Source organism: Pogoniulus pusillus, chromosome 8 (genome assembly GCF_015220805.1).
Source record: "Pogoniulus pusillus isolate bPogPus1 chromosome 8, bPogPus1.pri, whole genome shotgun sequence".
NCBI lineage: Eukaryota > Metazoa > Chordata > Aves > Piciformes > Lybiidae > Pogoniulus > Pogoniulus pusillus.
The window spans coordinates 37,355,108-37,498,009 of NC_087271.1; the positions used below are offsets into that span (position 1 = coordinate 37,355,108).

A 142,902-nucleotide genomic window follows, 5' to 3' on the forward strand; every position below is an offset into this window, starting at 1 on the left:
TTCCCGGGAAGTTCTTTGGAGAAAAAAAAGACTAAATCCAAAACAGGGTTAGGTGTTCTGGTGCGGAACAAGTGCAAAAAGCAGTTTGGCAGCTGTGTGAAGGCAGCGCAGAGGCTCGCAGGTCCTGCCGCGGTCGGCGATAAGCATTCAGAGGACGTATCCGACCTGCGCCTTTCGCCTCCTGGAGGCGAGAGCCGCTGGTGGCCCTCGGCTCAGCCTCACCTGCAAACCCCCCGCTCCTTGGTTCAGGTGGAATGGGGTCGAGACCTTCCTTCTCCAGTTAGTCATATAAAAATAAATTTAGACATTCTTCTGTGTAATACTGGCACAAAGGCAAACGTTCTCCTCACAAGAAGAGTTGGCTTGGGTGGCGTTCGTAAGACAAAAGTCGCAGTCCTCATGTGCAAAAGAGTTAAAACCCCCAAACAAACAAACGACTAAACCAAAAGGTTAATCCCAGTCCGTGTAGTCTCCTGTAAAATCCGTGTCTGGTCCATTCAGATCTGGCTGCAAGGCAGGAGAGACTCTTGCTGTAGTCCTACCAAACGTTCAGCCTGAACTATTTACAGAGCGGAATGCGTTCGTCTGCTGTAATACTGCATGGTAGTGACAGTGGAGGGCTTGCAGCCAAGAACTAATTTAGTTTCCATTTGGAATAGTCATTCATTGGGTTTCTTTCTTCTTATTATTTCCCCCCCCCTCCATGGTGATTGCTACAGATTCCACGATGACCTCGGGGCTCTCACGTGGAGCCGCAGGTTGGAGAGCCCTTTCCTTTTCCCCTGGCCAGGCACTGGGGGCTTTTTGCGAAGCACAAAGTCATAATTTACATGGCTGTTCATGGCATAGAAGACGTTCCCCTTGTCTGGCATCACGAGCTCTGAAAAGACAGGCCAGAGCAGGCTTTAGAAGGAGAGCCAGGAGAGAATTCCCATTTCCCCCACGGGCCTGGTTAAGCACTGAAAGGCAGCCACCAGCTCTCCTCGGCTGCTTGCCTACCTTTGTCCTCAGAGATGATCTGGACGAGCTCATAACTCTCAGGCTCCTCGGCCTCCAGGTTATGTTTAGACATGGCTTTCTGCATGACTGACTGCGTTTTCTCTTGGTTTGTTATCTGCAAAGAGAGGGGGGGCAGTCAAAAGGAGCCTTTGTCTTGCCAGGAGCCACACTTGTCAGGCCCTGAGGGACAGCTCTTTGCAGTTTCAACCTCATCCGTCCAAGAAGGGCAAATGTTGAGTCCTGCATCTGGGGAGGAACAACCCTCTGCAGCTGTACAGGTGAGGGGTGGGCCTGTCGTCAAGAAAAGCCTGACTGAGGCACTTAGTGCCATGGTCTGGTTGACTGGACAGGGCTGGGTGCTAGGTTGGACTGGATGATCTTGGAGGTCTCTTCCAACCTGGTTGATTCTATGATTCTATGGTCTGGTTGATTGGATAGGGCTGGGTGCTAGGTTGGCCTGGCTGAGCTTGGAGGTCTCTTCCAACCTGCTTGATTCTGTGATTTTATGGTGGAAAGCAGCTCTGTGGAGAAGGACCTGGGAGTGCTGGTGGACAGCTTCACCGTGAGCCAGCAATGTGCTCTTGCGGCTAAGGTGGCAAATGGTCTCCTGGGGTGCATTAAAAGGAGTGTGGCCAGCAGCAAATTGAGGGAGGTTCTTCTCCTCAGCCCTAGAGTGAGGCCACATCTGGAGTGCTGCGTCTGGGCTCCCTGGTTCAAAGGAAACAGGGAACTACAGGGAGTGAGCCACAGAGATACTGAGGGGCCTGGAACAGCTCTGAGGATGAAAGGCTGAGAGACCTGGGGCTCTTTAGCTTGGTGAAGAGCAGCCTGGGAGGGGATCTGATCAATGCTCAAGGGGAGAGAGGATGAGGCCAGACCCTTTTCAGTGGTGCCCAGTGACAGAACAAGGAGCAATGGGTACAAACTGGAACCCAGGAGGTTTCATCTGAACTGGAGGAAAAACTTTGGTGTGAGTGTGCTGAAGCCCTTGAGCAGGCTGCCCAGAGAGGTTGTGGAGCCTCTCCTGCAGAGAATCCAACCCATTTGGACACTGCAATTGCAGTGCACTGTGGGTGCCCCTGCTTCAGCAGGAGGTTTGGACTGGATGATCCCCAGAGGTCCTTTCCAACCTCCCTCCCCCACCATTAAAACCGTAAGGTAGCTAAATGTGCTAATACCTGCCCCTCTGTATGTGTCCCCCAGGCCCTAGGGGCCCAGAGCATTTGCTCTGTCTCCATCAGTTACCTGCAGAGATTGTCTGCAGGTGACTCATGGCACCCATGGACCCTGCACTGCCTCTGCCACAGGCCCAGCCCTGCCAGCAGCCCTCCGTGGAACCAGCACCAAGGCAAACCCCTGAATGCTGGTTGCTGCTGGTCTGGCAACCTTCTCCTCAGCAAAGCTGTGTAATGAAGTGGCTTATCAGCCTCCTGTCTTACAGCTGCCCACTTCCAGACACCAGCTGCTAGGCAAAGTGTCTCCAGGAAAGCTCTGGATCAGAGCTTGCACAGGAGCAGCTTGCCCCGGCAGAAGGGCAGGTGCAGCAAAGCCTGCACTTGGCCACGCTGCTTCGCATTGACTGTTTTGGGCCAATACAAGCTTTGGCTGCAAGAGCAGAACCTTCCCGAAGGATGCTGTTTTCAGCCCTCTCACTCATCCCACGCTGCAGCTGGTTTTAACTGTGGCTTTGGTCACTGCCTTTCAGCCAGGTTTGATGGCTTGGCTCAGCGTTCCACAACTAAAAGCACCATGGCGCTTAAGTCAGCCTGGCTCACAGCATCACCAGCACCAGGAGAATCCTGCTGCTCCACTCACCAGGATGCTCTTGTACATGTTTCCATTGCCCTCTTCGACGCTGACCCTGATAATGCAGCTGTCTTCTCCTTGATGGTTGTAAAGAGGAGCTTTCGGGGTACTTCTTTTCACAGGGACAGGGCTCTTTTCTTCGGGAGAGGCAGAGGAACTAAAAGGGTCGCTGGAGGGGGGAGGGTCGCAGGAGTAGGAAGGGTCGCAGGGGGAGGCAGGGTCGCAAGAATGGGAGGGGTCGCAGGAGCGGGTGGATGAAGAGGAGGAGTGGCAGGAGAGGGAGAGGTCGCAGGGGCGGGAGGGGTCGCAGGAGCGGGAGGGAGTGGATGAAGAGGAGTGGGAGGGGTCGCAGGGGCGAGAGGGGTCGTAGGAGCGGGAGGGGGTGGATGAAGAGGAGGAGTGGGAGGGGTCGCAGGAGGAGGAAGGGTCGCAGGAGCGGGAGGGGGTGGAGGAGGAGTGACAGGATTGGGAGGGGTCGCAGGAGCGGGAGGGTGTGGATGAGGAGTGACAGGATTGGGAAGGGTCGCAGGAGTGGGAAGGGTCGCAGGAGCGGGGGGGTGTGGATGAGGAGGAGGAGTGGCAGGAGTGGGAGGGGTCGCAGGAGTGGGAGGGTGTGGATGAGGAGGAGGAGTGGCAGGATTGGGAAGGGTCGCAGGAGCGGAGGGGTGTGGATGAGGAGGAGGAGTGGCAGGAGTGGGAAGGGTCGCAGGAGCGGGAGGGTGTGGATGAGGAGGAGGAGGAGTGGGAGGGGTCGCAGGGGTCGGTGGGGCCGGAGGATTCAGCGAGCTGTACAAGAGAAAGCAAGCCGCCGTGAGATGCTGGCCGTCGTGCACGCCTGTGCTTCCGAAGGGAGAGGCTGGGAAAGCAGAAGGCTTTCCTCACACACAGCCTCCGCCACCTGCACGCTCTCCGGCAGCCTGGCCCTGCTGTTCCGTGACCTTCCCTTGGTGAATGCCACCATCGTAGTGGCAGTTGGGTGTGCTGGGCTGACTTGCTCTCGTTCTCCTCCTTAGTCAGAGCAGACCAGGAGGCGGCAGCAGCTACAAGGAGCAGCATCGGCCCGCGGGCAGCCAGCCGAGCGATCAGTGCTGCTCCTGCTGCAGGGCAGCGCCGCTGCACGAGTGACACATGGCCCTTGTCTGCCCTCTCTGCGAACGTTCTTTCGGACGGCAGGACGCTTTTGGTTGGAGGACACCTTTAAGACCATCGAGTCCAACCGTTAACCCAGCACCGCTGGCTCACCGCTCAACCAGGGCCCTCAGAACCACAGCTACACAGCTCTCCATCTGCACACCCTGCCGAGGATGGGGGCTCCAGCACTGCCCTGGGCAGCCTGTTCCTCATGTCCGACCTAAAACTCCCCTGGTGCAACTTCCAAGTTCAAAAGGGGAGAGTCTGCAGGAAAGACATCACTGTGGAACCCTTGCCAAAAATCCCTTCTGCTGGTTTGCTGCCCAGGTAGTTCATCTCTCTGGCAGGTAACAGCGGATGCCCGGCCCAGCTGCTCTCAGGATGGCCACTCCTGCTGTGGGATGTCCCAGCTGGCAGTGTGCAGGGTGTAGGGCAAGACCAGGGCTTTCCTGGCACGCTGGCTCAGTGGCCTTGTGTAGGACACTGGCTGCGTGTGCTGTGTGCAGGAGCAGGTACAGCAGCACCACACCTCTGCTTCCCTGCAGGAATTAAGCCAAGCCAAGGGAGCTCATAGGAGGTCAAACCTGCAGGGCTGGCGAGCTCTGACCATCAAGTGCAGCTGGGCTGCCTTCTCCAGGATGAAGCTGTTTCTAATGCACGGGTGCTTTCCCACCCAGGAAACACCTTTGCCAGAAGGCAGGCACAGCTTTGCTGCAGCTGGGCTCCTCTTGGTGAGCACACATCTGCTCAAGTCAGCCAACTGAGCCTGAGTGACACAACAGCAGGCTGCCAGCAGCAGAGTAACTCAAACCTGAGGTATTCAAGGAGGAAATGACCAGCTGTTGATCTTCTCTTCAGCTGATTCAGTCTCCTGTTTCATTTGCTTCTGTTTGCAGGGACTCAGAAATCCTCTTGTCACTGTCACTGCTAACGTCACGCTGCCACGTGCCGTATGAGTGAGCACAATGCTTGGGCTCCTCACCCCACTTCCCAGAGGCTCAGAGGCAGGAATGCTACTGGCCTGCCCCTTCCCTCTCAAAAAGCACCGAGGGGCTGAAACAAAAACTAAACTCATGCTTCTCACCTAAACCAAAACCTCTGCCAGGCACCACAAGGAGACCTGGTTTCAGGGAAGGAGCACTCCGGTCTGCCTTGTGAGGACAGGTTGAGGGAGCTGGGCCTGTTTAGCCTGGAGAAGAGGAGGCTCAGGGGTGATCTTATTACTGTCTACAGCTACCTGAAGGGACATTGTAGCCAGGTGGGGGGTGGCCTCTTCTCCCAGGTAACCAGCAATAGAACAAGGGGACACAGTCTCAAGTTGTGCCAGGGTAGGTACAGGCTGGATATTAGGAAGAAGTTCTTCACAGAGAGAGTGATTGGCATTGGAATGGGCTGCCCAGGGAGGTGGTGGAGTCACTGTGGCTGGAGGTGTTGAAGCAAAGCCTGGCTGAGGCACTTAGTGCCATGGTCTGGTTGATTGGATAGGGCTGGGTGATAGGTTGGACTGGATGATCTTGGAGGTCTCTTCCAACCTGGTTGACTCTATGATTCTATGTTAAGAACATAGAAAGGATTAGTGCCATGGTTTAGTTAATTAGAAGGGTTAGGTGATAGGTTGGACTTGATGATCTTGGAGGTCTTCTCCAGCCTGGTTAATTCTGTCATTCTGTGAAGAATCCTGACTGGCTTGCTTCCATTCTTACATACTAAATTCTACAGTCTCTCCCTTTCGCTACAAGCAATGACTTAGTCAGGACCAGCAGGCTCGAGCAAGTGTCTAGGGCCCACCTGTGGCAGCAGCAGTCTCCTACAGGCTTTCTCTGCTGGCAGCAAAGCCCAGACGTTAGCTCTTTGGGACGCTTCCCAGGAGCGCCCCTGGGAGTGCTGCAGACCTACCTCTTCAGCTTCCGAATTATTGAGCTCAGAGGATGATATGCTGGCCGAGTCCGTGCTTTCCCCACAGCTCCCACCACGCGTGAAGCTGGGTTTGCCTTTGAGGGGCGTGCTGTGGGCGAGTGCCTCGGAGCCCATCAACAGTCTGGTGTAGAACAGAAAGCATAAAAGCCACTCAGTGAAAGCAGAACAGAGCTGGGCTCAGTAAAGCTGTCGCTTGCTCAGAACCCCCACCTCTTGTTTTGCTTTCCTATCTGGAGTGCCCGTTGTTTTCATGTCCTCTGTGTTGCTCATAGGGGTGTTACACACTAACCTGGACAATGCCTTCCTGATCCAGCTGCACAGCCACCATCACAGCTGCTGCCTCGCTAGCACTCCTCTTTGCTCTGCAGAAGTTTCAGCCTTAGGTGGTAGGAAATGATGGATCTGATGTGCTTACAAGCACACGAGGGGCAGCTGTGAGGGATGATGGCAGCTGGATCCTCCTTAGGGACTCCCACACACTGCAGTCATATCCTGGTCCCTGTGACCAAGAGGCAGCTCAAGACCAACTCGATCCCCGTGAGCAAGGGAGGCTGCATGAAAGGGCACGGATGGAGAAACACCACCACAGGCGGTGCAAGGTTTCATCCCTTGGCTCAGTGAAGGTGCCAATGGTACCAGTTTCTGTCTAAGAGGCTGGATAGAGATGTGCACCGTGAGGAGATCACAGGGAGTGTAAATTACAGCCTTGTCCTCCCCGAGACTCACTGCTAAATGCAGGTCAAGTCAAGGTAAAGGAGTGTCAAAGGAAAGAGACTGCTCTAATGTATGAAGCAGACACGCAGGTCTAGAACAATTGAGAGAGGGGTCAGTGCCTGTTGCCAGGGTAACTTATACCAGGCTTTTCTACACTGGTAATGTGCAAAATACAGTCAGGCTGCAGAGGGAAAGGTTGTTTAGACAAAGACTGCACAGTACAAACAAACTGACTATGGAACCGTTCTCAGCTCTGCCAAATCTGGTGCTAAACCTCAGCACCAGATCTCTACCTCTTTTGAACTCCCTGTGGAGTGGTTGAGAACCATTTCAGTTAAGAAGTGGCTTCTAATAGCCAACCTCAGCCTCCCCTGGCAGAACTTAAGGTCGTTTCCTCTTGCCCTACCACTTGTTGATTGGAATAGGAGACCAACCCCACCCCATTCCAGTCTCCTTTCAGGGAGCTGTAGAGAGCCAGAAGGTCTCCCCTCAGCCTCCTTTTCTCCAGGCTGAAGAAGCCCAGTTCCCCAGGCTGCTCTTCACCACACATGCTCTCCAGACCTTTCACCAGCTTTGTTGCCCTTCTCTGGACCCACTCCAGCACCTCAGTGTTCTTTTTGTAAGTAAGGGCCCCAAGACTGAACACAGTTCTCCAAGTGTGGCCTCACTGGTGCAGAGTACAGGGGGACAATAACTGCCTTGGTCTCATTCTCCTAACTCAGGTAAGAGTCACCAAAACACTTCCCAGACAGCTGCCTGGATTTTTTTAGGGTATCAGAACTCAAACCTCTAGCTTGAAAACGTCTGCTCTGCGTTCTGACCCTGCCCTGCAGTAGCACTGCCATGCCACGAATGACAACTGGGTGTTGTGAGGAAATCCTGTCCAAGAAGTAAGCAGGAAAGGACCTGCAAGAGCTGACAGTGCTATTCAATTCAGCATTTCCTCCCTCATCTTCTTCATGCCACTGCTACGTGAGAGTCCCCTTCCTGTCTCCTCTGCCATCAGGTTCCAGTGGCTCTCAGCTTTAAGGTGTTTTTACTGAAGTCCTTGATCCCTGCGTTCATTCCCTGCAGCTCTCCCCGAGTTCCTGCTGCTCTGTTGTTTCCCCTGGCTGCTCAGCTGCCTGCCCTGATCTCCACCCACCTCCTGTTTGAATCTTTGTGGCATGACACTAACCTGGACTGTCCCCCCATCGGTCTTCTTTTTCTTTCTCTGACTTGAAGGCAGTTAGGCAGATTGTTTCTGTTCTCAAGAGCCTTTTTGTTAACCTTAATATTCGCCTTCAAATCCTGCCAGGAATTTTTGCATGTGTAGAACAAATTAGACTAAGAACAGGCTAGGCTTGATCCTTGCTTGCTGCGTTCTACTGCTGCATTCAGGGAAGGTAAGACACAACAGATGCTAAGTGTGTAATCCAGCACTACATTTGTTCCTTTTCCTCACACCTCAGGAAGGTTCATTTGTTTCTAAACTCGGTAACGACCCTCACAGCTCCTTCTAACAACAGGAAGGGACAGCTTCAGACAGAAGCCTGCGTTCCCAGCTGATGGTGCCTCCTGAGAGCCATGCGGCAGTCTGGATCCCCGGCCAGGTTTTACAGCTGTTTGTTTGATTTAGCCAGGTTCACATTAACACACCAGGAGCCCTTTGCCCCAAGCACACTCACAGGCTGAGCCTCTTCACCACACTCTTCCGAGGCTTGGGCGGTGTGGTGCTGATGTCAGCAGCCGCTTCAATCTCCCGTGAAAGGCTGAAACTGCAAAACAGAGGCCACTTGGGTTAGGTTTTTTTCCAGGCAGTGCTTTGAGTTCTGTCTCTGAAAGTAGCAATAGGCATGAAATTCAAGAAACCTTCACTGAATCCCACTTCACAGCCCCACCAAGAGGAACACAGAATCATCTTTGTTTCACTTGGAAAAGACAGCACTGAGTCCAACTCTAACTCCACCAAGCCTGGTGGTAACCAACGTCTCTCAGCACCACATCTCTGCACCCTTTAAACACCTCCAGGAACGGGGATTCAACTACCCCCCTGGGGAGCCTGCTGCAGTGTCTGAAAACCTTTTCAGTGCAGCAGTTTCTTCTAATACCCAACCTAAACCTCCCCTGCTGCAACCTGAGGCCATTTCCTCTCACATCCTATCACCTTAGCTCTGTCTCCATGTTACCATGTTGAAGGGGATAGTTCACTTCTTCATAATGGTTTTAAAAAGCAGTGCTTTTTTGGATGGCATCCCTGATCTGATTTAAGGATCAGGAAGACACTTCATGTGGCTCTTGGATAAGCTAACCTGTTTTTTTTTACTACTACTTGATGCAATGCAATACATATCTGCTTACATTAGTGCAGCAGACTGGTAGTCAAAGTGCTGGCAGTAAGTGGCCTAGGGATGCTCTAGTAGCAGCGAGCTCAGCCAGGGTGCAAAGCCCATGCCACACACCCTGAAGACATTGATCTGGCGAGCACTCAGCAAGCACTGCACTGCCTTGGCTACCTGCTGCCCACATCCACCAGCCAAACGCTCAGTGACTGCATCTTCATCTGCCTTAGGAGCGGCTTGAGCCTGTGTCTGCGCAGCCAGACGGCCCAGATACACCAGACTATCTTGTTTCAAAGTCAAAAGCCTCATTTCCAATCTCAAAACTAAGCTCTCCACAGGTTTTCTCCAGCTGGTTAGCAGGAGGCAGATGTATTTCCACTCCCCCTGAGCAGCAGCACACACAAGTTGCTGTAAGAGGATAGCCAAGGGCTGACCTGACCTGCCCAGGGGTGGGAGCGGGGTAGGGAAAGCCTGCTTTGCCAGCTGGACTAAGAACCCACCTCTCCTCCTCAGTTAACTGCTCCTGTCTCCTGAACCACTGGATGAACTTTTGGTTTGGTGCCAAGCAATAGCTGTTGCACGCAGACTGCAGCAGCTTAATTTGGGCAATGACTTCAAATTCCTACAAGAAAACAAACAAGCAAAGAGGAGTTCTAATTAGACAAGAAGAGAAAGCCAAACTCGTTCATTCCTGCGCTAAACACACGCCACGGCAGAGCCAGGGCACTGAAGCTCAGTGTCAGGGGAATGACTGTTTCTGTCAAACTCTGACAGGGAGGTTTTTCTGCCCAGCACCTGCTGGGTGCACTGAGATGTGAATGTCCTACTGAGCACACACAAACTGGAAGACAAACACAAGGGATGCTGCTTCACCGCAGAGCTTGGCCCAAAGGCTGCCTTGAAATGTAACGTCGGTGCCGAGCCACTGAAAGCAGCACTGCTGGTTGCTCCTCCAGGAGCAAGGGTAGCAAAGGGGTTTAAGTTCTTCAGCTCCTCAGCTGAGCCTACCCACTCTGCCCCGTGCTGGCCAGACCAGTTCTGAGAGAAGAATCCTGATCTATACTTAGGTGGTTTTCAGGCAGCAAGCTGAAGTGAAAATTCTGCCATGAAAGCCTTCTGGTCCTCCCTGGCCTTGCACATTGTGCACTCATGCTTGCACCAAAGGAACAGGAACAGTGTGACTAGAACACTAAAACGACTCTATACAGGCCCCTTAAAAGCAGGTTACTGACTCAGGAATGGAGCCAAGTCCCTGGCATGCTGCAGAGGGCAGCTTTGGTGCTGGTTTGTACAAAGCTGGGCTGATGACCATGGAGAAGTTCATGTATGGCATTCATGGTATCCTGAGCCCTGCACTCAGATGCACAAGGCCAAGTGCAAGCAGTGGTTTGTAGAGCTGAGGGCAGCTGAGGGAAGGAAATGGCTCCTTCACAGCCAAATCCAAGTCTCTTTTCAGACCCCAGAAGGGAGACTTGGCATGACTTCACTTGGACAGATGTCACCCTAGCACCTTCACTCCTACACAGCATTACCTACCCCTCTCTGACCAACAATGCTCAGGCTGAAAGCACTGATTTCTCAGTTCCATGTACCCAGCTTGTTCTCTGCAGCCTTTTACCTACTCACTGTTTACTGCAGCAGAGGAACAAACTGTATCTCATGCCATCGGGTCTGAGTCAACAGACAGGACACACATGTCATATATTCCCTTGGGCATCCAAAAGGAAGGAATGAGCATGCCCCAGAGGCAAGTCCCAGGGGTCAGAGGTAAATTACAGAATCACAGAATGTTAGGGGCTGGAAGGGACCTCAAAAGAGCATAGAATCAGCCAGGTTGGAAGAGACCTCCAAGCTCAGCCAGGCCAACCTAGCACCCAGCCCTGGCCAAGCAACCAGATCATGGCACTAAGTGCCTCATCCAGGCTTGTCTTGAACAGCTCCAGGCACAGTGACTCCACCACCTCCCTGGGCAGCCCATTCTAATGCCAATCACTCTCTCTGCCAACAACTTCCTCCTAACATCCAGCCTAGACCTAGTGCAACCTCTCTGCCAGAGCAGGACCACCTATACCAGATCAGACTGGAATGCACCCAGGCAGGTCTTCAATATCTTCAGAGAAAGGGACCCTACAACCCCCCCTGGGCAGTGTGTTCCAGGGAATTCAGTGACCTACAGCTCCTCTCCCCTTACTGCACACGTCTGAATGAGGCTCTCCTCCTCTGCCTCCCCTCGGTGTTGGCAGAGCCTCACAGCATTTCAGAGCTGTGGTTTCCCCTCACTGACTTGCATTGAGATGTGTTTGGAGATGCCAGAGAATGCTCTAGCAGCAACCACAGAACGCTCGGCTTACCCTTCGCCTCTTCTCAAAGTTTATCAGGCCACCCTGTTGGAAGGAAAGGGAAGGCATCAGAGCAGAAGACCATGTGCTCAGCGGAGTGTAATCACAAACAGGATGAAGCAGCAAGGCCAAGGTAAAGCACAGACCTGCCCTGAGCAAGGGCCTTGTAAAAATACCTGTTTCCAGAGCTGGTGTAAACCCCAGCACTCGTACAGCAGAGTCCCCAAAGGACAGCTGTGCCCATGGCCTACCTGGCAATCTGCCCAAGAAGAGAAGCCCAGGACACAGATGCTCATACAAGCTGTGCTGAGATCAGGCCTGGGGAATGCTAGTGGGATTTTGCATGCAAGGAACAAGCTTGGCTTTTGTCTGTGCTGCGAGGCTTGAGTCCAGCAGTGTTGCCACTGACTCTCAGGGCCACCAGCTGAACACAGCCCAGGGACAAAGGGAAGTGGCCAAAAAGAAAATGGATGTCCAGCAACCTCTGTGCCTTAGTGCAGCTTGGCAAAACAAACCACAACCAACCAGACCATCAGTTACTGCCACCCCTGCCCACAGAGAAGGGTGCAAGCCCATTATTAGCTTGGATCATAGAATCAACCAGGTCAGAAGAGACCTCCAAGATCATCCAGTCCAACCTAGCACCCAGCCCTAGCCAAGCAACCAGACCATGGCACTAAGTGCCTCAGCCAGGCTTGGCTTCAACACCTCCAGGCACAGTGACTCCACCACCTCCCTGGGCAGCCCATTCCAATGCCAATCACTCTCTCTGCCAACAACTTCCTCCTCACATCCAGCCTAGACCTCCCCTGGCACAACTTGAGACCGTGTCCCCTTCTTCTGTTGCTGAGAGAAGATCCCAACCCCACCTGGCTACAGCCTTCCATCAGGTAGTTGCAGACAGGAATGAGGTCACTCCTGAGACACAGAATCATTTAGGTTGGAAGAGTTTTTAAGTCCAACTGTTAACCAGCACTGCCAAGTCACCACTAAACCATGTCCCTCAGCACCACATTTGCATGGCTTTGAAATTCCTCCAGGGATGGAGATTCCAACACTGCCCTAGGCAGCCTCTTTGATTCTAAGCTTGTCCCTTCAGATAACTGCACTCAAATTCGCACATGATTCTTGTTGCAAATAAAACTCATTTGGCTGCCCAGGGACATGGTGGAGTTGCCATCCCTGAGGTGTTGAAGCAAAGCCTGGCTGAGGCACTTAGTGCCATGGTCTAGTTGATTGGACAGGGCTGGGTGCTAGGTTGGACTGGATGATCTTGGAGGTCTCTTCCAACCTACTTGATTCTACAGTTCCTTGTGGTGTTTCTTTTTTCTGACACCAGATTTTGAAGAGCTGCCTGAGAATCCAGTAGAAGATACATGAAGAGACACACTCAGAGCTAGAAAGATAGGGAGGATATTTAGGATTCCAAAATAATCACACCAAACTACCTCAACATAGTCCTGAAGGGCTGTGTCAAGCATGATGAGATCAGTGAGGAAGGTACCGAGGTAAGGAACTGTGCCTTGCATTGCCCCCTGCAAAAGATCAGAGCCACAGTAAGAACATGAACTAACCAAAGAGTGGTCTTCTCAGTCATGTTCTCTTTTCATTCCACCATCCTCAGCAGCCAGTCTAGAGGTTAAATCAAACTTGGGTGGGAACAGGATGCTCTCACCAATCCTGCCTGGTGGTTTTATACTGCAACACTGCCACCCCCCTCTGACTTCTAACGGTGGCTCAGCAGGAAACCCTGCTTGTAGAAGAAGCACTGAGGAAGGAAAGGCTCCCTGGTTACCTGCAGCCAGAGGAAGAGCTGAGGAATGGCCCTGGCTAGCCTATGGAAGCAGCTTCTGCTTCATTCCAGCTGATAATTTTACCTGATGATGAGACAGGCAACTCAAATCAAATGCTTTCCTCCACGAAGTGCCCACCTTGCCCAGCCATTCAGCTCATTTTAACAGTGACAATTCACTTTCAACCTTCTTGGCTGCTAGAAGTGGTAGAACTCAACAGTTCATGTTTCCACACACTTGTAAGGGAAATGCTTGTTCCTACCATCCTAAAGGAGCTGTATTTTTCCCAGTTGATTTAAAAATGATATCCAACATTTTGGCCTCTCTACCCCAGATTCCTCTTCCCCTCTACTTTTAAATCTCTGCCAAGTTGGAGACAAAAGCCATTTTCATCAGCAGGCTGGAAAGTGGACACATCTTACAGAGCCATCTCTGTCTAATTTTCAAGCTGGTGCCTTGGAAGCTTCATGACCTTGTTTTAAAAAGGTTCTTGTTCTGGCTAGAGTTAATTTTCTTCATCACAAGCATTCTGCTATTTACATTACCTATTTTACTCCATGAAATTGTCTGGGTTCCCATCTAGTTCTCACCAAAGGGCAAGGAGAGTAGTTAATGGGAGGGCAGAAACTAGACAGGTGAAAAAGGCAGGTTTGTATTCATCAATCATTTCACCACAGACTGGCTTGGGCTGAGAGGGACCTTTAGATCTCATCTAGTTCAACCCTCAGCAGTGAGCACAGACATCTGCCACTAGAGCAGGATGCACACAGCCCCATCCAATCTCAGCTGAAATGGTTCCAGGGATTGGGCATCCCCCACCTCTCTGGGCAACCTGGGTAGCATCTGACCATCTTCAGTGGGAAAAGTATCCTTGTAGCTAGTCTAAACCTCTCTTTCTTAGTTTCAAACCATCACCCCTTGTCCTGTCACAACAGGCCCTGCTAAATAGCCTGTCCCCAGCTTTCTGGCCACAAGGAGGTCTCCCTGGAACCTTCTCTACTCCATGCTGAATGACTCCAGCTCTCTCAGCCTGGCCTCACAGCAGAGGGCTTCCAGCCCTCCCAGCACTGCTGTGGCCTCCTCTGGCCCCACTCCAACAGGTCCATGTCTCTGCTGAGGACTCCAGAGCTGGCCCAGCACTGCAGGTGAGGTCTCAGCAGAGCAGAGAGGCAGAGTGCCCTCATTCCACACTGCTGGGGAGACAGTGAGTTGCAGGGCTGTGAGCACACGGTGCAGGCACACAGGAAGCTGCTACATGCACATTTTGGCTGCAGACAGAGCATTACCTGCTCACTCTGAGCCACAGAGAAGGGGATCTGTTTGCAGAGCCATTCTAAACTTGTCAGCTGAGTGGCTTTGTATCAGCTCACGGACAGCAGCACTGTGGTTGTTTCTCTGGACAGAGAGCACATCTGTGAGCCCGCTGCTTGCTTGCTTTGTTCAACACCTTTCCAGATCTGGCTTCTGTCATTCCCCAGTTAGGGTTAACCACTCTACCTGCTCAAAAAGGGAAGGCAAAAGACCCCAACTATACCATATCTTTTTGGCTTTGCAGACGTCTCTGTGTCCTCCTCTGGGTTTCTTTCACGCTGCTGTCCAAATTTGCAAACTTGGATGTTCCTTCCTGGGAGGTGAGAGAGAATGAAACATAATTAATGCAGGAGCTAACTGGTGAGCTGGCAGCTGCACTGCTGTCAAATAATTGCAAATGCATTTAGCCAGGCAAGCTAGGCCAGAACAAATAGCTGGTGTGCAGGCTCACGTGTGGAGATACACGTGCTAATATTCTGGGAGTGACAGGCTGGGAATTCTGGACAAAATCCCACAGGATGACTGACAGCAGGGGAATTTTCCTGCAAAAGGTCTCTGCTCTGGCCAAACCTAAGTGCTGCTCAAAGTCTCTTGGGAGTTTAAATCAGAGAAGCTTCAGGTGGCCAGATGCTTCTCTGAAAACCATCCTGACAATTCTCAACCTCAGGACTTCTGTTTAATTTCCTTGTCAGGACTGCTACAAGTAAACACAGAATCACAGAATCAACCAGGCTGGAAGAGACCTCCAAGATCATCCAGGCCAACCTAGCACCCAGCCCTGGCCAGTCAACCAGACCATGGCACTAAGTGCCTCATCCAGGCTTTGCTTCAACACCTCCAGGGATGGTGACTCCACCACCTCCCTGGGCAGCCCATTCCAATGCAAATCACTCTCTCTGCCAACAACTTCCTCCTAACAGCCAGCCTAGACCTCCCCTGGCACAACTTGAGACTGTGTCCCCTTCTTCTGTTGCTGGGTGCCTGGCAGAAGAGACCAACCCCACCTGGCTACAGCCTCCCTGCAGGTAGCTGTAGACAGCAATGAGGTCACCCCCATATCTCTACCTTATGTAATGCTCTGTTGTTTTTGCTATGCCACAGCACACAGGTCCAGCAACTCCCCTCTGAGGCTTATTGACTGATCCAAAACCACACAGGAAACTGAAGTAAGAGTTTTTCCTTCTCCACAACTGAAGCTTTCCTGTGAATGGATGATCTATTTCACAACAGATCCTTCAGCTTTTATTCCTCTAACTGCATACAGGACACTGCTAGTTAGTGTTTTGGTAGGGGGTGAATCATTATCCATGTCTTTTTATGACAAAACAACAGCCTGTGCTTGGCAAAAATCCTCTCATTACAACATCTACTTCTCTTGGTCACAGCTCATGATCAGGTCACTCAATCTGCATTCCCTTCCTCAGCTGCAGAGCAGGAGTGAATGAAGAAGAGGAGGCTCCCAGGTGACCTTCTTGTGGCCTCCCAGTATCTGAAGGGGGGCTACAAAAAAGCTGGGCAGGGACTTTTTAGGCTCTGAGGGAGTGACAGGACTGGGGGAGATGGAGGTTTCCCAAAGACCAGTTTTGGTTGTAGAATGGGACAACTGCCAAGTGGAGCTGCCCTCCATGGAGGTGTGAAGAAAAGCCTGGATGGGGCAATTAGTGGTTGACTGGACTGGGCTGGGTGCTAGGTTGGACTGGCTGAGCTTGGAGGTCTCTTCCAACCTGCTTGATTCTATGATTTGATTTGAATGAGTGCAAGAGTTAGTGGGGAGCTAAATAACCTGATTTTCACCCTCACCTCTGTCATCTCCTCCTGTCTGGGTTAAAACATCAGTTGGTTGGAGAAAACCTTTAAGATGACTGAGTCCAAGAGTTAACTCACTGCAAGGTCACCACAGAACCACGTCCCTCAGCACCAGAGCTACATGGAGCAAAGCTGGAGGTGGGGAGAGTCAGACTGGAGGTGAGAAGGAAGTTGTTGAGCATGAGAGTGGTGAGAGGCTGGAATGGGTTGCTGAGGGAGGTAGTTGAGGCCCCATGGCTGGAGGTGTTTAAGGCCAGGCTGGGTGAGGCTGTGGCCAGGCTGCTCTAGGGTAGGATGTCCCTGCCCATGGCAGGGGGGTTGGAACTGGCTGCTCCTTGTGGTCCCTTCCCACCTTGACTGATTCTATGATTCTAAGGAGGAGTACTGTCTCCATGTCTTCCAGATGCTGAAAGTTACAGTGGAGACTCTGAAAAGAGCAGCTGGGGTGGGCTGGTGCAGAAGCTACACCTGCTGCTGGTGGCAGAGCTGCTGTGTGGGGAGGAGAGCACAGGGTGCTCCCTCTTGTGCTGGCCAACCTGTATCATAGGGCAGGTTGCCTGCTTTGCACTGAAATATGCAGGATGGGTAGCAAGAGCAAACAAGGCTTCCCTGGAAGGACTATTTATAGGAAGAGAAAATAGAGCTGTTAAGGATTCATTGGGCATTAATCCTCCCATCGTTACAGAAGGGTCAAAGAGGAGAAGCAGGAGAGGAAGTTCCAGCTTTTCTGCACAGCTTTTCTCCTCTCACTGCTTTCAAAACAGTTTGCAAAGCCACATAGGCAGAGCAGTTTGTTGGGAGCCAGAAGGTCTGGGCTCAGACTGAGCTGTTGTTCTGTCTTTTTAATATTTAAATGAGCTGCTCTGAGCACACATTTTCCTCTGTGCTTGCCTCACCTGCTGTGAAACACCTTCCTCTGTACAGGGGATGTTCCTTCCCCCTGTACTCAGCACTGCTCAGGCCACACCTTGAGTGCTGTGTCCAGTTCTGGGCTCATCAATTCAAGAGAGACGTTGAGGTGCTGGAAGGTGTCCAGAGAAGGGTGACAAAGCTGGTGAGGGGCCTGGAGCACAGCCCTGTGAGGAGAGGCTGAGGGAGCTGGGGGTGTGCAGCCTGCAGAAGAGGAGGCTCAGGGCAGAGCTCATTGCTGTCTGCAGCTCCCTGAAGGGAGGCTGTAGCCAGGTGGGGTTGGGCTCTTCTGCCAGGCAAGCAGCAACAGAAGAAGGGGACACAGTCTGAAGTTGTGCCAGGGTAGGTCTAGGCTGGATGTTAGGAGGAAGTTGTTGGCAGAGAGAGTGATTGGCATTGGAATGGGCTGCCCAGGGAGGTGGTGGAGTCACTGTCCCTGGAGGTATTGAAGCCAAGCCTGGCTGAGGTACTTAGTGCCATGGTCTGGTTGATTGGGCAGGGCTGGGTGCTAGGTTGGCCTGGCTGAGCTTGGAGGACTCTTCCAACCTGGTTGATTCTATGACTCTGTGATTCACCTATTAATACTGAGCAAAACACAAATGTGTCAGATACCCAGGCAAGGGGTAAGGTACCAGTGCCAGGCTGACTGGAGAGAACTGCCAAAAACTAAACTGGTTTATTGCACATTTTTTTACTGTAAACAGTAAAATCTGCCCCCAATCTTCCTTAGTTCCTACAGAACATAACCTTTCTCTGCTATTCTTCCCCATGCCTTTCAAGCTCCTGAGCTTTTTGAGGCTTGCCTTGGAGAGTGCAGAAGTCAAATTGTTTCAGACAGAGCCTGCTTTGTTGTCCATCTGGCCACACACAGAGCAGGAAGCCTGTTCCTTAAAATTCCCAGCCCTGTTCTCTAGTTCCAAGAAAGGTAGGGGATAGTTGGATAAACATCTTGGTTTAAGTCCTCAGCTGAAGCTGAGTGGCATTGTTCCAGTGAAATCAAAAGCACTACTGTGGTGACACCCAGTTGAGAATCGTGTTTGGAGCAGTTCTGCACTCACCAGTGCAAGCCTGAGCCTTCTGCTCAGGCAGTGCAGGTTTTCCTCTATGCACAGAGCAGCATAAAGCCACAGCTACCCATGGAGTCACAGCATCAGTCAGGGTTGAAAGGGACCACAAGGAGCAGCCACTTCCAACCCCTCTGCCATGCCCAGGGACACCCTACCCTAGAGCAGCCTGGCCACAGCCTCAGCCAGCCTGGCCTGAAACACCTCCAGCCATGGGGCCTCAACCACCTCCCTGGGCAACCCATTCCAGCCTCTCACCACTCTCAGGCTCAACAACTTCCTCCTCACAGCCACTCCGAATCTCCCCACCTCCAGCTTTGCTCCATTCCCCCCAGTCCTGGCACTCCCTGACAGCCTAAAATAAAAAGTCCCTGCCCAGCTTTTTTGTAGCTCCCTTCAGATCCTGGAAGGCCACAAGAAGGTCACCTGGGAGCCTTCTCTTCTGCAGACTGCACAGCCCCAACTCTTTCAGTCTGTGCTCACAGGAGGGCTCCTGTAGCCCTCTAAGCATCCCATGGCCCTGCTCTGCACACACTCCAGCACATCCACCTCCAGCAGCACAGGGAGAAATGAGCTTTGGCAGCTGGCTAGAGAAAGGGCTAACCTCAGCTTTGATTGTGACCACAAGCATTGCAATTCAAGCCAAGTCTCACCTTCATCAGCAGCTCCCTAGTTGTCATGTAGTTGTCATGGTCTGAGAAGGTATCAGATAGCTCCTCCAACAGCAGCACTGCATCCCTGTAACAGGAAAAGATTCAATCATTTCTGTTAACAGCAAGCACTCTAAGTCACACCACATCAGTGCTTTTTCTTATGGATCATTGACAGTTGGGCCTATAAAGACAACACCACCCAAATATATCCAGTGAGATGCAGCATGTCTACTAGGAACCTTCCTGGGATCTTCTGGGGCCCCCAAGAAATTCAGGCTTTATTTGACAGCATCACAAAAATATGCCATAGGTATGCAGACCCAGAGCAACATTTTCAATCACACTGCAGGCTGTGAGACTGTGGCTCTCAGAAGGTGGCTAAATGGATTCAAAGGAATAGAGAAATAGCAGAGAGAGGTATCTCAAGCACTTCATATTTGCCCTTGTACCATGCAGTCTGAAAAGCCAGATGCAGGTAAGTGTATGAGTCCCTTCTATTGCCCAGTGCTACACACATGAGGTCATAGAATGGTTTGGGTTGGCAGGGACCTCTGAGGGTCATCCAGCCCAACTCCCCTGCAGTCAGCAGGGACATCCTCACCTCAATCAGGTTGCTCAGAACCCCTTCTATTGCCCAGTGCTACACACGAGGTCATAGAATGGTTTGGGTTAGCAGGGACTTCTGAGGGTCATCCAGCCCAACTCCCCTGCAGTCAGCAGGGACATCCTCACCTCAATCAGGTTGCTCAGAGCCCCTTCTATTGCCCAGTGCTACACACATGAGGTCATAGAATGGTTTGGGTTAGCAGGGACCTCTGAGGGTCATCCAGTCCAGCTCCCCTGCAGTCAGCAGGGACATCCTCACCTCAATCAGGTTGCTCAGAGCCTCACCCAACCCAGCCTTGAAAAATGGCAATGTTCTGACCAGGAACACAGGGCAGTGGAAGGGAAGGCCTATCTCTGTGCAGGGGAAAGGCAGCAGAGTACTGTGTGACAGAAGGACATTTTCCTTTATCAAAGGCAAAGGAATGAAATCTCTACTCCCAAATGGAACAAGCAGGTCACCATCTTTCCTACACAGATGTCTGGTGTCTGTCTGGCACACAGCAAATAGAGCAGCTGCACATAAAGGTATTCCACTGGAAGAAATCCTGCCTTCAGCAGCCTGAGGTTTTGTAGCCTGAGGATATGTGTAAGAATATGTCAGGACTAGGAGAGCATTAGCAAGGGTTTGTCATAACTTGAACCTCCTCCAACTTCAAACACAGATCTACCATGGCTGTTGTACTCTTCATGTTACTTCATCTAAGCTTTTCACTCTGCAGGAGTAGAGCCTGGCACACAATGCAGAACAAACTTGGGATGAGAAGGAGGGATTGAAAATAAGTTGACCCACTCTAGGTCAACAATGGCAGTAATTATGTTTTAGAGCTGTCTGGATGAGGCTTGGAATAACATGGTCTAGTGGGAGGTGTGCTTGCCCATGGCAGGGGGGTTGGAACCAGATTATCTTTAATGTCACACAATCATAGAATCAACCAGGTTGGAAGAGACCTCCAAAACCATCCAGTCCAACCTAGCACCCAGCCCTGGCCAGTCAACCAGACCATGGCACTAAGTGCCTCAGACAGGCTTTGCTTCAGCACCTCCAGGGACAGCAACTCCACCACCTCCCTGGGCAGCCCATTCCAATGCCAATCACTCTCTCTGACAACAACTTCCTCCTAACATCCAGCCTAGACATCTCCTGGCACAGCTTGAGATTGTGTCCCCTTGTTCTGTTGCTGCTTGCCTGGCAGAAGAGACCAACCCCACCTGGCTACAGCCTCCCTGCAGGCAGCTGCAGGCAGCAATGAGGTCACCCCTGTGAGCCTCCTCTTCTGCAGGCTGCACACCCCCAGCTCCCTCAGCCTCTCCTCACAGGGCTCTGCTCCAGGTCCCTCCCCAGCCTTGCTGCCCTTCTCTGGACACCTTCCAGCACCTCAACATCTCTCTTGAATTGAGGAGCCCAGAACTGGACGCAGCACTCAAGGTGTCCCTGGAGCTGTTCAAGGCAGGCTTGGACGTGGCACTTGGTGCCATGGTCTAGCCTTGAGCTCTGTGGTAAAGGGTTGGACTTGATGATCTGTGAGGTCTCTTCCAACCCTGATAATACTGTGATACTGTGATACTGTGTGGCCTGAGCAGTGCTGAGCACAGAGGATGAATAACACAGGGGAAGATCCAACATGCTGCAAAGGACAGAAGAGACCCAGTGTCCCTGAGGACAGGCTGCCCCCTCAGTATGCAAGAGGAGCTCACGTTTTAGCCTGACAGGAATGAGGAACTCTTCTGAGAGAGTAGATATCCCTGAAGGAGCAGAGCAGGCAGACTGGGAAGAAGCAGAGGAAAAGGCAGAGCAGTGAGGGTTTTGCCTTTGCTTGGGCCCAGCCCCAGAAGCAGGAGGAGCTGACTTACTTTGCAACACATGCCCAGGACTTCTTCAGCCGAAAGATGGAGTTGGACTGCAGTGCTGAAATGATGGCCCTCAAGGAGGAAAAATTCTTCAGCATCCTACATTCCTGTGAAAGGAGTGGTTAGAAACACAGGAGCATTAAATGTCAGCATTACCACCGTGCAAGTGCTCTTCTGTTTGACCACTGTCAAGCTTGCTACACATTCCCACTGCTAAGCAGGCAGCTGTACAAATATTTAGCATCAAAAACATCACTCCCCAGCTCCAGTCACCAAAGACTTTCTGGGCTTTGGCATTTCCATCTTGTTTTCCTCACTTTCCTGTATTTGTGGTGCTGCAGCTTCCAGTTGAGTGAAAGTTAAAGCAGAGCAGAGTCTACAAATCTGGGCTAGAGAGCACAAATGTTACACTCGTTAAAAAGCTCTTTAGAGTCACTGATCTCTTTTAGCCTCTAGGTGAAAAACTCAGGGACTGATCCCTTTTAGCCTTTAGGTGAAAAAGCAAAGGGGTTGGCTCTTTGCATGTGGTGTTTAAAAGGCAGCAACCCCTCTAAGTGTCAATTAAAAAGCCAGGCAGGCAAAGGAATAACCTGCTATTCAAGTAGGTGCAGGCTGCCAGAGAGAAAAGCCTTCACAACTTTTCCAGAGCTGGGGTCAAATTCTATCAGGTTCACAAACACTTCTGTGACCAGCAGCTCTGGGGCAGGAGCTCTGCAGGAAAAGCACACTGAAGAACTGAATGCTCCAAAAACCAGCACAGATTCCTGGCAAGGAAAGGTGGAAGGAGGAGGGGGGCAAAGTCTGGCCTGTGACTCTTCAAGGAACTGCTGTTTATCACTTGGGGGCTCATGAAGTAGGGCGTGGGCACCACAGACTTCAGGAGCTCCCACTAACAGAAGCTCTCATAGAGGCTAGAAATTCAGCAGGCAACACACAGGAGTGTTTGACTGCACAGAGATGAGAGTCAGAATCATAGAATCAGCCAGGTTGGAAGAGACCTTGTCCCTTGAGGTCTTCAAGCAAAGCCTGGCTGAGGCACTTAGTGCCATGGTCTGGTTGACTGGACAGGGCTGGGTGCTAGGTTGGCCTGGATGACCTTGGAGGTCTCTTCCACCCTGGTCGATTCTATGATTCTATGATCATCCAGTCCAACCTAGCACCCAGCCCTGGCCAAGCAACCAGACCATGGCACTGAGTGCCTCAGCCAGGCTTTGCTTCAACACCTCCAGGGACAGCAACTCCACCACCTCCCTGGGCAGCCCATTCCAATGCCAATCACTCTCTCTGACAACAACTTCCTCCTAACATCCAGCCTAGACCTCCCCTGCCACAACTTGAGACTGTGTCCCCTTGTTCTGTTGCTGCTTGCCTGGCAGAAGAGCCCAACCCCACCTGGCTACAGCCTCCCTTCAGGGAGCTGCAGACAGCAATGAGCTCTGCCCTGAGCCTCCTCTTCTGCAGGCTGCACACCCCCAGCTCCCTCAGCCTCTCCTCATAGTGTTTGTGCTCCAGGCCCCTCACCAGCCTTGCTGCCCTTCTCTGGACACCTTCCAGCACCTCAACATCTCTCTTGAATTGAGGAGCCCAGAACTGGACACAGCACTCAAGGTGTGACCTGACCAGCGTTGACTATAGGGGCAGAAGAACCTCCCTTGTCCTGCTGGCCACACTGTTCCTGCTACAAGCCAGGATGCCATTGGCTCTCCTGGCCAATTTAAGTGCACATTGCCTAAAGCAGAGCACATCAGGAATTCAATATTGGACTGTGCTTTCTTAACAGTTTAGCTGACTGCAGACTAAACTTCAGCAAGCTTTCATTTGTATGTAAGATGGATTTTTAAGAGTGGTTTGAATAACTTTGTTTCATGCTGTGTCCTTCATGAGGGGAAAACCAGAAAGAATCCTGTGCAGAAGCAACTCTGATTTAAAAATAAAGAACTAAGCACAGCAGGACATTAATGACTTCATTTTACTTCTTATTTTTAAAGAAAATATTGTGTGTGCAATTGGCTGCTCCTGATCAGGAATCTTAGATCCAGGCAGAGCAGAGAGGGCTGGCAGCTAGACAAAGAGTTCAGTTTATCTTCTAAACCAAGAAACTGGACCCAAAACTGCATCCAGTTCTGGCTCCTCAATTCAAGAGAGATGCTGAGGTGCTGGAAGGTGTCCAGAGAAGGACAAGGAAGCTGGTGAGGGGCCTGGAGCACAGCCCTGTGAGGAGAGGCTGAGGGAGCTGGGGGTGTGCAGCCTGCAGCAGAGGAGGCTCAGGGCTGACCTCATTGCTGTCTACAACTACCTGAAGGGAGGCTGTAGCCAGGTGGGGTTGGTCTCTTCTGCCAGGCAAGCAGCAACAGAAGAAGGGGACACAGTCTCAAGTTGTGTCTAGGCTGTCTGTTAGGAGGAAGTTGTTGTCAGAGAGAGTGATTGGCATTGGAATGGGCTGCCCAGGGAGGTGGTGGAGTTGCTGTCCCTGCAGGTGCTGAAGCAAAACCTGGCTGAGGCACTTAGTGCCATGGTCTGGTTGATTGGCCAGGGCTGGGTGCTAGGTTGGCCTGGATGATCTTGGAAGTCTCTTCCAGCCTGGCTGATTCTATGATTAAGTGAACAGAATAAAACCCCTTAGCAGAGGGGATCCTCAGAAGGCCTGTTTCTTAACACAGCAGAAGTGATGTTGGGTCAGTAACAACTACATGTCACTGCAACAAGTGTGAGAAGGAACTGCTGGCTCAGAGCCAGAATCTGGAAACTCAAAGTTGATTCTAACAGTCACAACCAGGTTACAACCTCAGAGCTCCACACTGCTAAGTCACAGAGTTAGCTGTCAGTGAACAACTGCACTCTAATGAGTGGATTAGTTTCTAATTCAGGCACCTAACTATTACTAAGACTCATTTGCATGCACAGAGGAAGCAGCTTGCTTCAGAAGTGGGCAGCTGAGCAGACATGCAGCTGGCTGTTCCACCTGTGCAATTACCCTCTGGAGCATGCACATGCATTTTTCACGTGCTTAGCTAAGACTCAGCTATTTAATTATGTGTATCAATTAAGCAAAGGGAGAGCCACTGAGTCACTGAAGGGGAAGAACAAAAGTTCTCCATCCCCAGAACATGTATGCTGAGTGTGGTGCCTGTGCTGGCTGCCACAGCTTCAGCAGGAACCAGCTTTGGATTTAGAATCATAGAACAGTGGGGACTGGAAGGGAGTTCAAGGAACATATAGCTCCAACCCTCATGCCATGGGCAGGGACACCTCACACACTAGATCAGGTTGCTCAGAGTCCCATCCAGCCTGGCCTTAAAGATCTCCAGGGATGAGGCTTCCACCATCTCCCTGGGCAACCTGTTCCAGTGTCTCACCACCCTCATGATGAAGAACTTTCTAACACCCAATCTGAATCCACCCACTTCTAGATGTGCTGTACTGCCCCATGTCCTATCACTACCTGATGTCCTAAAAAGTCCCTCACCAACTTTCCTGTAGGTCCCCTTCAGATACTGGAAGGCCACAATAAGGTGTCCTTGTAGCCTCCTCTTCTCCAGACTGAACAGTCCAAACTCTCTCAGTCTGTCTTCATAGGAGAGGTGCTATAGTCCCCTCATCATCCTCGTGGCCCTTCCCTGGACACATCCCAGCATAGAATCATAGAATCAACCAGGTTGGAAGAGACCTCCAAGATCATCCAGTCCAACCTAGCACCCAGCCCTAACCAATCAACCAGACCACATCTTTCCTGTAATAGGGGCTCCAGAACTGAACTTGCCTAACCAGGCTGTCCCAGAAAGGCTTCTTTTGCTGGTGCCTTCTGCAGCTTAAATATCTACACTCAGAAAGTGGGAATCAAGCTTCCTAATCCAGCTACACAGGCTACAAAGCAGCTGTCAGATGACAATAGCAAGGAGTGGATGTAAGTGTCAGAAGAGAGGTGACAGAGTTCCTTCCCCACACCAGCTTCCTGAAGCATGCAGTGCTCTGAGCTGAACTGCCCAGGACTTAATAATAGTGTCTCTGGAGGCATAGGAAGTGCATTGTCAAGGCTGGAGAGGCTTGGCTTGAGCTTTCTATAGAATCACAGAATCAAGCAGGTTGGAAGAGACCTCCAAGCTCAGCCAGCCCAACCTAGCACCCAGCCCTATCCAGTCAACTAGACCATGGCACTAAGTGCCTCAGCCAGGCTTTGCTTGAACACCTCCAGGGACAGTGACTCCACCACCTCCCTGGGCAGCCCATTCCAATGCCAATCACTCTCTCTGACAACAACTTCCTCCTAACATCCAGCCTAGACCTCCCCTGGCACAACTTCAGACTCTGTCCCCTTCTTCTGTTGCTGCTTGCCTGGCAGAAGAGACCAACCCCACCTGGCTACAGCCTCCCTTCAGGGAGTTGTAGACAGCAATGAGCTCTGCCCTGAGCCTCCTCTGCTGCAGGCTGCACACCCCCAGCTCCCTCAGCCTCTCCTCACAGGGCTGTGCTCCAGGCCCTTCACCAGCTTCATCACCCTTCTCTGGACACCTTCCAGCACCTCAGCATCTCTCTTGAATTGCCTGCTTCTTTTGTAGAGCTGAGAAAGAATCCATGGGATTCTTAAAAGAGAAGCCAACAGGTGTCCATGTGAAAGTGCTGCAAGGTTCTCTCCAGAAGAGAGAGATCTAATTGAGTGCCAGCTGCCCAGGGCTCTGACAGGCAGTTACAGAGATTACAGTGACATATTAAAGAGCAAATCTAAGAAATCAGCAAATAGAGTTGTGTGAAGAAGGCAGGCAAACTCTTTCATGCAAAGATGAAGAAACACCTAACCTGCTACAAGAGAATGGAGTTGAAGGCCAAAAATGTGTTCAAGAGACATGTGAGCCTGATAAGGCAGAAGAGGAGGAGACTGGCATCAGGTTGTAAGCCTGGACTGACTGCTTTCTGCTCACTGCTTGCACCTCTCACCCCATCACGTCCAGCTGGTTTGTGCACCTGATGTAAGTTGTGAGTAACTCAGTGGCAAACAACCTTTCAGCCTCAAGAACTTTTCAAAACAAAAGAGTATGAAGAGTCATTTCATTTGTCCACTTGTAAGAAGCTCCTGCTTCCTAGAATTGAGATAGCTTTGTCTGCCCCTACTTAAACCCTGTATTTACTTAACTTTCATACATACACACAAGTGAAGTGATTGTCCCTCTGTACTTGGCACTGGTGAGGCCACACCTTGAATATTAGATTCAGTTTTGAGGCCCTCTCTAACAGAAGGACATTAAGGTGCTGTAATGTGCTCAAAGAAGGGCAACAAAGCTGGTGAAGGGTCTGGGGAACAGGTCTAGTGAGGAGCAGCTGAGGGGAGTCACTGTCCCAGGAGGTGCTCAAGAAAAGACTGGATGAGGCACTTAGTGCCATGGTCTGGTTGATTGGCCAGGGCTGGGTGCTAGGTTGGCCTGGCTGATCTTGGAGGTCTCTTCCAACCTGGCTGATTCTATGATTCTATGAACTGGGGTTCAGTCTGGAGCAAAGAAGGCTGAGGGCAGATCTTCTGGCTCTCTACAGCTCACTGAGCTGTAGAGTCAGCTGGGGGTTGGTCTCGTCTCTCCTAACAAGCAGTAGGACAAGAGGAAATGGCTTCAAGTTCTGCCAGGGGAGGTTTAGGTTGGACATTAGAAGAAACTACCTCACTGAAAGAGTTCTCAAAGACTGGAACAGGCTCCCCAGGGAGGTGGTTGAATCCCCATCCCTGGAGGTGCTTAAAAGAGGCAGAGATGTGGTGCTGAGGCCATGGTTCAGTACCTGCCTTGGTACAGTCAGAGAATGACTGGACTCTGTGACTGATATTGAAGGTCTTTTCCAAGCAGAATTATTCTATAATTCTGTGATATAATGAAGGTATGAAAACACAAACAGTTGTGCTGTCCTCTACCACATCTCACTTCAGCTCCCATGCTGGAGGGCAGAGATCCATTCAAAGGGACCTGGACAGGCTGCAGAGGTGGGCACAAGCCAACCCTGGGAGGTTCAACAAGACCAAGTGCAAGGTCCTGCAGCTGGGTCGAGGCAATCCCAAGCACAAATCCAGGCTGGGCAGTGAGTGGCTGGAGAGCAGCCCTGAGGAGAGGCACTTGAGGGTGCTGGTGGATGAGAAGCTCAACAGGAGCCAGCAGTGTGCACCTGCAGCCCAGAAAGCCAAGCAGAGCCTGGGCTGCAGCAGCAGAAGTGTGGCCAGCAGGGCCAGGGAGGTGATTCTCCCCTTCTACTGCACTCTGTTGAGACCCCACCTGGAGTACTGCATCCAGTTCTGGAGCCCCCATTACAAGAGAGCTGTGGAGATGCTGGAGTGTGTCTAGAGAAGGGCCACAAGGATGCTCAGAGGCTGCAGCAGCTCTGCTGTGAGCACAGACTGAAAGAGCTGGGGCTGTGCAGGCTGGAGCAGAGGAGGCTCCCAGGTGACCTTCTTGTGGCCTTCCAGGATCTGAAGGGGGCCTACAAAAAAGCTGGGGAGGGACTTTTTAGGCTGTCAGGGGGTGACAGGACAGGGGGAATGGAGCAAAGCTGGAGGTGGGGAGATTCAGAGTGGAGGTGAGGAGGAAGTTGCTGAGCATGAGAGTGGTGAGAGGCTGGAATGGGTTGCCCAGGGAGGTGGTTGAGGCCCCATGGCTGGAGATGTTTAAGGCCAGGCTGGCTGAGGCTGTGGCCAGCCTGCTCTAGGGTAGGGTGTCCCTGCCCGTGGCAGGGGGGTTGTGATCCTTGTGGTCCCTTCCAACCCTGACTGATTCTGTGACGGGAGGGAGAGCATGATGCTCGTGGACTGAATGTTAATGGCCCAAGATAGGGGACCACAAAACTTACTCTGCCTGCACCACTGCCACCCTAACTCCACTCTAGTTAAATGCTCCTCTGAAAACAAGTGTAAGCTTCAGATGCAACCAACCATCACTTCACTTCTTTCACTGATCTGAGCAGGATTTCCTTCCTAGGGACTGCTTCAACTTATTCCAGTCTTATCATACATCTTATATTATCAGGTATATGGCACTCTCCATCTGCCTCACCCATTCATGAGAGCTCCCAGCCCTGTGAAGAGACCAGCACCAACCCCATTTCCATGGTGGGGAAGGAAGTAAGGAGAGGAAGTTGGGATACTTCATCTGCTATTACAAAGAAAAGCAGTCAAAAATAGAAAGACTTAGAGCTGAGAGTTCCCTGGTCTGGGACCAACGCACACAACCCCTTCCCTCCCACCTCCCACACCAGAAACATGAAAGAATAGAGAATAAATGCCTTACATGTGCAACATGAATCCACTTCTCAATAATCTTGGCTCTCTGCTGCGTTTTGAGTTCCCTGTTCTTCATGACAGTGCTGAGAACACAATTGGTTACTGCATTGAACTGAACGATGGTGGCTCTGATGGTAGGGACCAGGTGCTTGTTCTCTTCCTTGTCCCTTCGAGACCAGATGCTTCCCAAACAGTGGTGGGAAACAACTTTCTGGAAGAGTTTCTGGAGTGAAATAAAGATGTTTTAAGTCAGCAGGATTCTCCTGGACCTCTCATTGACCACAAGACAGTGGAGAACGTTTACAGTACAAATTGGATCTAAATCTAATGTGAAGGTAAAGATCTGTTTTCTTTTAGTTTCAAAATGGAGCTGTCAGATAAATAGTCCAGGGAAAAATAACAGACAACTTTAGATCAGTTACATGACCAAAGGGAAAGAAAAAGCCTTAATATAGTGAGATTCCAAATGAGATTAATACAGACAAACCAAATCAGAACACTGAAGGTCACCTGCACATCTTTAGGGCAGGCAGCAATATAGTCAGATGTCAGACACTGGACTTTGCCAAAGAGGCTGCACAGTTTACAGTCTCACCTTAAAGAAACCCAACCAAAGCTTCAGAATGACTGAAGGAAAAAAGCTCAGTGAAGGAAGCAAGTTTGGATAACCAAGCAGAGCTGTGATCTGTGTCCCAACAACCTGCACAATCCCAGCACAGTGGAGGATTGGGAGGGACCTCTGGAGATGATCTAGTCCAAACCCCCTGCTAAAGCAGGAGCACCTACAGCAGGTTGCTCAGGATCACAATGTCCAGGTGAGTTTGGAATGTCTCCAAAGATGGAGACTCCATAACCTCTCTGGGCAGCCTGCTCCAAGACTGCAGCACTCTCACAGCAGTTTTTTCTTGATGTTGAGGTGCAGCCTCCTGCATTCCCATTTGTGCCCCTCTGCTCCTTGTCTTATAACTGGACACCACTGGAAAGAGTGTTTCACCCATTGTGGAACACTGTACTTAGCCTATTTGCTCTCCCATCTCAAGCTCTGCATTTACTCTACGTACTGCATCCATGTATGTCAACTGTTCTGCCACCAGGTCCTCCTGGAAAGAAGAGAATTCTACATCTTCTTCACACTGCATCTCCAATTCCTCTTTATGATCCAGGTCACAGAAGGTAGAATTAATGAAGTTGTCACCTGTCCAAGAGAGAAGACACAACTTAGTAAATGTGTACAGCAAAGCAGTGAATCAAAGCAGAAGTTTGTTTAAACAAAATCACAGTATTTAGTGCAGGAGAATGCCCAAAGGGTCCTGCCTGATGCCATGGTCCCAGTGTGCTATAGGTCTTAGCAAGAAAGATGTTGACTTGTTGATTAAATTGGCAAAAAAAAGGTGGAAGACAAAGAAACAGAGTTAGAATTGAAGCTGTTCAGGGATTCTTAGCAGAGAAATCATAGAATTATAGAATCACAGACTCAACCAGGCTGGAAGAGACCTCCAAGCTCAGCCAGTCCAACCTAGCACCCAGCCCTATACACTCAACCAGACCATGGCACTAAGTGCCTCAGCCAGGCTTTGCTTCAACACCTCCAGTCCTTCCCAGCAAAAGTAATACCATGAGCACCTACAGCACTCAGGTGAATGCCTCATCTAAACTTGCACTGGGCAGCAGTGGAAAGGTGGGAGAGGAGAGCTGGCCTCAATCAAGGGACCCAATCCTGTGCAGAAGGGAAGGGACTGCACAGATTTCTCATGCCTACAACTACCTGAGGGGAGGCTGAAGCCAGGTGGGGTTGGTCTCTTCTGCCAGGCAACCAGCAACAGAACAAGGGGACACAGTCTCAAGTTGTGCCAGGGGAGGTCTAGGCTGGATATGAGAAGGAAGTTCCTGGCAGAGAGAGTGATTGGCATTGGAATTGGCTGCCCAGGGAGGTGGTGGAGTCTCTGTGCCTGGAGGTGTTGAAGCCAAGCCTGGCTGAGGCACTTAGTGCCATGGTCTGGTTGACTGGATAGGGCTGGGTGCTAGGTTGGACTGTCTGAACTTGGAGGTCTCTTCCAACCTGGTTGATTCTATGACTCTGTGCCACCTTTTGACTCGCACAAGTTAGGAACAAAGCCCCACTAAAACACAAAGAAACATGCCCTTGTTTCCCATGGTGGAAGAGGAAGTCATACAGAGAATTCCTGAAAACAAATCCTCTTCCTTATCCCTTTCACTGTAAGGCAACACTAACTCCCTGAGAAGAGAGGGGGGAGAAAAAGTGGACTGGAAGATTAACACCACAAGCACTGAGCTTACTACCAGGGAGATATCATTAAGAAGAAGCAGCAGTGCGTGTCCAAGTATGTTGTGCAACACTTCATTACCCAATTCAAGCAAACATGAAAGTAACAAAAGCAGATAAAGTGAGACTTCACCACTGCTTGCCAAAATACTCTGGTTTTCCTTTCTTCAGTCCTTAGTGAAACAACCCAACCAGTCAGCAGTGGCAATCACTGCAGCTTTGATGTAAGAACTCAGGGGTGCAGGCTGCACTCAGATTCCACCTGGACATTCCAACTGTCCTATGTACTGACAGAGCTGAATGGAGACCTCTGGCCCAGCAGGGTTTTGCTGTGGCTGTTTTGTAACCACACACATAATTAAATGGGCTTCTGCTGAACTGTTACAAGAGTCACAGTTTCTCTCTCTCTCTCTTTTTAGCTGTGCAACTCCTCATTTTCCTTTCAGCTCTTGAAATTCAACTGAAAATTCTCATCACTGCCTTGCAACCCTATTCAAATCCTCACAGTATCCTTAAAATCAGGCCAAAGGAAGTTTTGCCTTTTTGTCTCTCATGCCCCTTCTTCTCCCTTCTTTCTCACCTGGAAGGTGTCCAGAGAAGGACGACAAAGCTGGGGAGGGGCCTGGAACACAAACCTTATGAGGAGAGGCTGAGGGAGCTGGGGGTGTGCAGCCTGCAGAAGAGGAGGCTCAGGGCAGACCTCATTGCTGTCTACAACTCCCTGAAGGGAGGCTGTAGCCAGGTGGGGTTGGTCTCTTCTGCCAGGCAAGCAGCAACAGAAGGAGGGGACACAGTCTCAAGCTGTGCCAGGGGAGGTCTAGGCTGGATGTGAGGAGGAGGTTGTTGGCAGAGAGAGTGATTGGCATTGGAAAGGGCTGCCCAGGGAGGTGGTGGAGCTGCCGTCCCTGGAGGTCTTCAAGTAAAGACTGGCTGAGGCACTTAGTGCCATGGTCTGGTTGACTGGATAGGGCTGGGGGATAGGTTGGCCTGGCTGAGCTTGGAGGTCTCTTCCAACCTGGTTGATTCTATGGTTCTATGACCATGTAACCACTCTTTTCCCTACCCTCCAAGGCAAACTAAGATTCCCCTTTTTGCCTCTCATGCCTCTTCTCCCATGTAACCAGTCTTTTCCCTGCCCTCCAAGAAGCTGGAATCCTCTTGTACTCAAGTATCTTATCGTCTTCAAATCACCCTGATCCACTTAGCTCTTTCCAAGCCCAGTTGCCCTCTTGACTTTGCTGAGAGCAACCATGTGCCCCTTCCAAATTTGCACTCCCTGACTCACCTCGGGTTGTATTGCTCAAGCAGCAAGAAGTGAGGCCAGGAACAGCTTTTATCTGTGCATTTACCTCTGCAATCTAATCTACTGGCATGGCTGATGGCAGCATTGAAAGGAGCTGATTACCTAAATCAAATTACAGGATTAAGACCCAGATCTGTGAATTCAGAGCACAGTTTGAATGCTTTAGGACAACAATTACCAGCTGGCCTTGATGGCAGATAAACACATTAAGAGTTTTGAAAGAACTCTCTGAAAGAAGATGGAGCTCTGATAAAGTTTCAATACTAAAACACTTCTCTGCAGACCCCACAGGTCAGCTGTGTTCTCCTTTTATCCTAATTCACAGCCTCTCTTCTGCCACACTGTTAGAATCATAGAATCAACCAGGTTGGAAGAGACCTCCATGATCATCCAGTACAACCTAGCACCCAGCCCTATCCATCAACTAGACCATGGCACTGTTGTGCAGACTGACCCATCTGTAACCTGCAGAAGACACTTTTCAACTGTAACTTGAAGAAATCAGTGCAGAAGCAGAGCTACTGGGGACTTGTGTTTGTTTTGAGGAAGAGATGAACACAAATACAGCTCCTGGGAGCGTTCTTTGATTGCCTTGTGGGAATCTGCTGCCAGAAAAGCACATCAATAGGCCCACGTGGGCAATCCTATCCACCTGCCTGTGCTCCATAGAACCATATAGAATCAGAGAATCAATCAGGTTGGAAGAGACTTCCAAGATCATCCAGTCCAGCCTAGCATCCAGCCCTGTTCAAACAACTACACCATGGCATTAAGTGCCCCATCCAGGCTCTTCTTGAACACCTCCGGGGACAAGGACTCCACCACCTCCCTGGGCAGCCCATTCCAATGCCAATCACTCTCTCTGCCAACAACTTCCTAACAACATCCAGCCTAGACCTCCCCTGCCACAACTTGAGACTCTGTCCTCTTGTTCTACTGCTGGTTGCCTGGCAGAAGAGCCCAACCCCACCTGGCTACAGTCTCCTTTGTGCACCACTCCCTTCTCTGCACGTGTTATTGACTGAGTTAATTTGGCACTGGAGAGCCTTCTGCACTAAGGTGGTATTTGTGGAGCAGAGGTCAGCCACAGGGCTCATGGGATGAAATGTGGGATTTTCCTGTCATTACCTTTACTGTATTCATTACTCCCTCCTGCACCCTTTGCCAAAGCTGGAAGCTGATCCCAGCTCTCCCTGGCACACTACGTGAGCTCCAATGGCTTTGCAGCATGTGGCACAGGAAGCTTTCTGGGCAGGATAAGGGTAGGTGTGGGGCTGGAGGCTGCACACAGCATATCTGTGTTACTGCAGCTCACTATTGTCTCGTTCCACTGTGACCCCCACTAACGTCAGATTTTCCTCTGGCCTTGGATACCAGCAGCCAGCCACTCAAATAGGAAAAAACAGCCACAGCCACTTCCTCTGACACGGTGCTAACTGGGAAGAAAAGCCTCATGACCACAGGGGTTCTGACTCAGGCAGTAGTTAGTTGTAGCTCTGTAGTTTGCTTTTTGTTGGTTTGGGCTTTTTCTGGGGAATCGCAGGATCAGCCAGGTTGGAAGTGAGCTCCAAGCTCAGCCAGGCCAACCTAGCACCCAGCCCTGGCCAATCAACCAGACCATGGCACTAAGTGCCTCAGCCAGGCTTGGCTTCAACACCTTCAGGCACAGCAACTCCACCACCTCCCTGGGCAGCCCATTCCAATGCCAATCACTCTCTCTGCCAATAACTTCCTAACAACATCCAGCCTAAACTTCCCCTGGCACAACTTCAGACTCTGTCCCCTTGTTCTGTTGCTGCTTGCCTGGCAGCAGAGCCCAACCCCACCTGGCTACAGCCTCCCTTCAGGGAGTTGAAGACAGCAATGAGCTCTGTCCTGAGCCTCCTCTTCTCCAGCCTAAACACCCCCAGCCTCTCATCACAGGGCTCTGCTCCAGACCCCTCACCAGCTTCATTGCCCTTCTCTGGACACCCTCCAGGATCTCAACATCTCTCTTGAATTGAGGAGTCCAGAACTGGACACAGCACTCAAGCTGTGGCCTAACCAGTGCTGAGTACTGGGTGACAGGTTGGACTGGATGATCTTGGAGGTCTCCTCCAACCTGGTTGATTCTATGATTCTACAGGGGCAGAAGAACCTCCCTTGTCCTGCTGGCCACACTGCTCCTGAGCTAGCCCAGGATGCCATTGGCTCTGCTGCCCACCTGGGCACTGCTGCCTCATCTTTAGCTACTCTCTCACAGCACCCCTAGGGCCCTCTCTGCCTGGCTGCTCTCAGCCACTCTGGCCCCAGCCTGTAGTGCTGCTTGGGGTTGTCGTGGCCAAAGTGTAGAACCCTGCACTTGGCCTTGTTCAGTCTCATTCCATTGGCCTCTGCCCACCCATCCAGCCTGGCCAGGTCCCTCTGCTGGGCTCTCCTACCCTCCAACAGCTCCACAGCTGCTCCTAGCTTGCTGTCATTTGCAAACTTATTGATGCTGGACTCAATCCTCTGGTCCAGATCATCAATAAAGATACTGCACAGGACTGGGCCCAGCACTGATCCTGAATGAGGTGTTTGAAATAAGAAGCCCAGCCAAAGAGCAGCTCTGGGCTTTAGCTCAACAACATGGGAATTGCACTAAACTGGGAACTGGCCACTTAGCTCTGAGACTGCTGCAGCAGCTAAGTATTGGACAAGTGCTGCATCCCAAAGCGAACAGGCATGGGCACCCACACTGTACAATTTCATCCCACACAGAACCTGCATCATCACTGAATCTCATACAGATATTTTGTTGCTGAAAGGAAAGAAACAAGGAAGAAGGCAGTGGCAAACCTCTCAGTAGTGTCAGCTGAGTGGCTGGAGAGCAGCCAGGAGGAGAGGGACCTGGGGGTACTGATAGATAGTAAACTGAAGATGAGCCAGCAGTGTGCCCAGGTGGCCAAGAGAGCCAATGGCATCCTGGGCTAGCTCAGGAGCAGTGTGGCCAGCAGGACAAGGGAGGTTATTCTTCCCCTTTACTCAGCACTGGTCAGACCACACCTTGAGTGCTGTGTCCAGTTCTGGGCCCCTCAATTCAAGAGAGATGCTGAGGTGCTGGAAGGTGTCCAGAGAAGGGCAACAAAGCTGGTGAGGGGCCTGGAGCACAAATCCTATGAGGAGAGGTTGAGGGAGCTGGGCCTGTTTAGCCTGGAGAAGAGGAGGCTCAGGGGTGATCTTATTACTGTCTACAGCTACCTGAAGGGGCATTGTAGCCAGGTGGGGGGTGGTCTCTTCTCCCAGGTAACCAGCAATAGAACAAGGGGACACAATCTCAAGTTGTGCCAGGGTAGGTATAGGCTGGATGTTAGGAAGAAGTTCTTCACAGAGAGAGTGATTGGCATTGGAATGGGCTGCCCAGGGAGGTGGTGGAGGCACCGTCCCTGGGGGTCTTCAAGAAAAGCCTGGCTGAGGCACTTAGTGCCATGGTCTAGTTGATTGGTTAGGGCTGGGTGCTAGGTTGGACTGGCTGAGCTTGGAGGTCTCTTCCAAGCTGGTTGATTCTATGATTCTAAGTGTGCTCCATGTATGTCCCTGTGGTACCACACAGACTGAGAGAACAGACAGGCAGAAGGCAAAGGTAACTCACAGTCATTCTCCACTTCTTGGCTCTGGAACTGCTCCAAGAGGTTCTGTGCCCTCCTCTCTGGGTCAGACTCAGGCATGTTCCTCTTCAGGTAATGCAGCAACTTCAGCAGACATGGGTAGTTAGGTGGCTCTCTGAAATCCTCCGAGCACTGATCGAGCCAGGCACTTAAGATAGACGCTATGGCACTAAGAGGAAACACAGAGAGAAGACAAGGCTTGCACACAGCATGCAGAGATGCAATCACATCTTCTTGCATCTCACAGTAATAAAGTCACTGAGACAGTCACAACCCACCTGGAGACTTTTCTGAGCAAGGAAGTTCATCTGTCCTTTTGATGTATGGAATCTTATTAAGATGACACTCAGGTTTTGCCAGAGACTTCAGTGGAGTTGACCTTGGTCTGCACTCCTACAAGTTGCAGGCCCTTCTCTGGACACACTCCAGCATCTCCAAAGCCCTCTTACAACAGAGGCTCCAGAACTGGATGCAGTACTCCAGGTGGGGTCTCAGCAGAGCAGAGCAGAGCAGAGGGGGAGAATCACCTCCCTGGCCCTGCTGGCCACACTTCTGCTGCTGCAGCCCAAGCTCTGCTTGGCTTTCTGGGCTGCAAGTGCACACTGCTGGCTCCTGTTGAGCTTCTCGTCCACCAGCACCCGAAGTCCCTCTCCTCAGGGCTGCTCTCCAACCACTCACTGCCCAGCCTGGATTTGGGATTGCCTCAACCCAGCTTCAGGAGCTTGCACTTGGTCTTGTGGAACATCCTGAGGTTGGCTTGTGCCCACCTCTGCAGCCTGTCCAGGTCCCTCTGGATGGCAACCCTGCCCTCCAGCCTGTCTGCACACCTCAGTGTGTCTACCTCATTCTCCTGATGACACTCCACAAAGAGGAGAAGGGTCATGCCCTCAGTACAAACTTCAGCCACAAGTCTACAGCTGAAGACACCGACGTGCCAGAACAAGAGGACAGAGCCTCAGGCTGTGCCAGGGGAGATTTAGGCTGGAGGTGAGGAGAAAGTTCTTCACTGAGAGAGTCATTGGACACTGGAATGGGCTGCCCGGGGAGGTGGTGGAGTCGCTGTCCCTGGGGCTATTCAAGGCAGGATTGGACGTGGCACTTGGTGCCATGGTCTGGCCTTGAGCTCTGTGGTAAAGGGTTGGACTTGATGATCTGTGAGGTCTCTTCCAACCCTGATGATACTGTGATACTGTGCCTGCTCCAATTGCATCTGGGCTCTGTGCTCGTGGCAATCAGGCACTTAAAGTTCCATCCCTCAGAACCAGGGATGTATGGCTCTGGGTCTATCAGGTTAATAGCTGCAAAATGGAAAGGGAAAAGCAAGGCAGGAGGACTTCTCTTTCCCCAGTTTATGAGATTATCAGAGGAGTTCAAATATGAACACAGCAAAGGACCCGAAAGCCAGCCAAGAAAGCTCTCATATCGGAGCATGTTTGTTCTGCAAGTAAGGAAACCACAGCAGTAGCTGGTTAACTGAGCTGCTCAGTAGCATTCACAATAAACCAGTAGTTATGAAAGAGTAAAGATAGTTTCTCCCACTCTCCTTGTCTCATCTTAATCACCTTGGGTTTCCCTTAGAACTCCATTAACTTTTAATCCCACGCAGATGGCGTTTTACAAGTCCCATTCATTTCAGTCTCTCATTTCTCCTGTTTCCTCCTCTGATGTTGTGGCAACTTTGGATTTCTCACTAGAGGACTTGGCAGTCTGTCAGTAGCAGTGTTTGGTTAGGCTTGCTGACAGGAGAACCTCTGGAGTCACAATTTTAGAGCTACAAAGAGTATTTACAACTGAAAAACAGCAAGCAAAGGCGCTCTGGATTTCAGGTTTCGGCACAAACACGAAGCACAGGCTGCACAGCTTGGAGGGCTCCTGTCACATCTGAAAACCACCCTGGCACCAAATCTTCACAGTTCTGCTCAGACAAGCTCACACCATACGTGCAACAGGGATGGCTTTTGTGGTGGAGCTTTGATCCAGAGCTTCAGGACTGTTTTTCTCAGCCAAGACAGGTGTCACACAGCAGCCAATGTGCCACCACCGCCGCGAAGCCAACGCTGCCAGCCCAGATGTGCTAGTTTGAGCCTGGCTGGGATATTTCAGTGAGAGGAATTAGATGCCAGGCTGTGAAAAGGAAACAGTGGTGATGGCTGCTGCACTCACAGGCTTGCTGAGATGGATAAAAACGACACCACAAACATAGATAACAGAGTTGCTCTCTGGCTCTGGCTGCCTCCCTTCTCTCCCTAACCTGCTGTCTGTGTGACTAACCCTTCTGCTTCCTAACTCCCCTGGCTGATTCTCCAAACTCACCTTGCACATCAGGCAAAGTCTGGGATAAGGTAGAGGGGTGAAAGGGAGGTGGAAGGGTGGTTGGGAGTCCCTCCTGGGGACTCTGGTTTCTGGGAGGACTCCTGTGTTTCTGTATTACTTTTTAACTTGTCTATTTCTGTCTCTAGCTGTATAGATTGTAAACACCTGCTTGTATCTTGTGCTAAGCTGTAAATAGAAAGCTTCATTCCTTAATTTCCAGCTCAGCTGAGTCTAGTCTGGGTGATTTCTTAAGTGTGGGGGGGCATGTAACACCCAAACCATCACACCAGCTCCAAGGTGCAAGAAAGGCCACCAACAGAGATGGGTGCCCACAGAGAGGCTAGGAAGCTTTCACTCCAGCCTCTCCTTTCCTCACACCTTCAATCATCCTCTCCAGCTCAGCACAAACCCAGAGCACTGTGTCACAGCAGCATTTAAAACCATCACTGTCCTATTCACCATTGGAATGGGCTGCCCAGGGAGGTGGTGGAGTCACCATCCCTGGAGGTGTTGAAGCCAAGCCTGGCTGAGGCACTTAGTGCCATGGTCTGGTTGATTGGCCAGGGCTGGGTGCTAGGTTGGACTGGATGATCTTGGAGGTCTCTTCCAACCTGCTTGATTCTGTGATTCTATGCCCACAGTATTTTCATCTCTTCCCCAGCACAGGTAGGTGAACACCATGTCTGCTCCATGCCACAGTCATGTATCTTCTCCTGCTCTGTGCCCTTTTATCCCAACACACAACACAAACTCACCACCATCCCTACAGGCTCCCCCACCAAAACCTAGGCAGGGTATTCTTTCCTTACAAGCATTTACCAGTTCAGCAATGATTTAGAATCACAGAAACAATCAGGGTTGGAAGGGACCACAAAGATCATCTAGTTCCAAGCCCCCTGCCATGGGCAGGGACACCCTACCCCAGAGCAGCCTGGCCACAGCCTCAGCCAGCCTGGCCTTAAACACCTCCAGCCATGGGGCCTCAACCACCTCCCTGGGCAACCCATTCCAGCTTCTCACCACTCTTCATGGTGAAGAACTTCTTCCTCCTGTTCAGTCTGTATCTCCCCACCTCCAGCTCTGCTCCATTCCTCCTAGATTTGGAAGGAGGAATTCTTGTTCTAATAGTGTTCACACTCTCAGTACTAAGCTCAGTTTCCAGAGGCTTGGTTGAAGGCCACTTTCATAAGCTGAAGAACAAACAGAGTTTAAGACAGTGTCAGTATCCCAGAGCAGGGTGAAGAGTTCACAGCTGTTACAGACACTGATTTTTGCCAGCAAAATCATTTCAGTCAAGAGGGGAAATAAGAAGGAGAAGAAAGGTACACAGTGCCCTACTGACCTCCTACCACCCGACAGTTTACTTGGTGTGTCAGGGAGGGAGCCTTGCTGAGAAGGGGCTGGAGAACTGCCCATAGCTTGCAGTACCTTTACATTTGTCACCCTTGAGAAGAGACTCCCTGTACTCAGCAGACACAGACAGAGATAGGCACAGGAACCTTCCAAGATCTCAGACAGGAAAGAAACATCACAGATGACATTTTTCATGTGCTGATTATGAGCTAGAATCTTCTTCCTTTCCTGCCTATAAGCAAAAAAATGTTTAACTCCTCTCCTGCCAACCACAGGCTCTGGGATCTATCAAGCAATGCTTTCACACCTATCTACTGATTTCCACACCAGCTTTGCCTGAAGCCCATCTCTGATGGTGTCAGCCTCCAAATTCTGTCTACTCTTAGGTGAAAGAAGTGTGTCTGATTCTGCTGTTCACAAACTGGGAGCACAGAACTACTTCACAGAATCAGTCAGGGTTGGAAGGGACCACAAGGAGCAGCCACTTCCAGCCTCTCACTACTCTCATGCTCAGCAACTTCCTCCTCATGGCCAGTCTCAATCTCCTCACCTCCAGCTTTGCTCCATTCCCCCCAGTCCTGGCACTCCCTGACAGCATAAAAAGTCCCTCCTCAGCTTTTTTGTAGCCCCCTTCAGATCCTGGAAGGCCACAAGAAGGTCACCTGGGAGCCTCCTCTTCTGCAGCCTGCACAACCCCAACTCTTTCAGTCTGTGCTCACAGCAGAGCTGCTCTAGCACCAGGGAGGTGGTGGAGTCACCACCCCTAGAGGTGTTCAAGCAAAGCCTGGATGAGGCACTTAATGCCATGGTCTGGTTGACAGGATAGGGCTGAGTGACAGTTTGGACTGGGTGATTGTGGAGGTCTCTTCCAACCTGGTTGACTCTATGTAGGCTGTGAAAAGGTAACAATGGTGATGTCTACTTCACTCATAGACTTGCTGAGATGGACAACAACAACAACATGAATATAGGTAACAGAGTTGCAGTCTGCACTTTTCTCCCTAACCTGCTGACTAACTAATCTTTCTGCTTTCTAACCCCTCTGGCCTATTCTCCAAACTCACTTTGAATGCAAGGCAAAGTCTGGGTTAAGGTAGAGGGGTGGGAAGGAGGTGGAAGGATGGTTGGGAGCCCCTCCTGGGGACTCAGGTTTCTGGGAGGGCTGCTGTGTTTCTGCATTACCTTTAACTTGTCTATTTCTGCCTATAGCTGTAGGGATTGCAAATATCTGCTTGGATCTTGTGCTAAGCTGTAAATATAAAGCTTCATTTGAATTTCCAGTTCAGCTGAGTCTATTTCTGCCTATAGCTGTAGATACTGTAAATATCTGCTTGTATATTGTGCTGAGCTGTGAATATAAAGCTTCATCTTAATGTTTTCAGCTTGGCTGAGTCTAGTCTGGGTGATTTCATAAGAGTGGGGGTGGGGAACACTGAGACCACAGGGATGCAGATAAAGCCACTAAGGGACCAGCTGTGCTACCAGTCCTTTGGACTGGATGATCTTGGAGGTATCTTCCAACCTGGTTGATTCCATGATTCATAGAATCAAAAGAGATGCCAATCATTATTTCTCTTCTCTAATTCCTCTTGTTTGCTTGGTTTTGGTTGCTTTCATAACTCTCCCACTCTTCCATTGCTTATGCTGCCCTGCCTTTGACTCTGCTTCTCATGTAACTGCATTGGTTCCTGCTGTTGTTTTAGCTTAATTGGCTTTACTGGAATGAATGCTGATTGCTGCTCTCCCAAATGCATCTTAACAGCTTCCTACCATGGGTTTCCCAGGCATCACCAACTTCCAGCCAAGTCCCTTCCATCTGTCTCACATTCCTTCGGTGTCTGTTCTCCTGGAGTACAATCTTTTAGCACCAGTTTAACTTCTGCAGTGCTGTAACCCTGCACATCGTTTTCCAGCAGCACTGCTAACTTCAGGAGGAAACCAAAGGCAGGTTGGCTGTGGGGAAGATCTAAATGCCTAAGCAGCTACAGGGCAATGTTTATCACCGTGAGAAACTCCAGATGCTGCAGTATCACACTGAAGGGTTTGGTATTGGCTATGTTACTGCAGAAGAGGAGGGGTAAACATACAAGACATGCCCTGTGCTGAGCAACTCCTTAATTTTCTGTATTTGAATTGCTTTACTGTGGAATGAAACAAGGAGGTTTGGGTTCAGCTTTGAGTTGCTTTGTCTGTGGTTTTTGATCACATCATGTGCCAAGTTTTAATAGCAAAGAAATTCTCCACACTTTCATAGAATCATAGAATCAGTCAGGGTTGGAAGGGACCACAAGGATCAGCCAGTTCCAACCCCCTGCCATGGCCAGGGACACCCTACCCTAGAGCAGCCTGGTCAGAGCCTCAGCCAGCCTGGCCTTAAACTCTGATAACAAACCAGATGCCACTAGGAGCTGACACACAAGACAACAACAACAGAGATTATTTTGCTTCATTTCTGTGGCCTCTCATTCCTCTGAAGGAGAGCACCACCAGGCTGCTCCAAACCAGCCAACCAAAGCCAGGAGCAAAAGGAAACCACAATCTTCTAGTCCAAGAAGAGGCTTGAAAGGACTTTTACTGTTACTCAAGCTCATTTAGGATTTATCTGCCTCAGGACTGAGACATGGCAGTGCAGAAGAGGAGCTTAAAGCTGGGCTTACTCATTGTACTACATAAACAGTTTCTGCTTCTCATTCCACTGGTCTAACTCCAGTAAGAATCCTCCCTTTCATAGCACTGGGGAGCTGAACACTCAACATAGCCACAGAAACAATCCCAAACCAAAACAAACCCACAAATAATTCGACTTCCCATTTGAAACCTCACATCTGGAGTCCAGTTTTCTGCTTCTACCACTTTATCTTTGGCACCCTTGAGAGACATAACTTAAACTGGGAGTTTTAAAAGCTCTTTAGGTCTGTCCTCATAGGAGAGGTGCTGGAGCAGCTCTGCTGTGAGCAGACTGAAAGAGTTGGGGCTGTGCAGGCTGCAGAAAAGGAGGCTCCCAGGTGACCTTCTTGTGGCCTTCCAGCATCTGAAGGGAGCCTACAAAAGAGCTGGGGAGGAACTTCTCAGGCTCTCAGGGAGTAACAGGACTGGGGGGAATGGAGCAAAGCTGCAGGTGGGGAGATTTAGACTGGACATGAAGAGGAAGTTGTTGAGCAGGAGAGTGGTGAGAGCCTGGAATGGGTTGCCCAGGGATGTGGTTGAGGCCCCATGGATGGAGGTGTTTAAGGCCAGGCTGGCTGAGGCTGTGTGCAGCCTGCTGTAGGGTAGGGTGTCCCTGGGCATGGCAGGGGGTTGGAACTGGCTGCTCCTTGTGATCCCTTCCAACCCTGACTGATTCTTTGATTCTATGAATCTGTCTTTGGTTTCATCAGGAGACAGATGATAGAGGGATCAGCTTGCCCTTACTGTGGCATTGCTCTGGCTGTGGATTCTCCTGTAAGCCAGCAACACAAGAGTTATTTCTAAGCAGAAGAGGAGGTGGCTCACTTTTTTCTCCCCACATTATTTTTTACCAGCATGCACAGAGGGTGTCTGTAAAGAAACCACACTGATGTTAGACCTCTGGAAAGCAAACAGACTAAAAACAATGGTCTAAGTCCACAGGCCAACATGGCAATGCTGGCTGCCTCTTGAAAAGCCTCTGCCACAGGTCACCTCGGGTTCCTACTACTATGTTTTTGAGCAAGGTCTTCAAAATAACTAGGTTGAGTTAACATTAAACTAGTCTTTCCTGAACACAAACAAGCCTGGACTGCCAGGCTGGACATTCTTCTGTCTGTGCTGAACAGGAATGAACCACTTCTGGGAACTTCACTGACAGAGAGCTTTAAAACTCCTGGCAACAAGCTCAGCACCTTGTATCCATGAATTGTGATGTGCTGAATTAGCTCTCCAGGTCTTGTAAGCCTAGCAAGTCATGGCAGTGATATGGCCTTGGCACTCTCTTGAGCCCTCACATCACTTAGAGGCATTTCAGAATCCAGTGAAGCTCAGGGCTTCCAAAAGGCACAAGCAGCTACAGCAGTTCATACTTTGAAGACTTTATCATTTGCTCTCTGCCCTCAAACACAGAATCATAGAATCAGGCAGAGTTGGAAGGGACCACAAGGAGCAGCCAGTTCCAACTCCCTTGCCATGCCCAGGGACACCCTACCCTAGAGCAGCCTGGCCACAGCCTCAACCAGCCTGGCCTTAAACACCTCCAGCCATGGGGCCTCAGTTATCTCCCTGGGCAACCCATTCCAGCCTCTCACCACTCTCATGCTCAACAACTTCCTCCTCACCTCCAGCTTTGCTCCATTCCCCCCAGTCCTGTCACTCCCTGAGAACCTAAGAAGTCCCTCCTCAGCTTTTTTGTAGGCCCCCTTCAGATCCTGGAAGGCCATAACCAGCTCCATCCAGGTCTCAAATGCCCATCTTTTGGGAAAGAAGTGTCCTGCTCCTCAGCTCTTTTAATTCCTGGAGCCTGTGCTTTGGGTATATACATGTCTGGTAGCAGTGGATGGCCCAGAGATCTACAACCCCCTTTCAGAAGCAGGAGGGAAAAAGGGCACAAGTTGTTTCCCAGATCCTTTGGTGCAGAAAACCAATCCTTTTAAGAGCGAGTTAAAAGTTAACCCAGGAGCTCTCCTGCTCTGAATAGAGAACACAGTGATCAGGCTGTATCACCAAAAGCATTGTTTCCAACTATCTTGCAGATTTCAGGAGCACTGCAGTCCCCCCAATTGGCATTAGATGCTTGCTGATCCTCTTCCCAGAATAGGTAAAAGAAGTGGGATCTCTTGAATGTGCCTCATTTAAGTTGTCCATGACTCCTGGCTGGTAAGGTGTAGGAAATCTCCATTTCAGACACAGACAACAGAAAGCAGTTTGCTTCTTTTTGCTCTTCCTTCTTTCCTCACTTCCTTTTTTGTTGGGGTAATGTGTGCCAAAGTGTATCTATGGACTAGAAAACCTCACTTAAAAGCAAAAGCATGACTCAAACTACATTAACCCCCCCCAGAGTTCCTGCAATGTGTATCATATGGGCCCCTCTTTAATTGCCTGTGCTGCTCATCATGCTGGCAATCCCTACCTGTGCTTAATGTATGTCTAATTCTGAACCCTCTGGTCTTTCTGTGTTACAGATGTTCTTCTCAGATGAGATTGAACAAGGCCAAGTGCAGGCTTCTACACTTTGGACACAACAACCCCAAGCAGCACTACAGGCTGGGGCCAGAGTGGCTGAGAGCAGCCAGGCAGAGGGCACTGGAGGTGCTGGGAGAGAGTAGCTGAAGATGAGGCAGCAGTGTGCCCAGGTGGGCAGCAGAGCCAATGGCATCCTGGGCTGGCTCAGGAGCAGTGTGGGCAGCAGGACAAGGGAGGTTCTTGTGCCCCTGTGCTCAGCACTGCTCAGGCCACACCTTGAGTGCTGTGTCCAGTTCTGGGCTCCTCAGTTCAAGAGAGATGTTGAGGTGCTGGAAGGTGTCCAGAGAAGGGCAGCAAGGCTGGGGAGGGGCCTGGAGCAGAGCCCTGTGAGGAGAGGCTGAGGGAGCTGGGGGTGTGCAGCCTGCAGCAGAGGAGGCTCAGGGCAGAGCTCATTGCTGTCTACAAGTACCTGAAGGGAGGCTGTAGCCAGGTGGGTTGGTCTCTTCTGCCAGGCAAGCAGCAACAGAAGCAGGGGACAGAGTCTCAAGTGGTGCTGTGGGAGGTCTAGGCTGGATGTTAGGATGAAGTTGTTGTCAGAGAGAGTGATTGGCATTGGAATGGGCTGCCCAGGGAGGTGGTGAAGTTGCTGTGCCTGGAGGTGTTGAAGCAAAGCCTGGCTGGGGCACTTAGTGCCATGGTCTGGTTGATTGGCCAGGGCTGAGTGCTAGGTTGGACTGGCTGAGCTTGGAGGTCTCTTCCAATCTGCTTGATCCTATGATTCTTTCAGAAGTCAGCAGAAGTCCTAAGCTAAACATGCAGTGAACACAGAACTCCACTTAGAGCAGTGACCTAAGCTGAGGAGGCAGCTCTGTGACATCTCAACACACAAACATGCCCAGCTGCGACCCAGCAGCAGGCAATCCTGCCGATGTGAGGCAAGGAAGAGCAAAATGAATTGCTCACAGGAGGAGACAGAAGGTCAAGGAAGCCAGTCATCACAACTCCCTTATCAGTCAGTTGAGGAAGGCATAGCATCCTGTTTCAGACAACTCAGGCTGAAGTCCACCTAATGCAGACAGCTGACTGGAGTACCTGACCCTTTCTGGACTTTACTCTTCTGTTACTTGCAATCAGGAACTTTCTGACTGACAAAGTAGTGAGAACTGTGGAAAGCAGACATGAAAACCAAACATGAAAAGCTAAGGTAGGTCCTGATACTTAAAAAAAGCCTAGAGTCATGAATGGCAGGGTTTTAAAGCTCACGAAGCTTTTGATGGTGTTCAGAGCTCACCCATAACCCTAAAGACCAAAATGTGTCACAGGACCATAGGATATCATAGATATTTACTCACAAATTCTTCTCCTGCTGTTGTTTCTATCTTCTGTAGCTTTCTTTCTGGGGTGTGTGTCAAACCAGTGGAAATGCTTGAAATTACATCCCCATTTCTAAAGCCCCCAAATGGGTTTTTAAAGCATCTGAGCTGTCACAACAGGAGTCTGAGAAATGCAGAAATCTCTGGCCATAAACCACAGGCTTCCTCCTGAGATATTTTTTTCCTCTGAGAAATGCAGTTAATGGTAAGAAATATCATGGTTCTGCTCCTTCTTCCTCTTCTCCAAGGCATCTAAAACTGAGAGCACAACTCTACCATGTTTTTGTTAGAATCATAGAATAGAATCACAGAATCAGGCAGGGTTTGAAGGGACCACAAGGAGCAGCCAGTTCCAACCCCCCTGCCATGCCCAGGGACACCCTACCCTACATCAGGCTGCACACAGCCTCAGCCAGCCTGGCCTTAAACACCTCCAGCCATGGGGCCTCGACCACCTCCCTGGGCAACCCATTCCAGCTTCTCACTACTCTCATGCTCAACAACTTCCTCCTCACCTCCAAGCTGAATCTCCCCACCTCCAGCTTTGCTCCATTCCCCCCAGTCCTGTCACCCCCTGACAGCCTAAAAAGTCCCTGCCCCAGCTCTTTTGTAGGCCCCCTTCAGATCCTGGAAGGCCACAAGAAGGTCACCTGGGAGCCTCCTCTTCTGCAGACTGCACAGCCCCAACTCTTTCAGTCTGTGCTCACAGCAGAGCTGCTGCAGCCTCTGAGCATCCTCCTGGCCCTGCTCTGGACACACTCCAGAATCTCCACATCCCTCCTGCAATAGAGGCTCCAGAACTGGATGCAGTACTCCAGTGGGACCTCAGCAAAGCACAGTAGAAGGCAGAAGTAGATGACCTTTAAAGGTCCTGTGCAACCCAAATTGTTCTATGATTCTCAACCACATATACCTGACAAATTACTTTGCTGACAGCTGAGCTTTCTAGAAGTAACTGGCAAGCAGGCATCAAACCCAGATACAAGAAGTGCCTTAAAAAATACAAAGGCTCCACATCAGCTCTGCCAATTATATTCATGAGAATTGTCACAGGAACTCATCAGAAGCTGGGATAGCACAGGAAGAGGATCACAGACTCCACGCATCTGTCAGTTCCTGGCTGTGCAGAGGCTTTACGTGATGATGACATGCGGAAAGGGAAGATGGCATTGATGCAGCAGGAAGCAGCCAGGCAGGGGACAGGAGATAAACCAGGAGTTACATCAGCACGAAGAGAACTTCATTTAAAGACAAATAAATAAGGCAAACATGCTCCTACCAATTGTTATTTCACTTCAAGCTCACCTCTGGACACAAGGATTGTGCCCAAAGCTTCAGTGGCACTAACATCAGCATTAACTTCACCTCTTTTCTCTGAGTCTCATCACCAAGCTCCTGTGGGTCCATCAGGAGGCAGCAGGAGGTGAAATGACCTTTCTCAACCCCAGGATAAACCCTTCCTCTGTTTTTCAGGAAGGGTACTGTCTTAGGTCATGTTTTATGACTCGACTAACTGAGATAAGGGGAGGTCAAATGGTTTGCCCAGAGCTGCATGAGACTTATTTGGGATGGAGGTGTGGGAAACAACTGGCTGCCTACTATTGCCTCTACCCACTACATTACACTGTCTCCTCAGTGCTTGTGACCAAGTGTTTACTACCCACCCTTCTTTGATGAGTTCTTGTGGTGAAACAGGAGGAAAACACTTCAGGGAAACTCAAGGAAGATCTAAGAAAGAAATCTTTTACAGGTGGTGAGACCCTGTAGGTTGCCCAGAGAGGTGGTAGATGCCCCATCCCTGCAACCATTCCAGCTCAGGTTGCTTGGAGCTTTGATCAACCTGCTGTAGTTGCAGATATCCGTGCTGGCTGCAAGGGGGTTGGACTGGCTGACCTTCTGGGGTGCCTTCCAACACAAACCATTCCATGGAAACAGTGAAAGCCAGGAAAGAGCTGAGGAGATCTGAGCTCCCTTGTTGACTCTCGTGGGGCAAGAGGAAGAGCTCAAATCAACAGAGCCTGTAGCTTTCTGTCCTAGTTAAGTGCTAAAAAAGCCACCCATAAATTACCATGTGATCATGTTTTGTTTCTAACTAAAGCCTTTGAGAATCCTGTACCAGTTACAGACATTAGTTAAGTGCTGCTAGAGACAGCTAATCAAATACTCACAGACAAGGAGCTTCTACTTATCTACTTGTTGCTAAACACAAGTTTCTGTGTGGATGACAAGGCAAAAGGACTCTGCTCTGTTCTGACAATCACAGAATCATGGAATCAGGCAGGTTGGAAGAGAGCTCCAAGATCATCCACTCCAACCTAGCACCCAGCCCTGGCCAATCAACCAGACCATGGCACTAAGTGCCTCAGCCAGGCTTGGCTTCAACACCTCAAGGGACAGCAACTCTACCACCTCCCTGGGCAGCCCATTCCAATGGGAAATCACTCTCTCTGGCAACAACTTCCTTCTAACATCCAGCCTAGACCTCCCCTGGCACAGCTTGAGACTGTGTCCCCTTCTTCTGTTGCTGCTTGCCTGGCAGAAGAGACCAACCCCACCTGGCTACAGCCTCCCTGCAGGTAGTTGTAGCCAGCAATGAGGTCTGCCCTGAGCCTCCTCTTCTGCAGGCTGCACACCCCCAGCTCCCTCAGCCTCTCCTCACAGGGCTCTGCTCCAGGCCCCTCACCAGCTTCATTGCCCTCCTCTGGATACCTTCCAGCACCTCAACATCTCTCTTGAATTGAGGAGCCCAGAACTGGACAAAGCACTCAAGGTGTGGCCTGAGCAGTGCTGAGTACAGGGGCAGAAGAACCTCCCTTGTCCTGCTGGCCACACTGCTCCTGAGCCAGCCCAGGATGCCATTGGCTCTGCTGCCCACCTTGGCACACTGCTGGCTCACATTCACCTACTATCTACCAGTACCCCCAGCTCCCTTTCTTCCTGGCTGCTCTCAGCCACTCAGTCCCCAGCCTGCAGCATGGCTTGGGAAGTGTGTGGTATGTTCATGGAGATCACTTAAAGCCAGAATTGAACCCACCCTATCCCAACACACAAGAAACCAAAAAATATGGAGGCAAGCAGAAGCCTAAGCACAATATCCTGGAAGAGAAGGTGATTTGAATTGACAGCCTCCCTGAACTTCAGGAATGGCAACACTGCAGTAGAGTTCTCACTCTTGACTGGACTGTGGACCTCATGATAAGGAAGTTCACCATTTCTCTTTCATCTCAAAACACAAAGAAACTCGAGGTGGCTTCTTCAACAACAAAGAAATCACTGTATTGGTTGAAAATCACTTCAGATTTTCTCAACTGGTAGAAGCAGAAATAAATTCCTAGAGAAACAGTCTGCAGAAATGTTGAAGATACTGTGGCCAAATGTAATGATGCAGCTGCTTTTCAGTGCCACAGTCCTGCAAAGCACAGCTCCTAGAGATGCCAAAGTACAAACACCGATGCCCTAAGGCACATTTTACACCTAGTGGCACAAGATAACAGCACAAATTCATGAGATGCTAAGAGGATAACCAAACCACTTTCCCCACTGCATTTCAAAACAGCTTTGCCATTTCTCTTGCAAATTAGAATGACTTCAGGAATCAAATTTCACTCTAAGAGCACGAATGGAAGAGATATATGCATGCACATGCTGCCAGAGACAAACCCACCACTGGTTGGCAGACACTGCTGTAATGCACAATAAAAACAGTCATAAGCAATAAACATTTACTGCCATAGATAAGGCAGGGGAAAAAAACACTCCTTGCCTGTTTAAAGAACAAAATCTTGGCCTAGATGTGTTTATCTCATGTTTAATTTGGAGATGATTTCTCTGATGGGAAGATTGAGTCCATCATCAGTAAGTTTGCAGATGACACCAAGCTAGGAGCAGGTGTGGAGCTGTTGGAGGGTAGGAGAGCCCTGCAGAGGGACCTGGCCAGGCTGAATGGGTGGGCAGAGGCCAATGGGATGAGATTGAACAAGGCCAAGTGCAGGGTTCTACACTTTGGCCACAGCAACCCCAAGCAGCACTACAGGCTGGGGACAGAGTGGCTGAGAGCAGCCAGGCAGAGAGGGAGCTGGGGGTGCTGGGAGAGAGGAGCTGAAGAGGAGGCAGCAGCATGCCCAGGTGGCCAGGAGAGCCAATGGCATCCTGGGCTGGCTGAGGAACAGTGTGGCCAGCAGGACAAGGGAGGTTCTTCTGCCCCTGTGCTCAGCACTGCTCAGGCCACAGCTTGAGTGCTGTGTCCAGTTCTGGGCCCCTCAATTCAAGAGAGATGTTGAGGTGCTGGAAGGTGTTTGGAGAAGGGCAGCAAGGCTGGGGAGGGGCCTGGAGCAGAGCCCTGTGAGGAGAGGCTGAGGGAGCTGGGGGTGTGCAGCCTGCAGAAGAGGAGGCTCAGGGCAGAGCTCATTGCTGTCTGCAACTACCTGCAGGGAGGCTGCAGCCAGGTGGGGTTGGGCTCTTCTGCCAGGCAACCAGCAACAGAAGAAGGGGACAGAGTGTGAAGTTGTGGCAGGGGAGGTCTAGGCTGGATGCTAGGACAAAGTTGTTGTCAGAGAGAGTGATTGGCATTGGAATGGGCTGCCCAGGGAGGTGGTGGAGTTGCTGTGCCTGGAGGTGTTGAAGCCAAGCCTGGCTGAGGCACTTAGTGCCATGGTCTGGTTGATTAGCCAGGGCTGGGTGCTAGGTTGGAGTGGATGATCTTGGATGTCTCTTCCAACCTGCTTGATTCTATGGTCTCTGGGTTGTCTTACTGTCAACTTGCTCTAAGTGAACCTGCCCTGGTAGGGTCGACTAGATGGTCTCCAGAGGTCCCTTCCAACTCCCATCACCTGTAACTCTGTGGTATGTTCTGAGATGGTTGATATTTGGCCTTCCCACAAGCTTGTCCAGGCAAGCAAAGAGCACTGTGGACTTTGAAAAAGAACAACATCTCTGCTGCCCATGTGCTCCCCCAACACAAAGTCCTGGCCAAAGCCACACTTACGTCCTGAGCACTGTGTTGTACTCGGAGGAGTTGTTGCTTTCCATCTCTTCACAGCTTGGGGTCTCCAGGTTTTCATTTCTGAAAAATGAGATGGGTGTTTAGAGAAACCTCTGCTAAATAGAAGCAAACCCTCCCACAGCACAATTCACATACAATTATCACAGACACCTAAAGAGTGTTTCTAGCTCAAACTACCAATCTAACAGGAGAGCTAAAGGAAGGAGATGATTAGGAAGGAAAAAAGAATCCTGGAGGGGCAGCTGATATCTTCCAACCTAATTCATGTGGAGCAACCCATACATAGGGAGAATCAACCTAAACTTCTTTGCTCACAGCTTCAAGGCAGGCAGGCTTTGGACACTATCAGCAGCAGGACTCTTTGTTGGCCCAATCTGAGCATCCAAAAACCTCCCAACACTTCATCTGGCCATTGTGGCTGGTAAGCAGTGCTGCCAGGCAAGCTTAGGGACTGAAGTCAGGCTGGATTCCCCATTTTGGGCATCCTCCCTGCCCATTTTCACTCCATTCATTCCCAGAGCAACATTCCATTTTTAAAATGACTACAATACAACCACTTTCCCCAACACAGCTTCTGTTTCTCTAGTGTTTGTCATTCCTCCTACCTCCAACTGTGATTTCACAGTTTTCTTGGTAGCAAGTGCCCACTTGTGCCAAAGCTAGTGAGGCAGTTGTCACACATGGAAATTGCCTTCATAGAATCAAGCAGGTTGGAAGAGACCTCCAAGCTCAGCCAGTCCAACCTAGCACCCAGCCCTGGCCACTCAACCAGACCATGGCACTAAGTGCCTCAGCCAGGCTTGGCTTCAACACCTCCAGGCACAGAGACTCCACCACCTCCCTGGGCAGCCCATTCCAATGCCAATCACTCTCCCTGACAACAACTTCCTCCTAACATCCAGCCTAGACCTCCCCTGGCACAACTTGAGACTGTGTCCCCTTCTTCTGTTGCTGCTTGCTTGGCAGAAGAGACCAACCCCACCTGGCTACAGCCTCCCTTCAGGGAGTTGTAGACAGCAATGAGGTCACCCCTGAGCCTCCTCTTCTGCAGGCTGCACACCCCCAGCTCCCTCTCTGCCTGGCTGCTCTCAGCCACTCTGTCCCCAGCCTGTAGTGCTGCTTGGGGTTGTTGTGGCCAAAGTGTAGAACCCTGCACTTGGCCTTGTTCAATCTCATCCCATTGGCCTCTGCCCACCCATCCAGTATGGAACATGCCAGTGCACTGCAGAGGAAACCCAAACTAATAAAGGCAAACAAGCAACCTCTCTGATAGGAGCAACATAAGCACATAAGGAAGTCAGCTTGAGCTTCCTCAGCCTTGAGAGCTCTGCTTTATGTCCACTTGTGTTATCTGAAACTGCTCATTTCTCCTCCCTATCTACTCTGCCCTGCTGAGACCTCATCTTGAATACTGCCTTCAGTTTTGGGCTCCCCACTTGAAGAGGGACAGGGATCTGCTGAAGAGGGTCCAGCAGAGGGCTATGAGGATGATGAGGGGACTGGAGGGCATGGCTGATGAGGAGAGGCTGAGGGACCTGGGGCTGCTTAGTCTGGAGAAGAGAAGACTGAGAGGGGATTTGATAAATGTTTATAAGTATCTGAGGACTGGTCAGGAGCAGGGGGACAGGCTCTGCTCACTGCTCCCTGGGATGGGACAAGGAGCAATGGATGGAAGCTGCAGCACAGGAGGTTCCAGCTCAACACAAGGGGGAACTTCTTTCCTGTAAGGGTCCCAGAGCACTGGAACAGGCTCCCCAGGGGGGTTGTGGTGTCTCCTTCTCTGGATCTTTTCAAGGCCTGTCTGGATGTGTTCCTCTGTGATCTGTGTTAGACAGAATTGTCCTGCTCTGGAGGGGGTTGGACTCGATGGTCTCCTTAGGTCTCTTCCAAGCCCTTACATCCTGTGAGCCTGTGATCTCTCACTACACTGCAAGTAGAGATACCAAAAAATGATTGGCTCCAGTTGTTAACATGTATGGCAAAGCTGAGAACAACACCATGACTGCTTAAGCCCAGTACCTTAGTCCGACCAATGCATGTCTCTTGTTCAAGTGAAATCTTCAGACATCTCAGTATCTTTTTCATCTATCTTTAAAGAAAAGGCTAACAACATGCATCAAGTATTAGAACCTGTGCTAGTTTGAAGCCTAGCTGGAATGTTTTGGTGAGAGGAATTAGATGCTAGGCTGTGAAAAGGAAACTATGGTGATGGCTGCTGCACTCATAGGCTTGCTGAGATGGATTAAAAACAACAACACAAACATAGATAACAGAGTTGCTCTCTGGCTCTGGCTGCCTCCCTTCTCTCCCTAACCTGCTGTCTGTGTAACTAATCCTTCTGCTTCCTAACCCTCCTGGCTGATTCTCCAAACTCACCTTGAATGTAAGGCATAGTCTGGGATAAGGTAGGGGGGTGGAAGGGAGGTGGAAGGGTGGTTGGGAGCCCCTTCTGGGGACTCTGGTTTCTGGGAGGGCTGCTGTGTTTCTGTATTACTTTTAACTTGCATATTTCTGTCTACAGCTGTAGATATTGTAAATATCTGCTTGGATATTGTGCTAAGCTGTGAATATAAAGCTTCATCTTAATGCTTTCAGCTCAGCTGAGTCTAGTCTGGGTGATTTCATAAGAGGGGGGGGGGTGGGTAACAACCAAAGCATCACACAACCTCTGTTTTAGAGGCCTCAAATTCTTCCCAGCTACCCCAAAATGGTCCTGCCAGTCCTATAAGATAGCAGAAGTGTTGAGTGCAGGTTTTAAGTCCTTCTTAAAAGTAGAAAGGGTGCTTTGAGGTGCACAGACTTTGCCATTGGGATTGCACAGAGCTAATCCACACATCTAAAGCAAAAATAAGCTTAGCTAAGCTGACAGCAGGGTAAGAATCCCCTTCCAACCAGGCTGTGAATAACACCTCGATCCCTCGGTCGTCACGGTGAATGACAGCAGGAGCACTCCCAGAGGAACCACTACTGCATACAACAATGCCTGTCAACCTCCTTCCAAAACTTCTTGGTGCATCAATGGCTTCTGGGCTTTCTCCTACATCCTCCCAAGCAATTTCACACCCTGCCCACGCTCCTTTTATTGGGATCAACACTGCTGAAGCTGCAAAACTGAATAGATATTTCCTTTCTGATTCTTGGATACGCCTCCTGAATTCACTACTCAATCCTACCTGGCCTCTCTCAGCTTTTAGTCATACCCTAAATGCTCATTACTAGTGTTTGCAATTTACAGTGAATGTAATTAACTGTTTGAGACATATCTCACTGCTTTCCTGCAAGAACAAAATAAATCAGAGGAGCTGTGATAGCAATACTGCCAACTCTTGGCTCAGGTGAAGGGTAAAATTCAATCTGCTTTCATTAGATTTAATTCTACAACTTCAGGTAGTCTACAACTACCTGAAGGGAGGCTGTAGCCAGGTGGGGTTGGTCTCTTCTGCAAGGCAAGCAGCAACAGAACAAGGGGACACAGTCTCAAGTTGTGCTGGGGGAGGTCTAGGCTGAATGTTAGGAGGAAGTTCTTGCCTGGCAGAATGATTGGCATTGGAATGGGCTGCCCAGGGAGGTGCTGGAGTCACTGTCCCTGGAGGTGTTGAAGCCAAGCCTGGCTGAGGCACTTAGTGCTATGGTCTGGTTGACTGGACAGGCCTGGGTGCTAAGCTGGACTGGCTGAGCTTGGAGGTCTTTTCCAACCTGGTTGATTCCATGATTCTCATGGTTCCAATAAGTGCTCTTGTAGACCTGAAGGCTGTCCTGCATTTCCAAACATTCCAGCACTCTTTAACCCTGCTACCAAGAAGCTGTAAAAAAGAGAGTTAAGGAGGCAGTCTGAAGAACTATGCTGATGCCTTCCAGTGGCAATCCCCCAGGACAGAATGGAGATGTACTGCTGACAGAATGTACATTACAGGCTATGACAGCTGCTCCTGTCCTGTTGCTGAAGGGAGAGGATTTCGCTCTCCGCTGCCACCTGCTATGTAAGATGACTGAAATACATCTTAGCCAAGACACAAAGGAGAGTTTTTTTCTTCTTCTTCTTCCCTCCCTGCTGGGAGAAATATGCAAAGAAAGCTTTGGCTTTTGGAATAACAATTATATGTTTATATTCAGCTGCCAACCTCGCCACTAATCCTTGGAGCACGATTCACTGTGCCGTCTCAGTGGCATTGTCCTGGTACTCTATGAATATCAAATGCCAATTTGCAGAACATTAGGCACTTGTATTTAAATCCCAGAGAGCTACATGCTAATTTTTATAATGTAAGTCCATAACAGAGTCAAAGAGCAGGTAATTGCCCATGCAAAAGTGGACAACGTAACACGCTCCGTTCTCCTGCCAGATGCAAACCTCTGCCTGTCTGCGCACACAAGAGCTATGTGTGAACAACAGGTCATGAAATGTGGGTTAGGAGGAGTTAGAGATACAACTGATGTTAAGAACAGAGTTTCTGCAGACTTAGAATCATAGAATTAACCAGGTTGGAAGAGACCTCCAAGCTCAGCCAGGCCAACCTAGCACCCAGCCCTGGCCAATTAAGTAGACCATGGCACTAAGTGCCTCAACCAAGCTTTGCATCAAGACCTCCAGGGATAAGGACTCCATCACCTCCCTGGGCAGCCCATTCCAATGCCAATCACTCTCTCTGCCAACAACTTCCTCCTAACATCCAGCCTAGACATCCCCCAGCACAACTTGAGACTGTGTCCCTTTCTTCTGTCTCTGTCCTCTTCTTCTGTTGTTGGTTGCCTGGCAGAAGAGTCCAACCTCACCTGGCTACAGCCTCCCTTCAGGCAGCTGTAGAGAGCAATGAGGTCAGCCCTGAGCCTCCTCTTCTCCAGCCTAAACACCCCCAGCTCCCTCAGCCTCTCCTCACAGGGCTCTGCTCCAGGCCCCTCACCAGCTTCTTTGCCCTTCTCTGGACACCTTCCAGCACCTCAACATCTCTCTTGAACTGAGGAGCCCAGAACTGGACACAGCACTCAAGGTGTGGCCTGAGCAGTGCTGAGCACAGGGGCAGAATAACCTCCCTTGTCCTGCTGCCCACACTGCTCCTGAGCTAGCCCAGGATGCCATTGGCTCTGCTGCCCACCTGGGCATGCTGCTGCCTCATCTTCAGCTCCTCTCTCCCAGCACCCTCAGGTCCCTCTCTGCCTGGCTGCTCTCAGCCACTCTGTCCCCAGCCTGTAGTGCTGCTTGGCGCTGCAGGGGCCAGAGTGCTCTCAGCAGCTCCTGGACAAAGAGCCATTCACTCCCCAGCCTCGTATGAATGCTTTGCATAGAAAAAAAAACCAAAAAGTGGCATGAGAAACAAAAGGATCCTGTAGCACACAGAACTTTTCAGCCTTGCTTGGCATTTGCAAAGTTAGAGACTCCACTCAAAGAGACTGACTAAGCAAATGAGACCAGAATGTAATGGGTAGTACTGAATACTTCAATACTGAAAAAAATAAGAATAAAAACTGCACCCTTGCATCTCTATTAGGAATGGAAGGGAAGAAGAGGGAGGACAATGCTACTTGAATAACACAGAAACAATAAGGAAGCCCCAAACAAAGCCTAAATAATGCTTTTAACTGTTGATAGAAACAACCTGGAAGTATAGGTACTCATAGCAAGAATTGTAAGATGGTTTGAATTATACACAAAGAAAAGCATGGAAGTGAAATCACTTAGAATCAAGCAGGTTGGAAGAGAACTCCAAGCTCAGCCAGCACAACCTAACACCCAGCCCTGGCCAAGCAACCAGACCATGGCACTAAGTGCCTCAGCCAGGCTTGGCTTCAACATCTCCAAGGACAGAGACTCCACCACCTCCCTGGGCAGCCCATTCCAATGCCAATCACTCTCTCTGCCAACAGCTTCCTCCTAACATCCAGCCTAGACCTCCCCTGCCACAACTTGAGGCTGTGTCCCCTTGTGCTGTTGCTGGTTGCGTGGCAGAAGAGAGCAACCCTACAGCCTCCCTTCAGGTAGCTGTAGACAGCAGTGAGGTCTGCCCTGAGCCTCCTCTTCTCAGCACTTCTTCAGGACTCTGCTCTACAGGAAAACATCAGAGGAAAGAGATGCCACAACAGTGAGCCAAATGTGATATGAAGCTACTGACCCCAAACATGGGGCTTGGCTACTGAAGGACTCATTCCTTTAGTGTCCCCTCTCTCCTGTCATTTTCCTCTCCATTTACCCTTTATGAGCCACCCTCCAGCAGAAGGAATGAACATGCACAACTAACTTGTTATTCGCTGTCATTACCCAGCTGTGGCCCGTGGCACTCCCATCAGACAGGATCCATCCCCTTTCCTGTGAGCTCCTCAAGACAGGGACCAGCTGCCACTTGCTCTGTGCCTGTGCCAAGCACAGCACAGCCTCGCTTTGAAGCTCCATTGCAAGGAACACGATGACCAGAACAAACTCAAATACCTACAAGGCATTTGGCACAGTTCTGCTCTCATCTGGACAGTTAAATATTTTTGGCTTTCATCATACTTGTGAATGGTTAATCCTGGAGTGCACCCTGTGCTCTGCCATATTCCCAGTGTCTCTGGGTGCACTCTGGAGGCACCATGCTGTATCACAGTATCAACAAGGTTGGAAGAGACCTCACAGATCATCAAGTTCAACCCTTTACCACAGAGCTCAAGGCCACACCATGGCATCAAGTGCCACATCCAATCCTGCCTTGAACAGCTCCAGGGACGGCGACTCCACCACCTCCCTGGGCAGCCCATTCCAGTGTCCAATGACTCTCTCAGGGAAGAACTTTCTCCTCACCTCCAGCCTAAATCTCCCCTGGCACAGCCTGAGGCTGTGTCCTCTTGTTCTGGTGCTGGCCACCTGAGAGAAGAGAGCAACCTCCTCCTGGCCACAACCACCCCTCAGGTAGTTGCAGACAGCAATAAGGTCTGCCCTGAGTCTCCTCTTCTCCAGGCTAACCAATCCCAGCTCCCTCAGCCTCTCCTCGTAGGGCTGTGCTCAAGGCCTCTCCCCAGCCTCGTTGCCCTTCTCTGGACACACTCAAGCATCTCAATGTCCCTCCTAAACTGGGGGGCCCAGAACTGAACACAGTACTCAAGGTGTGGTCTAACCAGTGCAGAGTACAGGGGCAGAATGACCTCCCTGCTCCTGCTGGCCACACCATTCCTGATGCAGGCCAGGATGCCACTGGCTCTCTTGGCCACCTGGGCACACTGCTGGCTCATGTTCAGGTGGGTATCAATCAGCACCCCCAGATCTCTCTCTGTCTGGCTGCTTTCCAGCCACTCCAACCCCGGCCTGTATCTCTGCATGGGGTTGTTGTGGCCAAAGTGCAGCACCCTGCACTTGGAGCTATTGAACACCATCCCCTTGGACTCTGCCCATCTCTGCAGGCAGTCAAGGTCCTGCTGCAGAGCCCTTCTGCCCTCCAACCCCTTCTGCCCTCCAACCCAGCCACATCTGCCCCCAGCTTGGTGTCATCTGCAAACTTGCTGATGACTGACTCAATGAGTATCCCCATGCCTGGTGGCAGCATGAGCTGGGCTCCTTTCCCTCCCTCCAGGAACTTCCATTCAGTGTTTCCACATCCTACTGCCAACAAGATTTCTTTCTTCTTTTACATCTCCCTACCAAACAAAGAGAAAAATCTCAGAAGGTACAATGTGAAAGGCTTGGCAGCTTCTCAAAGCTGGCTGCTGCATTTGGATGCCAAACTTCCATGAATACTAAAGGGATGTGGATGTCCAATTACTCCCATATAGCTTTGAAAATAAAAGTCATCCCCCTCTCTTGTCCATGTACCAGCCTATGCCCATGATTTTGTTTAGTTTGACTTCTACTCTGTGTTAAAAGGAAAACCTTCATAGGCTCTACTCAGTCAAAAGAATTAATAGGGCTCCAGTCTCAAATAGAATAAAAAGCAAAAGCTTAATTTGATGTCCTGAAGGGGAAGATGAAACAAAAAAAAGAACAGATTAATTCACAACCTCCAAGCAGTGTCAAGAGTTACTAAGAGCAAATGGCACAGCACTGATTTTACTACAGACAAAAACTATCCAGAGGCCCAGTTTAAAGGCATCACAATAAAAATCCAGTACCTTCTGCCTGAAACATGGGGAGCTGCATCTATCTTAAAATACTTTGAATTGCACATTAACAGGATCCTTTTTTCCCTGTGTTTCCCTTAAGCACACCATCTGTTTTTTTTAGCTGCCTCTGTTACTCAGGGAAAGCCATCTCAACTTGTGTCCAGTTCTGGGATCCTCAATTCAAGAGAGATGCTGAGGTGCTGGAAGGTGTCCAGAGAAGGGCAAGGAAGCTGGTGAGGGGCCTGGAACACAGCCCTGTGAGGAGAGGCTGAGGGAACTGGGGGTGTGCAGCCTGCAGAAGAGGAGGCTCAGGGCTGACCTCATTGCTGTCTACAACTCCCTGAAGGGAGGCTGCAGCCAGGTGGGGTTGGTCTCTTCTGCCAGGCAAGCAGCAACAGAAGAAGGGGACAGAGTCTCAAGTTGTGGCAGGGGAGGTCTAGGCTGGATGTTAGGAGGAAGCTGTTGTCAGAGAGAGTGATTGGCATTGGAATGGGCTGCCCAGGGAGGTGGTGGAGTCACCATGCCTGGAGGTGTTGAAGCCAAGCCTGGCTGAGGCACTTAGTGCCATGGTCTGGTTGACTGGATAGGGCTGGGTGCTAGGTTGGCCTGGCTGATCTTGGAGGTCTCTTCCAACCTGGCTGATTCTATGATTCTGCTTGGAAAAGACCATCAAGTCCAACCATTCTCTAACTCTACTAAGACTGCTCCTAAACCATGGCCCTCAGCACCTCTTTTAAATACTTCAACCACCTCCCAGGGGAGCCTGTTTCAGTGCTTGAGAGCCCTTTCAGTGAGAAGTTTCTTCTAATATCCTATCACACATTGCCAATATATACACTCCTATAAAAAAACAAACCCAAACCAACCCTGTGTCCTATAACTGGGAGATGAAAATCCTGTTCCTTCTTACTCTAAGGGAAGAAGCAGCTCCCCTGTAAAAAGTTGGAAGGACCTTTGTTGACCTGGCCACTGTTCTTCTTCAGACCAAACAAGAGCTCAGCACTGCCACTCACAACTTTTCCTTTACTCTTCAGTCATAGAATCAACCAGGTTGAAGAAACCTCCAAGATCATCCAATCCAACCTATTCCCCAACCCTATCCAATCAACCAGACCATAGAACCATAGAACCAAGCAGGTTGGAAGAGACCTCCAAGCTCAGCCAGTCCAACCTAGCACCCAGCCCTATCCAGTCAACCAGACCATGGCATCAAGTGCCTCATCCAGTCTTCTCTTGAACACCTCCAGGACAGTGACTCCACCACCTCCCTGGGCAGCCCATTCCAATGGCAAATCACTCTCTCTGTGAAGAACTTCCTCCTCCTCATCATCAGTCCTCCACACCAACACTAAGGAACGGGGCTCAAGCTCTTCATGGGATAACTAATGCCAAAATCTTACTTGCCTTTTTTAAGAGACTGTCCTTTCCATTACTATCTCACTTCAGTGGAGAGTAAAAAGCAGTACTTGTAAAGCACTGACACACACTTTAGTCTCATTTTATTTGTTATTAACAAGCACCACTAACAAGAAAGCTGCCAAAGTACTGATCCTTTGCTGCTTGTTCTCCACTAAACGCAGCACTAAACCCTAAGTTGATTAAATTCAATTACTACCCACTCCTCTTTTACTTTCCCCTTATAACATCTGCTTTTCTTCACAAGTCCATATTCCACAGCTGCATATAAATCAGTCTAACTTTTATAGCTCCATCTCTATTTTGTCCCAAGCCATTAAATTCTAGATGAACCATGATATTCCAAAAGCCAAGAGAAACATCCCTGAGGTTTGTAAATGCTACACTCCTAAGGTTTGTGAGAGGGGAAGGAAGTGGTGACCTCCTAGCATTTCCTCTGGACTCCATCATGTACCATGGAAGGCTTGGGGTAATGCTGACAGGGTCAGGCAGCCTACATGCCCCTCCTCTGAAGCAGACCTTATAACTTGCTTCTAGAGCTACACAGGTGGCTTTTTGGGCACTCTGGAGCACCCAACGAATCCATCCAACTAAGGAGACCAAGAAAAGGTTCAGACACTTGCACATGAAATAATCACCTGTCCCACACAAAGGCTCTGCACTGAAAAGCCCTCTGCAAAAACATGCAGAGGAACAAACCAGACGCCAGGTCTGCTCCACATCCCCTTTCCTAGTCCTGCCCAGAGGCTTTGCACAGACCAAAGAGCCAGCCCATCCCCAAGAAGCCAAGGTAACCTCCCAGCATCAAGAACTTCATCCAAAAATATCACTTCAGTGATCCCCCCAGCTTCACAGATTTAACAGGAGATCCAAAACTTGCTTGTCAGATACATGAGATCTTTTACATGAGTGCAGCATAGAAACTGCTCCCTGCATAACAATCTGCTCTCTTCTGAGGACAGCAACAAAACTCACCAGAGAGGGATGTGTTAAAATGCAGATGCATGAAAAAAACAGGCTGAATTCCAACTGTCACTGTGAGTTAAACCCTTCCTCGGTATGCTCCTCCTCAGTATCTCCACCACAGTCTCTTCCTCTCACTGTTTTTCTTCAGCATCTCTTGACAGCAGAGGGTCTTCAGGGTGGGGGCTGCTGCAAGCAATTCTGGGCATGTTTGTACAGTGATTTGTAAAATGAGGTCATGGTCTCAGGTGGGACTTTTATTTGCATTAGTGAAGTACTTCAGAAAGACAGAATTAAGACCAGAAATTAACTAAAAACCAAAGTGATGTGGAACTGGGTGGGGAACGCTCATGAAGATGCTTTCTGGGCATTTTAACAGGATATGGGAATCATAAAATCAAGCAGGTTGGAAGAGACCTCCAAGATCATCCAGTCCAACCTAGCACCCAGCTCTGGCCAATCAACCAGACCATGGCACTAAATGCCTCAGCCAGGCTTTGCTTCAACGCCTCCAGGGATGGTGGCTCCACCACCTCCTTGGGCAGCCCATTCCAGTGCCAATCACTCTCTCTGACAACAACTTCCTCCTAACATCCAGCCTAGACCTCCCCTGCCACAACTTGAGACTGTGTCCCCTTCTTCTGTTGCTGCTTGCCTGGGAGAAGAGACCAACCTCCCCTGGCTACAAGCTCCCTTCAGGTAGTTATAGACAGCAAAGAGGAACATACTTTAAGACAAAATATATGTCTTAAGGCAACTCCAGAGTCTTTAATCGATAACTGAGGTGTGTATCACCAAGCTTACAACCCCCTTTGACTGGCAGGTTCATATTATTTGAAGCACTCACAAGGCCTCAGAGATTACAGAAAGAAGGTTTCCCCAGATGCACATCAGTGGACGCCTAAGAACCCCAAAAGAGCAATCTGGCAGCTGACCAACACAAAGCAACAAAGACTGCACCGTTAGGGGAACGAAACGAGCGAACAGAACTGGCAGACAGCAGCTGGACATGAGGCAGCAGCGTGGCCAGGAGAGCCAGTGGCATCCCAGCCTGGATCAAGAACAGTGTGACCAGTAGCACCAAGGAGGTTCCACACAGTCTGGGGTTTTGTGGGAGGAAAACTACATTAATTTTCTTCTGTGGGTTCCAGTTTGGTTCCTTAGCAGCCAGACACAGCACACTTCCCCTGCCTGTTAACCACACTTTAACAGGGGTTGGAATGCAGGCAGCAGGCACTTAGGCATTTCATTGAGTTGAAAGATCTGAATTCTGCAGCATTCTTGACAATTGTCCAAGGGTTATCCACTGAAAATGGACTTAAAAAGGCCTGAGGACATCTAACTGTCATGGAAATGATGGCTCAGTTCTCAATCACAAACAAGCTCTTACCTGTCAAGAAGAAGTTCCAGGACTTCCTTAGTAGAAGCAAATGCTTTGTATGTTGAGAGGAAGATGCTGATGTAGGTAAAATCGTTATCCCCAAAAGCAGTCAGAAGGTTCTCCACAAGCTTCTCCAGAGTTCCAGCTTTAATTGTTCTGATCTTGTATGTCTCAATCTGGCTGACAGTATGTTCTGAAGGTAACTGGTCCTCTTCTACCTACAGGGTTGAAGCAAAAGCAAGTTCCCAAAATCAGAGAGAAGCCAGATCCCTGACACAGCTTTTACAATAAACCAAACTAAATTCCATCCTCTCAAAGTCCATCTTCAGTTACTGAGCAATTCCCCCAGCTCCCTCAGCCTCTCCTCACAGGGCTCTGCTCCAGGACCCTCATTAGCTTCACTGCCCTTCTCTGGACACATTCCAGTATCTCAACATCTCTCTTGAATGGACAGAACTGGACACAGCACTCAAGGGGTGGCCTGAGCAGTGCTGAGCACAGGGGCACAAGAACCTCCCTTGTCCTGCTGGCCACACTGCTCCTGAGCCAGCCCAGGATGCCATTGGCTCTCCTGCCCACCTGGGCACTGCTGCCTCATCTTCAGCTCCTCTCTGCCAGCACTCCCAGCTCCCTCTCTGTCTGGCTGCTCTCAGCCACTCTGTCCCCAGCCTGTAGTGCTGCTTGGGGTTGTTGTGTCCAAAGTGCAGAACCCTGCACTTGGCCTTGTTCAATCTCATCCCATTGGAAGGTGTGGCCTGACCAGAGCCGAGTACAGGGAAATCACAAGTGAGGAGGTTCTTCACAGAGAGAGTGATTGGCATTGGAATGGGCTGCCCAGGGAGGTGCTGGAGTCTCTGTCCCTGGAGGTGTTGAAGCAAAGCCTGGCTGAGGCACTTAGTGCCATGGTCTGGTTGACTGGATAGGGCTGGGTGCTAGGTTGGACTGGGTGATCTTGGAGGTCTCTTCCAACCTGGTTGATTCTATGATTCTATGATCTAAACCAATGACAGAAGTCAGAGGAGTGTTTCTAGTTATTTTTAGGCATACAGCAGGCTGCAAGCATTAAAAACACATGTTGTTTAAAAACAGCACACACCCCCAGCAGCAAAGCCTGAATTTGTTGACAAATATTGTGCCAAACATAAAACTGTTAGGAGTAACTGCAATGTTACACTGCAGTTCAAGGTTTGCAAGATGACTTTGACACCTTCCTTGCAAAAATTATCAGATCCAAATGTGTTCATGACTTTGAGTTCTCTGTGGCAACTGAAAGATGGTGTTTTCAGGAAAGGAATCACAAGTGCTGATGCCACAGCTGTGGGTTGGCTTTCACGCTGGATGGGTGGGTAGAGGCCAGTGGGATGAGACTGAACAAGGCCAAGTGCAGGGTTCTGCACTTTGGCCACAACAACCCCAAGCAGCACTACAGGCTGGGGACAGAGTGGCTGAGAGCAGCCAGGCAGAGAGGGAGCTGGGGGTGCTGGGAGAGGGGAGCTGAAGATGAGGCAGCAGTGTGCCCAGGTGGGCAGCAGAGCCAATGGCATCCTGGGCTAGCTCAGGAGCAGTGTGGCCAGCAGGACAGGAGAGGTTCTTCTGCCCCTGTGCTCAGCACTGCTCAGGCCACACCTTGAGTGCTGTGTCCAGTTCTGGGCTCCTCCATTCAAGAGAGATGTTGAGGTGCTGGAAGGTGTCCAGAGAAGGGCAGCAAGGCTGGGGAGGGACCTGGAGCACAGCCCTGTGAGGAGAGGCTGAGGGAGCTGGGGGTGTGCAGCCTGCAGAAGAGGAGGCTCAGGGCAGACCTCATTGCTGTCTACAGCTGCCTGCAGGGAGGCTGTAGCCAGGTGGGGTTGGTCTCTTCTGCCAGGCAAGCAGCAACAGAAGAAGGAGACACAGTCTCAAGCTGTTCCAGGGGAGGTCTAGGCTGGATGTTAGGAGGAAGCTGTTGTCAGAGAGAGTGATTGGCATTGGAATGGGCTGCCTAGGGAGGTGGTGGAGTCTCTGTGCTTGGAGGTGTTGAAGCCAAGCCTGGCTGAGGCACTTAGTGCCATGGTCTGGTTGCTTGGCCAGGGCTGGGTGCTAGGTTGGACTGGCTGAGCTTGGAGGTCTCTTCCAACCTGGTCAATTCTACTCTACTCCCATTAATGCCTTTTACAAGCAGAGAAGGCAAAGCACAGCCTCACTGCACCAAACCCCAGTGCTACCCACAGGGAGGGGATGAGCTTACACCTCTGCAAACACTCAACCTTGTGTTACACAGATCTTATGGCTGTTTTAAAGGTGTATCATTTGTCATATACAACACACCTTCAAGTCAGATATCTGACACCACCATCACAGGAACAGCTACATTCTTGGTACTGTTCATCTCTTCCATTTTAATTTTCCCTAAGGAAATTGTGCTTGGGATAAAAACAGGGAGGAGGGGGAAAATATTGCTGCCTTTTCAGCTTATTATTAAAATATACTTTTAAAATAAGCAGTTAGACACCACTGTGGTTTCCAAACAGGGAAGAAAGTCTTCCCTGCTGTATCTAACTCTCAGTTTTCTATCCAGCAGATTGCCCCTCTCATGCTGTACTGACTTATGGCCATATTCTACTTGGTGGGTGTGAAACCCTCTCACAGATACTGGATGGGACTCTGCATGCAATTTAGGCAGAATTTGTTTCCAGGATTGATGCCTGCACAACATTTTCCATCAGTTGCAACACTGCAACTTCCCCAAGACATCATGTTGGGAGAAAGTTAAGAGAAAACACACAAACCAAGCAAACCAACACCCCCCAAATCCAAACAGAAAAGCAAACCCTGAAACTCTAAACTTGAGTTTGTCAGCAAAGCACTGAACTGCTAAAAATCACTTCAAGATACTTTTAAGGGTTGTTATTTGTGTGATGTTAGCAATTCTGCCTCTGAGTTGAAAAGGGAGAAAGGATTTGGCAGAGGAGCTCAGTAAGAGACTTCTGGAGTAAGATGTTGTGGGCTGAGTTAGCATGCTAACAGGAAACTGCTCAGTCTGGATTTAATCAAGAGGCCATCTCTTCACTGACATAACCAGGCTACCCAAAGGCAAAGGAGGTTTCATGTTTGCTTTTCTATTTCCTGCTTAAAGGAACACTCTATCCACTGCTGTTCAGAGATGGTCCTAAGGCTCTCTGCACATTTAGACAGGGCAGGCAGTCCCAGCATCCCAGGGGTTCACTGAGATTTTCTCAGCCTTCTACAAGGCTAAAAATAAACAAATACAGCATTTTATTGTCTCATTTAATTGTGTGTTTTTTTCCCTTTAAGCAACCTTAGATTTTTTTTTCATGCAATGGATCATGGTCTTAGAATCAACCAGGTTGGAAGAGACCTCCAAGATCACCCAGCACAACCTAGCACCCAGCCCTGGCCAGTCAACCAGACCATGGCACTAAGTGCCTCAGCCAGGCTTGGCTTCAACACCTCCAGGGACGGCGACTCCACCACCTGCCTGGGCAGCCCATTCCAATGCCAATCACTCTCTCTGACAACAACTTCCTAACAACATCCAGCCTAGACCTGCCCTGGCACAGCTTGAGACTGTGTCCCCTTCTTCTGTTGCTGCTTGCCTGGCAGAAGAGCCCAACTCCACCTGGCTACAGCCTCAATGCAGGCAGCTGCAGGCAGCAATGAGCTCTGCCCTGAGCCTCCTCTTCTGCAGGCTGCACACCCCCAGCTCCCTCAGCCTCTCCTCACAGGGCTCTACTCCAGGCCCCTCCCCAGCTTCATTGCCCTTCTCTGGACACCTTCCAGCACCTCAACATCTCTCTTGAATTGAGGAGCCCAGAACTGGACACAGCACTCAAGGTGTGGCCTGAGCAGTGCTCAGCACAGGGGCAGAAGAACCTCCCTTGTCCTGCTGGCCACACTGCTCCTGAGCCAGCCCAGGATGCCATTGGCTCTGCTGCCCACCTGGGCACTGCTGCCTCATCTTCAGCTACTCTCTCCCAGCACCCCCAGCTCCCTCTCTCCCTGGCTGTTTTCCAGACACTCTGTCCCCAGCCTGTAGCTTGGGGGTGTTGTGGCCCAAGGGCAGAACCCCTGATGATCTGCAAGTGTAACCAATGAGTAAATAAGATTCCTACCAGGCAGACAGCAGCTCTCAAGAGCAAACATAGAAAAACTGACCTGAGGTTTGTCCTTGCAAGGCCTTATTTTGGGAGGTTGTGTGGATACTGATCTAGTCTCATTCTAATACCTTCACTAATCCTCTGCACCACTGCACCTTCAGAGGGTCTCATCCTAAGGCACTCATTTTACAGCTCATCAGCACCAAATGTGGAGCCACATATACAGTCCTGGTTGAAAGAAGGGAGGTCCAGGCTGAATGGAAAGCATGCAGGCTAAAAAGGTTCCTTCAAACACAAACTCACTCCAAAAGCAGCTGCAGATGCCCAGTACTGAAGGAGCTCTAACTGGGCTCCAAGCTGGTTACAATTAAGGTTCTGACCTTTCTATGCACAGCCTGGCTTCAGAAGCAACACACAATCTGTGTGACTCATCCAGGCCCTGTCAAACTGCCAGAGAGCCACATGGACAACTGCAGGATAAGAAAAAGACACAAGTACCAGAACAATGCCCAATAGGCCTCTTCTCTTTGCCACAGCTGCCAACACAGGGGCTTGAACAAACAGGTCCTAAGTTGCAACCTGCTTGTCATAGAATCATAAATCAACCATGTTGGAAGAGACATCCAAGATCATCCAGGCCAACCTAGCACCCAGCCCTGGCCAACCAACCAGACCATGGCACTAAGTGCCTCAGCCAGGCTTGGCTTCAACACCTCCAGCCACAGCAACTCCACCACCTCCCTGGGCAGCCCATTCCAATGCCAATCACTCTCTCTGACAACAACTTCCTCCTAACATCCAGCCTAGACCTCCCCTGCCACAACTTCAGACTCTGTCCCCTTCTTCTGTTGCTGCTTGCCTGGCAGAAGAGCCCAACCCCACCTGGCTACAGCCTCCCTGCAGGGAGTTGTAGACAGCAATGAGGTCTGCCCTGAGCCTCCTCTGCTGCAGGCTGCACACCCCCAGCTCCCTCAGCCTCTCCTCACAGGGCTGTGCTCCAGGCCCCTCACCAGCTTCCTTGCCCTTCTCTGGACACCTTCCAGCACCTCAACATCTCTCTTGAATTGAGGAGCCCAGAACTGGACACAGCACTCAAGCTGTGGCCTGAGCAGTGTTGAGGACAGGGGCAGAAGAACCTCCCTTGTCCTGCTGGCCACACTGCTCCTGATTCAGCCCAGGATGCCATTGGCTCTGATGCCCACCTGGGCACACTGCTGCCTCATCTTCAGCTACTATCCACACCAGTACTCCCAGCTCCCTCTCTGCCTGGCTGCTCTCAGCCACTCCGTCTCCAGCCTGCAGCATGACTTGGCAGTGGAATGGGCTGCCCAGGGAGGTGGTGGAGTCACCATCCCTGGAGGTGTTGAAGCAAAGCCTGGCTGAGCCACTTAGTGCCATGGTCTAGTTCACTGGATAGGGCTGGGTGCTAGGTTGTGCTGGGTGATCTTGGATGTCTCTTCCAACCTGGCTGATTCTGTGGTTCTATGAAATGATTCTATGATTTCCAGAACATCACTGGAAACAATCACTTTTACCCCAAAAACACAGAGCTCTGCAGTTTTTTTCCAATACAAGTATTATTGGTTGAGATTCTGAAAGTGAGAAGTGTGGAATGAAATCAATGTAATTATTTTTCATCAGACAGAGGGGAAGAAAAATACCAAAAGAAAACAACTGGGATGAACAAGAAAATTAAAGGATGATACCAATCAGTCCCCAGGCTTAGCCATTTCTAACATTTCCACATCACTAAAGACTTCTTTTATTTAGAAATGCTGCTGAATCAGTTTTCAGTGTCTCCTGAACTCCATTTTTACTGATTTTGACAGATTTCTGACTTTCCTTGAAACTTACAGCTTTTCCAGATGGGGAATTTTCCACTTTACATGTTTTTAGTAACTTACTAGGCAGACACCCTGTGCTGGAACAAAACTGCCTGAAGCACAGTAAGTTACCTAAAACTAAGACAATAGAACTCAATAACGACTGTTTCATTTCACTGTTTGCCTGAAAACAAATCAATTTCAGCTTTGTGAAGGTAGGAAGAAGAGGCTATTCCTGATTTTGCACTTATTTCCTCTTTTTAATCCCACAGACAAGCTCTCCATACCTTTAATATCTACACTCATCTTTGGGGAAGGGAAAAAAGTAGTAAATAAATCATGGAATGATTAAGCTCCACAAATAGAAGCATCTGTAACACCAGTATGGAATAAAATCATAGAATCAAGCAGGTTGGAAGAGACCTCCAAGCTCATCCAACCTAGCACCCAGCCCTGGCCAAGCAACCAGACCATGGCACTAAGTGCCTCAGCCAGGCTTGGATTCAACACCTCCAGGGATGGCAACTCCACCAGGCGTTGCCTGTTCCAATGCCAATCATCTGGGCAGCCCATTCCAATGCCACTCACTCTGTGAAGAACTTCCTCCAGTGTCCAGTTCTGGGCTCCTCAGTTCAAGAGAGATGTTGAGGTGCTGGAAGGTGTCCAGAGAAGAGCAACAAAGCTGGTGAGGGGCCTGGAGCACAGCCCTGTGAGGAGAGGCTGAGGGAGCTGGGGGTGTGCAGCCTGCAGAAGAGGAGGCTCAGGGCAGAGCTCATTGCTGTCTACAACTACCTGAAGGGAGGCTGTAGCCAGGTGGGGTTGGGCTCTGCTGCCAGGCAAGCAGCAACAGAACAAGGGGACACAGTCTCAAGTTGTGGCAGGGGAGGTCTAGGCTGGATGTTAGGAGGAAGTTGTTGTCAGAGAGAGTGATTGGCATTGGAATGGGCTGCCCAGGGAGGTGGTGGAGTCTCTGTCCCTGGAGGTGTTGAAGCAAAGCCTGGCTGAGGCATTTAGTGCCATAGTCTGGTTGACTGGCCAGGACTGGGTGCTGGGTTGGACTGGCTGATCTTGGAGGTCTCTTCCAACCTGTATGATTCTATGACTCCCCTCCCTCCACACCATGTCATCATCGAACCAAAAAGCACTAAAAATGGTGCTTTTGCCCTAACAATACCACACAACAGTGCACACTAGAAAGAGTAGGGACTTCACTAAGCTCATCAAATGAACCAGAAGTATTTCAAGTGTCTCTAAAGTAGACACATCCCTGCTCCCTGCTGTAATCAGTTCTTCAATGCAGGCAGTATTTAGGAGCCTTACATCTCATGCCCTTATCCTCCTCTCCACAGAGCTGTCAGCCTGGAATGTCAGCTCCTGTGAGATAAGACTTAATCTGCAGCAGAACTTTGACTCTAGAAACCCATGGCTTGAAAGGCAGGGGGATTTGGGTGGCCAGATCTCCTGCAGACTCAAGCCAACGTGGATGCCTTCATAGGAGCAGCTGTTTTTATCACACAATGCACTTGGAAACAAAAACAACTACAGAGTCCTCCACTTTCCTAACTCCTGGCTGCTCATTTTAGATGCTGCTGAAAAATCAGAGCTCTGCATCAAACTCAGAAGCCAAAATCACTTCATGAGCTCCATTTGACAGCTAAGGGCATTCCTGAATTTCCAAAGCTCCACCCTTCTCCTTTCCTTTCTTACCACATAAATAACCCTGTTTTGGCAGCAACCCAGACTTTCCAGGACCAATTAATTCCAGGATCATTACACAAAAGGCATTCTTATTTTCTCCTCTCTTTAGAGCTCACAGTCTGGCTGGTATCTCTCTGAAGAGCTGGCAAACAACAACAGAAGATGTGGGTAAGATTTAGAGGTAGGGGTGAAAAAAAGGAGGGGGTGGGGAAGAAAGAAAGCCTTGTACCCAAATGCTGTTGCTCCGTTAGAACAGTTCCACTCAGGCACCTTGCAGCTACTCAAACTACTCCAGGGAAATAAGAAACAACAGGCATGTCAGGGTGCTGAGCTGTGTGTTCTCACACCTTCTGAAGTTATGCAAATGTCCACTCATTTGGGTATCAGTGAGCTATGTGGGACTAGCTCCAAACGAATCAAAGGGAGAGTAAAGCAGCCTAATTTACACATCACCTCTCACTGCCTGCAACTACAGCAGCAAGTGCATGAAGGAGCTGAATCTTCAAAGAGGTCTGCATTAAAATGGCATTGTCCAGCTCTTGCAAACAGTAGAACTTATTCAGCCATGGGAACATAGAAATTCCTCTTCTGAATGTGACCCACTTCTTTGATAAACATGTGTGCAGCAGGGGAATGCAGCCATGTTAGGCAGCTCAAGTCCCCTAAGATGTTCCCCGTATCATAGAATCAGCCAGGTTGGGAGAGACCTCCAAGCTCAGCCAGGCCAACCTAGCACCCAGCCCTATCCAGTCAACCAGACCATGGCACTGAGTGCCTCAGCCAGGCTTGGCTTCAACACCTCCAGGCACAGAGACTCCACCACCTCCCTGGGCAGCCCATTCCAATGCCAATCACTCTCTCTGCCAACAACTTCCTAACAACATCCAGCCTAGACCTCCCCTGACACAACTTGAGACTGTGTCCCCTTGTGCTGTTACTGCTTGCCTGGCAGAAGAGCCCAATCCCACCTGGCTACAGCCTCCTTCAGGTAGTTGTAGACAGCAATGAGGTCTGCCCTGAGCCTCCTCTTCTGCAGGCTGCACACCCCCAGCTCCCTCAGCCTCTCCCCATAGTGTTTGTGTTCCAGGCCCCTCACCAGCATCCTTGCCCTTCTCTGGACACCTTCCAGCACCTCATACAAGAATTTTCAAGAAGCCATAATCTCCATCTCGAGCTATCTTGTATGTTTCATGCACCTACCTTCACACTGCTTCTTACCTACAAGAAGTTCTATCTCCCCCTGAGCTCTAATCTTTCTTGCTAAAAGGGCTTTTATCAAAACCAAGACCCTTTCACCTTCTTCTCTTCATCTGACCTCGTTTCCCTTGAGTTAACTGAACCTGAACAATGAGATCTCTCAAACCCTTTTCATTTTTGGTTGACATGTTTCACAATTCTACAGTTCACCAGAGTCTTGTTCTGTTCCAAACATGCCAGGGACTTCTTACTTTCATAACACATCATGGCACTTAGGGCCATGGTCTAGTTGTTTGGATAGGGCTGGGTGATAGGTTGGACTTGATGAGGTCTCTTCCAACCTGGCTGATTCAATGATTCTATCAGTGTGTGTAAGTATTCCTTGGGGTGGATTTGAGTGGACATTGAAGCTGAGGCAAGTTGCTAATTTAAAGCAGAAAAACAAGAAAAAGAAACCAGCAAGTCAGGTAAGACTCTTAGCCATGTGCATCTTACACTGATTGAGGAATAGCTGTCATCAGATGACATTTGCTAGGAACACTCAGCTAACAAATGTGTCCTATAATAAATGTCCCTCCAGAGCCCTTCTATATTAGAGAACTCCTTCTGTAAAACTCCTCTCTTCAGTGCACAGGAACACCAAAGTGTCTCATCCCCAAACTGAGCAGTAAATAAATGCTCAAACTAATAAATAAGCAGGGCATGAGCCCAAAGGCAAGGAAAAGAGGCTTTGCTGCCCATTTTAGCAGTAAAATCATCCCATTTTGTACAGTATTATGACTTCTGGAGATGAAAGAAGCATTGCAGTGCCTTCAGGAGGGAAGTGCTCTACACAGAGTATTTGGACTTGCATAAAGCAGTCAGTGATTAACTGTCAAAACTAATAAAGACTTTTACAGGTGGGAATTGATTATAGAGGATTCCTTAGAGAGGGAAACAGGCAGCTGGGGCAGCTCCCTCGTGCCCCAGAAACAGCAAACAGTAATTACCCTTTTTGCTAACAACCCTCATCTTAACTCCTCTGCCTCCCTCCCCACACTCTCACTGCTTCCAGTTGGGAAATTCATAGGTGCCAAAGTCTGCTTGCAGTTCCCAGGCTAAGTAACTTATTAGGAACCACAAAGGAGAAAGAAGAGGGTGTTGAGCAGGGGGAAATGGCACAAAAAGGTGGCAGACAGCTCAAATATTTCACTTGACTCTGTGCCAGCTTTCAATAATCACAGAATCATATCACAGAATCAACCAGGTTGGAAGACCTCCAAGATCATCCAGGCCAACCTAGCACCCAGCCCTGGCCAATCAACCAGACCATGGCACTAAGTGCCTCATCCTGAACTATGCCTTCCACCTGAGGAGAATGAAGAGGTTTGACTTCACAACACAGCAAATACTGTATTTACATACAGAATGCAAGTATCTGCTGTGATCATCTCAAAACACAACGTAAGCCTTAAGCAAGAAATTTTGACTGTCCAGAAGTTAATATCCATAGGGAGTTTGTCTTTTCAGGTGACAGCCTTGCAGGAAGAAGAAGGAGGTCCTCAAAAGGTGGCTCAAGAGAATCTTAACACTGGAAATTCAAGCCATGGAAATATGATCCCTGGAGAGAGCCAAAAGCAAGATCTCTGTGTGCCTATATCAAGAACTACGTGGCCAGCAGGACAAGGAGGCTCTTCTGCCCCTGTACTCAGCACTGGTCAGGCCTCACCTTGAGTGCTGTGTCCAGTTCTGGGCTCCTCAGTTCAAGAGAGATGTTGAGGTGCTGGAAGGTGTCCTGAGAAGGGCAAGGAAGCTGGTGAGGGACCTGGAGCAGAGCCCTGTGAGGAGAGGCTGAGGGAGCTGGGGGTGTGCAGCCTGCAGAAGAGGAGGCTCAGGGCAGACCTCATTGCTGTCTACAACTGCCTGAAGGGAGGCTGTGGCCAGGTGGGGTTGGTCACCAGCCTTGCTGCCCTTCTCTGGACACATTCCAGTATTTCAGCAGCACTCTTGAACTGAGGAGCCCAGAACTGGACACAGCACTCAAGCTGTGGCCTGAGCAGTGCTGAGTACAGGGGCAGAAGAACCTCCCTTGTCCTGCTGCCCACACTGCTCCTGAGCCAGCCCAGGATGCCACTGGCTCTGCTGCCCACCTGGGCACTGCTGCCTCATCTTCAGCTCCTCTCTCCCAGCACCCCCAGCTCCCTCTCTGCCTGGCTGCTCTCAGCCACTCTGGCCTCAGCCTGTAGTGCTGCTTGGGGTTGTTGTGGCCGAAGTGCAGAACCCTGCACTTGGCCTTGTTCAATCTCATCCCACTGGAAGGTGTGGCCTGACCAGAGCTGAGTACAGGGAAATCAAAAGCCTTCTTCTTCCAGCCTTTGTAACTCTGTCCCAAGCCTCATCTCTTGGTCTCATCCACCTCAACGCAATTATTGCATAACCACAACTTCAATATTGTTTCCCCTCCCATCTCCCTAGTTCCCTTTTATTGCCATATGAGCCTTGATTGCTTTAACACAAGGCTGCAATATCACAGCATTATTTCCAGCATAGCTGAATTTTCATACTGCTCTGCTAACAGTCCAACACCACCACCACTGCACAGAGATAGTCTCAATTATCAGAGGATCAGAGGCTCACAGGATATTAGGGGTTGGAAGGGACCCAAGGAGAGCATCAAGTCCAACCCCCCTGCCACAGCAGGACCACACAATCTAGCACAGATCACAGAGGAACACATCCAGACAGGCCTTGAAAGGCTCCAGAGAAGGAGACTCCACAACCTCTCTGGGCAGCCTGTTCCAGTGCTCTGGGACCCTTACAGGAAAGAAGTTCCCCCTTGTGTTGAGCTGGAACCTCCTGTGCTGCAGCTTACACCCATTGCTGCTTGTCCTATTCCAGGGAGCAGTGAGCAGAGCCTGTCCCCCACTCCTGGCAGCCTTCAGATACTTACAAACATTCATCAAACCCTAAGTCTTCTCATGTCCAGACTAAACAGCCCCAGGTCCCTCAGCCTCTCCTCATCAGCCATGCCCTCCAGTCCCCTAATTATCCTCATAGTCCTCTGCTAGACCTTCTCCAGCAGATCCCTGTCCCTCTTCAACTGGGGGGCCCAAAACTGAAGGCAGTATTCAAGATGAGGTCTCAGCAGGGCAGAGCATCCTCAAATTTCTACACTGCCTGGGTGTTAAAGATGACCACAACTCTGTGCCTACCACAAGAAAGATCAGAGGGAACCTACAACACAAAGTGTTTGTGAAATAGAATCATAGAATCATAGAATCAACCAGGTTGGAAGAGACCTCCAAGATCATCCAGTCCAACCTAGCACCCAGCCCTAACCAATCAACTAGACCATGGCACTAAGTGCCTCAGCAAAGCCATTTCACATGCTTCTGTCAGGAAAAATGCTACCATAAACCACACTGTCATTTAATAACCATCAAGCACAACAAAGAGAAGAGATGATCAATATTACCACTAACAGTCAGACTTAACAGGGCAAGAGGCACAAAAATTATAGGTCAACGTGAAAAAAAAATGTTGACCATTCAGAACCATAAAAGATCATTTGGCTGCTCAGAGAGGTTGTGGAGTCTCCTGGGAGAGGCTGGACTGGATGATTTGCAGAGGTCCCTTCCAACATCTACTGCACTGTGATTCTGTGAGTTTTCACTGGTATCTATGCTGCTGGTAGCAGAAAACTGCCTCTGTAAAGTCACACTTCTTCCCCTCTTTCAAGAACTTGATTTAACTTAATAAATTTGGAGCTCATCATCACTTTCTTCTGCCAGGAGAGACAAAAAGCATGCTGTAAGAGACCACAGGCCATATTGCTGAGCTCAAAATGGACTTAAGGGTGCCCCAAGTAAGAATTCTGATGCATAATAGCAGCATGAATGCACATTACATAACCCCAAATGGTTTTATTCATCCTGATTTGTTGGCTTTCCCTTCACTCTGTAAAGCTAGCTCAAATAGTACACAGAAATGTGTATTGCACAGACTCAGGAAATCAGTGTAAACTGCTACTGCACTGGGTGGAAACAAGGCAAGAGTGATAGATTTTAATAGTATGAAGAGGTGGAAAACAAAGCTGTAGGTGGAAGGAAATGAAATGCATTCTGACAGAGGGAAAAACAGCAGGAGACTGAGGATTTTAAAGTAAACTGCACTTAGAATCATAGAATCAGGCAGGGTTGGAAAGGACCACAAGGATCATCTAATTCCAAACCCCCTGCCATGGGCAGGGACACCCTATCCTAGAGCAGGCTGGCCACAGCCTGGTCAATGCCTCCCCATAGTGTGTTTGGATTTCATGAAATCACAGAATCACAAAAGACCTTTGAGAACATTGGGTCCAACCTCTCCCCAACACCTCTCACCTCAACCACCTCCCTGGGCAACCCATTCCAGCCTCTCACCATTCTCATGCTCAACAACTTCCTCTTCACGTCCAGTCTGAACCTACCCACCTCCAGCTTTGCTCCATTCCCCCCCCACCTCCAGTCCTGTCATTCCCTCAGCCTCAAAAGTCCCTCCCCAGCTTTTTTGTAGCTCCCCTTCAGATAGTGGAAGGCCACAAGAAGGTCACTTAAAACAAAAGGTATTTTGGGGGAAGAAAAACCATCCAGGAACTACTATGACATGGTTTACAACAACCACTGTGAGGAACCTCTATAGCCAGGCTTTATTAGCCTTTGCTAGAAGAAAAGGGTCAGCAGTAAGTAACCATTTTTATGACCACAGCATGAACATATAACTAAACTGCATTCCAAACTTCATTTTGATGGTTGTGCTTTTTAATACCCTTTGTTTGGAAATTAAGAAACCTTTCCAGGGTGGGGTCTGAGCAGAAAAAGCAGCACCAGCAAGCCAATGTTACCTAATATTAAGGATTAGCAGCTTGAACATTTCTTGAAGTGCTGAAAGAGTCCAAAAGCAATCACCAGCTCAGGCCAAATTGCATTTTTACTCTATTATCTAGAGGTCACAGGGGATTCAATTATGGAATCTCTTGGATTCCTCTCTTGTACGCGTAGAAGGAGAGGGAGTTTCTATCATGGAATGCTTTGGGTTGGAAAGGACCTTTTAAAGGCCCAGGACAACCTCCCTGCAGTCAGCAGGGACACAGAATCAACCAGGTTGCAAGAGACCTCCAAGCTCAGCCAGGCCAACCTAGCACCCAGCCCTGGTCAATCAACCAGACCATGGCACTAAGTGCCTCAGCCAGGCTTGGCTTCAACACCTCCAGGCACAGCAACTCCACCACCTCCCTGGGCAGCCCATTCCAATGCCAATCACTCTCTCTGCCAGGAACTTCCTCCTAACATCCAGCCTAGACCTCCCCTGGCACAGCTTGAGACTGTGTCCCCTTCTTCTGTTGCTGGGTGTCTGGGAGAAGAGCCCGACCCCACCTGGCTACAGCCTCCCTGCAGGTAGTTGTAGACAGCAATGAGGTCACTCCCGACCCTCCTCTTCTGCAGGCTGCACACCCCCAGCTCCCTCAGCCTCTCCTCATAGGGTTTGTGTTCCAGGCCTTTCACCAGCTCATCTGGAGCTACAGCAGGTTGCTCAAAGCCCCAAACAACCTCCCCTGGAAGGTTTCAAGGCAGAGTGTCTCACCACCTTCAGTGTCACAATTTACATCCTTCTACCTAGTCTGAATCCCCCTTTTCACTCCTTGTCCTGTCACACACAGGGCCCTTATCCCCATCTATGTATGACTATGTGTGTGTCCTTGTGTCACAGAATCAGAGAACCAGTCAGGGTTGGAAGGAACCACAAGGAGCAGCCAGTTCCAACCCCCCTGACATGCCCAGGGACATCCTACCCTACATCAGGCTGCACACAGCCTCAGCCAGCCTGGCCTTAAACACCTCCAGCCATGGGGCCTCAACCACCTCCCTGGGCAACCCATTCCAGCCTCTCACCACTCTCAGGCTCAACAACTTCCTCCTCACCTCCAGGCTGACTCTCCCCACCTCCAAATTTGCTCCATTCTCCCCACTCCTGGCACTCCTTGACAGCCTAAAAAGTCCCTCCCCAGCTCTTTTGTAGCTCCCTTCAGATCCTGGAAGGCCACAAGAAGGTCACCTGGGAGCCTCCTCTTCACACTGCACAGCCCCAACTCTTTCAGTCTGTGCTCACAGCAGAGCTGCTGCAGCCCTCTGAGCATCCTTCTGGCCCTGCTCTAGACACACTCCAGCATCTCCACATCCATCTTGTATTGGCTCCAGAACTGGATGCAGTACTGCAGGTGGGGTCTCAGCAGAGTGGAGTAGAGGTCGAGGGACGTGATTCTCTCCATGCTGGTGTTTGGAAGAGGCAGTGGCTGGCAGCTGGGGCAAATCAAAGCATTCAGCTCCATCCTCTTCCCACTGAGATAGGGCAGAGCTCAGAGCTGCGTTTAAAAGAAGTCAGGATGAGGCACCTGGTGCCATGGCTTAGTTAATTAGGTGTTGGGGGAGAGGTTGGACTCAATTACCTTGAAGATCTTTTCTGATTCTTTGATTCTGTGAAATCCAAACAGGCTAGAGGGAAGCATTGCCCAGGCTCTGCCAGCCTGATTTCAGCTAGGATGTCCCTGCCCATGACAAGGGGGTTGGAACTGGCTGATCCTTGTGGTCCTTTCCAACTTTAGGAGGAAGTTCTTTCCAGAGAGAGTGATTGGCATTGGAATGGGCTGCCCAGGCAGGTGGTGGAGTCACCGTCCCTGGAGGTGTTCAAGAAAAGACTCAGATGAGGCACTTAGTGCCATGGTCTGGTTGACTGGATAGGGCTGGGTGCTAGGTTGGACTGGATGAGCTTGGAGGTCTCTTCCAACCTGGTTGCTTCTATGATTCTATGAACTGAGGCAGAATGCAAAATAAGTACAGCTCAAGTCAGGGGAAGGAGAAAGAGAAAAAATGTCAGGCTGCAAGATAAAAGAGAAATTGTCCACATTTACTGTCTGGTTTTTTGGGGGGGGGAGCATTGTTTCATCACCCATCAGGAGTTAACAGCACACCTCTGCTCTTCTCTGTTCTGTCCTAACTTTGTGGCCACCTGATGTTTTCTGACCAGAGCCACTGGTTTTGCACGAAGAACTCGAGCCTCATGGTTTAAGGAAGTGTGTAAGAGTTCATTCACATTGCATGTGCTGCTACAGGGAGTCAGCAGACCAAAAGCACAGCCAGAATCAATCTGAAGCACTCAATGGGAGGAATGCAAAAGCCTAAGCACTGATGGCCAAATGCAATACGTTATTGTTACTGGTGAAACGTTTCCAACAGCAGCACAATGGCTGCGGGGTCCAAACAGAAAGCACCAACCCTGCCCTGAAGGGTTACTGCTCTGAAAATACAACATCAAGTGCAGGTAGAGCCAGGGATAACAACAAAACAGGCAAACAGACAAAAGGATGCATAGGTTTATCTTCAGAATCATTCTCTTGCTGTATTTGCATCTAATATTTCAACTGGCTTCCAAACGCACCTCAGGAGCACTCAGTTTGCAGGCTCACAGGATCTTAGAGGCTGGAAAGGACCCAAGGAGAGAAGCAAGTCCAACCCCCCCCCCTTCCAGAGCAGGACCACACAACCTAGCACAGAGAATCATAGAATCAACCAAGTTGGAAGAGACCTCCAAGATCATCCAGTCCAACCTATCACCCAGCCCTGGCCAAGCAACCAGACCATGGCACTAAGTGCCTCAGCCAGGCTTTTCTAGTTACACATCCAGACAGGCATTCAAAGTCTCCAGGGAAGGAGATTCCACAACCTCTCTGGGCAGCCTGTGCCAGTGCTCTGGGACCCTTACAGGAAAGAAGTTCTTCTTGCATTGAGCTGGAACCTCCTGTGCTGCAGCTTACACCCATTGCTCCTTGTCCTATCCCAGGGAGCAGTGAGCAGAGCCTGTCCCCCCACTCCTGCCCAGCCCTCAGGTGTTTATAAACATTGATTAAATCCCCTCTCAGTCTTCTCCAGACTCAAAAGTTAACTACCCTCTGAAGACAACAGTTAAACCTGAAAGGCTGCACTGACTTGTCACATGCATCCCAACAGCAACAGAGCTATTAAACCTTATCAAACTCATCTAATGAGTTCTAAAGGTCTGGAACACAAGGCCTATGAGGAGAGGCTGAGGGAGCTAGGGGTGTGCAGCCTGCAGAAGAGGAGGCTCAGGGCAGACCTCATTGCTGTCTACAACTACCTGAAGGGAGGCTGTAGCCAGGTGGGGTTGGGCTCTTCTGCCAGGCAAGCAGCAACAGAACAAGGGGACACAGTCTCAAGTTCTGGCAGGGGAGGTCTAGGCTGGATGTTGTTAGGAAGTTGTTGTCAGAGAGAGTGATTGGCATTGGAATGGGCTGCCCAGGGAGGTGGTGGAGTCTCTGTGCCTGGAGGTGTTGAAGCCAAGCCTGGCTGAGGCACTTAGTGCCATGGTCTGGTTGATTGGCCAGGGCTGGGTGCTAGGTTGGGCTGGCTGAGCTTGGAGGTCTTGAGTTTTGGTGTCTCCAAGATAGACATTGAGAAGTCTCCAAAATCTGTGAAGAACTTCCTCCTAACATCCAGCCTAGACCTCCCCCAGCACAGCTTGAGACTGTGTCCCCTTGTTCTGTTGCTGCTTGCCTGGCAGCAGAGCCCAACCCCACCTGGCTACAGCCTCCCTGCAGGTACTTGTAGACAGCAATGAGATCTGCCCTGAGCCTCCTCCAGGCTGGATCTTTCTCAATAGAAAGTGCCATTTGGTAACAGAAACATGTAGTTTGCCTTGCACAAAGAGCCCTAGAAAGGCAGAAACAGCTGCTGACTGGGAGAAAGGCTCACAAGGAGAAAGGCAGCTGGACAAAGCAGCTGATGGGGTGGGAGGGGAAAGAAAACATTCCTTTAAACTGCTTCCAGAACAAAAAGGTAGGAAGACTAGGAGAGAAAAATAAATCCAACAAAACCCAACAACAGAATATAATACCAGGATCAGTTTGCAAAACTACTTTAAATACCTACAGCTTCTTAGGGCACCCATAGCCTGGTGGCAGTGCTGCTCGCTACAGTCTGCAAGCTGTCTGGTGGTGACCCATGACAACACAGCCACCCATCCCATGGCAGAGGCACTCCTCCAAGTGCTCCATTCTCAGGTTTTAAGGTGAAGGTGCTAACCTCTGATGTCTCACATGACACCTTTCTCTTCACAGAAAGGATTAGCAGAGCCAAGCCTCTGCATGTGTTGATCTGTTGGAGGGTAGCAGAGCCCTGCAGATGGACCTGGCCAGGCTGCATGGGTGGGCAGAGGCCAATGGGATGAGACTGAACAAGGCCAAGTGCAGGGTTCTGCACTTTGGCCATAACAACCCCAAGCAGCACTACAGGCTGGGGACTGAGTGGCTGGAAAGCAGCCAGGAGGAAAGGGATCTTGGGGTACTGGTAGAGAGTAGCTGCAGATGAGGCAGCAGTGTGCCCAGGCGGGCAGCAGAGCCAATGGCATCCTGGGCTGGCTGAGGAGCAGTGTGGGCAGCAGGACAAGGGAGGTTCTTCTGCCCCTGTGCTCAGCACTGCTCAGGCCACCCCTTGAGTGCTGTGTCCAGTTCTGGGCTCCTCAATTCAAGAGAGATGTTGAGGTGCTGGAAGGTGTCCAGAGAAGGGCAAGGAAGCTGGTGAGGGGCCTGGAGCAGAGCCCTGTGAGGAGAGGCTGAGGGAGCTGGGGGTGTGCAGCCTGCAGAAGAGGAGGCTCAGGGCAGACCTCATTGCTGGCTACAACTACCTGAACAGAGGCTGTAGCCAGGTGGGGTTGGTCTCCTCTGCCAGACAACCAGCAACAGAAGAAGGGGACACAGTCTCAAGCTGTGCCAGGGGAGGTCTAGGCTGGATGTTAGGAGGAAGTTGTTGTCAGAGAGAGTGATTGGCATTGGAATGGGCTGCCCAGGGAGGTGGTGGAGTCCCTGTGCCTGGAGGTGTTGAAGCCAAGCCTGGCTGAGGCACTTAGTGCCATGGTCTGGTTGACTGGATAGGGCTGGGTGCTAGGTTGGTCTGGCTGAGCTTGGAGGTCTCTTCCAGCCTGGTTGATTCTATGATTCTATGTGTAAGCAGTGGAGTACATTAGCCTCCAAAACTCCAAGGGTAAAGCTTGGTCAACAGTCACAAGGTGGATCAGGAGGATCTTGCTTTGCAACACAACTTTTCTTCTATGTCCAGCACAGTAATATTTTCTCTCCTAAGTTTGAATCCATAGAGTTCTATTAAAGCACAAGAGTTTGCTTCACCACCATCACCAAATCCCAGCATGAATAGCAAGCATATTACAGGGAAGAATATGAAACCTCAGAAGAGAAGTTGGTCAGCTCAAGCCTCAGGATGAAGCAGTAGCAAATAAACACAGGACTCCTGACCTGCTACCTTTCTGTCCTCAAATTGGTATAAGAAGGCCATTAGACATAATAATTCATGCATTCAATATCATATGCAGCAACCAGTTTATTCTCAGTGAGGCTTTCATGTTTAGTCTGCTCTGCTGAGACCCCACCTGGAGTACTGCATCCAGTTCTGGAGTTCCTACTCCAAGAGGGCTGTGGAGATGCTGGACCATGTCCAGAGAGGGGCCATGAGGTTGATCAGAGGGCTGCAGCAGCTCTGCTGTGAGGACCGACTGAAAGAGTTGAGGCTGTTCAGTCTGTAGAAGAGAAGGCTCCCAGGTGGCCTTCCAGGATCTGAAGGGGGCCTATAAAAAGGCTGGGGAGGGACCTTTCAGCCCATAAAGGAGTGACAGGACTAAGGGGGATGGAGCAAAGCTGGAGATGGGGAGGTTCAGACTGGACATGAGGATGAAGTTGTCCAGCATGAGAGTGGTGAGAACCTGGAATGGGTTGGTTGAGGCCCCATGGCTGGAGGTGTTTCAGGCCAGGCTGGCTGAGGCTGTGGCCAGCCTGCTCTAGGGTAGGGTGCCCCTGGGCATGTCAGGGGACTTGGAACTGGCTGCTCCTTGTGGTTCCTTCCAACCCTGACTGATTCTGTGATTCTAAGTCACAGAGTCATAGAGCCATAGGAGACAAGCAGAGCAGCAGCAGCTACGGGAAAACCACCATGGCTTTGAGTATGCAACAGCTTCTGCACTGAGACAGGGCTGAGCTACAGAGAGATGACTGCATAAATCTGGGCATAAATTGGAATTTGATCACCAACTGTTGGCAAAGAGAAATAACTCAAACCTCCCACAGACTGTAACCCAGCAGCCTGATGGAGCAGAAGGTTGATGAGTGCTGCTGTGCAAAATGGCAGAGAGATTCACACCTAAGGTGAAGGCTGCCAATGCCTCGTTTTGATTGCCAAAGCTATTGAAGGGGAGCTACACTGATGGGCAACAGATGGCTACATGCAGAGAAACCTAAGAGGCCACCAAAAAAGTCTGTTGAAAGTACTAGCCTCAAAGGTCATCCAGTGGCACACAGAGCAGAGGAAAGATCTGAAGGGTTGGAGTGGGCAGAACGTTAAATCTTTCAGCGCAACACTTGGAAGCAGCAACAAAAAGCAAACAGTTCTGCCACATGTAAATAAAGGGTACCAAAGCAAGTCAAAGGACATGATTCTTCCCCTGCAGAAAAGGGTCTGATGAGACCACATGTAGAGAACCACACTCTGTTCTAGCTGCCTTGTTTTTAAAGGGGCTATTATGAAGCTCAATAGCAAAAAGCAAAGGGCAACCCACACAATTCCTACAGTCACAGAGCTGAAACCAGCAAGGACACACAGACAAAAAAAGCAGGGTCTGGGCACCCAGAGCTCTCCTTGACCAAGGAGGAGGTGGCAGGGCTGCTAGAAAACAGGCCCACAACAAGCTCCCATACTATGTTGCAATATGGCCCTGACATCTTCTGAACATTAAAGCTCTCATGGTTCTTTTTTATGGCTGCCTGTGTTCAATTTTATTCTGCCTCGTTAAATATTTGCTGCAAACAAATTGAAACCAGAGCTTTATAAACAGCAACACATAATAGCTGTCATTTTAAACTAAACTAGAGGTTTTCCTCTCTGACAATGGCCAGATGCCATAGAGGATGGGGAAGAAACAACACCCACAACATACAGAATAAGCAGGCTAAAGGGAAAGCCTCTTCTCAGCTGCAGGAGGTACTTGTGCCTACATCACAATGGCCAGATGCCATAGAGGAAGGCTGTTATTCTTCTTCACTCTGTTCTCACATCCTTCACTTAGAATCAACCAGGTTGGAAGAGACCTTCAAGCTCAGCCAGACCAACCTAGCACCCAGACCTGTCCAGTCAACCAGACCATGGCACTAAGTGCCTCAGCCAGGCTTGGCTTCAACACCTCCAGGGACAGTGACTCCACCACCTCCCTGGGCAGCCCATTCCAATGCCAATCACTCTCTGCCAACAACTTCCTCCTAACATCCACCCTAGACCTCCCCCAGCACAACTTGAGACTCTGTCCCCTTCTTCTGTTGCTGCTTGCCTGGCAGAAGAGCCCAACCCCACCTGGCTACAGCCTCCCTGCAATGAGCAATGAGGTCTGCCCTGAGCCTCCTCTTCTGCAGGCTGCACACCCCCAGCTCCCTCAGCCTCTCCTCACAGGGCTGTGCTCCAGGCCCCTCACCAGCTTCACTGCCCTTCTCTGGACACCTTCCAGCACCTCAACATCTCTCTTGAATTGAGGAGCCCAGAACTGGACACAGCACTCAAGGGGTGGCCTGAGCAGTGCTGAGTACAGGGGCAAAAGAACCTCCCTTGTCCTGCTGCCCACACTGCTCCTGAGCCAGCCCAGGATGCCATTGGCTCTGCTGCCCACCTGGGCACTGCTGCCTCAGCTTCAGCTACTCTCTACCAGCACCCCCAGGTCCCTTTCTTCCTGGCTGCTCTCAGCCACTCTGTCCCCAGCCTGTAGTGCTGCTTGGGGTTGTTGTGGCCAAAGTGTAGAATCCAACACTTGGCCTTGTTCAATCTCATCCCATTGGCCTCTGCCCACCCATCCAGCCTGTCTCTGTCTTATGAGTTCATGCTGGCCCTAAGTAGAGTGAGTTCCATAAAGAGCAAAGAGATTACAGAGCCCAAAATGCCAAATTCCTCACTATAGCTTTAAAAGTTCATAAAATAACCCCCCAAACAAAACACATCCTCACACATCTCAATAAAATTCTTACTCCAGAAGGTGTGAAAACATAAAACAACTTTATACCTCACTTTACATTTCAGCCCTAAGTGGAAAGCTACATGCCAGTGTACCACCCATGAAGAATCATAACTCACTTGAAGAGCTTCTATGGCCACTCAGCATGGAAAAAAAAAAGCATTCTGTGGATGAATCAAGGTCAAAAGAAGTTCTGGGATGCTGCAGAGGCAAACCATAACAACTCCCTGGAGACAGCTACTAGTTGGCTGCTCAGCCCTTTAGGAATCATAGAATGGTCCAGGCTGGAAGGGACCTCCAAAGGTCATCTAGTCCAACTCCCCTGCAGTCAGCAGAGACATTCTCCACCAGACCAGGTTGCTCAGAGCCCTATCAAGCCTCACCCTGAAGATCTCCAGGGATGGGGCCCTAACCACCTCCCTGGGCAAGCTGTTCCAGTCTTCCAGCACCCTCACAGTAAATAACTTGTTCCTAACATCCAACCTAAATCTGCTCTTCTCTAGTTTGAAGCCATTGCCCCTTGTCCTGTCACTGCAGACCTTTGGAAATAGTTTCTCTCCATCCAGGTACTGGAAGGCTGCTGTTAGGCCTCCCCAGAGCAAGGTCCAAATGTATCTGCATTAACTATGAGGAGATGTAGAAAAGTAGGCAAATAAAACATAGCCAATTATCACCTCAGGGTTCAAAGAAGGCTGCATCAAGCTGGTCCAACTCCACTGGCTCTAAGCAGCTTTCCTGCTGTCTGAGCAAGCCACTGAGAATACAACATTTCAGATGCAAGTGGGACTCTGTTCTACTGGTGCTTTTTATTAAAAGCAGACAAACCTTACCACAACCATTTACAATCTCTGCTATTATCCTACTGCAGTAAGACATCCCTGGAAACACTCCTGGTCAGGTTGTCTGGGGCTCTGAGCAACCTGCTCTAACTGAAGATACCCCTGCTCACTGCAGAGGGTTGGACAGGATGACTGCTGAAGGTCCCTTCCAGCCTATAGTTTTGCCTCCAGTTTACAAGATGCCACACAATCAGAAACAAGAACAGGATTTGCACTGAGTGAGGGCTCATCTACCCCTTCAACAGGGTCATAGAACTAACAAATCAATGAATCAACAAGGTTGGAAGAGACCTCCAAGATGATCTAGCCCAACCTATCACCCAGCCCTGGCCAATCACAGAATCAGTCAGGGTTGGAAGGGACCACAAGGATCATTGCGTTCCAAGTCCTCTGCCACGGGCAGGGACACCCTACCCATGATCAGCCTGGACACAGCCTCATCCAGCCTGGCCTTAAACACCTCCAGCCATGGGGCCTCAACCACCTCCCTGGGCAACCCATTCCAGCCTCTCACCACTCTCATGACAAAGAATTTCCTCCTCACATCCAGCCTGAACCTACCCATTTCCAGCTTCGGTCCATGGCAGTCAACCAGACCATGGCACTAAGTGCCTCAGCCAGTCCCTTCTTGAACATTTCCAGGCACAGCCACTCCACCACCTCCCTGGGCAGCCCATTCCAATGCCAATCACTCTCTCTGCCAACAACTTCCTCCTAACATCCACCCTAGACCTCCCCCAGCACAACTTGAGACTCTGTCCCCTTGTTCTGTTGCTGCTTGCCTGGCAGAAGAGCCCAACCCCACCTGGCTACAGCCTCCCTGCAGGCAGCTGCAGGCAGCAGTGAGGTCTGCCCTGAGCCTCCTCTGCTGCAGGCTGCACACCCCCAGCTCCCTCAGCCTCTCCTCACAGGGCTCTGCTCCAGGCCCCTCCCCAGCTTCATTGCCCTTCTCTGGACACCTTCCAGCACCTCAACATCTCTCTTGAATGGAGGAGCCCAGAATTGGACACAGCACTCAAGGGGTGGCCTGAGCAGTGCTGAGTACAGGGGCACAAGAACCTCCCTTGTCCTGCTGCCCACACTGCTCCTGAGCCAGCCCAGGATGCCATTGGCTCTGCTGCCCACCTGGGCACTGCTGCCTCAGCTTCAGCTACTCTCTACCAGTAAGGTAACCCCATTTTCTTCAAGGGATTAGACCATCATCTGTCCACTCTGAGCATTCCACTGCCATTGGAATGGGCTGCCCAGGGAGGTGGTGGAGTTGCCGTCCCTGGAGGTGTTGAAGCCAAGCCTGGCTGAGGCACTTAGTGCCATGGTCTGGTTGATTGGCCAGGGCTGGGTGCTAGGTTGGAGTGGATGATCTTTGAGGTCTCTTCCAACCTGGTTGATTCTATGATTCTCTGTGCTAAATCCTCCACACAGCTGCAGCCCCTCACAGAGCTGGCTATAGGATGCTGTATGTTTAGAAAAGAGATTCCTGCAGCAGCAGTAAAAGATGCAAGTCCAAAGCCTGCATTTACACACTGTCACTAAACAGATTTTTAATTAGCTTTGCCAAGGCTAAATTTAAATCCAGGCATGACTAACAGGCTTGCAATGCTTCAGCCTGGGTCTTAAATGAAAACATCAAACCCCAAACTGTAAAACTAATGCTTTCTCCAGGGCAATTCTCTCCACAGCAACTCAGTGTGCTGCTTCTCCCAGGCTTTCCTATGACACATAGCCACATTTCTCAGCAGCACTTCTTCAACCCAACAAGTGACCTACATCTTCTAGCATCCAGAAACAAAATGCTGGGCTTTGTTTTTGGTCCTTCCTTTCAATTCTTTGAAAAAGCAAGCAAGATAACATTCAGCTGCAAGACAATGAGATGCCATAATTCTTAGAGCATCACAGAATCAGTCAGGGTTGGAAAGGACCACAAGGATACCCTGCCATGGGTAGGGATATCCTACCCTAGAGCAGGCTGGCCAGAGACAGCCTGAGAGTAATTCAGGGAGAACCTCAAGCCTCCAAGAAGAGTAGTTTAAACAAGAGAGCCATCCTGGCTGTCAGAGGAATTCCCAGTGGAGATTAATTATAGCACAGGATGTCATTATATTCCTGCATGTCAGAGATAAACTGAAAGTGTGCCAAAGGTAAGCTTTTGCCCATAAAAAAAAGCCCCAAACCCACCTCACAGGATAGCTGTGAGGTTTCCAAACATCCACTCACACACAAGCAGCACAAAACCACAACAGTGCAGTCCCCAGCAACTTTCTTAGCTCTTGTTATTCCACTGAATCTAGGAGTCATTAGGGAGAGATGCCTCTGCCAAGCCCCATAGGAAGGGAGGCTGCCTGTGTCTCCCTCTCTAGTTCCATATGGCCTCACAGGAGCATCCTCCAGCTTCGACTCAGTGTTAATAACTGCAAGATTAAAGTCCAGGCAGTGACAGGAATGGGATGCTTCAGACTCAACTGAGAGTGTGACACTGCTACAAAGCCAGTTACCCTTCTAATTACACATTTTGTCCTTGGAACTGGGAAAGCAGAGGACAGTAACCTTTCAGGCTTCCATTTTAAAACACATAATAAGCTCAGTTTCCATTTCAGAGCGTCTGTTCCACATACAGCCTCTATTACCCAGCTGATGACTGCATCAAAGAGCACTCAGTGGCACATCCTTGGAGCAAAGACCTCTGACTGAACCAGGAAGGAAGGAGAAAAATAGTCCATAGTCATTAATAAGAGCTATGATGTTCTGGTACTAATTGTGTCCAGTTCTGGGCCCCTCAATTTAAGAAAGATGTAGAGGTGCTGGAAGGTGTCCAGAGAAGGGCTGGTGAGGGGCCTGGAGCAGAGCCCTGTGAGGAGAGGCTGAGGGAGCTGGGGGTGTGCAGCCTGCAGAAGAGGAGGCTCAGGACAGAGCTCATTGCTCTCATTGCTGGCTACAACTCCCTGAAGGGAGGCTGTAGCCAGGTGGGGTTGGGCTCTGCTGCCAGGCACACAGCAACAGAACAAGAGGACACAGCCTCAAGCTGTGCCAAGGCAGCTTTAGGCTGGATGTTAGGAAGAAGTTCTTCACACAGTGATTGGCATTGGAATGGGCTGCCTGGAGAGGTGGTGGAGTCACTGTCTCTGGAGGTGTTTAAGAGGCTGGCTGAGGCCCTTAGTGTCATGGATTAGTTGATTAGAAGGATTAAGTGATAGGTTGGACTCAATGATCCTAAAGGTCTTCTCCAACCTGGTTAATTCTGTGACATTCCCCCAACTGAAGGGAAGGACAGGAGGAAAGAGCCTACTCAAAACCAAAGGGCAAGCTGAATGAGATGCCAAAATAACTATGCACCTGCCTATGGGCAAAATAACCCAGTTGCCTCTGAAATCTCCTCAATATCCACTCTTTTTTGGGTCTCCAGCAGTGGACAGGCATCTTCTGCCATGCACAAATAACTGGGAACACCCCCCATCTTTCTTCCTGCTCCAAGAGAGTTCCTCAGAGCAGACAGCATTTGGAGTGGACAACAGCACAATAAGGTTTCTCTAAGAAGCCTGTCAGCTCCTTGGGAACTGCTTTTCTGCTTCTGCCAAACATATGGCCAGAACTACACCCTGGCCTTGGTCTGGGTGGTCAGGATGGGCTGCAGGAACCTGAGCCAAAGAGCCTGATTTAGCCAAAAAGGACCAACACATGCTATAAATCGAGAGACAAAAACAGCAAGCTGCAGGAAGGACAAACAGCAGCCAAGTCCTTGTCTGCTGATGCCACAGGAAACTACTTTTGACCAGAACATCTGCAACCTAAAAGTAAGATCAAAAAGACTTCACAGAGCTGGCTCAGAAGGGCATATAAGAGGGTAAAGAGCAAGCCCAGACAAAATTTGAGGTTGATGTTTCCAGAAGTAATTTAAATATCAAGCCAGACACATAAGTCAGTGCTGGAGGGGAACAAAAAACCCAAACTAAACCTTTAGAATCACAGAATCAACCAGGTTGGAAGAGACCTCCAAGATCATCCACTCCAACCTATCCCCTAGCCCTGGCCAATCAACCAGACCATGGCACTAAGTGCCTCAGCCAGGCTTTGCTTCAACACCTCCAGGCACAGAGACTCCACCACCTCCCTGGGCAGCCCATTCCAATGCCAATCACTCTCTCTGCCAGGAACTTCCTCCTCACATCCAGCCTAGACCTCCCCTGGCACAACTTGAGACTCTGTCCCCTTCTTCTATTGCTGCTTGCCTGGCAGAAGAGCCCAACCCCACCTGGCTACAGCCTCCCTGCAGGCAGTTGTGAACAGCAATGAGCTCTGCCCTGAGCCTCCTCTTCTGCAGGCTGCACACCCCCAGCTCCCTCAGCCTCTCCTCACAGGGTTCTGCTCCAGGCCCCTCACCAGCTTCCTTGCCCTTCTCTGGACACCTTCCAGCACCTCAACATCTCTCTTGAATGGAGGGGCCCAGAATTGAACTTTGATTTCAACAGTCCACCAGAAATGTCCTAGGTCCTAACTGGGATGCAGACTACTTAGCTGTTTTTGCAGTGTTTTCCTGACTGAAGTCTCCTGCCAGTGTTATGTGACTGTAAATGTGTTTAGAAGCCAAACTTGTGGTCCCAATGCAATGTGAAGAGCAAGACTCTCATTCAAAACTCATTTTTAACCCACCACAAAATTCTTCCACAATGTAGTTATCAAATAACCAATCAATAAAGCAGAAAAAAAAACATTTAACAACAGCTTGGGTCCTTTTCAGCTCTTCCCCTTTCAAAACTTTGGGGGTGTTTAAAAACACTCTTCTACAGCAGTGAATTTGTAGTGTTGGAAGAGCACACTTTAAAGTTAGAGCATCAAAGACACTTTGAGACAGGCAATGTTTTGAATCAGTCCCTGCATGAACAAACCCCAGAGCCAGAAGTTCAGCTGTGGCCAAAAGAAGAAAGCAGAAAGAAAAAAGCATGGATCTAAAATTCATCCTGGACATGGGATAGGTGGGATCAACTAAAGCAGGGAGCATAGTTGTGCCAGGGGAGGTCTAGGCTGGATGTGAGGAGGAAGTTCTTCCCAGGGAGAGTGATTGGCATTGGAATGGGCTGCCCAGGGAGGTGGTGGAGTTGCTGTCCCTGGAGGTGTTGAAGCCAAGCCTGAATGAGGCACTTAGTGCCATGGTCTGGTTGACTGGATAGGGCTGGGTGCTAGGTTGGACTGGATGATCTTGGAGGTCTCTTCCAACCTGGTTGATTCTGTGGTAGCATTCCCCTGCTCTCTGGGTATCTAAGGCTCAGAGGAAGAGCAATCCATGTCATTTATCAGCAGAGCAAGCAATGTGATGCTTGAGGACTGCCTCTGAAAGCCTAGCTGGCACTTCAGATGTAGAGATGTGGTCTCTGCAGGCCTCTCCTGGTGCACAGGGGCTTTGGGAAGTCCCATTCCCAGCTGATTTTCCTGTAACCTGCCCCCTGGAGGCAGAGTGCAGGCCCTTTCTCACTCCTTCCTGGATAAAGGACTCCAAGAGGAAAAACACTGACATGCCTTAGGGAGCCCCTCCTGTCTCAAAGACTCATGCCTCACTAGCAGGGCAGGACACCAGCAGCTCACCCTTCCCTATGCCCTGGAAGGGTGAGATGAAGCACTCTGGGCAGGTTAACTGGGAGGTCAGGGTTGGAAGGGAGCACAAGGATCATCTACTTCCAAGCCCCCTGCCATGCCCAGGGATCCTCTAGACAAATCAAAGGATTTGAGCCACTCCTCAGGAAAGAAACTTCTGCACTTGCAGCATGGTAGAAATGAGGAGGACTTCTTGAACCTTTGCAAGGAGAACTTGAGGAGCTGAGACTGCAGACATGGAGTGAGATTGAATTCTGAATTTGCTTGACTGTGGAGCTGACAAAATTGGAAAGGGGATGGACAAAGCCTTTCTACTGAAGGTAGTTGGTCTGGCTGCTGTTTGTGCCACAGACCACTTGATGCACACACTGAAGATGCACCACTTGAAGGTGTACTGCTAGGGACCTGCAGAACTGGCCTTACAGTGGTAGAAACAGACAAGAACAAATGGTGTAAGACAGAATCACAGCATCAGTCAGGGTTGGAAGGGACCACAAGGAGCAGCCAGTTCCACCCCCCCTGCCATGCCCAGGGACACCCTACCCTAGAGCAGCCTGGCCACAGCCTCAGCCAGCCTGGCCTTAAACACCTCCAGCCATGGGGCCTCAACCACCTCCCTGGGCAACCCATTCCAGCCTCTCACCACTCTCATGCTCAACAACTTCCTCCTCACAGCCAGCCTGAATCTCCCCACCTCCAGCTTTGCTCCATTTCCCCCAGTCCTGTCACTCCCTGTTAGCCTAAAAAGTCCCTCCCCAGCTTCTTTGTAGCCCCCTTCAGATCCTGGAAGGCCACAAGAAGGTCACCTGGGAGCCTCCTCTGCTCCAGCCTGCACAGCCCCAACTCTTTCAGTCTGTGCTCACAGCACAGCTGCTCAAAAAAAAATAGGAGAGGTCTACAAAAATCACTTCATAGCATCTGAACAACTCCTTTGCTTTTCCTCTCTGTACTCTCCTCCTTCATTTGCCAATGCCACACCCAAGCCTTTCACCCCTCATTTTCTGTGGCACCAATTCTGCTCCTTCTTGCACCATTCTTGTTTCTTCTCTCACTCCACACTGACATTTTCCAACACTTCATAACTCTTCTGCATCCAGTTCTCCATATTCTGCTTCCCAGGGCATACTCAGAGATCCACACAAACAAGACACTCTCTTTATCCATCTCTCCCCTCCTCATTGTCTCCTCATCCCACCTGTCCTTCTCTCACTGCCTCTAGAGCAACAACTTCAAACCTCCATTTGGCAGCAGCCTGCTCTTCACATGCTGGTGCCTCCAGCAGTAAGAGAGAGCAGCAGCACTGCCTGATGTGAATTAACCAAAGCTTTTCAGCCACCCTTTTCTTTATCAGCCTGGATAAGACTTGCAGGGAACTTCTACCACAAAATAGCTGCTGTCAAGTCTGTCTTCTCCAGACTCTCCTTTCACCTTCATCTCTTACACACAACCAGCTCTGCACTGCCAGCTTCCCTCCCTCTGATTGTACATCTGCATCTCTTTTCATCACAGACTCCCACATTTTTCCTCTCAAAAACACAGCTTCCACCCCAGCCCTCTCCTCTGTTGCACACTTTCTTGCTCTAACATTTCCTCTTGGCCTAGAAACACACAATTGGAGGATGCTGTGTCCTGCTACCAAAGGAAACCACCTTAGAATCCTCTTCTCCAAATCACTCACCTCCAGCTTGTTTGGTGCTTTGCTCCCTTCACTCCTGCTGGACTGCACTTATACTGTACCACTGCTCTGATGTTTGGAACTTTTCAATACCTGCACAGGCTGCAGAGGTGGGCACAAGCCAACCTCAGGAGGCTCAACAAGACCAAGTGCAAGCTCCTGAAGCTGGGTTGAGGCAATGCCAAGCACAAATCCAGGCTGGGCAGTGAGTGGCTGGAGAGCAGCCCTGAGGAGAGGGACTTGGGGGTGCTGGTGGACAAGAAGCTCAACAGGAGCCAGCAGTGTGCACTTGCAGCCCAGAAAGCCGAGCAGAGCCTGGGCTGCAGCAGCAGAAGTGTGGTCAGCAGGGCCAGGGAGGTGATTCTCCCCCTCTACTCTGCTCTGCTGAGACCCCACCTGGAGTACTGCATCCAGTACTGGAGCTCCTGTTCCAAGAGGGATGTGGAGATGCTGGAGTGTGCCCAGAGAAGGGTGTGAAGATGCTCAGAGGGCTGCAGCAGCTCTGCTATGAGCACAGACTGAAAGAGTTGGGGCTGTGCAGGCCGCAGAAGAGGAGGCTCCCAGGTGACCTTCTTGTGGACACTGAGGATCTGAAGGGGGCCTGCAAAAAAGCTGGGGAGGGACTTTTTATGCTGTCAGGGAGTGACAGGACTCGGGGGGATGGAGCAAAGCTGGAGGTGGGGAGAGTCAGGCTGGCTGTGAGGAGGAAGTTGGTGAGCATGAGAGTAGTGAGAGCCTGGAATGGGTTGCTCAGGGAGGTGGTCTACCAATAACTGGAGGACAATCAGACTGTTGCAAGACTGATACTCCTGCCTCAAGATTCCAAGCAACAACTGAGATAACACACATATACAGCCAAGCCTCAGTTGATACACTCTCTGCAAGTTCTTTTCGCTCAGGATAGTGCTTTTGTGCAGCACAAAATCATCAAATGGTTTGGAAGTGAACTTTAAAGGCAGATTTAGTCCAATCCACCTGCAGTGAGCAGGGACATCTGCAACTACCTCAACTTGTTCAAAACCCCAGACAACCTCACTTGGAATGTTGCCAGGGATGAGGAAACATTTGAGTTTCAGCCATCATCCCTTGTCCTGTCATAGAATCAACCAGGTTGGAAGAGACCTCCAAGCTCAGCCAGTCCAACCTAGCACCCAGCCCTGGCCAATCAACCAGACCATGGCACTAAGTGCCCCAGCCAGGCTTTGTTTGAACACCTCCAGGGATGGTGACTCCACCACCTCCCTGGGCAGCCCATTCCAATGCCAATCACTCTCTCTGCCAACAACTTCCTCCTAACATCCAGCCTAGACCTCCAAGAGGCCTCCAAGCTTATCCAGTCCAACCTATCTCACAGCCCTGTCCAATCAACTAGATCATGGCACTAAGTGCCTCATCCAGTCACCTGCTAAAAAGTCTGCCCCCATCTTTCTTACTGGTCCCTTTAAGTACTGAAAGGCCACCAGTAGGTCTCCCTGGAGCCTTCCTGAGGCTGAACAACCAACTCTCTCAGCCTGGCCTCACAGCAGAGGGCTGCCAGCCTCAATCACAAGAAATTACATCTCAACATGAGAAAACAAAACCATTCTCTCAGGGCCAACCACTGAAGAACTCTGGGTGAGTTCTTAGGATAGAGATGATTAAAAAGGCTGATTAGACATCTTGAAACTAAGAGCCAGGTTCACTCCCTTACTGCTGCCTGTACAGCAAGGTGTTTAAGCAAGAGTTCAAGTTTCTCAGTAAGCCCAACACACTCAAAATAAGCAAGATCTTTTATATGCCTTCACCATAGCTTCTGGGAAATTTCAGCTCTGCATTTTTCTGACACATCCAAGAATTAACCACCTCACACTTTTCACCTGACTTCACAAAGGCAGCATCACTGAGAACTAACCACTCTGGAACCACCAGCTCAAGCTCTGGCACCACACAATATTGAACATCCACATGCAATATCAAGGTTTTACATCACTTGAGCTTTTCAAGTCACCAGGAACTTGAGCTGTGCTACTAAAGCAGGAGAAGCTCAGAGCCACAGAGAAGGTCAAACCTCTGAGTAGATCTTTACAGGTCACAAACTCCACTGAAATAGTAACTTTTTAAAAAGTAAATCCACAGATGGATATAATCAGTAACAGAGCTGCTGTATTTGTGTCAATGCAGGCTCAAAACGTGCTGATGTACAAACAACTTGTTCCCATACTCTTCAGCTGACCTTGAGTCTTCAACCTAGGCCTGACTTAGAGCAGCGCCAGCAAAGAAAGGAGGCCAAGCCTGATAAATCAAACAGCCTATTTAGTGCTGTGGATTTCAAAGCACAGGAAAAAAGTAAACCACAAACCCCCAAGAAAAAAAAAAGTCACTTGATGACACCCCTTGAGTGCTGTGTCCAGTTCTGGGCTCCCCAATTCAAGAGAGATGTTGAGGTGCTGGAAGGTGTCCAGAGAAGGGTGACAAAGCTGGTGAGGGGCCTGGAGCAGAGCCCTGTGAGGAGAGGCTGAGGGAGCTGGGGGTGTGCAGCCTGGAGAAGAGGAGGCTCAGGGCAGACCTCATTGCTGTCTCCAGCCACCTGAAGGGAGGCTGTAGCCAGGTGGGGTTGGTCTCTTCTGCCAGGCAAGCAGCAACAGAACAAGGGGACACAGTGTGAAGTTGTGCCAGGGGAGGTCTAGGCTGGATGTTAGGAGGAAGTTGTTGTCAGAGAGAGTGATTGGCATTGGAATGGGCTGCCCAAGGAGGTGGTGGAGTCTCTGTGCCTGGAGGTGTTGAAGCAAAGCCTGTCTGAGGCACTTAGTGCCATGGTCTGGTTGAATGGCCAGGGCTGGGTGCTAGGTTGGACTGGCTGAGCTTGGAGGTCTCTTCCAACCTGGCTGATTCTATGACAACTCTAAATGAGACAATAATGCTTTTGAAGGCAGAAGTGCTGGGGGCAGGGATGGCTCATCATAAATAATGTTCGGAGTTAGAGGCCATTTATTGACTTTAGGACCACAGTAAAGCCATTAACGAAACAAGATGACAAAAAGAGCTTAAAATGTTTCATGTTCTGAAGAGCTCAAGGGAAACAAATAGCCTATATGCTTAAAAATATTTTCAAGTAACATGCATGAGATCTTTTCCTGACTGCAGACATCAGCCTGAAAGCTGAAGTCACCCATTTATGCCCAGAACAGGTGCAGACCTCTGACCCACTGCCTCTTTCTCCACAAGAGAAGCTTCATTCTGACCTACAAAAAAAAAGAATCAAACACTAACCACAGAAAGCTAAAAGCCACCTCTGTGACCTTGCAGTCCTTTGCCTGCCTATTAAGATCGGCACCATCAGCTGTGGTTGATGATCTCAGGAACACAAATGCACTCTGCCTTTGAGAATGTGACCAAGACCTGGCAAACTCCTTCCACACAAAAGGAACAACAGAGCAGGGGTGCTGGTGGATGAGTGGCTCACCAGGAGCCAGCACTGTGCACTTACAGCCCAGAAAGCCAAGCAGAGCCTGCGCTGCAGCAGGAGAAGTGTGGCCAGCAGGGCCAGGGAGGGGATTCTCCCCCCTCAACTCCACTCTGCTGAGACCCCACCTGGAGTACTGCATCCAGTTCTGGAGCCCCTATTACAAGAGGGATGTGGAGATGCTGGAGTGTGTCCAGAGAAGGGCCACAAGGATGATCAGAGGGCTGCAGCACCTCTGCTGTGAGAACGGACTGAAAGAGTTGGGGCTGTGCAGGCTGGAGCAGAGGAGGCTCCCAGGTGACCTTCTTGTGGCCTTCCAGGATCTGAAGGAGGCTACAAAAAGGCTGGGGAGGGACTTTTTACGATATCAGTGACTGACAGGACTGGGGAGAATGGAGCAAAGTTGGAGATGAGTAGGTTCAGGCTGGACATGAGGAGGAAGTTGTTGAGCATGAGCGTGGTGAGAGGCTGGAATGGGTTGCCCAGGGAGGTGGTTGAGGCCCCATGGCTGGAGGTGTTTAAGGCCAGGCTGGCTGAGGCTGTGGGCAGCCTGCTCTAGGGTAGGGTGTCCCTGCCCATGGCAGGGGGCTTGGAACTCGATGATCCTTGTGGTCCCTTCCAACCCTGACTGATTCTGTGAGTCAAAATAAGGAAAAAAAAATCTACTTTTTTTCCCTGAAGTATGTTTATGGGACACAAACACCTTCAAAATGATCTCCAACTCTTACACAATTTACAGGAGCTCAAAAGCACTTTCTAACATTTTTTTCCTGGTAGGAAACAGGAGGCAGAGATGGGAAATCTGCCACTCAAAGGAAGCAGATTTGAAATTATCTGTTCTGATTAGAACTCTGTGTACTTCTTGGAAACATGGGATGGGGAGATTCTAAGCACTATCTGTACACAGGAGAGAATATGCTTGTCTCCTTTGACTGTGGTTTCAGCCCTGCTACATTACTTCTATGCCACAGAACGTCACCAGAAATTATTCTGTTCACATGAACCTCACAACAGTTTTAAAAGCCTTTAAAATACCAACCTGGATACTACAAGAAACCAAGTTCTCATACTACTGAGAGTCTTGAAGAAAGCATAAAATAGTATGACAGCTGTAGCCACCTCCTGAAGAGCTGGCTCCACCTGCCACAGCTGTGACAACTCCATCCAAACGAGCACATGTTACATCAGCTGGAGACTTCGTCTGACAAAGGTGCAGGTGCTCAGCTGCGTTCCAACCTGAGCGTGTGTGCACTGAAGTTCATTTTACTCCACACTAAAAGCCTTCCTGCCTTGAAATATAGCTTTGAAAACCAGTAGAGAGCTGTAATTCTTGCAGAAGGGCAGAGAACTAATTTCTCAGCTGGCTGAGAAAGCAAGACAAACACAAGACCCGAGTGATCTGAAGATGTTTCTGCTAACTTCTCAGAGTCCTTCACCCATCAAAATACCACAGCTATTTGTCTGGGAGCTGTGAGATAGATCCCTAGCAGCAGAAACAAGCTATAGCCCAGTCTGGAGTAACTGTTAGATGTTCCAGCTTCTCAGGCCAGAAGCTAAGATCATTATTTCTGCAGTAAGTAGCATCTGAGCCACGGCCACAACCGGGAAAACCTTTTTTTACATGTCAAGAGGAAGAGTCAATGCAAGGAAAGAGTTATTTCAGATGACCCTGACAGACGTGCCGTGGTCTGATTGACTGGCCAGGGCTGGGTGCTAGGTTGGACTGGATGAGCTTGGAGGTCTCTCCCAACCTGGTTGATTCTATGATTCTATGACAACTTCAGTGTTTTGGTTTGCTTTTTTAAATACTGAGAGCAATCAGAGCTGGAAGTTAATACTGTAATGATTAGTGTGGAACCCAGCTCCCCCCAAAGTCCACGAGCAGCCTTCCAATGTGCCGCCGCACCAACCTCACTTACCCCAAGCCATCTGGCTCCTTTGCTGGCAGCCTGCTGAATCTGCACTCTCTTCAGGGTGACATGGTAAACAGCTCCCTCTTCTACTTCTTCACCCTCATCTTGAATTGTGGTCTAGCAAGGGAAGGGCAAAGAAAACACGGTAAGAGACAAAGGAGCGCTCTCCTGCCGCTGCTGGCCACAATCTACACCAGGTGCTGCAGCGCTCGGGGCAGACGATGGACCGGCACAAAGCGAAGGCAACAATCGCAGCAGCAGCACAGGATCCCTGCAGATGGAGGGAACACTGCAGATATTCTTGGCAAGCTGTCCTTTCCTGTGGTATCAGGATACCCTGGCTTTTCCATTTAACCATTTTTCCTAGGCTAGCACATATTTTAAATAGTTGCACAAAGACTTTTTGGAGGAAATAGTTTGGTTTTGATTAGCAGTTCTCTCTTCTCCCCCATCCCCCACCCCTCCTTCCAAAGCGATGAATCTCTTCGGTGCTTCATTTAGGGAAGAATTGCACCTTTTAAAACTGCCGAAGTACTTCGGCAAAGCAGCCTTGGAACTTTGAAGGGAACGAGCATTAACTCTGAAGTTCACAAGCACTTAAAACACAGGACCCGCTGCTTTTTTGACAGGAGGGATCCAAAGCGCTTGTGGTTGGCTTCTCTAAAACCTATTCTTTCAAGCTTAAAAAACCCAAAAATCAAAACAACAACAACCAAAAAAAACCAAACAACCCCAAACCCGAAACTTTGGTCAGAGTCGAGGCTTTAAAAGTCACAGCTAATAGAAGGCGGCTGCAAGCTACAAGGCAAAGAAGCCGAACGCCTGCCCAGCTTTAAGCGAAGATGTGCGGCAGCAGTGACTGCTCACCGCCCAGATGATGAACCCTACAAAGAGCGCAAAGCCGCTGCCGCACGGACGCCAAACAGGAGCCTCGTTTCTCCGAGAGGCAACTACCTTCCCTCTCTCCATCCTGCCCTGGGAGACAAGCATCCCTGGGGCAGCCGGAGAGAGAGCGGCGAGGCTCCGGGCAGCGGCGCGCCCGGCCACCAGCACCCCGCGGCAGGGGCAGGGGACGGGGGGGACGGGGACGCGGGACGCCCGGTTACCATTTTAGCTCTCCACAGCAATTTCATTCTCGATGCCTTCGCAGGCGCCTCGGCGGGGCACGCCGCTGTCCGCCGTCGCTTCACCGCTTCGCCCTGCCCTGCCAGCGGCCGCCGCCGCCGCGGGCCGGGCCGGGCCGAGCCGTGCGGCCCCTCGGCTCCGCGGCGCGGGAGGGCGGGCGGGCGGCAGCGCCAGGCCCCGCCTCGGCCCGGCCCGGCCCCGCCGAGGGGCTTCCTGTTTACCGCCGGCAGAGAAGTTGCACCGGGGCCGGTCGCTCCGTGCCCGGAACGGCGGAGCGGAGAGCCGCGGGCCGGCGGCTCGGCGGGGCTGAGAGCTGGGAGCGGGGCGCTCACCGCACTCGCCCGGGCTGTGCGGCCGAGGGGGACAAGGTGCGAGCGTCCCGCCCGGCGCCCCGCGAGGGGAACGCCTCCGCGGCCGGCTGCAGCCGCGGCGGGGAGCGGCCAGGCGGTGCAGGTGCGGGGCTGAGGCACGGCCGCCTGCGGGCACGCTGCTAGCGCGCCTTGCTCTGTCCCAGCCTAAACACCGGGGAACTTCAAACCATGCCTAACGCTGAGAACTCGTTTCTAGAGGGGTGCAGTCCGGCACCCGGCCCTGTCCTGGTCCTGGCTCTGCGGCAGCTGAAGGCTGCCCAGCACTTGCAAAATGCAGAGAAAGAACCTTCCTCATCTTCCTCCTGCTCGTCCTCCTGCGCCTCCTGCCCTCGCCAGCCACATGCCGGCTGGGGGTGATTGCAGCCCTCTGCAAGCCTGTGCCCGCTGTGTCCCGGCGGGGAGGTGCAATCAGTAGGGGCAGGGAAGGCGCAGCTGTGTAGCACCAGATGAGGAACAGGTGATAGAGGAGCCATGAGAAGCAGAGCCGTGGGCTGTGCAGTAAGAAGTTTCGGTCCATCACATTTCCCACCTGCCTCCCTGAACGCAGACTAAACCCACAACTCTTCTTTTCCTTCTTGCAGACAGGACTCTATGAGCCACGACCACCTTCTCTCAAACAGCATGTGAACAGGATCTCAAGCTGAGTCATTTTAAAGCTGCTAACTTCAGTTGCCCCCTGAGCTATGTCCATGGCTTAGGATCTGGGGCGAGAAGCTGAGTGCAGAAGTTCCCATACAAGCCAACGACAGGCATAAGACTTGGACCAGAGAGTTCAGACCTCTTGAAGCTCAGTGCTACCAGCCAGTGCACTACATATTTACACACAAAGTGTTACTACCACTCATCTCAGGAGACAGGCTGCTTCGGAGAGGCTGTTATCACTTGCAGCTGCTAACGTGAGGAAGCATGTGAGAGCAAGCAACATTATTTTAAGCTGTGAAACAAAGACTGAGCCGTGCTGTCGCAGGTGAACTGATCTGATTGTTTGCCAGGCTGTGCATTTGGTTTGTTTGTCTAATGCTGAAGTGATCCAGAACATGCTGAGGCAGAGAAAGGCTGTAAAAGTCTGACTAAAATGTATCCTAGCCAATAAATCAAGGTCTAGATTTTCCAGAGCTCCTTGGTTTCTCCTGTTAAACCTGAACTGAGCAGTTTGAATGCTTCAGATTTTGCAAAGTGCCTTTCCACATCATAATTTTTAGGTGCAAACCAGAGAGGCTGCACTGAATTAATGCAGCTAGCACAGCAGGCATGCCAAGCAGTTTCAGAGCAAATTGCTATTGAACAGGACAAGCATATGAAAATGGGTATCTAGCTAGGAGGAACACAACACCAAAGGCAAAGAATTATTCTCTGTTGAAATAAAAGCTTTTCCATGGAGTGCTGTTCTGCTGCACCAGTGAGTGCTGTGTCCAGTTCTGGGCTCCTCAGTTCAAGAGAGATGTTGAGATACTGGAACATCTCCAGAGAACTGGTGTTTGAGGAGGTTTTCCAGCCCCACCCTTCGGTTACAGAATCTTAGAATCATAGAATCAAACAACTTGGAAGAGACCTCCAAGATCATCCAGTCCAACCTAGCACCCAGCCCTGGCCAGTCAACCAGACCATGGCACTAAGTGCCTCAGCCAGGCTTTGCTTCAACACCTCCAGGGACAGCGACTCCAGCACCTCCCTGGGCAGCCCATTCCAATGTCAATCACTCTCTCTGGCAATGACTTCCAGCTTAGACCTCCCTTGGCACAACTTGAGACTGTGTCCCCTTGTTCTGTTGCTCTCTCCACTCTCATGCTCAACAACTTCTTCCTCACCTTCACTCTGAATGTTCCCACCTCCAGCTTTGCTCCATTCCCCCTAGTCCTGTCACTCCCTGAGAGCCTAAAAAGTCCCTCCTCAGCCACATCCCTCTCGCAGTGGGGGCTCCAGAACTGGATGCAGTACTCCAGGTGGAATCTCACCAGAGCGGAGGTAACATTTAACTTCCATTTAGCTGCATTCTAAGACTGTTGTGTGGTGTTCAACTACTTCTTTGAGAGCAAGAGACAGGATCAGAATGCACAGGAAAAGATGAAGACAAAGCAGGCCCTAATTAATCTGAAACATGCTCTATAAAGACGGGTGGAAAAGCACAAAAACAGCCTGCAAGTAGGTTTAGTGGAACTGATTTGCTCTTTTAACAGACACGAGTCGCAGAATCAATCCATTCCAACAAACCACACTCCTGGGCAATGCTGTGTTAAGTATCTGGTTCTTTCCAAATCGTGTTCACATGCAACTGCATTCCTGCCATAACCAAGCTCTGTGCCTGCCCTTTCTACTGAACCAGATTTGCTCCTTTAACACAACTGAGGGTGCATTCCTTCCCCTTCGCAACAAGAAACATAAATCCACTTGTGAATGCAACCTTACACTCCTTACAGTGAAACACTATATAAGAGAATGCTTTGAGGGCTGGAAAGCACTCCAACTGCAGATCATTGACCACTTACAGCCCAGCAAGACCTTGCTGACTCTCCACAGAGAAATCAGCTAGTCACAGAGTGATGATTTTGCCTCGTTTTCAGCTATTGCTACAGCTGGTGTGCAGACGCTTTCATGAGAAGACAAAGCAGAAGACCTATAAAGCAGCTGGAAAAAAAAGCAGCTAGTCTTACTGCTTCTGCTAGGGGCCTAACAGCAGGAGAAGAGGAAACAGGAGTCAGAGATACCCAAATAAGGGAAACATTTGGGAGAGCAAAGGACACAGTAACCAGGTGACAGAAGAGTCATCCCAGACAGCTTCTCCATGAGAGAAAGGCATCATACAGCCTAAAAGGAGAGAAGCCAGGTACCAGAGATCTGCATGCAGATTTGCTTCACTGTTCCTCATTAAACACACAGCTGGCTGGCTCATTTGATTCCTTCCAGAAAAAAAAGAGTAGGGGGAAACACTCCTTGCATTGCAAAGTCTGTAAGTTTGGCCATGGTTTCAAGATACTCCTTTCAGTGGCAGTGCCAGCTCAAGCAGTTTACACTGCCTGGTGCTTGATCATGTTAGGGGCCAGAGGTGTTTGCTTAACAGCCATAGAATCAACCAGGCTGGAAGAGACCTCCAAGATCAGCCAGACCAACCTAGCACCCAGCCCTATCCAATCAACCAGACCATGGCACTAAGTGCCTCAGCCAGGCTTTGCTTCAACACCTCCAGGCACAGCGACTCCACCACCTCCCTGGGCAGCCCATTCCAATGCCAGTCACTCTCTCTGACAACAACTTCCTAACAACATGCAGCCTAGACCTCCCCTAGCACAACTTGACACTGTGTCCCCTTGTTCTCTTGCTGCTTGCCTGGCAGAAGAGACCAACCCCACCTGGCTACAGCCTCCCTTCAGGTAGTTGTAGACAGCAATGAGCTCTGCCCTGAGCCTCCTCTTCTGCAGGCTGCACACCCCCAGCTCCCTCAGCCTCTCCTCACAGGGCTGTGCTCCAGGCCCCTCACCAGCTTCCTTGCCCTTCTCTGGACACCTTCCAGCACCTCAACATCTCTCTTGAATTGAGGAGCCCAGAACTGGACACAGCACTCAAGGTGTGGCCTGAGCAGTGCTGAGTACAGGGGCAGAAAAACCTCCCATGCTTTGCATTAACTGTTTTTTCCAGTATTACCTTTTCAAGAAGCAATGGCACCACCTCAAGGGTACTATTTGTGTTCAACTGCTCATTGGAAGAGAGGATTCCACAGGACAGACTGTTCATCCTGTAAAAAACATGAGCATCTATCATCTAGAATAAAGCCTGTCCAAAGAGATGCCTCTGCAATGGGTGATGGATTAGAAGTGCATGCCTACAAAAGGAAATGAACACTGTTTCTGTTAAGGTTATCTCATTAATTATTTGCCTGCTTTCTTTATAAGCAGACTGTGCCCTTCCTTTCCATCCACAGCACAGGCCCTCCATTTGATAACTAGCAGGTGCTGCAGAATGTAGTTCTTGAGACTGAAACTATTTAGAGAGTGATTGGCATTGGAATGGGCTGCCCAGGGAGGTGGTGGAGTCACCATCCTTGGGGGTGTTGAAGCAAAGCCTGGCTGAGGCACTTAGTGCCATGGTCTGGTTGATTGGCCAGGGCTGGGTGCTAGGTTGGGCTGGATGAGCTTGGAGGTCTCTTCCAACCTGGTAGATCCTATGGCAGAAAACCCAAAGCACACACAGATGGGCCACAAAAGCCACAGAATGCAATTCCCATAGAAATGCAAACACGAAACAGTTATCAGTTTTATACTGGGTCTTAATGGCTGTGGACTCTGACCTGCAGCTTGGCTTTTCCCCACAGCTCCTGTATGAAACTCACTTTGTAGTATTCCTTTACCTTGTGCACACCTGAGCTCCTGCTTTCCACTCAATTACACAGTTAGTTTGGCAGGGAGTGCTTTAGATCTGCTCAACATTCAGCACGCTACAAGCTCACCTACCCTGAAGGTCCTTCGCAGCACAAAGCACCCCACAGGCACATACCTCAGGCAGTCACTTCCATCAGTGCAGGGGCAATGCTCTGCACATGCTGCATGCTGATGTAGGAGGCAACAGAGTTGAGCCAGGTCCTTCACCTTCCTCATTTGGAGATAAACCAACTTGAGTATTTGTATTATTTCAATGACTGAGATGCACTGTCCTACATGTCAACAGCTGAGAAACAATCTGGGGGGGTCCAAAGTTAAACTAGAATTCTAAGCCACCGACTATTCCTAGAACCATTAAGGATGGAAAAGACCTCTAAAAACCATCAGGTCCAACTGTCAACACTACCATGCTTACTATACCATGACCCAGTGTGGCATGTCTATACAGTTTTTTAACACCTCCAGGGATGGTGACTCCACCACTTCCCTGGGTACCCCTTTCCTAGTACCTGTTTCCTAATATCTAATCTAAACCTCCTGTGGCACAACTTGAGGCCATACCCAATCAAAGCAAAGGAAATGTTACACTACACACTGTATGTCTGATCTCCCAGGCTCTGCCAAATTTACAGTCATTACTCTTACACAGGAATCACAGAATCATAGAATCAATCGGGTTGGAAAAGACCTCCAAGCTCAGCCAGTCCAACCTAGCACCCAGCCCTAAACAATCAACCAGACTATGGCACTAAGTGCCTCAGACAGGCTTGGCTTCAACATCTCCAGGGACAAGGACTCCACCACCTCCCTGGGCAGCCCATTCCAATGCCAATCACTCCCTCTGACAACAACTTCCTCCTAACATCCAGCCTAGACCTCCCCCCAGCACAACTTGAGACTCTGTCCCCTTCTTCTGTTGCTGCTTGCCTGGCAGCAGAGCCCAACCCCACCTGGCTACAGCCTCCCTTCAGGTAGCTGTAGACAGCAGTGAGGTCAGCCCTGAGCCTCCTCTTCTGCAGGCTGCACACCCCCAGCTCCCTCAGCCTCTCCTCACAGGGCTCTGCTCCAGGCCCCTCACCAGCTTCCTTGCCCTTAACCTGGACACCTTCCAGCACCTCAACATCTCACTTGAATTGAGGAGCCCAGAACTGGACACAGCACTCAAGGTGTGGCCTGAGCAGTGCTGAGCACAGGGGCAGAAGAACCTCCCTTGTCCTGCTGGCCACACTGCTCCTGAGCCAGGCCAGGATGCCATTGGCTCTGCTGCCCACCTGGGCACACTGCTGGCTCATCTTCAGCTGCTATCTACCAGTACCCCCAGGTGCCTTTCTGCCTGGCTGCTCTCAGCCACTCTGTCCCCAAAGGGAAGAAGGGAAAGGCCAATGTTCTCCACTCACTCTGACCAGTATTGAAAGGCATGAGAGTGCTCAGGAAAGAACCCAAGTTCATCACAGTCTGTCTCGATTGACACTAGAACTAAAGAGATGCCTTCAAGCCATCGGAATTGTTAACCAGCTTCATGGTAAGCTGTGAGAGGAAACACAGCAAAGCTCCCTTACATAAAACTCAATTAATGATTCATAAGGCTGCATAATTAATGCTGGCAAGCCAGAAAGCTGTGTAGCTGAGGAAGCACATCTAGCCTTGCCGTGACCTCTCCTTTCACATGTGATTGTGATTAGATAGGCACGCGCTGTTTCACAAACTACGCCGCTCCGTAGCACATGGCATGCTTCTGTACAATCTCCAATCTAGGTGGAATATCTCCTTCAAGAACAGCAAGTCCTCAGACCTCCATTTGGTCAGACTTCAAAGCAACACTGCTTGCAAAACCACGGTCACATTGCTGGTAAACTGCACCACCTGCAACATCATCTGAAGAAACAACAGCGTCTGTTAGTCCCCTGTCCCCTGAGCCTTTTGATTCAAGAGGAGTGTTTGCAGTGCTGGTGTACCACTGCCTGCTCATACTCAGTCTGCAGAACCCTCCTTTGGTTCTCCAGAAACAACCTGCAGAAGCAGAGACAGCAATTCCCAGGAATTTGAGTCTTAGTCTTGCTCATATTGCAAAACACCAGAAACTTTTCTTAGGCCATAAGTGCTTCACGAGGTCTTCTGCTCCTTTTCCAACCCCACGTGTCCCTGCTGCTTCCTCCTCTAGTTTCGTGCTACTCGGGGAGCCTGCAGCATATCCTCTTGACTGCACCCTTCACACACTTTGAAGGAAGAAACAAACCCCTCAACTGCAGGCTGAGTACATGGGTTACACAAACCCTATGAGGAGAGGCTGAGGGAGCTGGGGGTGTGCAGCCTGCAGAAGAGGAGGCTCAGGGCAGAGCTCATTGCTGTCTGCAGCTGCCTGAAGGGAGGCTGTAGCCAGGTGGGGTTGGTGTCTTCTGCCAGGCAACCAGCAATAGAACAAAGGGGAACAGTCTGAAGTTGTGCTGGGGGAAGTATAGGCTGGATGTTGTTAGCAAGTTGTTGTCAGAGAGAGTGATTGGCATTGGAATGGGCTGCCCAGGGAGGTGGTGGAGTCACTGTCCCTGGATCTGTTCAAGCAAAGCCTGGCTGAGGCACTTAGTGCCATGGTCTGGTTGATTGGCCAGGGCTGGGTGCTAGGTTGGCCTGGCTGAGCTTGGAGCTCTCTTCCAACCTGGTTGATTCTATGATAACTCAATCAAATCAAAGCCAAAACTAAGACAGTTCCCAGCTCTGACTATTTCAGTGCCAAACCTTAGCGCGCTCCTGCTGCAGAGCTGTTCGAATGAAGGCAGCAAAAAAAAAAGCCTTTATGGAGAGGAAAAATAGTTTTCCACTCTCCTCATACTCATACATGGATGAAATGTTTGCACTCACACTTTCCAAAAGAAATCACCTTTGAGCAGAGTCCAAGGGCCTCATTTGAACAATTCAACAGCTTTCTGCAAAGAACAAACGCTTTAATAGGCTGCAAAGGCATTGCTCAATTACAGAGCTGACTCTGGGTAATTCTCCTGACGTCAATTCCATTTCTCCCCCATTTCCATTGTCATGAGGCTAGAACCAACCCCAGCACCTACGCAGAGCCCATAAAAATGATCACTCCCTTCTCCAGCAACAAAGTTAAGGAAGGCTGAAAAGAAAAAGCTAATACATCCTGCCAGCTTTAGATACCTAAAAGAGCAGTGACAAAAATAATAGCACCATAAAAGAGCAAACTGAAATGCCTACACCTTTAAGCTTTGCACCAAAATCTTCCTGGCACAAGATGCATGAAAAATGGCAGAAAGAGAAAAACAGATCACAGGCTCACAGGATCATAGATCATAGAATCAACCAGGCTGGAAGAGACCTCCAAGATCATCCAGCCCAACCTAGCACCCAGCCCTAGTCAGTCAACTGGACCATGGCACTAAGTGCCTCAGCCAGGCTTGGCTTCAACACCTCCAGGCACAGAGACTCCACCACCTCCCTGGGCAGCCCATTCCAATGCCAATCACTCTCTCTGACAACAACTTCCTAACAACATCCAGCCTAGACCTCCCCTGCCACAACATGAGACTGTGTCCCCTTGTTCTATTGCTGCTTGCCTGGCAGAAGACACCAACCCCACCTGGCTACAGCCTCCCTTCAGGTAGCTGTAGACAGCAATGAGCTCTGTCCTGAGCCTCCTCTTCTGCAGGCTGCACACCCCCAGCTCCCTCAGCCTCTCCTCACAGGGCTGTGTTCCAAGCCCCTCACCAGCTTTTCACCCTTCTCTGGACACCTTCCAGTATCTGAACATCTCTCTTGAATTGAGGAGCCCTTCCTTGTTCTTTCATCCTCTACGAGGTCCCCAGTGGAATATCTTCCATGGCAGTTGGAAAGCCATTACCTAACGTAATGATCAATCCATTGACTTTCAGTGTCCCTTATGTTTCTCTATTGTGAAGCACAGCAACAGGATAAGGTCATTATGCAGAGCAAACCAAGATGCCCAGTCGAGTTCCTTAGACTTAAGGGCAAAGAAGCTGGTGAAAGGCCTGGAACAAAAACCCTCTGAGGAGAGGCTGAGGGAGCTGGGGTTGTTTAGCCTGCAGAAGAGGAGGCTCAGGGCTGACTTCATTGCTGGCTACAACTACCTGCAGGGAGGCTGTAGCCAGGTGGGGTTGGGCTCTTCTGCCAGGCAAGCAGCAACAGAACAAGGGGACAGAGTCTCAAGTTGTGGCAGGGGAGGTCTGGGCTGGATGTGAGGAGGAAGTTGTTGGCAGAGAGAGTGATTGGCATTGGAATGGGCTGCCCAGGGAGGTGGTGGAGTCTCTGTCCCTGGAGGTGTTGAAGCAAAGCCTGGCTGAGGCACTTAGTGCCATGGTCTGGTTGACTGGCTAGGGCTGGGTGCTAGGTTGGACTGGATGAGCTTGGAGGTCACTTCCAGCCTGGCTGATTCTATGACTTGAGTGGATTCCCTTGTGAGGGAAAGGTGACAGGATTAGAGCCACAGGCTGTAAACACTTCAGTCCCCTCTGGGATGATGTTGTTTTATTATTATTGGCACCTTGTGCTCAGACAGCAAAGACATTCATGTAAGGATTCCAGTTTCTATTTGCAGCTCTATTACATCTATTTTTGTTTGGACTTATTTAAAGACAACATTATCAACCCAGAAACAAAAGACAGGAAGGAGATGGAAGTCCACAATGCTTGAGGCTCTAGACAATGAGAGGAAACAGCTCTCATGTTTTGACAGTTCCCCCAATTCTCTTCCAGCTGATCCTTGCTGAAGAATTAGACAAAGTCCAACAAGCAAAATGAAAACATAAACAGAGCTGCACGAAGGGGAAATCCTCTTGTGTTCAGAGACCAGCAGAGTGGAAAATTTTAGAGGGAATCCAGGTCTAGAGCATCATGTTAGGAAAAATGTGTCTGTATATGAAAGCAGGAATGGAACAGCAAGAGGATGCAACAACAACCAATGATTCCGTGGCCCCCTCCAGGCCATCCCATTGCCCCCATGCAAAATTACAATCAAACCAAGTATTTAGTGTGTTTTGTGATGGGTACAGACACAAGATACTTGGCTGAGGCTTTTTCAGAGGACCTACCAGAGAGACAGCTGAACACAGGGCATGGATGTTTTAGGCATATGAAGCTTCTCAACTAATTCACTTCAGAGATTTCCACAAGCTCAGACAAGAAGTGTCCTTCAGCTTATATTAGAGAAGCCTAGAACTAGTCAGGGTTGGAAGGGACCACAAGGATCAGCCAGTTCCAGCTCCCCTGCCACGCCCAGGGACACTCTTCCCTAGAGCAGGCTGCCCACAGCCTCATCCAGCCTGGCCTTAAACACCTCCAGCCATGGGGCCTCAACCACCTCCCTGGGCAACCCATTCCAGCCTCTCACCACTCTCAGGCTCAACAACTTCATAGAATCAGTCAGGGTTGGAAGGGACCACAAGGATCATCTAGTTCAAACTCCTCTGCTATGAGCAGGGACACCTTACCTAGATCATCCTGGCCACAGCCTCAGCCAGGCTTTGCCTCAACACCTCCAGGGACAGTGACTCCACCACCTCCCTGGGCAGCCCATTCCAATGCCAATCACTCTCTCTGACAACAGCTTCCTAACATCCAGCCTATATGTTTGCTGGTACAACTTCAGACTGTGTCCCCTTCTGTTGCTGCTTGCCTGGGAGAAGAAACCAACCCCACTTGGCTACAGCCTTCCTTCAGGTCTTTGATCTACAGATAGTTTCTTACCTGAAACTGCCTTGCTAGAAAGGACTCTTCAAACTACAAGGCAATTCTTTAGTAATACTGCCTGTAGGAATATCTGAAAGTGTCAAGAGCAGTAAAGGCTCACAGGATCTTAGGGGTTGGAAGGGACCCAAGGAGAGCATTCAGTCCAACCCCCCTGCCACAGCAGGACCACACAATCTAGCACAGATCACAGAGGAACACATCCAGACAGGCCTTGGAAGTCTCCAGAGAAGGAGACTCCACAACCTCTCTGGGCAGCCTGTGCCAGTGCTCTGGGACCCTTCCAGGAAAGAAGTCCTCCCTTGTGTTGAGGTGGAACCTCCTGTGGTGCAGCTTACACCCATTGCTCCTTGTCCTATCCCAGGGAGCAGTGAGCAGAGCCTATCCCCCCCCTCCTGACCAGCCCTCAGGTGTTTATAAACATTAATTAAATCCCCTCTCAGTCTTCTCCAAATTAAACAGCCCCAGGTCCCTCAGCCTCTCCTCATCAGGCAGTACCCTCCAGTCCCCTCATCATCCTCATAGCCCTGCACTGGACCCTCTCCAGCAGATCCCTGTCCCTCTTCAACTGGGGAGCCCAAAACTGAAGGCAGTATTCAAGACGAGGTCTCCCCAGGGCAGAGTACAGGGGAAGGAGAACCTCCCTTGACCTGCTGGACAGACTCTTCTTACTACACCCCAAGATCCCCTTGGCCTTCTTGGCCACAAGGGCACATTGCTGTGCCATGGTAAGGAGTTTCTGAGGTGGTCACCAATGCACTGAGGACAGGAATACACCACTCAAACCCGCAGCAGGCAGCAGCAGGTAGTGAGCAGTGTGCTTCAATCATTATGGATACATCCTGCATCAAACCTCCAAGCAAGAAGCAACACGACACTGCATCTCCCACTCTCCCCTGGGTATGTATCAACTCTTCTGCATGGCAAAAAAGAAAGCAAAGAAGCCCCAGCCCCAGAGAAGTTCAAAGCAGCCTCTTGGCTTAGCGCAGAGCAGGGCCAGACGCGCGTTTATCACCGTAACGTGGCACCATGTGTCAGTTGATCATTTGGCACCCGCTGAAGAGCAGGAATTCTGCTTGTTTTTTGTTCCACTGGCTAGGCCAAAACCAAGTGCAAGGTTGCACAATCCCTCCAACTTTGTTGGAGGAGCAACAGGCAGAAACAACATTTGCAGGGGAGGAAAGGAGGGGAAGAAGGAAAGGGGTCAACAAGAAAAAATCCTACTCCTCTTTTCTGGCTAAGTGCTCATGTGTTAAAAAAGCAGAGTTCCACAGAGCAAAACACTGCTCTTTCCTCTCCCCAGGCAGGTTTCTTCTCTTCCAAGTGGGTTCCAGACTTCATGGATTTCTTTCCCCCTCTCCCTGATGATAGTATTTGGCAGGAACTTTTAATTAAGAAGAAGAGGGGGCGGGGTGGAGGGGGGGTGGGGAATCCAGACTGCCTTTGTGCTGCCCCAGCAAACCTCTCTGGGGAAATGATGTTCTTTGCTCAGCGATTCCTGTTCAGCACAGAGTGCCAACACGAGGAAAACAGCTGGAGTGACTTCCTATTCTCCATTCAGGCCTGGCAGCCTAGGAACAGACCCTTACAGAAAGAAAGAGAGGCCGAGACCAACAAAGAATCATTGACAAAGAAATGCACCATGACTTTTGTAAGATGTTATTTCCAGCTCATTTTTTTTTTGCTGGTAATGAATACATTCAGTCTTTCAAAATAACACTGAACTCATTAACAACCTGACCTGTCTGCCCACTAAATCCATGGAGATGCTTCACGTCAAAGTGACAACCAGCACCACAATGAAGAGAGTGGATCCCTTGTAAAAGGCCATGCAGGAATGTCCTGGGCTTGAACAGCTCTGGTCACAACAGCCTGATTCTGGGCACAGCTTCCAGCACTAACAGCAATGCACAGCAACAGATAGACACAGTCACAGGATGGCTTAGATTGGACAAGCCCTTCAAGTTCATGGAGTCCAATCATTAGTTTCACACTGACAAGTCCTTGACTAACCCAAATCCCTCAGCACAACATCTCATCACTATGGTTGGAAAGGACCACCAGGATCAGCCAGCCCAACCTTCATCCCAGCACCCTTCATCACCAGACCATAGCCTCAAGCACCACATCCACTCTCCTCTTACCTCCAGGGATGGCAACTCCAGCACCTCCCTGGGCAGCCTGTTCCAGTGCCTGACCACCTGGAGAAAGTTCTTCCCTGAGAGAGTCATTGGACACTGGAATGGGCTGCCCGGGGAGGTGGTGGAGTCGCCGTCCCTGGAGCTGTTCAAGGCAGGATTGGACGTGGCACTTGGTGCCATGGTCTGGCCTTGAGCTCTGTGGTAAAGGGGTGGACTTGATGATCTGTGAGGTCTCTTCCAACCTTGGTGATGCTGTGATACCTGCTCAGGAAAGAACTTCCTCCCAACATCCAACCTAAACCTGCCCTGATGCAACTTGAGGCCATTTCCTCTTGTTGTGTCATTAGTAGTTCAGGAGAAGAGAGCAGCTGCAGCCTCACTACAACCTCCTTTTAGGTAGCTGTAGAGGGCAATAAGGTCCCCTCTCAGCCTCCTCTTCACTAGGCTAAACACCCCCAGCTCCCTCAGCCACTCCTCAGGGGTGATGTTTGCCAGCCCTCTGCCCAGCCTCATCACCCTTCTCTGCACCTGCTCCAGCACCTCAATCATAGGATGTTAGGGGTTGGAAGGGACCCAAGGAGATCATTGAGTCCAGCTCCCCTGCCAGAGCAAGACAATCCTATCTAACACAGATCACAGAGGAACACATCCAGACAGGCCTTGAAAGGCTCCAGAGAAAGAGACCCCACAACCTCTCTGGGAAGCCTGATCCAGTGCTCTGGGACCCTTACAGTTAAAGAAGTTCCCCTTTGTGTTGAGGTGGAACCTCCTGTGCTGCAACTCAATGTCCCTCCTATACTGTGGTGACCAAAACTGGACACAGTACTCGAGGTGTGGTCTCAAGAGTGCTGAGTACAGGGGCATGAGCATCTCCCCACTCCTGCTGCTCACACCATTGCTGATACATGCCCAGTGTCATCACCCCATGAATGTGCTGGGCTTGAGTATACATTTTTTGGGGCAGGCATATCCCACAAACTACTGTAGAGTCCAGCAGAGGCTGCAAAGGAGCTGAAGAGCCTGAAGCATCTCTGTCAGAAGGAAAACCTGGGGCTCTTTAGCCTCAAGAAAAGCAGACTGAGAGGAGATTTCTTAATAGCTAAAGGGCAGGAGGCAAGAGGATGGGGCCAGGCTCTTTTCAGTAGTGCCCAGCAACAGGACAAGGGGCAATGAGCACAAGCCTAGGAGGTTCCATCTGAGCAGGAGGAGAAAATTCGTTGCTGTGAGGGTGCTGGAACCCTGGAGCAGGCTGCCCAGAAAGGCTGTGGAGTCTCCTTCTCTGAAGAGATTCCAGCCTCTCCTGGACATTGTGATCCTGGGCAAGCTGCTCTGGGTGCCCCTGCTTTGGACTGGATGATCTTCAGCAGTCCCTTCCATTCCCTACTACGCTGAAACTAGATGATCCTTGTGGTCTCTTCCAACCCTGACTGGTTCTGTGATTCTGTACTTTCCAGTGTTACTGCATGTTCCTGATAACTCCTTCAGCATCTAAAATATGAAGATAATGCAAACACTGTTACTTTTGAAGTCTTGCAGTTTCATCATCTTCACACTGGGGAGGGAAGAGTTTGCCAGATGAGGCTGATAATCAGGTGGCTGAAACCCTAACAGCTGTCAGACACATATTGTCCAGTCTGATCTGAACACCAAGAGGTTTACTTTAAATCTCTTTCCACTCTCTATAAACCAACACTGACTATGCAGCTATCACCACATCTCCCCAAGCTTCAAGATGATTTTGATCCTGGGAAACACCATGTCTGGTTAGAAAAACACAGAAAGCCAACATGCCAGCCCAAGGAGCCCTCAGGTTCCTGCACTTCCAAATCAAACTGCTCCATGGGCTCTAATTTGAAAATCCATCTGTGACTTGCTAACTGCCTTCCACTGACACTGCAAAATGCAAAGCATCTGAGGTCATAGCTGGGCTCTGGAAGAGATACAACACTTAAATCTCCAGGGAAGTCAGGCAAGGCTGATAATTGGGTTCAGAGCAGGGTATATATATTGGTGGTTTTACTACACTGATACTGGATAACATTCCAGCCTTGCATTTACTCCTTGTTTCAGCTTTGTTCCTTCCTTCCTTTTAAGGAAAAGTGACCATTTTAGTTCTGTCTCATCACTAATCACATCAAGATAATACTAACTAACCCTTTACAAGAGTCTGGCTACTAATGGTTTAGTGAGGGGGGAAGGAAGAGAGGAGAGAGCAGTGCCGCACCCCTAAGGCAAGGGAATCCACAATGGGAAGGTCTGTCCTTTCCCTGGGGATGAATGCCAGGATGGGTCACAGGATGTTAGGGGTTAGAAGGGATCCCTAATAAAGGAGATCATCGAGTCCAAGCCCCCTGCCACAACAGGACCACACAGTGTAGCACAGATCACACAGGAACACATCCAGACAGACCTTGAGAGGCTCCAGAGAAGGAGACTCCACAACCTCTCTGGGCAGCCTGTGCCAGTGCTCTGGGACCCTTACAGTGAAGAAGTTCCCCCTTGTGTTGAGCTGGAGCCTCCTGTGCTGCAGCTTACACCCATTGCTCCTTGTCCCATCTCAGGGAGCAGTGAGCAGAGCCTGTCCCCCTGCTCCTGAGCAGTCCTCAGGTGTTTATAAACATTTCATTTATTAAATCTCCTGTCAGTCTTCTCTTCTCCAGACTAAGCAGTCCCAGGTCCCTCAGCCTCTCCTCATCAGGCAGTGCCCTCCTGTCCCCTCATCAACCTCGTAGCCCTGCACTGGACCCTCTCCAGCAGATCCCTGTCCCTCTTCAACTGGGGAGCCCAAAACTGAAGGCAGTATTCAAGATGAGGTCTCCCCAGGGCAGAGTAGAGGGGAAGGAGAACCTCCCTTGACCTGCTGGACACACTCTTCCTACTACACCCCAAGATCCCATTGGCCTTCTTGGCCACAAGGCCACATTACTGTGCCATGGTTACTTGTTATCCACCAGGGTCCTCTTCCTTCTCTCCTCACCTCATTTTCTTCTATTACTATGGATTTCCTTCACTGTAACCTTGTGGCCAGCTCTCAGCCTAATCAGTGCACAAACAACAGATCCTTGTGGTTCAATTGGCAGTTTGAGGAACAAGGAAAGAAGCTCCTCTGGCAGTATTTAGATGAAAACAATGGAAATAAATATTCCAAAGCAAAAATTCAAGTGGTTATACAAATGATGATTAACATAAAGCTACACTAAAAGCAAGTGCTTTGTGTTTAAGGTACAGGGCATGTAACTTGCCTGTTCCTGCATGTACAATCAAAAGGCTTCAGGAGAGAAGTCAGGATGTGTATCACAGTCAAGTCAGGACTAGCATTGGAACCAGAATACAGCACCAGCCATCTCCCATCACAGTCAGGTGGCAGCAGATCTTTGACCTGTGCTGACCTGCCCTCCACCATCTCTGTTGGTCTCCTGTGCTAATACATGAACGGAGTAACACCTCTCCTATGAGGAGTACTGCATCCAGTTCTGGAGCACCTATGACAAGAGGGATATGGAGATGCTGGAGTGTGTCCAGAGCAGGGCCAGGAGGATGCTCAGAGGCTGCAGCAGCTCTGCTGTGAGCACAGACTGAAAGAGTTGAGGCTGTGGAGGCTGCAGAAGAGGAGGCTCCCAGGTGACCTTCTTGTGGCCCTGCAGCATCTGAAGGGGCTACAAAAAAGCTAGACAGGGACTTTTTAGGCTGTCAGGGAGTGCCAGGACTGGGGGGAATGGAACAAAGCTGGAGGTGGGGAGATTCAGAATGGGTGTGAGGAGGAAGTTGTTGAGCATGAGAGTGGCAAGAGCCTGGGATGGGTTGCTCAGGGAGGTGTTTAAGGCCAGGCTGGCTGAGGCTGTGGGCAGCCTGCTCTAGAGTAGGGTGTCCCTGCCCATGGCAGGGGGCTTGGAACTAGATGATCCTTGTGATCCTTTCCAACCCTGACTGATTCAATGATTCCCCAAGCAATCCCAGATCAAATGCAGGTAGTACACAGGTATGCTAAAAAAGAGGCTCTACAAGCAAACTTAATTAGTCTCCCTGGGAGATAGACAACAAAGGGACTATGCAGTCCCTGTTCAGGACTTTATCAGGCTTATTTATTGAGCTTGTGAAAATGTTTCTTATCTAAGTCACTGTTTTACCTTTTCCTGCTCAATTATTTGAGGAATTGTTTTACAGCCTCCTTTGATCTCAGCATCCAGGCCAGCAACAATACAAGCAGCGTGGGGTAAATGCTATCTTAAACAATATTTAGCAGAGGCCATAGAGAAATTCTTCCAGTTCATCATGTTTCCACTGCAAAGAAAGGTGCCATTAAAGCCAAGAGATCACCAGCAGCTTAGAAGGCTCCCAAGATAAGCAACTGACCTCTTGGAGCCTTCTCCCTGAGGTGCAGCAGTGCATTTGATGCTCAGAGGGCTGAAGCAGCTCTGCTATGAGGACAGGCTGAGAGAATTGGAGCTCTTCAGTCTGGAGAAGAGAAGAATTCGAGGAGACCTTGTAGTGGCCTTCCAGTATCTGAAGGGGACCTACAGGAAGGCTGGGGAGGGACTACTGACAAGGTCTTGTAATGACAGGACAAGGGGGAATGGGTTTAAACTGGCAGAGGGGAGATTTAAATGAGATATTAGGAAGAAGTTCTTTGCAGTGAGGGTGGTGAGACACTGGCACAGGTTGCCCAGGGATGTTGTGGCTGCTCCCTCCATGGAGATCTTTAAGGCCAGGCTGGATGAGGCCTTGAGCAACCTGCTTTCGTGGGAGGTGTCCCTGCCTATGGTGGGGGGTTAGAGCTGGATGATCCTTGAGGTCCCATCCAACCTAGACCATGCAATGACTCTATGATTTGCCATCCATCATCTACCCAAACACCTGAAACCTACTGAACAAGAGACTGACTGAACTCTAAACTCATTCTTCACCAGGCTCAAAGCTAGTAAGGCATAATGTATATGTTGAAGAAGAAACTCTAAGTCTAGAGATTTATTAGTTAGTAGCAAATCATAAAACTCCTAACCACAGCCATCAGAACCTGATGAGATGTTGGGAAGGATCAACCTTAGTCTGAGGGCTCAGCTGGCTAAGTCTTTAAAACAACACTGAAGGAATTAGCTTGGTATACTCTTTCAGCCTGAGCTCCCAGGACATCACACTGCCTGCCACCCTCCCCCTTCAACCAGTGGATTCAAGCCAAGCTGAAGAGAAATTTCAGCTGCTGTATGGTTGATGGACATCTTCTACAGCTGGAAAGCAGGGGAGGCTCTTCTAGTTTCTCCCTGATAAAAAATGACCCCATCTTGGTAAATCCTTACTTGGTGAAGAAAGTATTGCTTACTTGGCAATTTACTTGGTGAATTCTGAGATGCTGATTCTAGATTCTAAGAAGCTATCTCCAAAGAGGAACTACAGGAAAACTAGACTTCAGTAATTCAGGCCTCTGGGGTTGAGAGTGCCTGCAGAAAAGCAGGACATACTCAGCAGCTCTCAGATTACCTCCTATGTGGGGTTTTGGAACAGAGAAGCTCAGACTTGGATTATAATGAAACCCCATAATGCAGACCTGAAACAAATCAATCCTTCTTTGGCTCACAAACCCAAAGCTTAGCTTCTAGTCAATCTCTGAGCTACATTATTACATCCCTTCCTCCACTGAGCATAGCTCCCTTACCAACACCCAAATCCTACCCTCCTTCCCATGCAGCCTGGGCAAAAAGCAGTTTATGTTGTAGCTGGTCCTCACCACTGCTTGGCTGCCCAACCAACATGTCTGTGCCAACTGGTCTGCTGGAAGAAGGATAGAATCAACCAGGTTGGAAGAGACCTCCAAGCTCAGCCAGTCCAACCTAGCACCCAGCCCTGTCCAGTCAACCAGACCATGGCACTAAGTGCCTCAGCCAGGCTTTGCTTCAACACCTCCAGGCACAGAGACTCCACCACCTCCCTGGGCAGCCCATTCCAATGCCAATCACTCTCTCTGACAACAACTTCCTCCTAACATCCAGCCTAGACCTCCCCTGGCACAGCTTGAGACTGTGTCCCCTTCTTCTGTTGCTGCTTGCCTGGCAGCAGAGCCCAACCCCACCTGGCTACAGCCTCCCTTCAGGGAGTTGTAGACAGCAATGAGCTCTGCCCTGAGCCTCCTCTTCTGCAGGCTGCACACCCCCAGCTCCCTCAGCCTCCCCTCACAGGGCTGTGCTCTAGGCCCCTCACCAGCTTTGTTGCCCTTCTCTAGACACGTTCCAGTATCATAGAATCAAGCAGGTTGGAAGAGACCTCCAGGCTCAGCCAGCCCAACCTAGCACCCAGCCCTGGCCAATCAACCAGACCATGGCACTAAGTGTTTCAGCCAGGCTTTGCTTCAACACCTCCAGGCACAGCCACTCCACCACCTCCCTGGGCAGCCCATTCCAATGCCAATCACTCTCTCAACATCTCTCTTGAATTGAGCAGCCCAGAACTGGACACAGCACTCAAGGTGTGGCCTGACCAGTGCTGAGTACAGGGGCAGAAGAACCTCCCTTGTCCTACTGGCCACACTGCTCCTGATACAGGCCAGGATGCCACTGGCTGGTGGAGACTGAAACAATGAGGTCTGGTGCTACAGAGCACACAGGTGACACAACACACTCTGTGGGCTGAGAAAGTCAAGAGGCAGCAAAATATTTCATCTGCTGCATTCCACACTGGTATCAAACTGGAGACCTGGCATTTTGTAACTTCACTTATCAACCACTTGTACCTAAAGTAGAGATAGAAGAGGTCTGATAGGTAGCAGTCCTAGCACAAGGCCAAGTGTAAGGTCCTGTGTCTGGGGTGATGAAACACGAGCCTGAAGGGTGAGTGCAGCCCAGACAGCAACCGTGTGCTGGGCTGCAGCAGGAGCAGTGTGACCAGCAGAGCAAGGAAGGGGATTCTGCCCCTTTACTCTGCTCTCATCAGACCCCACCTGGAGTACTGTGTGCAGTTCTGGAACCCCCAGCACAAGAAGGACAAGGAACTGTTAGACTGAGTCCAGAGGAGGTCACGAAGATGCTCAAAGGGCTGCAGCAGCTCTGCTATGAGGACAGGCTACAAGAATTGGGGTTCTGCAGACTGGAGAAGAGAAGGCTTCAAGGGGACCTTATAGTGGCCTTCCAGTATCTGAAGGGGACCTACAGGAAGGCTGGGGAGGGACTATTGACAAGGTCTTGTGATGACAGGACAAGGGGGAACGGGTTGAAACTGGCAGAGGGAGATTTAAACTGGATGTTAGGAAGAAGTTCTTTGCAGTGAGGGTGGTGAGACACTGGCATAGGTTGCCCAGGAAGGTTGTGGCTGCTCCCTCCCTGGAGGTGTTCAAGCCAGGTTGAATGAGGCCTTGAGCAAACTGCTCTAGTGGGAGGTGTCCCTGCCTATGGCAGGGGGTTGGAGCTGGATGATCCCTGAGGTCCCTTCCAACCTAAACCAGCCTATGATTCTGTCAAACTTTAACCCTTAACCTATAGATGTATGAAGACACATGAAAACATATAAACATCAAAGCACCAACACCCAGCAAACACACACAAACCATTCTGCATTGTCTTCACAAGTCCTGTTAAGAATTGTCCAAGGGAATCTTAAAATGTGATGAGAAATCCAGGCACAGCCCTGCTAAAGCATTTGAAAGCCTGCAGAAAATTGCAATTCTTGAAGCATTTCCTATAGCACAGTGAGATGTTTTTTTCTCTGGGATACAAAAGTCTGAGCTCTTTGCAAGAGACATAGCTATACCAGATGTGCATTCTTCCCAAGCAAGTCTGCTTCAATTTCTCTTTCAGGAGGATATGGCTTACACCACAGCCTGCATCTTAAAGAGCATCAAAAGGTTGTGTGGAACAAAGAATCGTAGGATCAACTAGGCTGGAAGAGACCTTCAAGATCGTCCAATCCAACCTATCCATCCAGTCTGACCTATCCAACCTACCCATCCAGTCTGACCTATCCAACCTATCCATCCAGTCTGACCTATCCAACCTACTCATCCATTCTGACCTGTCCAACCTATCCATCCAGTCCAATCAATCCAACAGAGATCATCCAGTCCAGCCCTAGCCAGCCAACCAGACCATAGCACTAAGTGCCTCAGCCAGGCTTTGCTTCAACACCTCCAGGCACAGAGACTCCACCACCTCCCTGGGCAGCCCATTCCAATGCCAATCACTCTCTCTGACAACAACTTCCTAACAACATCCAGCCTAGACCTCCCCTGCCACAACTTGAGACTGTGTCCCCTTCTTCTATTGCTGCTTGCCTGGCAGAAGACACCAACCCCACCTGGCGACAGCCTCCCTTCAGGTAGCTGTAGACAGCAATGAGCTCTGCCCTGAGCCTCCTCTTCTGTAGGCTGCACACCCCCAGCTCCCTCAGCCTCTCCTCACAGGGCTCTGCTCCAGGCCCCTCACCAGCTTCCTTGCCCTTCTCTGGACACCTTCCAGCACCTCAACATTGAGGAGCCCAGAACTGGACACAGCACTCAAGGTGTGGCCTGACCAGTGCTGAGCACAGGGCCAGAAGAACCTCCCTTGTCCTACTGGCCACACTGCTCCTGAGCCAGCCCAGGAATTACCTTCAGTTATGATTTGGCTTCGTAAGCAAATCCTGTGAGCACTAAGGACCCATTGTGAACTCCAGCACAGTTTGGGGCATTGCAACTTGGTTTTATTTTCCAGCTTTTAGCACTTTTGTTACACACTTACCAGGTCTCCTCACATTTCAGATTTACTGAATCAAACATCTCAAAGTTCTCCAAGTAGTAAGGATGAAATGTGACAAGGATGAGTATCAGACAGAGAGCAGGAATTGAACCTCAGGTAGTTAAAACAGTGGGAGGGACCCTGTGCAAGAGCCAAAGTGGTATTTATCATGAAACCATAGCTTGTTCGAGGTAGGAAGAGACCTCCAGAGATCAAATTAATTCATTGGTATCTATAAAGCCCCTTTTTTCAGGGATTCAGGTTGAGAAATCCTGAAAGAAGGTCATAGAGCAGACCAGGGCATTAATACTTTGAAAATAATCTTTAGCCAGAATAAGGACAACAAACCAAAGGCAGCAAACAAAGAGAACAAAGGAAGAGAGAAAAAAAGAGAACAAAGGAAGAGAGGAAAAAAGAGAACAAATGAAGAGAGAAAAAAGAGAACAAATGAAGAGAAAAAACTACAAATGAAGAGGAAAAAAAAAGAACAAATGAAGAGAAAGAAGAGAGCAAATGAAGAGAGCAAATGAAGAGAGCAAATGAAGAGAGCAAATGAAGAGAGAAAAATACACCAAATGAAGACAGAAAAAAGACAACAAATGAAGAGGAAAAAAAGAGAGCAAATGAAGACAGAAAAAAAGACAGCAAATGAAGAGAGCAAATGAAGAGAGCAAATGAAGAGAGCAAATGAAGAGAGCAAATGAAGAGAGCAAATGAAGAGAGCAAATGAAGAGAGCAAATGAAGAGAGCAAATGAAGAGAGCAAATGAAGAGAGCAAAAAGAGAGCAAATGAAGAGAGCAAAAAGAGAGCAAATGAAGAGAGCAAATGAAGAGAGCAAAAAGAGAGCAAATGAAGAGAGCAAATGAAGAGAGCAAAAAGAGAGCAAATGAAGAGAGAAAAAAGAGCAAATGAAGAGAGAAAAAAGAGCAAATGAAGAGAGAAAAAAGCAAATGAAGAGAGAAAAAAGAGAGCAAATGAAGAGAGAAAAAAGAGCAAATGAAGAGAGAAAAAAGAGCAAATGAAGAGAGAAAAAAGAGCACAAATGAAGAGAGAAAAAAGAGCGCAAATGAAGAGCGCAAATGAAGAGCGCAAATGAAGAGCGCAAATGAAGAGAGCAAATGAAGAGAGCAAATGAAGAGAGCAAATGAAGAGAGCAAATGAAGAGAGCAAATGAAGAGAGCAAATGAAGAGAGCAAATGAAGAGAGCAAATGAAGAGAGCAAATGAAGAGAGCAAATGAAGAGAAAGACGACAACAAATGAAGAGAGAAAAAAGACAACAAATGAAGAGAGAAAAGACAACAAATGAAGAGAGAAAAAAGACAACAAATGAAGAGAGAAAAATGACAACAAACGAAGAGAGAAAAAAGACAACAAATGAAGAGAGAAAAAAGACAACAAATGAAGAGAGAAAAAAGACAACAAATGAAGAGAGAAAAATGACAACAAACGAAGAGAGAAAAAAGACAACAAATGAAGAGAGAAAAAAGACAACAAATGAAGAGAGAAAAATGACAACAAACGAAGAGAGAAAAAAGACAACAAATGAAGAGAGAAAAAAGACAACAAATGAAGAGAGAAAAAAGACAACAAATGAAGAGAGAAAAATGACAACAAACGAAGAGAGAAAAAAAAGACAACAAATGCAGACGACAAATGACAAAAATAGAGACAAAAAATAAAGACACACACCAAAAAAATCAGACAAAACCCAAAGTCAAAATGACAAGACATGCCTAGACCACAAGTTTATCCATCTAAAGACCAGCAATCATTAAACCTAAAACTAAATCTGGGTGTCTGAAATATCTGGACACAGATATCACAGCAAGGGCTTTGAGGTATTCTTAACACAACCAGAAGCAGGAAGGAGCAGACTGCAGCTCCATGAGGTTTAGTTCCAAGAGATAACTTCACCGCTTGTCTGATCTGCATCTGCAATCTGAACCCTTGGAGGTTTGCCCACCACCACTAGGCATGACATGAAGCTGAGAATGCAGGAAACCTCAGCTGGGTGAGTCAAGAAATCGTGTAGGCAACAAAATGAGGTCACACAATCCATGGAGTTTCACAATGGGAGAAGGGAGAAGGGGCAGAGGAAGGCAAAGGAAGGAAGTCCTCTATGCTGTAAGCCCAAGGCACTCCACAGCCAGAGCTATGCTCACGTTTTTGTTTGTTTTCATTCCCTTTCTTCTCCTGCTTTTTCCTCTGTTCACACAACTGCTGAGCAACAGTGCAACGAACACGAAATAACACAAACCTCCAACTTCTCACTGCCTTAATACTACCCACTGTACCAGAAAGCACCTCACTTGCCACAGCCAGCCAGCAGCTGTCACCAGTGCTGCCCCCAGGGATCAGTGCTGGGCCCAGTCCTGTGCAATATCTTTAGTGATGACCTGGACCAGAGGATTGAGTCCAGCATCAGTAACTCTGCAGATGACACCAAGCTAGGAGCAGATGTGGAGCTGTTGGAGGGTAGAAGAGCCCTGCAGAGGGACCTGGACAGGCTGCATGGGTGGGCAGAGGCCAATGGGATGAGATTGAACAAGGCCAAGTGCAGGGTTCTACACTTTGGCCACAACAACCCCAAGCAGCACTACAGGCTGGGGACTGAGTGGCTGAGAGCAGCCAGGTAGAGAGGGACCTGGTGGTGCTGGGAGAGAGTAGCTGAAGATGAGGCAGCAGTGTGCCCAGGTGGGCAGCAGAGCCAGTGGCATCCTGGGCTGGCTCAGGAGCAGTGTGGCCAGCAGGACAAGGGAGGTTCTTCTGCCCCTGTGCTCAGCACTGCTCAGGCCACCCCTTGAGTGCTGTGTCCAGTTCTGGGCTCCTCAATTCAAGAGAGATGTTGAGGTGCTGGAAGGTGTCCAGAGAAGGGCAACAAAGCTGGTGAGGGGCCTGGAACACAGCCCTGTGAGGAGAGGCTGAGGGAGCTGGGGGTGTGCAGCCTACAGAAGAGGAGGCTCAGGGCAGAGCTCATTGCTGACTACAACTCCCTGAAGGGAGGCTGTAGCCAGGTGGGGTTGGGCTCTGCTGCCAGGCAAGCAGGAACAGAAGAAGGGGACACAGTCTCAAGTTCTGCTGGGGGAGGTCTAGGCTGGATGTGAGGAGGATGTTTTTGTCAGAGAGAGTGATTGGCATTGGAATGGGCTGCCCAGGGAGGTGGTGGAGTCACCATCCCTGAAGGTGTTGAAGCAAAGCCTGGCTGAGGCACTCAGTGCCATGGTCTGGTTGACTGGACAGGGCTGGGTGCTAGGTTGGACTGGCTGAGCTTGGAGGTCTCTTCCAACCTGTTTGATTCTATCCTAAATGATTCTGGTATACACCAGCTCAGACAATGCACACCTCTAGAAGCAGACCATTATTTCTTATTGCAGGCATTCCTGGATCTTGAGATGACTGATAGAATTTGGGCAGTTTATAAGAGGTTTACCCTCACCAAATGAGAGGCATCAGTGCTGCACACAGAAATGGCTCCTCCTATTTGTGAGCTGCCCTACACATATCAAAGGAATCTGAGAGAATTCCCATCCTGCAGACTGAATGCATGACTTTACCCAATCATGACACAAAAAAGCTGGCTCTTCTCTCCTACAAAAGAAAATAGCAATACCCTGAAATCACATGTCTTCTAGGCAGCTTCCCAAGCTCACTTTGTTTTCATTGACTAAAATAATGCCTAACAATAGCAATTGAAAGCAGATTTTCCTCCACTATAAAAAGTCTTATTCTATTAGAGGCCAGCAGATCTGAAATCCTGTTATTTAGCTAACACTCATCCCTGCATAGTGAGAGAACATAGGTTAGCTAAATAGAGAAATATTAGTGCCTTTCCTACTGTTTTGATAACAGGATTAGAGGTGGAACCAGTCCAAAACACCACTTTCAGCCCCACCAAACCTTTTGGCAATGTCTGCCACATCATCACCCTATGTATTGATTGCCTGATGGCCTTGCTTATAAATAAGCCCAGGAGTCACATGGGCTGTAGAGGCTGTTTGGGATGCCCAGGCTCAATATTCACAGTTAAAACATCTCCAATCATCACTGAGTACTCCCAAAGAACACCAGATTCTGGCCTCCTTGTCTTGTACAGCCATCATTTCTCAGTTTGTCTAAGCTGACTCACAAGGCAGCTGGTTTGGAAGGAGGAGGTTATATACAATCATAGAATCAACCAGGTTGGAAGAGACTTCCAAGATCATCCAGGCCAACCTAGCACCCAGCCCTGGCCAATCAACCAGACCATGGCACTAAGTGCCTCAGCCAGGCTTTGCTTCAACACCTCCAGGCACAGAGACTCCACCACCTCCCTGGGCAGCCCATTCCAATGCCAATCACTCTCTCTGCCAACAACTTCCTAACAACATCCAGCCTAGACCTCCCCTGGCACAGCTTGAGGCCAGCAAGACAAGGGAGGTTCTCCTTCCCCTGTGCTCAGCGCTGGTCAGGCCACACCTTGAGTGCTGTGTCCAGTTCTGGGCTCTCCAGTTCAAGAGAGATGTTGAGGTGCTGGAAGGTGTCCAGAGAAGGGCAATGAAGCTGGTGAGGGGCCTGGAGCACAGCCCTGTGAGGAGAGGCTGAGGGAGCTGGGGGTGTGCAGCCTGCAGAAGAGGAGGCTCAGGCCAGAGCTCATTGCTGTCTACAACTACCTGAAGGGAGGCTGTAGCCAGGTGGGGTTGGGCTCTTCTGCCAGGCAACCAGCAACAGAAGAAGAAGACAGAGTCTGAAATTGTGGCAGGGGAGGTCTAGGCTGGCTGTTAGGAGGAAGTTGTTGTCAGAGAGAGTGATTGGCATTGGAATGGGCTGCCCAGGGAGGTGGTGGAGTTGCTGTCCCTGAGGTGTTGAAGCAAAGCCTGGCTGAGGCACTTAGTGCCATGGTCTGGTTGATTGGCCAGGGCTGGGTGCTAGGTTGGACTGGCTGAGCTTGGAGGTCTCTTCCAACCTGGCTGATTCTATGATTCTAACTCTACCACTTTCTTCGAGTCCCAAGAATCATCCTCACTTGAAATGGAAAGGAGAGGAGGCAGCAGAGTGCTAACAGTCATGCAGTAGCTGGTTTCAATCATTTCTTTGGTTATTGCTTTGTGTATTTCATGTGGATTACAGCCAGGCCCTCTCCTTCTGTCTCCAAGCTCATGTTCTGGGGGTCTATTTTCTATCACTAAACACAGCCTCTTGGCAAGTTTGCTGCCTTTTGCATAGGGCAGGAGGAAATGTGTCCAGCTGCTGACAAACAAAGCTTGCTGGTAGCACTTCATAAAGTGATGATAGAGAAGAACTTCTCAGCCTGCAATCTGTGGTGTGAGCACACTCAACAGAATGGCATTTTAAATGAAAGAATGAAGACAAAAATCCTGAGTTACTTCACCTGCACTTTTTCCTTACTGTTTTTTGCTCTCTTGAAATTTAAGTTGGTCACTCTGCCTGGCATTTAAGCAGTGCTTAAGCCTCATTCACCTCAATGCTATGGGACCCATTTCCTTTTCAACAGAAGTTGCTGTATCTAGATGTGACTAATGAGGAAACTGCCCAATCTCAATGTCAGATAGGAGCAATCTCCAGTCTAAGGGCCACAAGGGGAGAAAATTCCCACTTCAGGAGGAGGTGAGTAGGAAAAGCATAGGAGAAGGCTGAGGGAGCTGGGGGTGTGCAGCCTGCAGAAGAGGAGGCTCAGGGCAGAGCTCATTGCTGGCTACAACTACCTGAAGGGAGGCTGGAGCCAGGTGGGGTTGGTCTCCTGCCAGGCAAGCAGCAACAGAAGAAGGGGACACAGTCTCAAGTTGTGGCAGGGCAGGTCTAGGCTGGCTGTTAGGAGGAAGTTGTTGTCAGAGAGAGTGATTGGCATTGGAATGGGCTGCCCAGGGAGGTGGTGGAGTCGCTGTGCCTGAAGGTGTTGAAGCAAAGCCTGGCTGAGGCACTTAGTGCCATGGTCTGGTTGCTTGGCCAGGGCTGGGTGCTAGGTTGTGCTGGATGATCTTGGAGGTCTCTTCCAACCTGGTTGATTCTATGAACAAAGAAAGATGATGGGCAGGGAAGGAAAAAACCATGCCTAAACCTCTCAGTTTTGCAAACCACATTTCCCTTCCTACTATGAGAAGGAAGCCCAATGGATGTGATGTTATCTCAGGGTTATGCAAAGACCATGAATTAGGATAGGAGACTGCTGGCTTTCCTCACTCCACAGCACTTCCAGCTTCCTCTTGACTCAACAGTTTCCTGCTTCGTCCAAGTCAGATAAAGTTCCACAGCCAGCAAGCATTTGTCTTTCATTTGCTCTGGTTTTCCTTCTGTCCAATCCAGACAACAGCAATCCTTTTATTTTCCTATAATATCTTTGCCTTCTCTTCAATGTCAACTGGAAACAACCTGATGGAGGTTTTGATCTCCCTTCTTCATTTTTATGACCTGGTTAGTCACACTTTTTTAGCCTGTGAATATAATCAAAACAGGGCCAGATTTTCCCCTGTGTGCAAGCTCAGGGATAACCTCCTGTAACTTACAGACTACACACAAAAGCTGTCAGGCCACAAACCAATCCATCTTTGCAGATGAATTTTTACCTCCACCAAATCCAGTCAAAGCTGTGTTTTCTTTTACAGGGAAAGCAAGGTAGTGCTGGTGCTTGAGGTTTCCAGGGGCTTTGCACTGCTGCAGATGAAACCAGGGGCTGCCCAGGGAGGTGGTGGAGGCACCGTCCCTTGAGGTCTTCAAGGAAAGACTGGATGAGGCACTTAGTGCCATGGTCTGGTTGACTGGATAGGGCTGGGGGATAGGTTGGACTGGATGATCTTGGAGGTCTCTTCCAACCTGGTTGATTCTATGATTCTAGGGAAAGAGGGAAAACTCCCTTGTTTGTACCTGAGAGAGACATAAGAACACATCACAGCATCACCAAGGTTGGAAGAGACCTCACAGATCATCAAGTCCAACCCTTTAGCACAGAGCTCAAGGCCAGACCATGGCACCAAGTGCCACGTCCAATCCTGCCTTGAACAGCTCCAGGGACGGCGACTCCACCACCTCCCCGGGCAGCCCATTCCAGTGTCCAATGACTCTCTCAGTGAAGAACTTTCTCCTCACCTCCAGCCTAAATCTCCCCTGGTGCAGCCTGAGGCTGTGTCCTCTCGTTCTGGTGCTGGCCACCTGAGAGAAGAGAGCAACCTCCTCCTGGCCACAACCACCCCTCAGGCAGTTGTAGACAGCAATAAGATCACCCCTGAGCCTCCTCTTCTCCAGGCTAACCAATCCCAGCTCCCTCAGCCTCTCCTCGTAGGGCTGTGCTCAAGGCCTCTCCCCAGCCTCGTCGCCCTTCTCTGGACACGCTCAAGCATCTCAATGTCCCTCCTAAACTGGGGGGCCCAGAACTGAACACAGTACTCAAGGTGTGGTCTAACCAGTGCAGAGTACAGGGGCAGAATGACCTCCCTGCTCCTGCTGACCACACCATTCCTGATGCAGGCCAGGATGCCACTGGCTCTCTTGGCCACCTGGGCACACTGCTGGCTCATGTTCAGATAACATAAGCTGCAGATCATCTCACTCTTGGATAGCAATGCTCATGCTTAGCCCTTGAGATAGGAGCCCAGTTCACAAACCCAGCTTGCTGCTGAAGAAGCTCAGAGCTTGTCACTTTCTCAGGGTTTGGAGGTTTTGGTGTTGAAGGCAGGTGAGCTCTTTCTTTCACTGCAAGGGGCTTAGCTTGCACACCAGGCTCAGGAAAGGCTGAAGGCTGGCAACAATACCACAGCAAATTTTGAATGCTAATTATTTAGGAGGGGTGCATGTGTGGCTGCCATGTGACCTCTCTCTTTCCTAACCTCTGTTTACATTTTCCTCATCCAACCATGTATCAATCCAAATTCATATCTCTAACAGTAACAGCAGGTACCAATGTGACCAGTTTCATGCAATGTTAACCATCACCCTCAGCTGCCAATACCTTAGCTGTACAGTAACTAAATCACCTTTGGCAGCAGTTTCTGTTTCAGTCCCATACTCTGCAAAGATATATACATCTGCTTAACTATATCAGCAGTCCCAGTCACATCACAGAATTGTTTCAGCCATATACAACCAACTAGACCACAGAATCATAGAATCAACCAGGTTGGAAGAGACCTGCAAGATCATCCAGTCCCACCTATCACCCAGCCCTAACAAATCAACTAAACCATAGAATCAACCAGGTTGGAAGAGACCTCCAAGATCATCCAGTCCCACCTATCACCCAGCCCTAACAAATCAACTAAACCATAGAATCAACCAGGTTGGAAGAGACCTCCAAGATCATCCAGTCCAACCAGTCAAACCAAGATTATCTATCCAGTCTAGCCCTATCCAATCAACTCGACCATGGCACTGGTCCATAGCAGGATTGTTGGCTCTCGTGGTTTCTGTTTTCATAGAATCAACCAGGTTAGAAGAGACCTCCAAGATCATCCAGTCAAGCCCTAGCCACTCGACTACACCATGGCACTAAGTGCCTCATCCAGGCTTTACTTCAACACCTGCAGGGATAAGGACTCCAGCACCTCCCTGGGCAGCCCATTCCAATGCCAATCACTCTCTCTGACAACAACTTCCTCCTAACAGCCAGCCTAGACCTCCCTCAGTACAACTTGAGACTGTGTCCCCTTCTTCTGTTGCTGCTTGCCTGGCAGAAGAGCCCAACCCCACCTGGCCACAGCCTCCTTTCAGGTAGTTGTAGCCAGCAATGAGCTCTGCCCTGAGCCTCCTCTTCTGCAGGCTGCACATCCCCAGCTCCCTCAGCCTCTCCTCCTAGGGCTGTGTTCCAAGATCACTGAGTTCAACCATCAACCTAATACCACCACAGCCATTAAACCATGTCCTGAAGTACCATGTCCACACCTTTCAACACCTCAGGGGCTGGCAATTCCACCACCTTCCTGGCACAGCCTATGTCAATGCCTGACCAAAAAGCATCCAGGAGTATTTTCTACTGAAAGACAGCATCTAAGTCACAGCAAACACAACTTACTGGAAACAAAATAGTCCAGACAACACACATACCAGTGCTGCACATGTTCTTGGCTCATATTAAAATCAATAGAAAAGTCATCTTCAGATGAACTTCAAAGCTACACAAGAGTCTTCAGCAGGAACCTTCCTGTTGGCAACTTTAAAGTTCACAGAACCAGGACATTGCCCAAGATTCTCACAAGTAAGGGGAAAACTGCATTTGACATAAGCATGATCAGAATTTCTTCACTTCATGTTTCCAGCTGCCCATTTTTCATGACGCCTTCTCAAGGAGCCTTAGATACAAATATGTGTCTCCAGGCCCAGAAAAATCTCTCAAGGGCCCTCTTAGATGTTTGCTTGTCTATGAGTGAAAGCCAGCAAAAGGAACAGCATGAAAACACTTGAACATCAGATATGGCTATTTGCCTCAACAGCTTTATAGTCATGAGCTACACAGGCTGTTTAAACTGAATGAAGCAGAGGGCAGCTGGCTCACAGGGCAGTCTGGCATACTGCAGAGCTCTTAATGCCAACCTCAACCTAATCCACAGCAAAATTCTATTTAATGCCCACATCCAGGCTGACCAGCACCTACCTAATGAAATAGAAGCAGCTCCTCAATTCAAGAGAGATGTTGAAGTGCTGGAAAGTGTCCAGAGAAGGGCAAGGAAGCTGGTGAGGGGCCTGGAGCACAGCCCTGTGAGGAGAGGCTGAGGGAGCTGGGGGTGTGCAGCCTGCAGAAGAGGAGGCTCAGGGCTGACCTCATTGCTGTCTGCAACTCCCTGAAGGGAGGCTGTAGCCAGGTGGGGTTGGGCTCTGCTGCCAGGCAAGCAGCAACAGAAGAAGGGGACACAGTCTGAAGTTGTGCCAGGGGAGGTCTAGGCTGGCTGTTAGGAGGAAGTTGTTGTCAGAGAGAGTGATTGGCATTGGAATGGGCTGCCCAGGGAGGTGGTGGAGTTGCTGTCCCTGGAGGTGTTGAAGCAAAGCCTGGCTGAGGCACTAAGTGCCATGGTCTGGTTGATTGGCCAGGGCTGGGTGCTAGGTTGGACTGGCTGAGCTTGGAGGTCTCTTCCAACCTGTCTGATTCTATGATTCTTTACAGTGGTTATTATAAATTAATCACAGGATAAAAGGTTTAAAACAACCCAAACTTTAAATTCCACTCTGAAATGGATAGACAAGAGGGAAATCCTTCTTTTCAGATGGAAAGATAGACAAAAGGAGACCAAAAAGGAGCAGTGAACACTGGAAAAAAAATCTGCAACTGAGGTGACCATTAAAATCGCTGTGAGGCTGGACAAGACAAGAGAGGAAAGTTTGGTGGAACCATGTTTTGAAGATCTGACTTTCACATGAGCTCAAGGAGGAAATGTTCCAAACCCAGGATTCCAAATCCTCACTAATCTTGATGGCTCAGTGGCAGAATGCAAAATGCCAGAGCTCTGCTCCTGCAGCACTTGATAACCTGAACTCACCTGGTAAATCAACTCGAGGCTGTTGGGTGTGGAGGAGGCACAATGCAGGTTAAAACTGTCCCTGTTGGGGGGGTTTACTAGCAGGTGTGGACAGCATCATAGAATCAACCAGGTTGTAAGAGACCTCCATGATCATCCAATCCAATCTAGCAGGCAGCCCTATCCAATCAACCAGACCATGGCACTAAGTGCCTCATCCAGGCTTGGCTTCAACACCTCCAGGCACAGTGACTCCACCACCTCCCTGGGCAGCCCATTCCAATGCCAATCACTCTCTCTGACAACAACTTCCTCCTAACATCCAGCCTAGACCTGCCCTGCCACAGCTTGAGACTGTGTCCCCTTCTTCTGTTGCTGCTTGCCTGGCAGCAGAGCCCAACCCCACCTGGCTACAGCCTCCCTTCAGGGAGTTGTAGACAGCAATGAGCTCTGCCCTGAGCCTCCTCTTCTGCAGGCTGCACACCCCCAGCTCCCTCAGCCTCTCCTCACAGGGCTCTGCTCCAGGCCCCTCACCAGCTTCACTGCCCTGAATCTCTCTCATCCTGCTTCTCCCTTCCCTTCTTTGCTCCTGATGTTTCAGATCTCAGGAGTGCAGGAGAACGTCAAGTCTCTGGCTGTTTAAAGGGCCATGTGACTGCTCTGGACTTTGAACTCAGATAAACTCCTTGCTGAATGAAGTCATGTGTAAAATGCTTTCCAACAGAGATTATTTTGAACCAAGCTGTACTAAGAAATGCAACAGAATTTCAACACTCCTCCTTCAGCAGCAAACAAACAACAAAATCAGGAACCGTACAGTACTGAGGGCAGGGTTTGGAGAGGAAGCACCAAACCCCCTCCCAGAAAGAGAACTGCACTGGCACGAGGCTGTGGAGGGAGATGATGGATGAGTTTGGGGAATAAAAACATCCTGTTCAATATCTTTACTGATGATCTGGACACAGGGATTGAGTCCAGCATCAGTAAGTTTGCAGATGACACCAAGCTAGGAGCAGCTGTGGATGTGTTGGAGGGTAGCAGAGCCCTGCAGAGGGACCTGGACAGACTGGATGGGTGGGCAGAGGCCAATGGGATGAGACTGAACAAGGCCAAGTGCAGGGTTCTGCACTTTGGCCACAACAACCCCAAGTAGCACTACAGGCTGGGGCCAGAGTGGCTGAGAGCAGCCAGGCAGAGAGGGACTTGGGGGTGCTGGGAGAGAGGAGCTGCAGATGAGGCAGCAGTGCCCAGGTGGCCAAGAAAGCCAATGGCATCCTGGGCTGGCTCAGGAGCAGTGTGGCCAGCAGGACAAGGGAGGTTCTTCTGCCCCTGTGCTCAGCACTGGTCAGGCCACACCTTGAGTGCTGTGTCCTGTTCTGGGCTCCTCAATTCAAGAGAGATGTTGAGGTGCTGGAAGGTGTCCACAGGAGGGCGACAAAGCTGTTGAGGGGCCTGGAGCACAGCCCTGTGAGGAGAGGCTGAGGGAGCTGGGAGTGTGCAGCCTGCAGAAGAGGAGGCTCAGGGCAGAGCTCATTGCTGTCTGCAGCTCCCTGAAGGGAGGCTGTAGCCAGGTGGGGTTGGGCTCTTCTGCCAGGCAAGCAGCAACAGAAGAAGGGGACACAGTCTGCAGTTGTGGCAGGGGAGGTCTAGGCTGGCTGTTAGGAGGAAGTTGTTGTCAGAGAGAGTGATTGGCATTGGAATGGGCTGCCCAGGGAGGTGGTGGAGTCTCTGTCCCTGGAGATGTTGAAGCCAAGCCTGGCTGAGGCACTTAGTGCCATGGTCTGGTTGACTGGACAGGGCTGGGTGCTAGGTTGTGCTGGCTGAGCTTGGAGGTCTCTTCCAACCTGGTTGATTCTATCAGTCTCTGATATTTCCATATCATCACACATAATGAAAAAAAACCTCACCTTTTGCCTAATTGGTGTCTGCAACTTTGCTTTCAGAAGACACCTTCATAAATCAGAGTATCCCAAGTTTAAGACAGAAAACCCCCTATCAGGTCCTAACTGTCCCTGCTGGGATGGATCAGAATTTCTATGTTCCTTCTTAGCCTGAAGGCAATATCAAGTTTTAGCTAATATTTGGATTAAAATAACTCACAGCCCTGCTCATTAATATTTTTGGTTGGGGCTTTTTTTTTTTTCCCTAGGAGCAGAACATATGGCTTGTATCTTGGCTGACTTCCAACCTCAGTAATTACATGCTGACCACAGAAGTTTCCCCTGTGGCTTTAACTGGATAAAGCATTCCTCTCCAGCCCCTCCTGTGAACATTCCTACCTCGTGGTGGAGCGCTGTTAAACAGCTCCTGCCCCAAAGACTGCTGTGTTTTACTCACAAGCAAAACTATCCCTTAAAGTTATACACCTGTCCTCTCCCAGTGCAGTTGGAAGGGATAAGGATATGATTACAACTTGAAATAGAATGGGATCTGTTAACTCCTGGTTTGCAATCTATGATTCTATGACACGATCTGCTAGACCAGCATGAGGCTTTCATGCTGTGAAACTGGCAGGTGAAGATGGGATTTTTCCTAACAACGTCAGGTGTTATAAGTGTTGGAACATTTGGACCTGGGGGTGCTGGTAGATAGTAGATGACCATGAGCCAGCAGTGTGCACTTGCAGCCCAGAAAGTCAAGCAGAGCCTGGGCTGCAGCAGGAGAAGTGTGGCCAGCAGGGCCAGGGAGGTGATTCTCCTCCTCTAATCTGCTCTGCTGAGACCCCACCTGGAGTACTGCATCCAGTTCTGGAGCCCCTGGGACAAGAAGGATGTGGAGATGCTGGAGTGTGTCCAGAGCAGGGCCAGGAGGATGCTCAGAGGCTGCAGCAGCTCTGCTGTGAGCACAGACTGAAAGAGTTGGGGCTGTGCAGGCTGGAGCAGAGGAGGCTCCCAGGTGACCTTCTTGTGGCCTTCCAGGATCTGAAGGGGGCTACAGAAAAACTGGGGAGGGACTTTTTAGGCTGTCAGGCAGAGACAGGACAGGGGGGAATGGAGCAAAGCTGGAGGTGGGGAGATTCAGCCTGGAGGTGAGGAGGAAGTTGTTGAGCATGAGAGTGGTGAGAGGCTGGAATGGGTTGCCCAGGGAGGTGGTTGAGGCCCCATGGCTGGAGGTGTTTCAGGCCAGGCTGGCTGAGGCTGTGTGCAGCCTGCTCTAGGGTAGGGTGTCCCTGGGCATGGCAGGGGGGTTGGCAGTGGCTGCTCCTTGTGGTCCCTTCCAACCCTGCCTGATTCTATGATTATCACACATTTGCACCTTTTGTTTTTTCTACTTCAGAAAAAAATGTGGGGGAAAAAATCCAAACCAACAAACTGAAACAAAACAAAACCCCAAACAAATGAAAAACCAAACACGACAGCAGCTTTCTGGCTTCTCCTAAGTCAGAAATGGGTCTATTCTGAGAAGTGATCAGCTCACTTCTGTTTTGCTTTTTGTACACATCTTTCCTCATTACACATGGCAAACAAGAAGCCTCTGTCATTCACATGCAGAGATTCATTGGGATACTGCTCCCTGTCCTTCTCTGCTCCTCCAGAGCTAGTAGAGGGTTTGGCCAAGTGGGAGAATCACAGAATCACAGAACTGCTTAGACTGGAAAAGCTCCTTAAGCTTGTCAAGTCCAATCATCAGTTTCACACTGACAAGTCCTTGACTAACCCAAATCCCTCAGCACAACATCTCATCACTATCAATCATTATGGTTGGAAAGGACCACCAGGATCAGCCAGTCCAACCTTCATCCCAGCATCCTTCATCACTAGACCACAGCCTCAAGCACCACATCCACTCTCCTCTTCCCCAGACTTAACACCCCCAGTTCCCTCAGCTGCTCCTCATAGGTGATGTTTGCCAGACCTCTCCCCAGCCTTATTGCCCTTCTCTGCACCTGCTCCAGCACCTCAATGTCCCTCCTGTACTCTGGTGACCAAAACTGGACACTGTACTCCAGGTGTGGTCTCACAAGTGCTGAGCACAGGGGCATGATCATCCCCCTACTCCTGCTGGCCACACCATTGCCGATACAGGCCAGGATGCTGTTGGCCTTCTTGGCCACCTGGCACACTGCTGGCTCATGTTGAGCTGGCTCTCCACTAACACCACCAGCTCCCTTTCTGTCAGGCAGCTCTGCAGCCACTCTTCCCCCAGCCTAGGCTCCTGGGGGCTGTTGTGGCCAAAGTGCATGACCTGGCACTTGGCCTTGTCAAATCTCATGCAATTGCCCTCATCCCATCGTTCCAGCCTGTCCAAATCCCTCTGCAGGGCCTTCCTACCCTCCATTGTCATTGCAATCCCCAGCTGGCTCAAAAGAACAGCACTGGCCAAGAAGTCAAAGGTTGGTGCAATGCACACAGAAGTAAGACCCAGTTATGCCAACCTTCTGCCAACTGAGTGTCAAACATCCAAGTTAGATGGATTGAGTCCCATCCTGTAAGGATGTGATGCTGTCAGAGGACAGTTGACAGCCTGCAGAAGAGGAGGCTCAAGAGTGATCTCATTGCTGTCTACAACTACCTGAAGGGAGGCTGTAGCCAGGTGGGGTTGGGCTTTTCTGCCAGGCAAGCAGCAACAGAAAAAGGGGACACAGTCTCAAATTGTGCTGGGGAAAGTCTAGGCTGGCTGTTAGGAGGAAGTTGTTGTCAGAGAGAGTGATTGGCATTGGAATGGGCTGCCCAGGGAGGTGGTGGAGTCACTGTGCCTGGAGGTGTTGAAGAAAAGCCTGGCTGGGGCACTTAGGGCCATGGTCTGGTTGATTGGACAGGGCTAGGTTGGACTGGCTGAGCTTGGAGGCCTCTTCTAACGTGGTTGATTCTGATTCTGTGAAAAGATTGAATGTGCTGGGCTTTGATCGTGCCAACAAGCAAACAAAAAGGACAAGTTTTAGAGGGACACGTTAAAATGTAAGCGCATCTAGCAGCATCCCATTGAGCGCTGGAACAAGAGCTGAAGCCGCTGCTTCGGTCAGGGATGGAAGGAGCTCTCTCTCTGCCCAACACTGCCATCCTGCGGCCGATGGAGCTCGGCACAAGCACCGACGCTGACCGCAGGAGCTGGAGCCTTGGCTGAGATTTGCAGCTTTGGAAATTGTCTGTAATAATCGCAGGCTCACAGGACGTCAGGGGTTGGAAGGGACCCAAGGAGAGCATCGAGTCCTGCCAGAGCAGGACCACACAATCTAGCACAGATCACAGAGGAACACATCCAGACAGGTCTTGATAGGCTCCAGAGAAGGAGACTCCACAACCTCTCTGGGCAGCCTGTGCCAGTGCTCTGGGACAGGAAAGAAGTTCTTCCTTGTGTTGAGCTGGAACCTCCTGTGCTGCAGCTTACACCCATTGCTCCTTGTCCTACCCCAGGGAGCAGTGAGCAGAGCCTGTCCCCCCATCCAGACCAGCCCTCAGATGTTTATAAACATGGACTAAATCCTCTCTCAGTCTTCTCTTCTCCAGACTAAGCAGCCCCAGGTCCCTCAGCCTCTCTTCATAAGCCATGCCCTCCAGTCCACTCAGCATCCTCACAGACCTCCGCTGGACCCTCTCCAGCAGATCCCTGTCCCTCTTACATGGGGAGCCCAACACTGAAGGCAGTATTCAAGAAGAGGTCTCCCCAGGGCAGAGTAGAGGGGAAGGAGAACTTCCCTTGATCTGCTGGACAGACTCTTCCTAATACACCCCAGGATCCCCTTGGCCTTCTTGGCCACAAGGGCACATTGCTGTGCCAGGGATGTTCTCCACCAGCACTCCCAGCTCCCTCTCCCCAGGGCTGCTCTCCAGCAGTCACCTCCCAGCCTGTACTGGTGCAGATTATTACTCCTCCCCAGGTGCAGGACTCTGCACTTGTCCTTGTTGAACCTCATTTGGTTCCTCTGTGCCCAGCTCTCAATCTGCCCAGGTCTCTCTGGATGGCAGCACAGCCTGCAGCTGTATCAGCCAAGCCTCCCAGTTTGGTGTCAGCAACAAACTTGCTGAGCAGACTCTGTCCCCTCATCAATAACACTGATGAAGATAATAATACTGCCAACCTACAGGAGAACCAGTGAGGTCATGATAATTCATAACATCCAGCACTGCCTTCTTCAGACCTCTTCTATTTTACACCAGGTAGCAAAGGCATTTTGCATTTCCTGAGACAAGCTGCTGTTACAATGATGCTGCACCCTACAGAATAGAGTACAAAGGCAACATCAAAACCACAGGGCAACATCAAAAATGACAAATGGGGCATCCTCCATGTCAGGAAGTCAGGCTTTAGGTGTAATCTGAATGAGAACAGCACAATGGTCTGAAAGAGCTCCAGCACAGGAAACTACAGGGAAGTTGGCATGGAGTCAGGAGTGGAAAACAAAGCAAATGAATCAAAATAGCAATTTAAGAAGAAGAATGCAACATGGACAGTCAGAGGGTGAAATACCATGGATTGCAGAGAGTCAGCCTGTGATACAATATGCAGAAGGAAAAGCTGAACATGGTCAGAAAAAGCAGTGAGGGAATTAAAGAGAGAGTGATTGGCATTGGAATGGGCTGCCCAGGGAGGTGGTGGAGTCACCGTCCCTGGAGGTGTTGAAGCCAAGCCTGGCTGAGGCACTTAGTGCCATGGTCTGGTTGACTGCACAGGGCTGGGTGCCAGGTTGGACTGGATGATCTTGGAGGTCTCTTCCAACCTGGTTGATTCTATGATTCTATGCTAAAGCAGATCCAGGGCTGATCAGTGGCTCAATTAGAGCAGCAGTGGAGAAAAATACTTATCTGCTTGAGTCAAAAGATGTTTGTCTACTCAAAACTCAGGTTTGCACTCCAGTGGAATCCTGCCCAAACAGGCATGACTTAGCTTAGCCATGAAACTGTCCACTGCTTGCTTGAATTACTGCCTCAGTGAGGGGGACACAAACCTGTTAAGGAAGGGCCTTGATTCTTGCATATGAGGGCAAGAACATGTGCTAGTTTGAGCCTAGCTGAGAGGAATTAGATGCTAGACTGTGAAAAGGAAACAGTGGTGATGGCTGCTGCACTCAGAGGCTTGCTGAGATGGATAAAAACAAGAGCATAAATATAGATAACAGAGTTGCTCTCTGGCTCTGGCTGCCTCCCTTCTCTCCCTAACCTGCTGTCTGTGTGACTAATCCTTCTGCTTCCTAACCCCCCTGGCTGATTCTCCAAACTCACCTTGAACATAAGGCAAAGTCTGGGATAAGGTAGACAGGTGGACGGGAGGTGGAAGGGTGGTTGGGAGCCCCTCCTGGGGACTCTGGTTTCTGGGAGGACTGTTGTGTTTCTCTATTACCTTTAACTTGTCTATTTCTGTCTGTAGCTGTATAGAGTGTAAATACCTGCTTGGATATTGTGCTAAGCTGTAAATAGAAAGCTTTATTCCCTAACTTCCAGCTCAGTTGAGTTTAGTCTGGGTGATTTTCTCAAGTTTGTGGGGTGGCAGGGAACACCTAAACCATCATAGAGCACAAGAGGAGCTTTCTGCCAGGCTGGCACCACAGAATCAACTGCAAACAAATTCAGTTACATGCTTGTCAGAACAACATCCACCTTTTAGCTGTTCAAAACCTTGAATCAGAACAGCACTAAAGAAACAAAGGACACAATCGTTGGAGATAGGAAACAAATATTGACAGGCAAAGAAGGGCAGTGTAACTGCCACTGGTGGCTGGCTGTGGGAACAAAATCCTTGTCTCCTAGCACTTGGCACCTGTAAACACCAAAAGCAGCCTGCTCGCCCTCAGCATTGCAACTGGAGCCAAGTTACCGTGCCTGGAAAAGGGTCCTTCTACAGCTCAGCTTCCAAAACTGTGGCAGCCACAGTTCTCCTCTCATATAATTCTGCAAACAAAGCTTTCAGTATCATAGAAGTGGCATCTCTGAACCAATCCTAAAAAGCTAGTGGAGGAAAGGGCAGAAGTATCCACTACACCCCTGAGCTGGAGCTGCTGAGACGGTAATTCTACCTTCTTATTCCTGCTGTTGTTTGTTCTTGGTTTGGGGGTGATTATGCCTCTTGCTTTGTTTTGTTGGTGTTTGTTTGCATGAGGCTCTTCTGCTAAGCAAGTCCTGAAAAATACTGCTGCTTTTATGGTGCAGTTCCTCTTGTCTAGACTGTCAGGGCAGAAGCCTAGGAAATGCTCTTTGCTCCTGCTTTTAGCCTTCAAACAAGGCTGCTTTGTGAAAAATAAAGCTGCTCCCAGGCTGCAACAGAGCTTTGTTCTTTGTGTCATCGATCATGGAATCACAGAATCAATCAGGTTGGAAGAGACCTCCAAGATCAGCCAGTCCAACCTAGCACCCAGCCCTAGCCAGTCAACCAGACCATGGCACTAAGTGCCTCAGCCAGGCTTGGCTTCAACTCCTCCAGGGACAGAGACTCCACCACCTCCCTGGGCAGCCCATTCCAATGCCAATCACTCTCTCTGCCAACAACTTCCTCCTAACATCCAGCCTAGACCTGCCCTGCCACAGCTTGAGACTGTGTCCCCTTCTTCTGTTGCTGGGTGCCTGGGAGAAGAGACCAACCCCACCTGGCTACAGCCTCCCTTCAGGCAGTTGTAGACAGCAATGAGGTCTGCCCTGAGCCTCCTCTTCTGCAGGCTGCACACCCCCAGCTCCCTCAGCCTCTCCTCACAGGGCTGTGCTCCAGGCCCCTCACCAGCTTCCTTGCCCTTCTCTGGACACCTTCCAGCACCTCAACATCTCTCTTGAATTGAGGAGCCCAGAACTGGACACAGCACTCAAGCTGTGGCCTGACCAGTGCTGAGCACAGGGGCACAAGAACCTCCCTTGTCCTGCTGGCCACACTGCTCCTGAGCCAGGCCCTGGCTCTCTTGGCCACCTGTGCACACTGCTGCCTCATCTTCAGCTCCTCTCTGCCAGTACCCCCACGTCTCTTTCTTCCTGGCTGCTCTCCAGCCCCTCTGTCCCCAGCCTGCTTCTATATGCTGCTATAATCATAGAATCATCAAGGTTGAAAAATCTAAGATTGTGCAGGGTAAGAATCAATCCAATACCACCATGTCCCAAAGTGCCATGTCGACATGGTTTTGAATGCTTCCAGTGATGAGGACTCCACCACTGCCCTGGACAGCCTGTTCCAGGGCTTGATCACCCTTCTGGGGAAGAGGTTGTTCCTAATTTCCAATCTAAATTCCTCTAGCCTAACTTAAGGCTGCTTCCTCTTGCACTATTGCTTGTTACCTGAGAGAAGAGACTGATCCCCACCTCAGTACAACCTCCTTTCAGGGAGCTGCATCTCACTGCAGGTGTCATTCTGAAGAGACTAACCCCTACTATTTGTGCAGTTTAAGTGCAGTGCAAGTTGAACTGTTGAACTAAAATATTCCTTTCCTTTTCATTCAGGATTGTCAGCCATGCAGCACATAAACAGGGAGATTCTTCAGCAGAGCATGAATCCCCAGGGGGAAAAGGGTTTCCAAGAATACCTGACAAGCCAGGGGACTGTGGTAAAGCCCTGCTGCTGGCAGAGACAGAACCACATCTGTGCCAAGTGTCCCTACCACATACGTACTGGCGAAGAGGCCAGAGTCCCTTATGCAGACTTTCATGGGATCTTTGGCTTCCCCTATGGATCCAGAGCAGCTCTCCAGACCAAACACCTCCTTTTCTATGAACTGAGGAGTTTTTCAGGCAGAGCAGTCCAAAAAGGCCATGCTACAAACTGTACTGCCCAAGGCAGCCACCCTGAATCTATGCTGTTTGAGGCAGGTGGTTATCTGGACGCAGTCACAGGCACCTGTGGAAACCTGAGTGGCATTATCCTCTATTCCAACTACTCTCCTTGCAATGAGGCTTTCCACTGCTGTGTGAGTAAAATCTACAACTTCCTGCTGAAGTATCCAGAAATCAAACTCTGCATTTACTTCTCCCAGCTTTATCACACTGAGGACAGTTTCCCCACTGCTGCGTGGAACCGCGAAGCTCTGCGGAGCCTCTCCAGCCTGTGGCCTCAGGTGACCCTGCAGAGGCTGCCCGAGGGGGCATGGCCTTACCTCCTCTGCAATTTCGTGTATGGCATCCCAAGGTCAGTCCTTTGTCACCTAACTCCACCATCAAAAACCTCAGCAGATCAACAAAATCCACATCTAACCAACGACGTCATGGGAACAAAAGCGTATTGGAGGGAAGCCTCTCCACCAGGGATGCAGGCAAAGCCTGCTGCGGGGCAGAACTTAAGGGGCTTTTATTCCCCTAGCCTGGCCTGCCAACAGCCTTTCCAAAGCACAAAAGGCAGTTTGCTACCTCCCACATCTCAAAACCACCTGCTGCTTTACCCAGGCATGGTTTTGCCCTTTCAGAAAGAACATCTGCACCCCAAACCCAAAAATATTGTAAGGCATTTAAGAATGCCAAAGAAATAATTCACTGAAACTTGCAATTCTGAAACAACTCTGTGATCTTAAAGCTGTTTTACAACCAAGGTGATTGGAATATTTTCAATCCTGTGTTTCCAAGTGGCAGAGCTCTACTCTGAAGGTGCCACAAATCAAATTCTTAGAGGCTTTGAGACCTCTGTTTTACACAGATGGCAAAAACCCTGCGCCAAGAAAGTCGTCTATTGCAAATGTTAGCCCAGAGAAGAACCGTGGCTCTCAAATAGCTGCTTTTGGTTTAGTCCCACACCTTTCAAACCTAAAACCCTAGCAGTTAACCCAAAACCTCAGTATCTCCTAATTACCTCCTGTGATTCATATATTTCACAGAAAACATCCACTTGGAAGATACCTCAAAGGTTTGTTGCCCTTAAGACTATTTCTACCAGTGGAACATAAACCAGTCCATGAGCTGCATCACCAACTACAGCTGGACTGTAGCTCCTCAGCTGAGACAGCTGTGGTGGAACATGCTGCTTAATCTAAATTCCTCCCCTGTCAGGAGAAGTTAATGCTGATACCTGAATAAAGTTTTGCCACCAGCTGCTTCCTTAATAACAGAGGGATTTATATACACATATATATATATATATATGTGTGTGTGTGTGTGTGTGTGTGTGTGTGTATATGGCATTTGTTTGTTTTTTTTAGGGCTGTTGCCTTCCATTCAGAGTCACTTCACAAAGCTGAGTAGGAAATATCTAATGGGATAACAAAGATTACACAGATCTACACAGTCCAAGAGTAACTTGAGAAAGAAGTTCCTATCACTTATCATAGAATCAAACAGCATGGAAGAGACCTCCAAGCTCAGCCAGTCCAACCTAGCACCCAGCCCTGGCCAAGCAACCAGACCATGGCACTAAGTGCCTCAGCCAGGCTTGGCTTCAACACCTCCAGCCACAGTGACTCCACCACCTCCCTGGGCAGCCCATTCCAATGCCAATCACTCTCTCTGACAACAACTTCCTCCTCACATCCAGCCTAGACCTCCCCTGGCACAGCTTGAGACTGTGTCCCCTGCTTCTGTTGCTGCTTGCCTGGCAGAAGAGACCAACCCCACCTGGCTACAGCCTCCCTTCAGGCAGTTGTAGACAGCAATGAGCTCTGCCCTGAGCCTCCTCTGCTGCAGGCTGCACACCCCCAGCTCCCTCAGCCTCTCCTCACAGGGCTCTGCTCCAGGCCCCTCACCAGCTTCCTTGCCCTTCTCTGGACACCTTCCAGCACCTCAACATCTCTCTTGAATTGAGGAGCCCAGAACTGGACACAGCACTCAAGGGGGAGCCTGAGCAGTGCTGAGCACAGGGACAGAATAACCTCCCTTGTCCTGCTGGCCACACTGTTCCTGAGCCAGCCCAGGATGCCATTGGCCCTCTTGGCCACCTGTGCACACTGCTGCCTCATCTTCAGCTGCTATCTACCAGCACCCCCAGGTCTCTTTCTGCCTGGCTGCTCTCAGCCACTCTGTCCCCAGCTTATAGCACCGCTCAGTGTTGTGGCCAAATTTTAGGGCCCTGCACTTGGCCTTGTTACTTAAAGCAGTGCTTTCACTTTGTGATTCAATACAGAACCACAGACTGCTTTGTGTTGGAAGAGACCTTTAAAAGTCGTCTAGTCCAATCCCCTGTAGTC

The 142,902-nt window shown here is 50.0% G+C and overlaps 2 protein-coding genes across 2 annotated transcripts; one reads left to right on the forward strand and one right to left on the reverse strand.

Moving 5' to 3' along the window:
- Positions 1–203: 203 nt before the first annotated feature.
- RGL1 (ral guanine nucleotide dissociation stimulator like 1) lies at positions 204–99,271 on the reverse strand. Its single transcript, XM_064148078.1, is given in 19 exon segments — positions 204–880; positions 1,000–1,114; positions 2,815–3,067; positions 5,782–5,828; positions 5,830–5,974; positions 8,235–8,324; positions 9,389–9,510; positions 11,240–11,272; positions 12,676–12,762; positions 14,555–14,644; positions 18,764–18,848; positions 21,221–21,324; positions 28,471–28,686; positions 29,525–29,658; positions 35,661–35,845; positions 50,833–50,910; positions 62,684–62,892; positions 98,034–98,144; positions 99,134–99,271. Coding segments are annotated over 19 exon segments (2,298 nt in total). The 5' UTR covers positions 99,161–99,271; the 3' UTR covers positions 204–713.
- A 41,015-nt stretch (positions 99,272–140,286) lies between these two features.
- On the forward strand, positions 140,287–141,258 carry APOBEC4 (apolipoprotein B mRNA editing enzyme catalytic polypeptide like 4). Its single transcript, XM_064148323.1, has one exon. It carries the CDS (start codon positions 140,287–140,289, stop codon positions 141,256–141,258), a length of 972 nt encoding a protein of 323 aa, XP_064004393.1.
- The last annotated feature ends 1,644 nt before the right edge of the window (positions 141,259–142,902 follow it).

Coding starts and splice junctions, on each gene's coding strand:
- APOBEC4 (XM_064148323.1), top strand. CDS start 140,287: ATGAATCCCCAGGGGGAAAAGGGTTTCCAAGAATACCTGACAAGCCAG.